Source organism: Perna viridis, chromosome 9, assembly GCF_037379345.1.
Source record: "Perna viridis isolate PV_CMFRI_1.1 ecotype Kerala chromosome 9, ASM3737934v1, whole genome shotgun sequence".
Taxonomy (NCBI): domain Eukaryota; kingdom Metazoa; phylum Mollusca; class Bivalvia; order Mytilida; family Mytilidae; genus Perna; species Perna viridis.
In genome coordinates, this window is record NC_142453.1 from 8601571 (window position 1) to 8707300 (window position 105730).

Below are 105730 nucleotides of genomic sequence, written 5' to 3' on the forward strand. Positions count from 1 at the left end.
CAAAAGGTTCATGAATAGAGCCGTTTTAATTTCAGTTAGTTTGGATTTTCTACATTCTTTCGATCGACGACTGGTATATGTATATTTCCGTCCCTACTTCAGTTATGAAGAAGGTAGCACTTCATCTTCTCCATTACTTCTCATACACTACTGAAAGGAATTAAATTAAACTTTCACAGAATATTTATGGAATATAGAAAAGTTTGATCTATTTAAGGGGGAGGGGGTTCATGCAAACCATTGACCAAATTTTACGATGATGCATATCTATCTCTTATTCGTAATGTACTGAAAGAAATTCATGTAACTTTCAAGCACTCTTGTATATTTTTCCAATGTGCTCCATAATTATTTTTTTCTGGTACTTGAAACTAAATTACTTGTTAAGTTAGATTTTCATTAACTTAGGTTTATTCTTTTACACAATTCAGTATTAAGAAATTGTCTATGGATTTATATTTGTTTTTGGTGTATTTGCCGCCAACTTTTATCGAAAATGTTAAACGAACATGCATTATCTTAACAAAAAATATATAATCGTTTCATTGTATTTAGACCGATTAGGGGTTACACAATTTTGACGATAATAAAAAAAAATGAAATTAAATTAAAAAAAATATATATGTAAATAAAAATAATAATATCAAATAACATTCTGCAAGACAACGGGAAAATATTTCATTTTGGCAGTATTTTTCGTAGGTTAGATAAATCATCCATTGGTTCTACTGAATGTTTACGTTTTCACAAAATGATCGAAACATACATTTTGATTACCAATTAACCGGAAGTCTTAGTACCAAAATATCCGTTATGAAGTTTTTTGGGGCTTGATTATAGAGACAAGTGATACACATTCTTCTGTCTCATACCTAAACCTAAACATAGATGAAAAAGACATTTAGAACTAAACTTAATGACAAACGTGATAATTTTAGCTTTCCAATTGTTAACTTCTCCTTTCTAACTCGTGAAAGTGGCAATATACAATAACTCCAGCTTAAGGAGCATACAGTTCGATACAATAGTGCATGTGATTTGTACATTAAGTGTAAGCCAAGAGCATGTCAAAACCCTGCAGATCTAGCTGAGAATATAATTTCAAGGATGCTTTTTTTAAAAGACTGTATAATTTGTTCTATGAAAACACTGGGTTTGCTCAGAAATTTTTCAATAGAATAGTAGGAAAATGAGGTTTTTGATGGAGATATAATTTGACCTTGAAATGTTCATTTTCTGTGCATTTTAATTTTAATTCAATTTACCAAAGTGACGTGGAAAGTTTCGTCTTTTTTTCTTGATTCTGATGGTACAAATAATCAAATTAAACTTTTAAATTAGTAGGCTTTTTCACCCGATTCTTACATACATTGAGACGCAACTTGCTTAGACGAGCGAAGATACTGTCAAAAAGCTTGAAAGACAGTGGTAAGTTTGGTCTTTAAGGATATTATTCACTACAGCAATTTGTTTGACCGGTAGGAAGTTACTATCTCACAAATGAGGCAAGATATCTTCAGTTAGATTTCATGTCTTACCGAACTTGATGCTTACCGGATTAATAAACTCTTGTAACATGATGGGTGCCGCCAACGAAAAAGGACATGCTTACCCTTCCAGTGCACCTGATATCACTCCTGCTCCTTTTGTGAAAGTTTATGTTGCAAGTTCTTCAGTTTTTTTTATGTTGTCTTGTTTATATATATATATATATATATATATATATATATATATATATGTATATATATAAGGGTCTGAAAAATTCCCAACGATGTTAGAACTGTCAAATTTGCGATGCAAATTTTTGTCGTTCCCTCCGCGGGACTCGAACTCGTACCGTTGTGACATCTATGGCAACACCGCCTGCACTAAGTCCAGCGCCCTAGACCACTCGGCCAGCTAGGCTATATAAGTTGATTACATGCAAAACCTAAATATCGTTAAACACATCTTACCAATTTGGCACAGATTATATCTGTCACGGAACATTTAAACATTAATCATAATTTTACTTGCGTTAACTGCATAGCATGCTAAAAGCGCAAAAAAAAAACATTAAAAAATGAAATCAACAGATTTTTCCAAAATTTGCACAAATAATAAATCTTTACCTACTTTTACACATATATTTACTTGAATTTACATTAATTATCAATCTGCTCTTGTTTTGTTACCAACAGGCAAACACAGGAAAAATGGTCAAAATGACACTTTCTGGGGCCATAAATCCAAGAATGTTAACAGATTTTTCTGAAATTTGCATCAAAAATAGATATTAAAATACTGCTTTTGTTTCTTAAATAATAGGCAAAAACAGCCAAAAAATTAGCGAAAAAAAAGGCAATCACTCAAAAATTAGAAAATTGATTATCTTTAAATTTTCAGGGAAGATAGATCTCTTTGACTCAAAGAGCTTGTCGTGCTGCGCCCGGATTTATCTAGGATTGGCCATGGTTTCGCTTTATTTGTTCTGGCAGTACTAGTGCTAATCTTAGCTTAGGAAAGTACAGTTTGTGTCAATCTGCAAGCAGCTTGATTGTGTGCTTTAAAATGATGCTACCGGATATAGAGTTTGTTAAAGGTTACAGACCACCAATTCAACCAATGAGCATTTGGAACGTACGCAAAAATAGTCCTACGCAGAAATTACCCCTGTTCCTCATAGTGCTGTGAAAAAAGTTCTCATCTTATTTAAAAAATTTAAACAGTTTCTGAAAGGAAAAACATTTCTGTACATTTTATAGGTGCATTTTGCTTCTTGTGATGTGAAGCCTAATCTCCATAATGATTTTTAAATATACCCCTATCTTGTGAAAACACTGGGATTTCCCATGCTATTTATAGACCCTTCACTCCCGGTGACCAGTACTGCACTGCAAGTCTGCTAACCCCACATGCCATTCTGAGGATTGTGAGCTGACATATGTAGAATCATGCTGATATATAGTCATCTGCAGGTTAAAGTTAAGGTAAAGTCCAGAGAAGCCATTGAATATTGTGAAATTAGCATAGAAGCCTATGGGAAGTGGAATTAGTGGTTTTTAGCCTTAAGTTGAAGCCATGGCAAAATGGAAAGTTTCTTGAAATAGCTTTAAACTACTTGAAGATCTTGTTAACTTTGCCATGAGAGGAATACACTACAAAAATCCTTCAAGATATGCATTTTTTTAAGTTATAGGTCCAAATTATGGAAAATTGGTCTTTTTGGCTGATTTTTATGTCCTATCTTGTAAAAAGTGTAGAAAATTTAGTAAAAATATCAAATATTAAACTTTGAGGGCTATATTTACCTAAATATGGTAGTAATAAGCACTTGAAATCAAGTTTTGTGTAGATTTGAGCAAAAATTAGGTTAGAAATGAGGAAAAACTCACTTTCATTACTGCGGTTAAGGCCATATAAGCATTCCCCTATGGCAACATGGAAAATCCATTATTGAGCACTTTTTTTGCTTTAGGTGCCCTTTACTGGTCATGTTCTAATGTGAAAACACTGTATTTACAAATTTAAAGCCAAATATATCACCTTTTGTGAAAATTTAAAGATTTAGGATTTTTGACATGTGATCAAGAAAAAGGGGGAGGCATGTCAGAAATAAATTTTTAAAAATAGACCAATTTCTCAGAAAATGATTACTTTTAAAACTATTTCTTCATTAATATTGTTAAAAAACAAGTTGTGATTGATATTTTTTATTTGAAAAGTCAGAAAAAGTTCTTTGCAAATATTTAATGCATTTCAGTATGGTAGAATATTTTCACTTTTTTGCTCGCACAACTTGGTTACCCTATATTTAAAAATCAAATATTTAAAAAAGTGCTTGTCACATTTCACTGAAACTTTGCAAATGCATTCAGTATGTGTGTAGGAAGATACCTGTATAGTTATTTATTTTTTCTAAGACAAAAAGTGACTCTTTAGGTTACAGACCACCAATTCAACCAATGAGCATTTGGAACGTACGCAAAAATAGTCCTACGCAGAAATTACCCCTGTTCCTCATAGTGCTGTGAAAAAAGTTCTCATCTTATTTAAAAAATTTAAACAGTTTCTGAAAGGAAAAACATTTCTGTACATTTTATAGGTGCATTTTGCTTCTTGTGATGTGAAGCCTAATCTCCATAATGATTTTTAAATATACCCCTATCTTGTGAAAACACTGGGATTTCCCATGCTATTTATAGACCCTTCACTCCCGGTGACCAGTACTGCACTGCAAGTCTGCTAACCCCACATGCCATTCTGAGGATTGTGAGCTGACATATGTAGAATCATGCTGATATATAGTCATCTGCAGGTTAAAGTTAAGGTAAAGTCCAGAGAAGCCATTGAATATTGTGAAATTAGCATAGAAGCCTATGGGAAGTGGAATTAGTGGTTTTTAGCCTAAAGACTTGGGACCTGAATGAAGAGGTCACGAATTTTCGCTGCCCCCAAAAAATGTGCGACTTTTTAGCTAGGGAGTAGGGTTCAATTCTTGGCCCCTCGCAAGAGTAGAATTCATCTATAGTGCTCTATTTTGTCTGGAATCTAAGACTGATGTCTGTCACCACCATTTACATGTTGACCCCATGTATAGACTACTTCCGGTTTTAGGCCAAACGGGGGCTAAAAATTGGAAAAATAAATCCTCATTTTTTTTCACACAAGTGACCCTTCAGGTGAACTCCTGATCCCTACTCGTGACTGTAACAAATCTTATTAGGTTTCAGTGGCCTTCACAGGGTACAGGCTGTGGGATAAATGAGCTTTGGTTCCTGTTTTGCTCCTGTTGAACCCCACATGTACCAAAAAATGGCCAGAAATAGAGAGAAAGACCATTTTTGAGTGACAGGCCCATTTTATCGCATTGGCCCATCAACCCTCCCACCCCCTCCTCACCCCATCCACCACACACACAGTGATCACCCATCTTTAACTTATATATAACAATCAGCATCAGTACCACTGTGCAATTAATTGGCATATAATTTGCACAAGTTTGCAAAATACCAAAATCTAGACTTTTTCATAAGTACTGAGCACAACAAGGGTTAAGATGTCTCAGATTTCTTCTACCTGTTATGATTTTTGACATATTAAAAAAATATAGGGTAATACCCCTATGTTCTATTTTCAGTAACAGCAGCCATGTTTTTTGGTGAGGGGCCATAACAGATTCATTTTTGGAAGTAAACATGCCAAGGATGATTGTCACCAAGTTTTATCAAATTCTGTTCCGTGGTTTCAGAGGAGATTTTAAAAGAAAAGTTGACGATGGAAAATGAAAACGATGACGGATGCCAAGTGATGAGGAAAGCTTGCATGGCCTTGTTGGCCAGGTGAGCTAAAAGGGGATGTTAGAACATTATTTCCTATTTTATGTTAATGTCACAAAAGAAAATGACAAATTTTCCAATAAAAAAGGGGGATGCCAACCCCAGCATAGCCCTCTGGATCTGCCACTAGTTTTTCAATGACATACACAGTCATGACAACTATACACAAGGCATGAGATTGAATAAATTGTAACAGTTTTCTGAACAGATTTTCAGTGAGTATCAAAATATACTTCAGGGAATTGATATAACAAAAATGGATATGGTTTGTACGTCAAACAGACAACAACGCCACTGGAATGAAAAATGTAAGCATGGCCATTCTCTGATTGGATGACCATAGGAATTGAAAGTCTCAACAGGTGACTATCTGACTTCATGAGAACAATTCCCAGATTCCCATCCGAATCATTGGATGTGGTTATTTATATAGTATAGGCTACAGTTTTATCAACAAAATCTTCTTATGGATAAAGCCGTAGATTTTTAAATTTTTTGTTTTACGAAACCCCCACTAACCTAAATTTTGCCAAATTGGAGAAAAAAATTGAAAATGTTAAATTTTTAGATTTTTTGACCCAGTGTTTTTCATGCATAAAAAGTACAATTTTAGATTGATTGATTGATTGTTGGTACTTAATGCCCATGCATCAATATTTCAGCTATTTCCTGGTGATGAACATGAAATGGATGATAAAATGAACATGAAATGATGATGAAATGAAAAATGAGATAGGACACAAGAATAATAGGGTCAACAAATTTTGATTGCAACTGAAAGTAGGGAGAGACCAACTTTATTTTCTTAAGTTACCCATTTTACTCGCTATATATAATTACATATTGTTAAAACGAACAAAGGATTCTATAAGTATATCTCTATCTTCTTTGTTCAGTAGATCTTTTGGTTTTGAATAGTAGATTTTTGCCTTTTCTCTAATCGGATCTGTAGTCTTTAAATCACATAAATGTTTATTTCCAATTTCCAAAAGTGTGAAGATCACCTGTTAAAACAAACAACAATCTGAATTAATATGTTTTAAATGAACAGTGATGATATAGTATAAAGATAAAGATAAATAAATGGAATGAGAATTCCAAAAAACTTGCTAAAATAAATGCTGAAGTCAGTTTGTTCACATATATCACATGCTTCTATATAGGACATTAGCCCCAATCTATAATATTTTTAACAAGAGTCAGAAGAAAGTTTTTACTGCAACTTTTATACATCATTCCACAAACTATCAAAGAATCAAATGCAGGTACTAATTCTATGAGACAAGGACAGTCAGGCTGCGTTTTTTAAAAACTTTATACCCACTTCTTCAATAAAAACTGGAACCTTTAATTTGATTTCTCTAAGAGTAAATAAACCAACTAAAGCTTGTATTGTTCTCAACATTCCTGCATCATTTGATGGAAATCAAACAATAAAAATAGAAAAACTGTTAGCAATGCTAAGAAGGTGGTGACCCCCATAAGGAAATCATAAAGGAAACTCTGAAAGTCAACCTGTTGGAAAAATAAACTAGAGGCTTTAGTGAGCCTGAATCGCTCATGGTGACATCTTGTCAAAAACATAGTCTTTTCAGCCATCTTCAGCTGGACTCGACCCTACTATACTATCGTCACACAAACCATTACTCAAAAGTGCACATTTTTCTTATCAAGCCAGTTTTCATATTAAAAAATAAAAATCTTATGGTCAATTTTGACACTTCAAGGGCAACACTCAAACATCATACAACAGATCTTTAAGAAAATTTTGGCATAGGTCTCTCTTACCATGCTGATCAATTTCAACCTATGAAAACTACTAAACCCATTGGTATTTTCAGTTACTTCCACAAATTCTTAATTTTTAGACCTGGTGGGTATGAAAAAATATCCACACACAGATTACTAAGGATATCCTTACAAACATTCATGCCATGTTTGGTTACAAATCTATCCAAGGAGAAGATTTTCAAAGTTAGATATGTAAAATTCCGAAAAAAAAAAATTCCATTTCAGAACCCTTAACTCAAAGATCCCTCAACAGATCTTTCTGAAAATTTTGGCAAAGGACCATCACATAATGCTGAACAATTTTACTCCTGCTAGATTTTAACTGAAACTCTGCTATTTTTGAGTTATTTGCAAAATTCTGCAATTTGACCCCTATGGTCAATTCTTATTTTAAAACAGCTTCAGTGTTTTTTGCAAGATAAAAAATCTGCTTGCATAAAGAGTTAAAGATGTTCTGTGGAACATTTTGCTTCAATCCATCCAGTAGCTTCAGAGAAGACGTTTGAAAATGTTTACTGTGAGACAACAGCAGACACAAAGTGATGACAATAGCTCACACAGCCATAAGACCATGTGAGCTAAAAAGGAGATGTAATAGCTTCATGTGATGAAGAGTGTGTGAAAGTTAAATAGAATTCTATGCAGTGGTTTTGGAGAAGTCATAGAAAAGAAGATCCGCCCTGCTTGACCAATGACTAAAGTCCATGTTTTGTATCAGGAAACCCAAAAGTCATTCAGATGGAAAAACAAACCAGGAAGTACACAATTACATTATACCATAGAGTGAAAGTTTTATTGAATTCAATTCAACAGTTTAAGAGGAGTTGCAGATAAGAACTTGAAACAAATAAAAAGACTAATTGACAGCAAGATCACTGTATAAGCGGGGGGTATAAAAAGGAAATGTCTCACAAGAGCCTGAAACACCCACCTGTCTCATGGCAAATAACACATGGTAATACACTGCCATTAAATTTTTTTCAAGTGTTAATCTAAACATTCTTTATGTCAATCTTCATGTACAATGTTTTACATTTCTTTTCTTTTCTTTCCAAAACACTTAAGGTGTATTGTTTCAATAATTCTGAGTTAAAATTCCTCAATAAAAAAAATCACTGAACAAGACATTCACAAAAGGCAATAACTCCCAACACCAGTTTCTTGATTATCTTGAAAATTCTTGTGTTCATTGACCTTATCCAGTGATTTTGTTCCTTGTTTTAAAAGCAGTCCCAACCCTTTATTTTTTGGAAATTTGTGCTGTAATATCTACACACTGGGAAAATATGGTACGGGGGGACAGAAATGGGTCCATATGCTGATCCGAAACTGAAAACCAATACCGAACTGACAAATACATACTCCCAATATTCCTTAGGTTATGATTGTCAAAAAAAAACTTTCCTCAGAAATGAACTAAGTACAGGGCTGAGAAATCACATCTCAAGGAACATTTAAAAAAAAAATTATGACTGACAATTGGGAATTTTCCTCCCTTTGGGAAAAGTCTCCAGGAAAAACAGCTGATATTAAGCTGCAATAAAAGGGTAAAAAATCCCTGTTAAAAAAAAAATTCACATTTCAAGGGCAGCAACTCTATTATTAGTTTACAGAATTTCTTGCAAATTTATGTGGTGGTAGATAACATTCTGCTGAGCATTATTACCACCTGCCAGAATATTACTTAATACAACTGTGTTTGTTCAAATTCAATTAAAAAAAACCCCTGAATATGAAATATCAACTGGAAAAAAGAACAAACTAATACTTTTTAGAATTTTCACAAAAGCAAACATCGTTCAAAGTAAGAATATGGAACATGAATTAGAAACATGATTAAAGTTTTCAAAATTTTTAGGACTTCTTCAGCATTAAAAAGGTTCTGTATGATTTGACCGCAGCACAATTAACTGTAGAAGTTCAATAAAACTTCTACAAAAATGAGGATTGTTTGCAAAAAACCTGCCATAGATCATTCCTGTAAAGTTTCAAAACAATTGGCAAAGTAGTTTTAGAGAGTTAGAATTTAGAAAATCTTGTTTTCTTCACACCTTTTACTTAACATCCAAACCAAGTTTCATCAAAATCTGTTTAAAGAGTATGACATGATTTTTTGTTTCATACAAATTCAAATCACATTCATGTAAACTACGAAAATGACATGTTTGTGCTTCTCTTCAGACACAATTAATGGTTTTAAAATTTATATCAAATTGCTTGTACATGTACTAGCCTTTTAGATACTGATTACAGAGTATAGCCTGTTAAAAAAATAAAATGTAACATGTAAAACTTTGGATACGTGGAAGCTTTATCAGAAATTTTGGTTAACTAATATCATATTTAGCAGTGCTCTTTGAGTATACCAGTAGACCTTTCAACAAATTAACTTTACTCAATTCTTCTACATGTCCTAAACAGGTATGGATCCAGAAATTATAAAGGAGGGGGAGAGGGGGTGGCTCCAGTGATATCCAGTTCTTTTTTCTGTGTTATCTGTGTTAGCAATTCAACATAAAGACTTAGGTCACTCATGCCCTCTTGACTTTTCCAATAGGTTAAATGTTATATTATTTTTGTTCATATGTCAAATGCAGAAATTCATGAGACATATTATAATATGCTCTAGAAACTAAAATAAACCTTTGACTAACCAAGTACATGTAGACCTAACTCATATCCTGCCTATAACAAATGAGTTGAATAATACCAAAAAATTAGCTTGATGAAGGTGAAACCTTTTAATGCTCCCGAAGAAACATCAATTAAAAACAAATAATATCTTTAAGAGAAAGATAGCTGATGCAGTAAAATTTTGTTTTTTTTTTAAGTTTCTACATTTCATTCAAGAAAATAACACATGGCACGCAATTTCAGTTTTTGATACAGTTTTTTTTAATGCCACTTAGTTATCAGTATATGGCCAATCGGGAAACAGAATTGCTATCATGCGACTTGCGTTTCCATAGGTAAAAAGCGAAACTATACAGACTGCGTCAGAGCAACTTTGATAACTTTTGTCAGCTCTGATATAATATATTATACTCATAACCTTCAAATATAGTAAATTTTGTAATGATATATGTCCAAGAGCATTATACTAATTGTCATGGTCTGATATGTCTACAGGCTGAAATGTCTGGCACTGGTAAACATTATGGTTCTTATAATTTGCGAAACGTCTTAAAATTTCATTCTGTTTCCATTTGTATCGCTTAATTATGTTTTTATTATGATTTGATTCATTTTATCGAATTGTTTTGTTTCGATTCTTTCTTTTATTGATTATTTTCGTTTCGTATTGTTTCGCAATTTTTATGACTCGAGAATTATGGGTAATATTGATTACGCAATTTTCATAAACATCTGGGCACCATACTGCAGACTATCATGGCCAACCTTATCTTGGAAAAGCTATGATTTAAACTGTATTTAATTATCGAAACTAGCAAATATTTTCCGAGACTGGTTTGGCTGTCAATCGCATATATACAAGTATACGCAAATGAAGCTGCCATTGTGCTGATTTTCAACTCCTGAAAATGAAGATACAAACCGGATATTGATGCGTTTTCTAGCCACCATAAGTATACAGAACCAAGATGATAATACAACCATAAACGCTCCCTTTGGGAGCGTATAATACAGCATACAATATAGCAATACTGAAGAGGATGCTGTTATGTAAAATCACAAAGTATTGTTGCAAAGAATAAATTATTGTGCTACTATTTAAAATCTTTAATTCTTAAAGTAATTTGGATTGATTTCATTCTGTTTCAAATGAAAGCTTGATAGGTTTGGTGAAATTGAATATGACATAAATAAAACATTGATTTCAAGAGTTATGTCCCTTACCCAAAATCTACCTCCATAAATCTTTAAACGAAATGCATTGTACATAGAATATTTGTTATTAATTAACTTAAATTACATGTTACTATTGATAACCTGTTTCAGACAATATTATCGTATGATTTATCGTGAAAAATAAGCACAATTGTTTTCACCTTTTGGCATTTTTCATAAGAAAAAAAAATCACCTACCTATCTACTAACATCTGCAATTATAAATCCATAAACAACAAACCAAAATTCTTTTAAAGGTAGCCTAACAGAAAATCATATCATATAATTTAAATGGTTGAAAATATGAAAAGCTAACAGACAGTAGAACAACTGATGCAAAATTATGCCAATACAAATGTAGCTCACACTGGAGCTGATTATATAAATATATGTCTTGTCTTGCCTCCGTTCCAATAATTAGTATCCCTGGAAAGTACTGTAAATCTTTTGTATTGTCCACAAGCTTTTCGTCATATAATCTATAGTATAGCAGCAACTGTCCACCATGCTGTGCTAGTGCTTCAGTCCTTACTTTCTGGTATATAGCTGGCTGTGAATGACTTTCAGGTTCACCTGCAGATGAAGACTCTGACCTATGTTGTTGGAGATTTTTGCACTAAAATAAATATGGAACAACATCAATCAATCAAAAACATACCAGATAATCCATCACTTAGGAATTAAGTTCAAATATCAAAGATATCGAAGTCAGGTTCAAATTTTGCAGGAAAATAGCAACCGTTTTGAAATGGTAGGGACAAGAGATTGTATTTTAAAGGATAAGAATGAAAATGGGGAATACAATGTATGTACAGCAACCCAACAAAGGAATAAAATGCTTTGCAAGGCACAGCTTGATACGTTGCAGAGGTTAAACCATGAATACATTGTAGCTGGGTTAAGTATAGAAACATTATTCATTGAATTTTGACTATCATTACATATTTGACACAGGATATATATTTTACTAAAATCAAAGTGGTCACTTTTTGGTGCTTATTTCTCAATGGTTCCAGCCAAAACCTTAAATCAATCCCAACTTTCCTTTGGGGGTATGGCACATTATAGTTTCTGGTCCGTTATTCTTACTTGGCTCTACTGACCACCCAAAATACACATTCCAGTCTTCCTTTAGTGCACCTTGTAGTAAAATTTCTGAGATCCATTTACTTTTACTCAAGTGATTGTGTGGACATATAAAGAAAATACTTATTTTTTGTCACTTTTTTGGTTCCTCATTCCATAAAGGTTCATTTCTCAATCCCCAAAATCAATCGGTCTTCCTTTGAGGGTATGGCACCTTGTAATACAATTTCAATTAAATAAATTCCTTAATAGTCAAGTTATTGTCTGCACATCAGGAAAATGCATGTTTCTGACCCCTCTTTTTGTCTCCAAATTTCTAGCATGATCAAGTCCTGACACCATTTTCAGGAGTTATACAGTTAAATGTTTCAGACTCCTAATTGTAAAATGGTAGGGGCCATAACCCTCAAAATCATAACCCTCCTTCCTTTTGTAGTTTAGAATCTTGTTATAAAATTTCATAAAGATCAACCGACATATATTCAAGTTATCACATGAAAACCAAGTGTTCACGGACAATGACAGGGACAATGACAACGTCTTACCATTATACGTCAGCAAATTTTTTTGCAGTCATATAAAAAAACACCATATAAAGTGAAAGGTAACCAACATTCAACATTGAGGTTCTCCCAACAAGGAAGAAATCGAACAGTCCAAGACTACCCCACAGTCTTCAATGAATTACAAGGTTATCCTCACATCCTCGGGTAGGCTGTAGCTGACAACACAGTATATTTGTTCAATAAATTGATTGTACACAAGAATGAAAATTAAACATGACTAACAAGGGCAGATAATCCTGACTTAGGACATATATACAGTGTTCATATATACAGTGAAGCCTATCCTGCCTGAATACCTTTTGGACTAAAAATTGTTCAGTACACATATGTGTTTGGTTTACCTAGGTTCAAAATTCATTTAAACTGATAAAAAAGGATTGTAAAAGGTGTGTGGTATAGATGGGTTTGTTTTCTTTTTTAAAATCTGCTTTAGACTGGCTTTACTTTATTTTTCAAGGTTTGAATTCAACAGGTTTTGTTTTCTTTTGCAGGGTTTGGTTAAAACAGGACTTTTGTATATTGCAGGATTGGTTTAGACCGTCTTATTTATTTTTCAGGTTTTGGTTTCGACAGGTTTTATTTTTCATGGTCCAGTTTCAACCTTTGTTTGTGCAAGGTTTGGTTTAGACCATTCTATTCATTTTTTTAAGGTTTGGTCTCAACCGCTTTTATTTTTCAGGGTTTGGTTTTGACGGGTATTATTTCATTTTGCAGGATTGGTTTAGACAAGTTTTATTTTTAAGGGTTTCGTTTCGATGTTTGATTTTTAAAGGTTTGGTTTAGACAGGTTTTATTTCATTTTGCTCAAGGTTTTATTTTTCAGGGTTAGGTTTCAACAAGTTTTATTTTTAAGGGTTTCGTTTCAATGTTTAATTTTTAAGGTTTTTGTTTCAACAGGTTTTACTGTACATTACATAAGGATTAACTAATGCCAACTATACTTCTTATGAACTACCTCAACCACTGTAACTATCGAGGGTTTCTGTGATGGAAGGTGTCCCAGTGGCTCATTGTAAAAGTCCAGGGGCATAAAAACAAGATCTGCCTTTGAAGAAACTGTAACATTCTGTATCATCATCTTACCTCTCCAAGCAGATCCATATCTGAATAAAAAAGATTATAGACTAGAAGAAAGATGAAACCATTGCTCAAAGCATTGCTGGCATGTACATTATATCTTGGAGCACAAACCATATACACTGAAATCTTTTGAAACCAAATCCCTCTTGGACTTTAATATAGCAATATCTCTTTAAGTGTCTTCTGTATCTGTAAGTAACATAATAAATCACTGCTACAACTTCATGAACTTATCTAGATTATCTTAAAAACAAAAAATAAAAAACAACAGAAAACAGAAATCACCAGAACTTTGAAAGTTATTCAAGGCCAGGAAAAAAATATGTCTGTTTAAGGTTACCCTACCTACCCAATGCATTTGTATTTTTTGTTGAAATGCTAAAAAAATAATCATTTTTCAGTCAAGCACTATTAAAGTCATGAAATCCTTCCATAAGTGTCTATATAATTGTTAAAAAATGAAATGATTTTACAACATACTTACCCTACCGGTATTTTTTCATCCAATACATGTATAATCTTAAACAGAATCAGACGTATAATTTTTGGCCTAACTTGCAAGCATGGACTTATATTCATGTACATGTAAATCATAATTAGAAAGTTATTATCTCAATTTTTTTCACAAAACAAAAAAAATAAATCTGACATGAAAAGAGGATTTCTAGGGGTTGGAATTCCCCTACCCCAGATCTGCAAATGCTTTGTAAATCATCCCTTGCCATGTAAGGGAGTATAATACTAACCCAACACATAACCTACACATCCTTGCAAAGCTTCGAATCATATCTACATACATATCCTCAGATGCAGGACCTTGTTCCGATCGGTATTCCATATCTCGTAGATATGTTGATTCATATAAAATTACTTGTCTTGCACTGAAAATGAAATCTTCTGCAACAGTATGAACTCCGCTGAAATAAAATATAGACTTACGTTTGAATTCTGTTTATCATAGAGAAATCACAATTAAATTCCTACATATCTATGAATACATGTTATGTTCTCTTAAGAAAACAGATTTGTATGTGATCATGTGATCAACTATATTTGGTTAAAATAGGACAGTACAACTTCATCTTATATGCTACTTTTCAAACCTTTGCTAATTTTCATATATTGTCAAATAATACAGAGCCATGTGTTGGGCCCATTTCAATATATGCTAATGAGTCTGTCACAGTACATTTGTACATGTATCTACCGTCAAAAAACATGGTCATATGAAGATATTCATGGGGTATCACTTTTTGCAGTTAATAAAATATAATAATAAGTGTACACAGAGGAGGATGACAACACGAACAAGGACATGAACCAAGTGTATACAGCACCAACAAGGACATGAACCAAGTGTATACAGAGGAGGAAGACAACACTAACAAGGACATGAACCAAGTGTATACAGAGGAGGATGACAACACTAACAAAGACATGAACCAAGTGTATACAGAGGAGGAAGACAATACGAACAAGGACATCAACCAAGGGTATACAGCACCAACAAGGACATGAACCAAGTGTATACAGAGGAGGAAGACAACACTAACAAGGACATGAACCAAGTGTATACATAGGAGGAAGACAACACGAACAAAGACATGAACCAAGTGTATACAGCACCAACAAGGACATGAACCAAGTGTATACAGAGGAGGAAGACAACACTAACAAGGACATGAACCAAGTGTATACAGAGGAGGATGACAACACTAACAAGGACATGAACCAAGTGTATACAGAGGAGGAAGACAACACGAACAAGGACATCAACCAAGTGTATACATAGGAGGAAGACAACACGAACAAGGACATGAACCAAGTGTATACATAGGAGGAAGACAACACTAACAAGGACATGAACCAAGTGTATACAGAGGAGGATGACAACACGAACAAGGACATGAACCAAGTGTATACAGATGAGGATGACAACACGAACAAGGACATGAACCAAGTGTATACAGCACCAACAAGGACATGAACCAAGTGTATACATAGGAGGAAGACAACACTAACAAGGACATGAACCTAGTGTATTCAGAGGAGGATGACAACACAAACAAGGACATGAACCAAGTGTATACAGAGGAGGAAGACAACACGAACAAGGACATGAACCAAGTGTATACAGCACCAACAAAGACATGAACCAAGTGTATACAGAGGAGGATGATAACACAAACAAGGACATGAACCAAGTGTATACAAAGGAGGATGACAACACTAACAAGGACATGAACCAAGTGTATACATAGGAGGAAGACAACACTAACAAGGACATGAACCAAGTGTATACAGATGAGGAAGACACATGAACCAAGTGTATACAGAGGAGGATGACACAGGAACCAAGTGTATACAAAGGAGGATGACAACACTAACAAGGACACAAATGACACACGTACAAAACTTGAACAACAATGACGTCACTATACCATTATGCAACAGAAAAAACGTAAAAACTTAAAAACCAGAACCCCTTAAAATCTTTATAGCAAAGAAGATTTAAAATTTCCTACTTTGTTTTCTTTCTGATTAGAATGATGCCAAGGTTAATGAAAATTAAGTCATCTGTTTCAGATTGGTGTTTATTTGGACCTTAGATGTTTTTCAACTCCAACATGTTTTTAAGTAGCAGTCTTTCTAAAAATCAGATAGACGATGTTTCTTGCATGTCAAAAACCCACAGAATTCAGTTTTATTTCTTGTTTAGAAACAGTTACTAATCACATAACAAGCCTTGGTTTTTCATTTGGTTGTTGCGCTTGGGGGTTATATAAAGTTATATTGATTGTACATGTAATTGGCACTTTGCAAGAGTTATTAATCTTGATATGGTTTAAATTTGTTTGCTTTAAGTGTGAGATGAATGTATGATTTTCTATAAAGAGCAGATCAGATTGCAGAAATGGTTATCATTATGTAAAATTATGGCATATGTACATGTACATGTAGACTGAAAAAACATAGTTTGTTTCAATGGTGGGTTTTTCTACACTATGAATTACGTACCTCTTGGTACCGCTTGAATTTTATGTGGACACTGTAAAGCATGCTTATGTCTTTAGTTTATGATACTATTGACTACAAAATTCTGCTGCCCATAATAATCTGTTCGTACTTAATGCAAAAGTGACTAAAGTCCTAAAAAATCCCAGCTAAAACCATGGGACAGGTACTTAAGGAGGTAGACCTAGGGTAAGGGACATAACTCATGAAATCAGTGATATGTTCGCATCATACTCAATTTCACCAAAACCTCTCAAGCTTTTGCTTGAAGCAGAATAAAATCAATCCAAGGTAATTAGATACTTCCTTAAGATTGATGTAAAATGCTGAATACAAACATTCCAATGACTTTTAAGGGTTGTGTCCCTTACTCTGGGTCTACTTCCTTAAATGTACCATACTTGCTACTTTCCAGTGTGTGTGTTTTATTGTTGTTGTTCTTTTTACTTTGACTGACAAAACAGACTTGATGGTCAAAAAGAAATTAAGGCAGATCTATTATATCTAATACTGTTAGTTGATAGTTTTTCATTCATTTTTCTCAAAGATGACCTTGAATGAATATACTTTAAAGTTATAAAATAAAAACATTGGTCATCAAACAATTTTGAAAAAAAACGAGTCTTAAATACATCTCTGTCTAAGAATCAGGCAAAATGTATATAAGGTGTTGCACATAAAAGAAAAAAATACAAGAGATTTAATGTATTTACCAAGTACTTACATTTTGTAACCTCCAGAAATAACCATCAAAGTGTTTGTAAAATTTGCCCTTTTAAGATATTGATAGGTCAAATTTAGTTGAAATGTTCAATGGGAAAATGGCAGGAAAATTTTCCCACTTTTTCCTTATATAAGCAGTCAAAAAATATCTACTTCCCGGATGCTTCAGGATAAATTTAAATACATGTTGCTTTTCAGTTGTTTTCTAGATATATTTAATATATTTGAGGCCAAATTGAGAAAGATCATGTGCCATCCAGTGCCAGATTTTTACACAGAATGGTACTTAAATACAAACGTTTCAACAACTTTTATATAGATTCTGTAGGGAATTTTTAGTTTCACTTACATGTACTATTTAAAAATTGTTGTATAAAATTTCTCTAAAATATGTATAAAGAACACTTATCTAATATTTCATATTTCAAGAAGAAAATTGGGAGGTCACCGCACTATTTTCTTCTAATATAAAAAAAAAAAAATCTGAAAAAACTAAAACTTCCATCACACTTCTATAGGACATTTTCCCACCGATTATCTCCCCTAGAAAATAGGTCTATTAAATTAATGTTTGTAATTTTACCATATAAAGGAACATCTATATTCCAAAAAAATCTCTGAATAATTTAGACAATTTTTGCAATATTTTAAGCACTATTTGGTCATCAAAACAAATACTTCTGTATAATTTGTAAGATGACAGAAAACAGTGCTCTGTTTAAGGTTTGATCAATTTACCTTTAAATGTGGTGCTGACTTAAAGTCAAGGCCTACTCCATATAATTACTAACATAGTATCATATGTGATACCTTATTCCAGTTTGACTACGGAAGTTTTCTAAATCTGTTTTCATTTCAGGCAAAAGTTTTTCTGATAAAATATCCTGTAGCTTCTCTTGATTCGTCTTGGTGTCCATAAGTTCTTGGTAAGATGAATTGAAATGCATATTGCCCTTAATGTAATCCACATATTTTTGTTGACCTCCGTCAAGTTGTCTGAAAATTCGTCTCTTTGAATATATTTTATCAAGAATGTCAAGTGGTGAAGGCGAATAATCTCTTTCATAATAAATGCCTAGAGACTCAAGGTAATTTATATCCCAAGAAGAGGTAGATGGAAACCCATTTCTAGGACTTGACAACAAAAAGGAACCACGTTCACACGATTCACGTGACGAACTACTACTTTCGCTCAAGGATGATGATTGGTATCCCCCGCGTAACTGTGGTGCCACTTCGCTAGTCGCAGGGAGTTCACCAACTTGTGGAGGACTGGTCATACTGCGGCAAGGGGACGAATACAGTCGTTTCGCCCCAAATACCGTTCGCTCTAGATCGTTGATACGCTTCGGGTTGTTTCGACAGAATGTCAGGGAATGTACTGAATATGGCGGAATATTAATGTCCTATTCACTACTAATTTAGATATCATTGACTGATTAAGTGCCTTAATTTATTGGCAAATAAATAACAGGTCGATCGGTGATGTAGATTATATTCCTTAATTATTGGAGAGTGTCATTTTAATGAATACATCAATGATTCTAGGCACCGACCATTTTATTAGTAAGGGGACCTTGGAATCTTTTGAATAAAAAGCTTCGCCGAGCGCAGCATTACAGGTTTACGACCGCATCTATAGTTGAAATTCGTACATATAGGAAACTGGCCGGTTCGCCTATTTTAATAGTATTGTCATATTCACTAAGTTGCATAATTAACAATTTCATCATTAGAATCTCGATTTTCAAAACTTTATAGCTTTGTTATTGTATATCCAGTTTTGGTTCTGTAAAATGTTTCATTAAGTTGAAAGAATTCATATTTTGTAGGTGAATTTATAACTCTTTTACTTGAAAAATAAATTGGAAATGATATTTATATGTATAAACCTCTATTTTCATACAAAATTATTTTTAAATGTTTATATTTGGTCATACAGTATAATTACTGAATATTTATTTAAAAATTGCATGGATAAAATGAGTAAGTTGATGCCAACCAAAACCAAATGACGTGTTTAATTATCACTTTTTTTACCATGGCTTTGGTCTAAAGAGCCTTGTAACGCGTCGTATAAGAATAGACATATTTTATTAACATAATAATACCAATCTAATTATAGCATATGCCTTTTTCATGCATTGATTGTTCGCTTAGCTTTTAAGACCTCAGCGATGTCAGTTTCGGGTGTTAATTTCACTGATTGAAAGCCTACAAGAACAAAAAACTATTAATACATTTCAGATATTTAGTGATTGGAATTATAAGGATTAAACACTGTTTTTTTTTTTAATTCCAGAATTTATGGATGTTTAAAATCGGACCATTCATTCATAAAACAAATATGTTAGGTTTATGAGTGAATGGTCCGATTCTACGCATCCATAAATTCCTGAAAACAGTGTTTAATCCTGTAACATTTTTGTTTGTTTGTCGCTTGACTACAAAGAGCGCACCAACACATCAGCATGTATCAAATATACTAAATACTGACATATTCGAGGAAACAAATGTGCTTTTAAAAACATATAGTGACTTTATTGGTGTGTTTTCAAAAGGCAAATATATGTATTTGTGTGGAATTTGTTTCGGTCATAGGCTGGAAACTATGGTCAAGATTGACTGTTGCTAACCTGCTTGATGTAGTTGCAATTATTTTACTGTTTTACTTTTTTAAATTTAAAAAACTACAAAAATACCAATCATATATTACAAAAATCTTTTCATTACACATGTATCAAGACAATATATTCATTAAATCGTAGTTAAACTGGCGTCATGGAAATCTCCGATCTTTAAAATAAATAGCCAAACTGGAGGTACAAACCAGGTCCGTCCGTGCGACGTTAAACCCCCCTTAATTATTACAAACGAGGTTAACTTGATTAACAGAATCCGGAGAACAAAACAAACAATATATAACAACTTAATTTGATTGTGTGTTACTAATCTGAGATATATGTAAGTCACGGATACTCCATTTTATCATTGTTTTACCACGGAATGGCCATTTATGTCGCATTAGCGAGGGGGTAAATAACGACATAAATGAGCAGCCCGTGATTAAACAGCGATTAAGGAGGTAGACCTAGGGTAAGGGACATAACTCTTGAAATCAGTGATATGTTTGTATCATATTAAATTTCACAAAAGCCTTTCAAGCTTTCATCTGAAAAAGAAGGAAATCAATCCAAGTTACTTTGATGCTTACATAAGGTTGATGTAATCTGCTGCATTCAAACGTTCCAATGATTTGTAAGAATTGTGTCCCTTACCATAGGTCTACCTCCTTAAATGGAGTATGACGTCGCAAAAAGACCGTCATACGTCTATGACGTGGGTCATATGCTATTTACATTTTTACCACGGCTGATGTCTAAAGAGATTTGAAGCACTCATATGTTAGAATTTCCATAAACTAACTTATCACTGTGATATAAATAACGTCGATCGGACCTAAGTCCGCTATTAAAATAATTCCAAACTAATAAAACTTTGATAAAGGCACAAATCTTAATTTTGACTGTAATCGATTATAAATTAAATGATAATATATATATAATAACCAACACCCGTCTATCAAGTTAACTCATGAAACATCTACCACAACCATCTCATTCCTCGATACTACCAGTATATTATCAGAAGGTGAGCTGTCCCCAGACCCATACTCAAAACCAACTGACACCCACCATGCAATACCCTATGTCCACAAGCTGTCATCCACCGCACTTGACAAAAAGTATACCATTTAGTAAATCTCTTATGCTTAGGCGCATTTGTTCCAACGATAATTCTTTAAAGAGGCGTTTGGATCAACTAAAAAAACAATTTAAGAAGAAAGGGTTATAAGAACAGCACCATCAAAGAAGGTTTCCGAAAAAAATCATAACATCCCAAGGAGTAACCTGTTACAGTATAAGGCAAAGAAAAAATGTAATAGAACTTGTATCCTTACATATCACCCTTGTCTAAAAAATAGCAACACTACCATACGTGAACACTGGACCTCTGTCGAGAAAAAAATCCACACCTTTCAAAACCACCCCGAGCCACCCATGATTGCTTTCAGACAGTCAGACATGTTAGTACGGGCAGAAATATCTAAGCCCAGCTAAACTCTAGGTGCAAGTCGATCCTGTGGTGACAAAAGGTGTAAATGCTGCAAAAAGATGCACCGATCATCAACATTTACTAGCACGGTCACGGGGAAACGTTCCAAAATATTAACGTACACTGCAAGAGTGCAAATGTGATTTATTTACTTCGCTGTCCCGTCTGTGATCACCAATATGGTGGTGAATCCAACCACCTTTTCATAAAGGTTTAAATGGACGGAGGTTCGACCTTACACCTTACTTCCAATAAGTCAACATTTCAGATTACCAAAACCACGATCTTGAGAATTTCAACAAAGTGCAAATCATAATCGTGGAACATGCATAACATGCCAAGCGATCCACAGAGGTTGAAGGGGAAGGGTTTCGGATAAAGGAAGTCCGTGCCTTACGTCCACACGGAATAGATAAAAAAAAATAAGTTCTTCCATGCGTGTGTAGACTATTTTCTTTACAGTGTGTGTTTATATTATATATTTCTAGACCAAGCGGGTGTAGATGTACAGGTTGTGGCCTGTTAAATAAAACACGGAAATGAAATGATCTTTTTACCAACGTATTCTTTAAGTTTTGTTATGATTATTTGGTCATTCTAATTGATTGACTTTTTTTGCCTTGTAATGTTGTATATTGCTTTGGTGTCTCCATTGCAAACTCGTTCCGCTTTTGTTCAAGATGTTGTTCAACGCTATATCTTGTCTACATATTTTCATCCTTCTTTATCTCCATTGCTATACTGTTCATACTGTAATCCTTTAATGCATTGTTGTTGCAGTCAGAACTTTTTTTTATTGCAGGGTCTTCGTTGGTTGACTTCATAGCATGTATTTTCAGACATCCATTGTTTTCGGTTTAGTTGGAGCTCGAAATAACCCACAATTTCTGCACTTGATTGATTGGAATGGCTTGTAATGTCTCTCTCTCAATCTATCTATCTATCGATCTATATATATAGAAGGGTGTGAAAAATTCCCAACGATGTTAGAACTGTCAAATTTGCGAAGCAAATTTTTGTTCGTTCCCTCCACGGCACTCGAACCGCTGTGACATCTATGGCAACACCGCCTGCACTAAGTCCAGCGCCCTAGACCACTCCGCCAGCTAGGCTATAGAAAAATATAGCTTTCGCTGGCCGGATCATTCCTCCTCGTAGGATTAATCTAGGACTAACTTGGTACACGATGTATGGTAATACGGGACAGTTCATCTAGGCGTTATCATGTAGGATAGAGGATCAAATTAATGATGCATGTCACAACAAATCAATATTATACAAACGTCTCAGAATGTGACGACTCTATTCGCTACACTGCTCCATCGGATCAAATTGATACAGGGAAGATAACGTAAACTTATAGAAGGGTCTAAAAAATTCCCAACGATGTTAGAACTGTCAAATTTGCGATGCAAATTTTTGGTCGTTCCCTCCGCGGGACTCGAACTTGTACCGTTGTGACATCTATGGCAAAGTCCAGCACCCTAACCAAAAACAAAAAGCCTTGTCATTTTTTCACCTTTCATTGGCAATAACCATAATAAGGAGACGTCCGACAACTTCGACTTTATGAAAGAGTTAGTCTCGCTCTTCCAGCCGAAAAAAAAGTCGCTTTAGCCCTATATTATATGAATAGAAAAGCGGCCTAGTTTTTCAACAGGTAAAACGTCTCTTCTTTTTTTGCAGGATACACCAGGGAACAATAATGCCAACTTCCATTAAAATTTGTCCAGTAGTTTCAAAGATGTTTAAAGAAACCTTAGAGACGATGCAGGCGACAGATGCAAAGCGATTACAGCAGCTCACATGGCCCTCTTGAGAGCCTAAAAAAATAAAATATTGCTAGAGCAATAATTCCAAAAAAGGCTACCCGATTTTTCTGATTTTTTTTATTGAATGAGTCTTGTCTTCTTTATAATATAGAAAAGAACTGCATTAAGTTATCATGCGAAAAAAACCAAAACAAAAAAACAAAAAAAAAAAAAAAAAAAAAACAACAACAAAAAACAAAAAACAAAAAAAAACAGAAGAAACGTATTCCAAAAAATGCATTAAAATGGGCAACAACTCTTAAATGGGTCGTTAAATCAACCTAATTTTTAGGCAAGATCTCATCGAACTGAAAAGCCGAAGATGTCTTGTTTTTATTTCCTTTATCTTTTGTTTTCTTTTAATGTAAGCAAAAAACTGGTGTCACGTTCCTATGGTCTAATTTTACGAACAGTGGTCATGCATGTTTGTTGATGGATAAAATGAATTCTGGGAAGCTTAAGAATACCTTAAAAACAATCCTACTAAGTTTCATTAAACTCTTTTCTAGCAGTATTTAAACATATTTAACATTGACTACGGTGGATCTATCAATATCAATTATCATTGAATTCTATACAGTAGTTTCTTAAGATATTTTTTTGAAAGTGGTTACATTGAAACAGGGACTGCATGACTCATGGATCGTTATGGTGTATCCATCTCAGGGGCGGATCCAGATTTTAGATTAGGGGAGGGGGCACAGTAAAAATTTCTTGAGGTTAAATTTTGAAATATTCTTTTAGAGTGGATGCAATGTAGATACCTTTTGTGGTAAAATTAGGGAGAAATTAAAGTTTCAACCTAAAACCGCCTAAATCTACCCCTGACAACCAATGCTTTGCCAATTTTAGGGGGCGCACGCCCGCCCCGCCCCTGCATCTGCACCATGAGAACAGATTTGTTCAACGTGTCATAATTTTCTTTGCCGTTTTCGTATACCCCAGACTTGATTTTTATAAGAAGCTCGGGAGATGTTTTTTTTTTAGAAAAGCAGAGGACGCTTATCCTTCCGGTGCACCTGGTCCGTGCTCCCAGTTTATAGTGGAGTCCGAGTTGCCCATTTACTTTTGTTACTTTGTATGTATTATTTTAGTTACTTTATGTTCTTTGTTGTGTATGTCTGTTTTCCATGTCTGGTCTTTGTCCCTGGATTACATTCCTTTGATTACCGCTAGAACCTTGATTCACTTAATTAATCTTTCAATACCGTTTTTTTTTTTGTTATTTAGAACCTTGTTAAAAATTTATAAAGATCAACCTACTAATGTTAAAGTTATCACACAAAAACCAAGTGTCTACAGATGACTGCACAGATGACAACGCCACACTATTATACAATTGCTAATTTTTTGCTGTCTTATAAAAATTGTTCATGACGACAAAGACGGACAAGGTGCACTTAAAAAGGGGCAATGATCTAACAAGGGCTTGCACCAGCCATTTTCTAACTAATCAACCAAAATTTTTCTGTCTAAAAAGAGGTCCTGCAGGGTCCTCCTTGGATCTTCCTATGATGTCAAAGAGTACAAACCATTGTCTTTCAGATAATACTTTATTCAGAATTTCTTCTTTATCATCCATTCAATACACTAATATGATAGAAAAATCTAAAACTACAAATAAAACATATAAAACCTAATAGAAAATGAAAATCTACTGAAGTTAAAATATATAAAAACAATAACAAATCAATCATCACATAGCTTGTTATGTATCAGATACTGTTTATAGAAAAAAATATATTGTGTATTACAATTATTTCAGTTTTATTATTATTTCAAAAATGCAATATTTTCGCTAGTTCCGATAATTAAATACAAATTAAATCAAAGCTTTTCCAAGATAGGGTTGGCCATAATAGTCTGCAGTATGGCGCCCAGATGGTTATGAAAATTACGTATACTAGCGAATAATTTCCGAGACTTTGTTGCAAATTGCCTCTCAATCGCATATATACAAGTATACGCAAATGAAGCTGCCATTATGCAGTTTTTCAGCTCCTGAAAATAAAGGTACAAACCGGATATTGATGCTTTTTCTCGCCATAAGTATACAGAACCAAGTTGATAATACAACCATAAATGCTCCCGAAGGGAACGTATTAACCTGATTTCAGGAGCAAAGGTTTCTAATTTACGACATGTGGAAAGTATTATGTACCTGCTTCATTACAGTGCATGTATTCACATGATTAGAGTTCTTATAGACATGTCTAATGTTTATATAATACCTATATCATCAGAACACCACATTAAAAAAAGTTCGAACACAATAGGCATTTTAAAAAAAGGTTCAGGGGTTTGACAGTGGGTTGTCCAGAGATGATACATAAGTACATGCATTCCAGTCTTATGATGAACAATGCCACTATTTTAAAATGACTAGAAACTGAATGATACTGAAGACAACTGATAAATAATTGATTGAGTCACTGTTAACTGTCAACTAGATATAGGCATGTACACTCCTTGAGAATTTGAGGTTTCCTGCATGCATGATACCTAAAGCATGCTAAACACTCACCAAATGCATGATAAACGAACGCTTCTATCGTGTGTTTAAACAAACGCTCCCATTGTGTGTTTAAACGAACTCTCCCATCATGCATTTAAACACATGATAAACAAACGCTCCCAGCATTCTTTAAATGCACAATAAATGAATCCTCTTAGCATGCACTTGAACGAACAATAGACCAATGAAAAATAATAATAATAAATATTAAAGAAGAAAGCAAAAATCTAAAATAGAATTGTTCATTTAAAGGAACACTCGAAGCATATGTTTAATCCAATACTCATATTATGTGTTTAAATGAATGCTCCTAACGTGCGTACTAACTAACACAAAGTAATGTGTTAACAAATGATAGACAATGCAAAAATGCTAAAATTTGAAATGTAAACGTTTCAAGGAGTGTATGAATGAGGAGAAAACATGGTGCAAGCAAGCAACCATATGAAAAACATCAAAACTTCAGCCTTTGAAAAAAAAATGTAGATGGTCAAAATTAAACTAAACACTATGGCAGTATAATAAGTATTAGGTTCTTATACTGCTGAGAGGTTACTCCTTGAAACATGTGTACATACTTACTATAAATGTATCAATTCTCGCGGTTGCTTATTTTCACAGATTCTGTCAAGTGAACATATTCATGAGTATAAATTTTCAGTTTCAAAATATGATAAACGTTCTATAGTGTTAAAATTCGATTTTATGGTATTATTTTCTACTTTTTTTCTGTCCACCCTGAAAATAGCAAAAAAATTAGTACACAACAAAAATTAATACTTTTACAGTACCAAAATCTGCAACATTTATAGGATTGGTATTTGTAAGTAAAGGGATAATTTGCAGAAAGGAACAGAAAATAGAATACAATTGGCTCAAAGTAAACATTACAAATGCAAAAGCTGTCTTAGAAGCACAACTGTCTTAATATTCTACTGAAAATGGACCAAGTCTTCAGGAGTTGTTTTGAAAGAATGGTTGGTAATCTTTGTACAGAAAGGTCTGTTTTTTTTTAAATATTATCCAATGGATAACATTCCTAGATTTAACTATCTAATGGATAACATTCATAGATTTAACTATCCAATGGATAACATTCATAGATATAACTTTCCGATGGATAATATTCATAGATGGATAAATTGGGTTCAGGTCACTTTTGAATGTAAATGAATGTGTAAGAAAATGGTTTTTATGTTTCAAATTATATAAATTAGAAATTGCATCATTCCTTATAAAAACTTTATCTCATTGACAAGCAATATAATTTGATGTTCAATTCCTATCAAGTAGGTAAATATGTATCCCTTTCAAACTACAATCAACTAACTAGTAGTCAGTTCAAGTTTTTACATTAAAATATGTACAGTATATGACTAAATTCACACTACATTTTTTTCTGTTACTGACTTCATAAGTATTTGTATACATGTAAGATAAATAATAACAATGCTGAATCTTTGAATATAAATTATCTTTCAAAAGTACAAAAACTGCAACAAATAATTACTGACAATTCAAAACTTTACCACTAACAACAACCATTTGAAATTCAGAAAGGGGGTGGGGGGCTAGAGTGAAATTTTCTATCCTGCCTTCTTATTATTTAGGAAATACAGGATCTGCCTTTTAGTTCATCAGTATGAAAATAACAAAATAAATTATGACAGGAATAGATTTTGACTGTAATATTTGTTTATGGCCTGTCCTACCTTTTTACTTCGAATTTAATCCTAGCCCCTCCCCCCCTCAACAAAAAAAAAAAAAAAATAAATAAAGTAGTAGTTACCTAGAGGATAAAAGAAGTGCTTCCCTTCTTAATTGGTACTCCTGAAAATGGCCTCAATATCAAGAAATAAACTTTGAATGGGTTTCCAACTTTGATACTAAGAATATCTGGGCTTCTTGTGATGGCTAGTCCAGTTAGTCATGACATTCTCAAGAGTATACTGTGAAATTTTTCACAGCAAGACCAATAACGTGAAATTTAAATTGTCATGAATATTTTATATGAAGATGTTTATAAAACAGTTCAAAGAACAATTCTAAAATTTAAAACTGCCCTTAAGGAGGTAGACCTAGGGTAAGGGACGTAACTCATGAAATCAGTGATATGTTTGTATCATATTCAATATAACCAAATCCTTTCAAGCTTTCGTTTGAAACAGAATAAAATTAATCCAAGTTAATTAGATGCTTCCATAAGATTGATGTAAAATGCTAAATTCAAACATTCCAATGATTTTCAATAGTTGTGTCCCTTACCCTAGGTCTACCTTCTTAAGTCAACAGATTACAGAAACCCTGAAGGCACGAACTTTTTCAAACATTCACCAATTACTGTAAACAGATTAATTTTTGCAGTTGCTAGTTTTCACTGCTTCTGTGCAGTGAACATATTTGCAGAAGTCTATTTTCCCAATTTAAAAAAAAGATTTTTCATGATTTTCTGTCCACAGCAAAAATAACGAAAATTAGTACATTTACATTATTCATTGTATATTTTTAACTTTGTAGTAAATTTTTCCAGTGTACAGTCAGTATAATTTACCAATGAACATTGTGGTAATCAAGAAATAATTTGCATAGTGCATATGATGTTAATGGTCAAATACACAATTGAATCATTGTATCCCTTCTATAAATGGTAAAATCTAATTCCATGAGAGCAAACAATCTTTCCCATTTATTTTTGTTGATTTGTCAAGCTTAATACCATAAAGTAATTAAAAAAAACCCTGCATTATGATAATTCAATTTATCTACAATGACATAAAACATTTTTCAGACATGTAATTACATTTCAAATGATATTTGATGTCTCATATGCAATATTATACAAATCAATGAAGCATATAACACCAATAACTTTAAGTACTTCTCTGTATAAGAATCAGGCAAAATGTGTATAAGATGTGGCTCATAAAGAAAAAAGAAACACAAAGATATTTTTTTTGTACTTGGCAAATAGTTTCAACTCATGTCCTCCAGAAATAACCATTATTGTATGGTTTACTTTTTAAGATCTTGATAGGTTATATTTAGTTGAAATACACAAGGAAAAAATGGCAGGGAAATTTTCCTGAACTTTTTCCACATACGAGCAGTCAAATAATATTTAAATTACAGATGCTTCAGAATAAATTTTTCGGTTGTTTTCTAGATGAAATAAATATATTATAAATATATTGGAGGCCAAACAAAAAATTAATAAAAAAAAAAAAAAAAAAATAACTGGGAGAAAAATGATATGCCAACCACTGCCTGATTCTTATATGTATCAATATTAAATCTGTCACTCAGTTGAAAGAGGTAATTTGTGTTGGTACATTTACACTTGAATTTCAACATAAATTTTTATTATGTGCATTTCTGGAACAACTTCCTTTTCTGTGCAGCAAATGTATAATATAATTCCACTTCCTGGATAGCAGAGGTATGATATAAATGCCTCTATCTTGTATCTTGTTGATACATAATGACAGGAAGTATTGCAGAAGTTGTTGTGAGGTCCATGGAAGAGATTGAATGGAAAACAGCTGTAGTGTCCCTTTGTAAGCCTTCTTCAATATGAAATAAGGAATCACTATTTGTTTTTAACACTTTTGACTAAAGCGCTAAACATACTTTCTTTGTTTTTCAGTAAAGTCTTTGGAGAGTCAAACTCCATGACTTTACCCTTGTCAAGAACAATAACTCTGTCATAGTTCATAATAGTTGATATACGATGCTGAAAAAAAATAAATAATAATATAACAAATTTCAATAGATAAACTCAAATATAAAAGAGTTTTATTAGTTTAATTATTTATGCGTTAAAGTTCATATTCTAATTGTACGCATTTGTATATAAACAAAAATTATTGTGTGACATTATAAATTTGATTGGTCTTATTCAACCATAAATACAGTTACTAGTTCAACATTAATTCAGTAGGATTTGTAAGTCTGGTTCTAGTTTCAGTTTCCCTTCCCAAATTTCCAGTGTAGACCGTACTGAAATCCGAAGACCGATCTCCATTTTATTGTGTACTTCCGGGAAATCCAAACGCTGCTTCACAATGCAAAATCTTCTATTTTATGCTATTCTAAATATTTTTAACGCTTAGAACTTGATAATTGTCATTTTTAATCGACATTTTTACCGAAAAAATGATACTTCGCTTTTAATACTGAACTCAATGCTATGTTAATGACGAATCTCCATACATTTGAATGGTAGACTAGGACCCATTCTTACGAAACCACGGAGCCAAGTGACGAGACTTACATACCCTATAAACAATAAAGTGATTGCTATAATCATCAATTACTTGCAACACTTCCCCCTTCTCTAAAATATAAATTTCCACAAAAATACTTACAGCAATAGTTATGACAGTTTTATTTTTAAAAGCTGAGAAAATGACTTCTTGTAACTGGTTATCTGTAGCCAGATCAATGGAGGCTGTTGCTTCATCTAGCACCAATATTTTATTGTTTCTTAAAAAAGCCCTTGCTAGACAGAATAACTGAAAGTGAAAAAAAAAAATTATTGAAACAACATATCATTGATATGGAATCTATGTCTGTGGGCCCTGCTGTTTTAAAAATCATGTACATCAGCCATGCTTAACACATTCAATTAAATACACATTACAGCCTAGAAACAAAACAGTCACAGCAACACATTATCTTGAGCTATCCTACCTTCATGCCAAAAGTCATAAACAAAACCCTAACCAAAAGACAAAAAGATGTTTCACACGGAGCAGCTTGACACTACCATAAAGGTTGAACCATGAACAGTCGGGGCAAGTATGAACACATCATTCAAACTTGATACAGATATGAATTTTGATTACCCCACTTCTATCAGATATTTGACTGGAAATTTTATAGATTTTTAAAAAATCATCTTATGGTCATTTTTTTACCCTTGTTCCTGAAAGGTTCCAGTCAAAATCTAAAAAAAATCCCAACCTTTCTTTGGGGTATGGCACCTTGTGTAGTAACTACACAGCAATCCATTTCCTTTTACTGAAGTTATCATCAAGAAATAAAAAAAAAACCTTGTTTTTGGTTCCTTTGTAGCCCCCTATTCTTACTGTGCTCATAACCCCATAAATCTATCCCAGTCTTCATTATTGAGGTATGTCAGATTGTGGTAACATCTATATAAGACCCATTAACTTTTATTAAAAGTTATTGGCTGAACACAAGGAAAATGCTAATTTCAGGCCTTTTTTGCCCTTAATTCATATAAGATTCATGTCTTAACACCAAAAAATCAATCTCAGTGGCTAAAAACCACTAATTCCACTTTCCATAGGCTTCTATGCTAATTTCACAATATTCAATGGCTTCTATGGACTTTACCTTAACTTTAACCTGCAGAGGACTATATATCAGCATGATTCTACATATGTCAGCTCACAATCCTCAGAATGGCATGTGGGGTTAGCAGACTTGCAGTGCAGTACTGGTCACCGGAAGTGAAGGGTCTATAAATAGCATGGGAAATCCCAGTGTTTTCACAAGACAGGGGTATATTTAAAAATCATTATGGAGATTAGGCTTCACATCACAAGAAGCAAAATGCACCTATAAAATGTACAGAAATGTTTTTCCTTTCAGAAACTGTTTAAATTTTTTAAATAAGATGAGAACTTTTTTCACAGCACTATGAGGAACAGGGGTAATTTCTGCGTAGGACTATTTTTGCGTACGTTCCAAATGCTCATTGGTTGAATTGGTGGTCTGTAACCTCAGTCTTCCCTTGGTGGAATGGCACCATGTAACACAATTTCAATGAGATCCATTCACTAATATATTAAATATTAGGACAATCAGGAAAATGCTTGTTTAAAGCCCCCTTTTGGCCCCTAATTTCTAAAATGGTCAAGTCAATTCCAGTCTAACCACTGTGGTATAGAAAATTATAAAAAAATGTAGACATTCCTATTATATGAAATGTTTGTTTTTGGTCCCTAATTCTAATACAGTTGGGTCCATAACCCCCAAAAACAAAAGCAACCTCCCTTTCAAGGTTTGATACCTTGTTATAAAATAAAAAAAAAGATCAACCACCTAATATTCAAGTTAATTTGCACAAAAACCAGGTGTCTACAGATGACATCGACAATGACACACACAAAAAAAAAATAATAATAAAAAATAAAAATAAAAATAAAAATCATACACAAATTTTTTTTTTATAAATAGTAACAGCCCAGACAAAAATCTGTCCTGGAAAAACCATTAATCTAACCTTGGGATCAAAGTATCATTTGCAAATACTGGTATCTATAAACACATACATGTTCATTCAATGGCAAAAACATGAAGATTGTACTACATTGACATTTTTCTACATGTAGCATCAAAAGTGAAAGTAACAGCATGATATCTACTAATTATAGAGAATCACCAATGAACCTTAACTCTGTAAAATACTTAACACCACCTTCCAACCTTTGCAGCTCAGCAAAGATAAATGTCTTAACATATTGAGGTAAGGAAAGATTTTACCAACATTAATGACAACCTCATTATATTAAAAGAAAGTGCTTAAACCAATTTTTATTACACTGCATAAAAAAATAATGATTATTCAGATGTGTAGAACCCAAACTTATATTGGTACAGGAAGTCAGGTAGCTAGCTAAAAAGAGGGGTGGTGGGTATGAGTTCTGAGTAAAACCTTGTCTTTTAATTTTTTTTGGTGTAAATTATTGCAGATCTGTTTATGTTACTTTTAGATAAAGCATATTTTCAGTTGTATTTTATGTTTGTTTGTTAGTTTGTTGGGGTTTAACGTCCGAGCAGCAATATTTCAGCTATATTCAGACAATGAACATGAAATGGATGATAAAATGAACATGAAATGAAAAAAAAGGATGGGTCACAAGGATAATAGGGTCGACAAATTTTGATTGCCACTGGAAAAAGGGGGATGGGTAAGGTCGGGCAATTTAGCCTCCTGAAAATGAGTCATAAAAATCTAGATTTTTGTGTAATTTTAATATGGGATAATGGAGAGATACACAATGAGTAAAGCAAAATTTGCAGTCCAAAATCGAAGAAACAACTCTGAAATCAAAAGGGGAAACAACTCTGTAATCAGTACAGGGCCTGCTGTGCCTGCCCCTGATATTTGAACTTACCTGTTTTTGTCCTACACTGAAATTTTCGCCACCCTCAGTAACATCAGCATCTGTAAAATTAAGATGTAAAAGTCTACAAAAAATTATTATTATTATTATTATTATTCACAGTCCATGAACTGAAGTCCATTTTGTTGATACAAATTACATGACATTGTATATGTCAATCGAAACTGTGACAAAGGTCAACATGAATATATTAGAAACTGACCAATCAATTATTTCTTCTATTCCATCTTGAAGATAGTTGTTAATAATACTACAAGAAACCTGTAAAACAAACTATCTACTGTCGAGACTTTTGGTGATGTGTTAACTGTATGACAAGAATAAAGGGGGAGGGAATTTCTGTAAATTTAGTTCTTTGTATGAATTATCGTAACTTGAAACTACCAGAAATTTAGAAACTAACATAATATATATGTGTTACAGGGTAAATTGGAATAAAGGACGATCCGGAATCCTCCTAGGGCAAACTAGAATTCTGATTTCTTCTAGGACAAATTGAGATATCCTGATTCACCCTTAAGGAGGAATCTGGATTGTGCTGACTTAAATGAGTGTACATTCATTAAAAAGTTATAATACATGTAAATAAAGAAAAACTGGATTCCAACTTGCCCTGTAACATATATATCTGGTAAAGTGGGTTACTGTATCACTGGTAAAGTGGGTTACTATATCACTGGTAAAGTGGGTTACTATATCACTGGTAAAGTGGGTTACTATATCACAGACAAACACAATAAATGAACTATAGCAGGTAACTCTGTAAAGAAATATAATCTTTATTGAAAAATATCTCAATTTCTAAACAGTATTAATGGTAAATTTCAATGGTAAATGAATGTAATAAGACTGATTAGTTTTACATGCTGGCTTATATTTTTATAATTTGCCCAATTCTTACAAAGACTGGCATCTATAATGGGTAAATCTTACCAAGCTGATCTGATAAAGCAGAAATGACATCTTTCATCTGTACAGTATCTAAAGCAGCCCATAATTTATCATCTGGTAATGTGTTGCTGGGGTCTAAGTTATATCTGTGAATATAAAAACAAAATTTGAAAAAAAACAAAAAAAACTTGATTTAGTGATTGTGGTTTAACATATGGCAGATTTTTATTGTGGTAGGTTACAGAAGCAATAGCAAACAGCCAGGATGTAAAAACACAAGAAATGGTATACATTGTGTAAAATTCATTCCTTATTGTAGAAGGCTACAGGAGCAACAGCGAGCAGCCAGAGTGTAAAAACACAAGAAATGGCATACATTGTGTAAAATCCATTCCTTATTGAAGAAGGCTACAGGAGCAACAGCGAGCAGCCAGAGTGTAAAAACACAAGAAATGGCATACATTGTGTAAAATCCATTCCTTATTGTAGAAGGCTACAGGAGCAACAGCGAGCAGCCAGAGTGTAAAAACACAAGAAATGGCATACATTGTGTAAAATCCATTCCTTATTGGAGAAGGCTACAGGAGCAACAGCAAGCAGCCAGGGTGTAAAAACACAAGAAATGGCATACATTGTGTATAAAGTCTTTCTCATTGCTTTTACCATTGTTTCCCAATATCATGGTAACAAAATGTAGATTTAAATAAAGTGAAACCTATCTAAACAAATCCAACTTCTACATTTGTTCTGTTTAGACAGGTGTCAGATTTACCAAGGTTCAAAATACATTGAAACTGATACAATTAAGGAGGTAGACCTAGGGTAAGGGACATAACTCTTGAAATCTGCGATATGTTTGTATCATATTCAATTTCATCAAAGCCTATCAAGCCTTCATTTGAAATAGAATGAAATCAGTCTAAGTTACTTTGATGCTTACATGAGACTGATGTAAAATGCTGAATACAAACATTCAAATGATTTGTAAGAGTTGTGTCCCATACCCTAAGTCTACCTCCTTAAGGGACTTAAAAATGTTTCAATAGGCAATATGCACAATTACATATCATGTCCTTACTATGTACAAAGTTTCATGAAATTTGGTACAGTAGTTTCTGCAAAGTTGTGTTTGCAAAAGTGTGACCAGACAACAGAAAGAGAAAGCCAGATAGAAACAGATGGACAGGGCAAAGACCAAAGGTGGGAGACATAATTGAACAAAACTTATCAACAATTTCATGTATTACCTTACAGTTCCTGCAAATAAAACAGGATCTTGTGGTATTATTGCTAATTGAGATCTTAGTTTCTCTAGTGGAACCCTGGTGATGTCTTTTCCATCCACAGTTATCTCCCCTTCCATGATTTCAATCATGCGGAACAGACTAAGTGTTATGGATGACTTCCCACTTCCTGTTCTACCACATAAGCCAATCTAAAAAAAAAAGACAGAATTGATCATTCTCACCATATTATGTGCAGTATATTGAATACCTCTTTTCTGCTTCCAAATAAATATTGGTTTTGGCAAAACAATTAGACATTTTATAGTTTATTTTACACAAAAAATTCTATTAACAGTGAAAAATGAAGGAAAAAAAACCACATTCCAAAACCATTGATTTTTAAGGAACTACTACACAGGTTTGAAGAGATCAATCTTTTTGCAGGTTTGAAGAGATCAATCGCCACAAGTTATAGCATGTTTGAAGAGATCAATCCCCATGAGTTATTGCAAGTTACGAGATCAATCCCAACAAAATCATGGTTAGAAGAGATCAATCGCTATGAATTATTGCAAGTTTAAAAGATCAATGTCCATGAATTTTTGCAGCATTGAAGAGATCAATCTCCAGGGACAACATCAGTATAAAAGAGATCAATCTTGATGAATGAAAAAGAGCATTGGAGAGATCAATCTCCAAAGATAACAGCAGTATTGAAGAGATCAATCTCCAGGGATAACAGTAGCATTGAAGAGATCAATCTCCTGGGATAACAGTAGCATTGAAGAGATCAATCTCCAGGGATAACAGCAGTATTGAAGAGATTAATAAGTGATCATATTTAATAGAAAATAACACTTGGAGGTACATGTATACCATCAGAATGGTCCAGTTGGAGTTGTTTGATACAAATTTAATACATTGTGTCTGATCTTAGAAATACTTAAAAATTCAGATACCTGTATGCTTGCTCTGTTACTATTTTAAATTACAATAACAATATAAAGACAGTGATCAAATTTACATAATTCTAAAGGAATTTTTTTCAATAACAAAAAAAAAAAAACTAACATAATATCTTAGTTTGCAAAAAAGTAGTGAATAAATGCAACCTCTGACTACCCAATACAACAATACCTTACAGACGCAAATACAAACAGTGAATCACCATGTATCAATATTTCAGAATACCTGTTTACCTGTAAATTCAACTGTAAAATTCAACTAACAGGCAGACAGACAGACTGATACTATCATAATGTATCAATATTTCAGAATATCTGTTTATCTGTAAAATTAAACTAACAGACAGACAGATATTATCACCATGTATCAATATTTCAGAATACCTGTTTATCTGTTAAATTCAACTAACAGACAAACAGACAGATATTATCACCATGTATCAATATTTCAGAATGCCTGTTAATCTGTTTAAATTCAACTAACAGATAGATAGACAGACACTATCATAATGTATAAATATTTCAGAATACCCGTTTATCTGTAAAATTCAACTAACAGACAGACACACAGATATCATCACCATGTATCAATATTTCAGAATACCTGTTTATCTGTAAAATTCAACTAACAAACAGACAGACTGACAGATATTATCACCATGTATAAATATTTCAGAATACCCGTTTATCTGTAAAATTCAACTAATATACGAATAGACAGACAGATACTATCACCATGTATCAATATTTCAGAATACCCGTTTATCAGTAAAATTCAACTTACAGACGGACAGACAGATACCATGCACTTACTGTAAAATTAAACTAACCTTTTCACCAGCTTCTATACTGAAAGAAGCTTCAGTAACAACAGGGTCTAATTCTGCATCATAACGAAGACTTATTTTGTTAAACACAATTTTGCCCTTCTCTGGCCATGCATTATCTACTATCAAGTTACCTGAAAGTGAGAAAAGAGCAAATTAACAGTTTAAGAAATGGACTGATATTCAGGCACGACACAATAAAAATGATATTTCAATTTTTTATATCACTAAATATAACTCTATTTCTTTTTCTTCTCTATTCAATGGATAAATGGACCAAACAGAATGTTAAATTAAAATAGAAATACTGTGAGCAAGCCCTTAAAGATAATAACCCCCAAAACTTTTAAGTTGAATTATCTCCCTTTTAAGTGCACTGACAGTAACTGATCATGAATTCACCTAGACTAATAATGAAAGCAATAAACAATAATTAGCATTTGAGCCCCTTTTTCCCCTTTGTAGAAAAAAAATGTTAGTCTCTGCATTATTTGGACATAAAGTGCACAATAGTGACACTTGCCCCCTTTTTTTCAGTTACGGGATCCACACCTGAATTACCAATACACTTACCATCTTCATGTTTGTTTGGTTCTCTGCTGAGCTTTGTATATTCATGAACTCTTTCTACCGAGTTCATTAACATCTCTGTCTCAGTCGTCATTCTCACAATCCAGTTCAAATAGAATGAGACTTGAAGGGCGTAAGTAACACCGAGACCAACAAAGGCAGGAGAGGTATGGCCTGCTACACAGACACTCAGGGTTACCACAGATGCCAGCAGAACTTGAAATGAACCTAAATAATCCTGAAAATTGAAAACAACATGTATAAATTTTAGCAGTGTACTCATTTTTGCTATCTTTCATGATGGTAAAAAAAGCATTAACAATACTTAGTACTAAGAAATTAATTTTTTACTCTATGAACTGCTTATTATTTCTACAACATGTGAAAATTGATACGCTAATTTCAAATATGTTAATTTGAAAGGAACTGTGAAAATTATAATGTTGTAAAGTAACTGTTTATAACATGTATAATGCAGGATCAACATCAGTTTTTTTTGTTGTTCAATTTCCATGCAGTGTTGAATAGTGGGAATTCAAGAGACTTATGTTTTTTAGATGTACACATATTGAATGTTTGTTTGTTTGTTGGGGTTTAACGTCAATATTTCAGCTATATTCAGATGATGAACATGAAATTGATGATAAAATGAACATGAAATGATGATGAAATGAAAAAGGGATGGGACACAAGGACAATGGGGTTGACAAATTTTGATTGCCACTGGAAATAGGGAGAGATGGGTAGGGTCGGGCAATTTAGGCTCCTGTGGGGGAGCCCTATGGTTCCTACTCCGGGAGAATACCACAGTAGGGTTCTTTAACATGTAAAGAATGTGGCATCTTTCCCAACACGGTGCACCACTATGGTTTGCGGTCAGGTTTTCCGTATTATAGCCTGACTATCCCAGCATGTAACACACCAGGGGTACCCCATTCCACCACCTTGGGCACACATCCCAGTTGCTCTGTGGGCAGAGCGCCGTAGCCCCCGGCTAGGGTTCTGAGCACTATTTAGTCGGCTTTACGACAAGCTTAGCGCTGCTGCAGGCCTATTCTTTTAACACCCGGACCTGCACGGGGCTACACATATTGAAAAACAGATGATATACAGTAAAAAATGCCTAGGTTGTTGATTCCATTGCTGTCAGCATGAGACTCATAATTATATAAAGTAAAGTCAAGTTATGGGTGTTTGTAACATACAGACAGACAAACAAAAGAAATGAATTTACTAGGTTGATCCCTAGCTATCTGATATCTGTATTCATATGGGTGTTTTTAACAGACAGACAGACAAACAAAAGAAATGAGCTTACCAGGTTGATCCCTAGCCATCTGTTAGCTGTATTCATATCGGTGTTTGTAACAAACAGACAGATAAACAGAGGAAATGAGCTTACCAGGTTAACTCCTAGCCATCTGTTAGCTGTACGCATATGGATGCTTGTAACAGACAGACAGACAAACAGACAGGCAGAGAAACACAAAAAAAAATGAGCTTACCAGGTTGATCCCACGCCATCTGTTAGCTGTATGCATATGGATGCTTGTAACAGACAGACAGACAAACAGACAGGCAAAGAAACACACAAAAAAATGAGCTTACCAGGTTGATCCCACACTACCTATTAGCTGTATGCATATGGATGCTTGTAACAGACAGACAGATAAACAGACAAGCAGAGAAACACACAAAAAATGAGCTTACCAGGTTGATCCCTGGCCATCTGTTAACTGTATGCATATGGATGCTTGTAACAGACAGACAGACAAACAGACAGGCAGAGAAACACACAAAAAAATGAGCTTACCAGGTTGATCCCTAACCATCTGTTAGCTGTATGCACATGGATGCTTGTAACAGACAGACAGACAGACAAACAGACAGGCAGAGAAACACACAAAAAAATGAGCTTACCAGGTTGATCCCTGGCCATCTGTTAGCTGTATGCATATGGATGCTTGTAACAGACAGACAGACAAACAGACAGGCAGAGAAACACACAAAAAATGAGCTAACTAGGTTGATCCCTAGCCATCTGTTAGCTGTATGCATATGGATGCTTGTAACAGACAGACAGACAGAGAAACACACAAAAAAATGAGCTTACCGGGTTGATCCCTAGCCATCTGTTAGCTGTATGCATATGGATGCTTGTAACAGACAGACAGACAAACAGATAGACAGAGAAACACACAAACAATGAGATTACCAGATTGATCACTAGCCATCTGTTAGCTGTATGCATATGGATGCTTGTAACAGACAGACAGACAAACAGACAGGCAGAGAAACACACAAAAAAATGAGCTTACCAGGTTGATCCCTAGCCATCTGTTAGCTGTTTGCATATGGATGCTTGTAACAGACAGACAGACAAACAGATAGACAGAGAAACACACAAACAATGAGCTTACCAGGTTGATCCCTAGCCATCTGTTATCTGTATGCATATGGATGCTTGTAACAGACAGACAGACAGACAAACAGACAGGCAGAGAAACACACAAAAAAATGAGCTTACCGGGTTGATCCCTAGCCATCTGTTAGCTGTATGCATATGGATGCTTGTAACAGACAGACAGACAAACAGATAGACAGAGAAACACACAAACAATGAGCTTACCAGGTTGATCCCTAGCCATCTGTTAGCTGTATGCATATGGATGCTTGTAACAGACAGACAGACAAACAGACAGGCAGAGAAACACACAAAAAAATGAGCTTACCAGGTTGATCCCTAGCCATCTGTTAGCTGTTTGCATATGGATGCTTGTAACAGACAGACAGACAAACAGATAGACAGAGAAACACACAAACAATGAGCTTACCAGGTTGATCCCTAGCCATCTGTTATCTGTATGCATATGGATGCTTGTAACAGACAGACAGACAGACAAACAGACAGGCAGAGAAATACACAAAAAAAAATGAGCTTACCAGGTTGATCCCTAACCATCTGTTAGCTGTATGCATATGGATGCTTGTAACAGACAGACAGACAAACAGACAGGCAGATAAACACACAAAAAAAATGAGCTTACCAGGTTGATCCCTAACCATCTGTTAGCTGTATGCATGTGGTTGTTTGTAACAGACAGACAGACAGACAGAGGAAATGAGCTTACCAGGTTGATCCCACGCCATCTGTTAGCTGTATGCATATGGATGCTTGTAACAGACAGACAAACAGATAAACAGAGGAAATGAGCTTACCAGGTTGATCCCTAGCTATCTGTTAGCTGTATGCATATGGATGCTTGTAACAGACAGACAGACAGACAGACAGACAGAGAAACACACAAACAATGAGCTTACCAGGTTGATCCCTAACCATCTGTTGGCTGTATGCATATATAGGAATGGTGTGTTGTTTGTATTGATAAGGTTCATCACTTTGGTGAAAAATCTTTTTTCTGCTCTGTTGGAAAAAAAGAAAGAATTCATATGTACAAATAGAAAAAAAAAACATATTATATGTACAATAAAAAAACCTAACAAAAATAACTGTAAAACCCTAATATTCATGGTTTTGGGTGGGTATGCTAAATAATGAATTATTGATTGATTGTTGATATCAATTAATGACTGATTTATTCATTTGTGATTTTAAGACCTATGGCAGATATTCCATGCATTCCATCACAAGAAGATTTCATAAATTAAAAAGACTCTAGACATACGAAATGCTCAGTGCCATTATGTAATAAAGAATTTGTGAAAGTTTGATCAAAGTCCATTCAGTATTAGAGTTAATGTTGCAGATTAGAAGACGTTCCCCAGCCTTGGTTGATCAATTACAAAGGCATTGTAGAAATGCAAAAAGCATATTAATGCATTCAGAAACAAAACAGTGCAATTGTCAATGATGCCAAAGACGGTTAAAAAGGGGTCTTCGTTGCATAAAATTGGAATTATAAGTATAAATAAAAGTTATTTTTACAGAGTTTATTGATCCTTCAAACTTTATTTAGTTTTTGAGTGATTTGGTTGCATTTACACATCAACTAACTCCTTAAAAAAAAATCTGTGTGTCTGTTAGTTGAATTTTACAGATAAACAGGTATTCATAAATATTGATACATGGTGATAGTATCTGTCTGTCTGTCTGTAAGTTGAATTTTACAGAAAAAAACTATAATATCTATTACTTTGAAGGGAGTATAAAAATCAAACATACATGTAACCTACCTGTAGGCTCTAATTGTCTGTAAACCATTCAGTGTCTCAGAAAAATGTGAAAATATTGGAGATTTGGTTGTATTGTCTAATCTCTGTAACTCTCTGAAAAGATGAACAATTTATTTATACCAATTTGAAACAAAAGTGAGAGATTTCATGGCAAACCTAGCAAGGCTACTGTGTGATTTAAATACCATTCTGTGTAAGAATCAGGCAATGGGTGGACATCATTAGTCTCGATTGAGTCTTTTTTGCCTCAAACATATTCAATACATATAGAAAAACAACTGGAAAAATATTTAAATTTATTCTGAAGCATCTATGAAGTAGATATATTATTAATACTAATGTGGGGAAAAGTGTGGGCCACCATTTTTCAGTAGTGCATTTCAACTAAATTTGCTCCCAGTTTTTTATGGAGTTGGAGTTGTTCATGTACTTTTGTTACTTTGTATGTATTATTTTGGTAATTTTATGTTCTTTGTTGTGTGTTTCTGTTTTCCAAGTCTGGTCTTTGTCCCTGGATTACATTCTTGTGATTTCAGCTAAAATCTTGACTACTCTTTGACCTATAAACTATTAATATTTTAAAACGCTAACTTTGCCAACACTTTGATGGTTATTTCTGAAGATTATGAGGTATAAATGCCTGGATAATGCAATAAAATCTCTGCATTTTTTTCTTCATGTGTCACACCTCATACACATTTTACCTGATTCTTAGACAGAGAAGTACTTAAATACAATATAACAATAATTTACAGCCATTCAAACTTGATAGACAATGTCCAAGAGATTACACATGTGTTCTATGATAATGACACATTGGTAAAATGTAAGGCAGATTGCTGTCATGAGAGCTACCTAAATAACTCAAAAGCCTAGCTAAATTTGTATCGAAACCTGCACCACTTTTTTCAAATAAGAATATAAGGAAAAAGAAAAACTTCTCAATTAAAAGGGTCATTTAAAAAAATAACCCCCCCCCCCGGTGTTCAAAAAGGTGTTCAGTACTGTTAAACAAGAATCATATTGGTTAGGCACTATGTACATGTAAGTCAGAAATTTTGTCCCTCTTCTGGACCCTGTTCAAATATTCTGGCCAAAAGGCCTGTATAAAAAATGTTACATTGGTGTTAAGTCTCCCGCTTTCTGCAGAAGCCCCACAATGTTTCATAAAAATATCAGCAATGTCCAGCTTATGTGCCTTTGTCAAAGCGGGAAATTATCTACATTTGTAAACTTATTGTATTTTATTCGAATTTCCAGTTAAAAATCATAATGATTTACTTCAATTTTTGTAAAAAGAAGTTGATCTCCTGCTTTGAGAAAATTTATGATTGATCTCCTGCTTTAGAATTACAAAGGTTTACAGATATGACTTCCGTGAATAAAAGGTTATCACTCACCTTGCTGAAGCTCTGAAAAATTTCTGTATCAAATAATACAGTATAAATAATGGAATAGCAGCAATAATAAAATAAGGTGTTGTAATACTGTTAACGACCACAGCACATAGCGTTGTAAATACACAAGCAAGGAAACTCTCTAATGTGGAGGGCAGTTTCTGAAAGTAAACAAAGTTTAAATCACCCGAATGTAACATTTTGTCACACAGCCTTAGCAATTTGCTAGTTACCAAGTACCTTTTATATTTATTAGTCGATCATCATTACAAATTATTACAAATGGTCCATTTTCAACGAATTTTTAACGAATAAAATTTTCTTGGCGGTTATTACAGTTATTATCCAAAGTGTGGACCTCAAACGGACGGACGAACAACTGTATACCATAATATGTCCCGTCTTAGACGGGCGTATAAAAAAAGACAATGATTTTATTGCATAATTCTGATATTTGTACCTCATAACCTCCAGAATTTACTGTCAAAGTATTTGTTAAATTTTGACTCTCTAAGATACTGATAGATCAAATTTAGTTGAAATGAACTATGGAAAAATGGCGGGAAAATTTATCAGCACATTTTTCCTATATAAGCAGTAAAAAAATATCTGTGTTACGGATGCTTCAGGATAAATTCAAATTGCTTTTCAATTGTTTTCCAGATGTATTAAATATGTTTTGAGTTAAAAAAGACCTAACTAAGAAAAATGATGTGCCACTCATTGTCTGATTCATATAAAGAATGGAACTTAAATTGGTATAATTTCCTTTGTACACAGAAAAAACTACAACATATGTGTATGTTTTCATATGTTTCAATACATACATGTGTGAAAGCATACGTGTAGGACCAGTATGAAAGCATATGTGTAGGACCAGTATGGAAGTATATGTGTAGGACCAGTATGGAAGCATATGTGTAGGACCAGTACATACATATGCCTTCAAATGATAGAAATCACCCGGGAAATCAGTTAAAATGAGGTACCCTTAAAAGACAAGATAGGTTGGTTGATTGATTATGGTTTAACATCCTATGGCAGATATTTCATCCATTTCAGTACTAAGGAATTATCTTGGTTGGCCTTATCCAAGTATATGTAGTAATTAGTGACCCATTACCCGGTCAGAAGATTTTACAGAAGCAAATATTAGAAGATGTGCTGATCATTTGTGAACAGATGGACAGACAGATAGTTTGGTTGATAAATCATGTAACCCTAACAAATTTATTTTGCAAAACATTATAATGTACCTGGTCTACCTGGCCCATATCATTAGAAAATCTGTTAATTATTCTACCACTAGGGTTAGTGTCGAAAAACCTGGAAAAAAATATTTATTACTGTAGACCCTAAAATTTTCATTCTGTGTTTTTCACCGTTTTTTTTCTGTTCAATGTACTGTTACCTTAAATTCCAAATTATTTGTTCCATTTCAGAAGAAGAAATTTTAACCAATTGAACAAACCCTGCTTTGTACTAGTCAACATGTCGAGCAAGATTTTCAATGTGCTAGCTCACAGACACAACAGTTTGCAGGTAGGCAAGCCACCTCAATAAGACACATTATTCTGATTACAAGCCAACCATTCATCACTCTACTGACCTACGGTAAGGACCACAACTCTTACAAATCATTGGAACATCTGTATTCACCATTTACAACAACCTCATGTAAGCATCAAGGTAACTTGGACAGATTTCATTCTGTTTCAAAGGAAAGCTTGAACAGCTTTGGTGAAATTGTATACGATACAAATATATCAGTGATTTCAAGAGTTATGTCCCTTACCCTAGGTCTACCTCCTTAAATATCATGTGCAGATTTGAAATATAAGAAACAATTGAGAACAGGAATTTAAAAAATTCTGAATTAAATGGACATGTACTGTAAAATCAAGAATATCAATCTTTAAACCTGAGTTTGTGAAAGAAAATGTATTCAAATTCCTGGAAATCTGCTATATTAACAAGAAGCTCCCAGGAGCCTGAATTGCTCCCCTGGTTGAATTTTGCCTTTCAAACGCAATAAACTGAACAAGAAGTTGTCCAACAATGTTTACTCAAGAAGTCTTTGGTAGGACTTATCATAAGGATCATTTCAACAATTGAAAGTTTCTTTTAATCTATCAGTTTTCAAGATATTGACTGAATATTAAAAAAAAAGTCCTTTTCCCCCTTTCAAGGCCAATAACTCTTACAAGAAGTTGTCTGACAACTTTTATCCCTGAAGAATTTTGTAGTCCTAATAATAAGGATCATTTCAGCTATTGAAAGAATTTGCCCAAGTCTAACGGTTTTGGTGATATATGCGAAAAAACTACTGTCTGACCCCTATGTTCTATCTTTAGTAATGGTGGCCATGTTTTTTGATGGATCAAAAACCCCCACACCAGTTCTATGCAGGATACCCTAAGGAACAATCATACCAAATTGGGTTTCTATTGGTTAAGTAGCATCAGAGAAGATTTTTTGAAAGAAATAACATTAAGAATAGCAAAATCGTTGAAAAAGGGCAATAACTCCAACATGGCTCGACAGATTAAAACCAAAATTTGACTTAATCTGAATTAAGCTAAACCTTACGGTTTTGGAGATATATGTAAAAAACTACTGTCTGACCCCTATGTTCTATTTTTAGTAACAGCAACCATTTTTTTTTCGATGAATCAAAAATCCCCATTTCATTTCTATTAAGGATACCCCAAGGAACATTCAAACGAAGATTGGTTCTAATTGGTCAAGTAGTTTCAGAAAAGAGTTTTTATAATTGTAAACAATGATGACGGATACCAAGTAATGGCAATAGCTCACATGGCCTGCGGTCAGGTGAGCTAAAAAATAGCAAAAAACATTGATTGATTGATTGATTGTTGGGGTTTAACGTCTGAGCAGCAATATTTCAGCTATATTCAGACGAACAAAAAAACATTGAAAAAGAGCAGTAACTCCAACACAGCGTAACAGATTAACATGAAAATTTAACTGCAGATAGATCTCACCATGCTGAACACTTTTAGAATTGTCAGAATTTAGCTAAACCGAACAGTTTTGGAGATATATGCAAAAAACTACTATCTGACCCCTATATTCTATTTTTAGTAACGGTGCCATGCGTTTCAACGTATCAAAAATCCCCAGATCAATTCTATGCAAGATACCACAAGGAACATTCATACCAAGTTCCAATTGGTCAAGTAGTGTCAGAGGGGAAGAGTTTTGAAAACATTGTTAATGACGACGGCGGATGCCAAGTGATGGCAATAGCTCATATGGCATTTTGCCTGGTGAGCTAAAAATGATATTACACAAATTTGGAATTTGCCACTTGTCTCATTTGACATTTGACAGACTTACATGCAAAAGGCAAATAGAGACGAAGAGTTGGTATTAACCTAATCCTTTTTTTTTATTACTACGGCATTATTTTAATCATTAACTGCTAACATGCTTACCACCCTTTGACATGTAGTATTGTCTCTAGCATGAGTTTATGTAGATTTTTTGATGCACGAATCCCTACTATGAATAGCACCAGGTTAGCAAACAGTGCCCCAAATATACCACATACTGACAGTATTACATAAATAGTTGTGTAGTAGGAGTTATCAAATACCTGCAAAAAAATAACATTTAGGCTGAAAAGCTGTTCAGTTCTCAGGCACTGCCGCATCCCTAAAAACCCTTCCGCATCTGCGATTTTTTATTACGGTAAAATGCAGAAATTTTATATCCGTTCCAGAAATTTTCATATCCAGTCTGGAATCAACTTTTAATTAGTTACAGAATCATTTTATATCCGTTCCAGAAATTTTCATATCCAGTCTGGAATCAACTTTTAATTAGTTACGGAATCATCTGCGCACTTGACAGAAATGTAAAAAGTACGATGCAAATGAGGTTGTTATTAAACATTGATCATTAAAAACGAAAATTTGTCTTGTGGCTGAGAAATGGCTTTTATTGCTTGCCACATCTCATATTCCAGTACAGTGTTGAAGCCATGGAGTATTTTATTTAACTTCTCAACATCCTGTGCATTTACAGAATTGTTCAATTCGATGAAAAAAAAAACTTGCTTTTGATCAAAAGAAAAAAAATTCAAAAAAAGCCTCCATCTCGCATCAATTTTTTTTAAAAAGTGGCCTGAGAACCAAGGCATTTTTTGTTGTATGGCCTTAATCACACACATTGACATGCTAGGTATATCCCCCATTTGTTCAATGTTCCATTTATATTGAAATATGGGAAATTCCCATGAATCAGGAAGTTGATATTGGACAGAAACCAAAATCAGTTACAATGAATGCCCTATCTATAGAAACAAACGATAAAGCCACATACCAAATTTAGTGGATGGATTCTTTAGAAAATGCCATTCAATTATATATTTAGCAAACAGTCCATGATGCTGAAGGTAAAAATGACAATATAAGGACCAGACCAACACCCTAAAAATTATCTGAACCAAAATGTAGCTGATGTCCACTGAATTGTTTTTGGGCAACCAACTGCTCCAATTCTCACCATTTGAACCAAAGTATCATATACAATTTGCTATATTGTACTTTTTAAATGTGGTTCGCTCTGCAGTATTTTTGTGGAAGAAAAGAATAAAGATACATTACATTTTAAAAAATGATAGCACGTTCTTAATTTGAAAGTGAGGCGGTCCATATAAAGTTACCTGAACTGGCAGTGATTTATGAGAAAGTATACAAAATAAAATCTATAAGTATAAAATAAGACAATATTCCATCCTTCATTCTAATTAATATGGTTACCATGGTTACCATTCATTTCAATTTTCGTAACTTACTGGAACAGTCATGTTTGTCATGTTTCCAAGGGCATTATATGCTTTCAGTTTGGTGTAAAACTCTGTAGACTCCTCGCTCCAAACAGACAACCAGAAATTACTCCCAACAATCATACCATACTGAAAGAGCATCAACAACAGAACAAATAACACAAAGCCAATGCCACAAGCCTTCATGTAATGGAAGTAGACAATGGCCTTTACTGCTCCCTTCTCCTGGTGCTCCTTGGATACCAGTTTACCATCATGCTCTCCTGATTTACTTTTAAGTGGTGTACCTAAAAAAGCAAAAAATCATTTCAAATGTCACTAAACCATTGATCTTTACCAATATTTAAACATATAACTAAGAGGGTAGTTTGTTACCCCGAGAAAATCATTGTCATCTTGAGGTGTAGCTGAGGGTGACAATGTATTTTTACAGGGTAAAAAACTGCTTTATCAACCTCTTAGCTATATGTCGTTTACTTTTTTTATACTTAATGTTCCATTTTCACAAAAGGGTAAAAAGAAAAAAAGATATAAGACATTACAGACAGACACACAGACAAGGGAAAAACAGTATAGCCCTTTCTTTTGCAGCAGAGGTATAATTGTTACTCCCTGAAACATGTGATTGAGCAGAATATTACACTTGTGTTGTACCAATCAAAATACAGCAAGTTGACATGAAATACTATATTTTGTTAAATGAAATACTGAAGCCCATCTGGGTGGGTTTTATTTAAATAATAAACATAAAATTACTTATCACAGAAGCAGGGTGCAATAACCAGGAGCCTCAATTCCTGATCTTGGACCTTTGAAATTTCATTTAACCAGGTTCCAGACCTTCAACTTTATTCACTGACATTTTATTTAGAACCAGTTGACCACTGATTTGAAACTTCCAGGAACTTCTACTCTTGAAAGTTAATTTTGATCCCTGCATAAGGCACACAATGTTTTTTTCTTGATTTAAAAGTTTTGATAAAAAAAAGTTTCTGATGAGCTTAGTGATATAGGCTACTAACTTTCTCCTTCGTTTTCCTCCTCAATATCAGGATCTTTGAATTCTATCACTGGTTCTTCTTCATCCTCATTATAAGAGAAGGCTGATAACTGTCTACCTAGGGTCTGTGAACTTAGAGACTATAAAATCCAAGATAAAAACTAATTGGTTAAAACTACAGGAAGAATAACAAAAATAAACAGCTTTGCTGAAGCACTGGACATGCTTGTCCCGTCAATTTGATGCTTGATAACCCAACAGAGTGTCCTGACTCCAATTCACATGAAATATCCTGTATAGTGGGAAATTTTCATGAGGTTCTAATTTTCACTGTATTTGCTTGAAAATAAAGACAGCAAAAATTTAATACCCCTATTCATTCATAGACCAAATTGGAAAGTTTGGCACCTGAAAAAATAACCTGCTAATTTTAGAAGTCCAAAATTACTGAATGAACAAACCAAAAATCAAGGTTAATGGGACATACAGATTGCAATTTTCCTTACTTTAAATCATGAACTTTAAGCTTTCTGCCCTTACAGGTCCTGAATTGGTAAACAATGTTAACAAACTTTGGGCTCTCTGCCCTTACAAGGTTTAAATTGACAAACAATGTCACTAAACTTTAGGCTCTCTGCCCTTACGAGGCCTAAATTGACAAAGTCATTAAACTTTCGGCTCTCTGCCCTTACAAGACCTGAATTGACAAACAATGTTGCTGAATACTTGCCCACTACTTCTTTTCATTATTTCATTGTCAAACTTAAAAATATTGCAATAGTAATACCTGGAATCATGACAGGGTTTCTTTGGGTAATTGGAAATGATTTCATTATTTAATTAAGTACTTCTTAGTCTACGAATCAGGCAAAATGTGTATAAGGTGTGGCATATAAAGAAAACATACACAGAGATTTTATTGCATTATCCAAGTATTTATACCTCATAACCTCAAGAAATTACCGTCAAAGTATTTGTAAATTTGCCTTTTTCAGATATTGATAGGTTAAATTTAATTGAAATGCACTGTGGAAAAATTGCAGGAAAATTTTCCTAAATTTTTTCCTTAAAAAAAGATCTACGTCAAGATGCTTCAGGATAAAATTAAAATAGTTTTCCAGTTGTTTTCTAGATGTAATTGAATATTGCTGAGGCAAAACAGCCCAAATTAAGAAAAATGACGTCCCACTCATTGCCTGACTCTTACACAGAATGGTACTTAAAAAGCTATATCAGCATGTAGTTATAATTTAAAAGATGTAAAGTTATGCCTGGATAAAAAAACATGCATATGTAGGATAATAAAAAAAAATGGGATTAATCAAATACCACATTTCTGCTGGAGGCAGTGTATTTCAATGACCTATAAATACTAAAGTTTAATACAACCTGTTACCACTTAAGTGCCACACATAAAAAACCTACTACAGTAAAACAGTAATCAAGGGAACCAAGGTTATAGCAGTAATTAAAAGAATGTAATAATGGAACAAAGACCAGACGTACACAACAAAGAACAGACCTAAAATCATACATACAAAATAATAAATGCAAATGAGCAACTCGGACTCCACTAAAAACTGGGAGCATGGACCAGTGGGGTAAGCGTCCTCTGCTTTTCTAGAAACACCCACTGAGTTGCTCATAAAAAGTCAAGTCCAGGGTAGACAAAAGAGGAAAGAAAAACTAAGATGCGTTGAAAAAAATCAGTTTTCATGGCACAGATGGATACACCGTAACAATCCACAAGTTCATGATAACAACCATAAAACTTCTGTAGTGATGACTTCAATCTTGTAACAACATAACCTTGTTCCAGAAGCCTATTTGTTAGAATTCTAGCATGATACTAGAAGTCTGCATAGTTTCAGCAAGCTCTGGCATAACGTATGAGTTGTGACATGAACAATCCATACACAGGTGTAGAAGGGATGTTGCCATAGAAGAAAGGAAAATTGACAATTTTGAATAAAAAGTCATCACATTTGCCGTAATGTTTGGTCAATAGTTTTCCTTTACCATTGATTTCAATGTGTAGGTCAAGATATGAGGCCGACTTCACAGTGTCTGTAGTATCCTTTATCTCAAGTTCTTTTGGGTAGATGCGATGTATGAAATTCCGGAAATTAAGATTGTTTAAAGATAATAAGTCATCTATATAGCAGAAACTGAGATCTAGCTAAACAATATACGTTCTTTTGGATCAGATCAGGCTCATAAGAGTGAAGGAATAGGTCAGCAAGTAGAAGAGCACAAGGAATGCCGACCATTTGTTGAAAAATACGTCCACCACACTGAAGAAAAATGTTGTCGAGTAAACCCAATCCAGGGCAAATTTGGACTTGGAATTGGTTAAGTATAGACAGGTATTCAGTTAAAAGGTTAAAAATTCATTCAAACTGAGACTTTAAAAAAACTTTAACAAGGGGCTCCTAAGAGCCTGAATTGCTCACCTGGTTAAATTTTGTCTTTTGAGGGCAATAAATTTAACAAGATATTGTCCAACAATTTTGACTCAAGAAGACTTTGGTAGGACTAATCATAAGGATCATTTCAGCAATCAAAAGTTTCCTTCTATCTATTACATTAAGGAGTCTTCTGACAACTTTAATCCCTGAAGACTTTTGTAGTCCTAATAATAAGGATCATTTCAGCTATTAAAAGTATTTGGTTAAACCTAACAGTTTTGGAGATATAGTACCAAAAACTACTGTCTGACCCCTATGTTTTATTTTTAGTAACAGTGGCCATGCTTTTCAATGGATCAAAAATCCCCACATCAGTTCTATGCAGGATACCTCAAGAAACATACATACCAAGTTTAATTCCCATTGGTCATGTAGTGTTAGAAGAGAAGAGTTTTGAAAAATTTGTTAACAATGACAATGACGACGATGGACAACGATGAAGACGGGGGCCAAGTGATGGCAATAGCTCAAATGGTCTATGGCCAGGTGAGTTAAAAAGTGTCAGGTTTAGAGATGTTTTCATATTTTTCAGGGTTCAGTTTAAACAGGATTCACTGTACAATCTAAAATAAAACATAAAACATTGAAAAAACAAAGGGGCTTTCTTTCATGAAGAAAACTTTGAACCAAAATGTCTGTTAAATCAATCAAAGTGTTTTCGAGTTGTAATACATAGTGTTGACAGTAATACATGTATAACATAATAGTACCATGTGAGTGTATCAAAATTTTTTGAAACATACTGATTAAAATATCCAGGGAGTTAGATTAAGGGTCAGTCTTTGTAAGAATCAAGCAGTGGATGAAACATGGTATGAAAAAATCATATGTAATTTGACTATTTCCACTATCAGAATCAAGTAAAAAAGATGATATTTTCCATATCATGTTGGTGCATTGAGATATATTTTCATTGAAATGCAGTATAAATGAACATTTAAAGGGCAGCTAACTCTGTCAAAAACGTCATTTTTCTAACATTCTAGAAAATCCAATGATGCAGAGATCAAATAATGGTCTTTTCATAGAGATAGCATCCTTCATTGAAATAATATTGTCTGATCGGTGGGGTTTTGACAAGCATGTTTCTGATTTTCCCCATGTTGCCTGATTCTTACAAATACTTACACTCCTAATATCTGATTGATAAATAAAGTACCTGTTTTACCAGTTGTTTTCAATTGAAAATATACCTATAAGTAATTTGTAACTGATACTGTTACTGTGAATGTACCAAATTTTGCTGTTAAGGAAAAGAGCATCAGTTTGTTGAATCATGAATAGGAAACTTCTAATTCGTCTTAAACCAAACTTGGTTTCCCACAAACAATAATACTTTCACTGTATATAAGATTCATTCAAAATTTGATCACAATATTTAAGTCCTTTTTGTAAACTTTTTGAACTGCATTATTTTTGCACTCCATGAAAATTGAGACATTTCTTGAGGAAAAACAAAAATCATTAGAGGGGGCTTAGGATGGCATTATACCAGAGGTAAAAATTTCATTAAGAACAATTAATCACCTGGAGGTAAAAATTTGATGAACTATGCACCATTGGGTATGTATTTCCAGGTGGGGTCAAAAATATTGTATGATAATGGTAGAATGTTTGAGTACACCCAAATTTCAGCAGTTAATTCACTACAACAGCAAATAGATTATATTTTTTACCATTCACTCATGCTAAATATGATGTAAAAAACAAAATCAAAACAACAGGAAGTTAAAATATCAAATAGTGTGACAGCTTAGTTACCTTAGGTTCAGGCTGTGAAAATAAAATAATCATACCAAACTTTGACTCTACATGAAAACACTGTAACTTTAAACAAAAAAATAAAACTAAGATTTCAGCAAAGAAATAATATTATCAAATACCAGTGGTAGATCTAAAAATTTAAAAAAGATGGGTTTCTGATCCAGAAATTTATAAAAAGGGACCAGTTTTAGCCTAAATCTGTTTACATTTTGACAAAAACCTGGTACACACTGTGAAAGTAATAATTTTCATGTGGTGCAAATTTACATGGTTTCCGTGGGTAGGCTAAACCATGATATTTGGTTCCGAACTAAAAGGAGATTCCCACTGATGTGTATATTGAAAACATAAAAACCACAAATTCAAGAAACCATGAACTCGTGTTTCTTCCCTTATCCACAAAATTTGGTATCCAAGAAAAAAGTACTTTCACAGTGAGTAACAACATTTTTTAACAATAAGGGAGTTTTCCTCCACGCGAATCCACCACTGATAACATAATCAAGCAAATGCAAAGGCTTTTATTAGGCATTAATTTTCATTGTCTAATATAGGGCAGGTGTAACCTGTAAGAGGATAGAGTTATTTTTAAAAATAATTATGCCTTTTACAGTGTGATATCAAATAGGATTTATTTTTCTTCATTATTTAACAAAATTTTTAAGATATGAGCTATAAGCAGAAAAACATTTATTTTTCAATTTTGTTATAGATGCGAAACTGAAAAAGATCCTAACTCCATATTACCCTTGTACTACAGGTTAACTTTCTGTCATACTGGAATCAAGCTCTCAGTGCTTGTAAGGTCAGGGGTTAAATTTGTACTGAGTATCATTATGATGACTTCTTTTTTAATAATACAGTTACCAATGCACTTCGACAAGTTTTAGTAAAACTTATGTTGAGTCATCTCCCTTAGTAATTGTACCACTAACTTGTTGTCAATGAATAGTTGCTGAGAGAAGTGTGACAAAAATATAAACTTGTAAAAATATAAAGTAAAAAAATAAACAAAGCCCTTGGTAAACAGGAAGTTGTTGTCAAATACCTCCAAAAATAAATCCCACCATATGGCACATATAAAGGATTTCAAGCTGCTTTGATGAGTAGTTGCTGAGAAAAGTGTGAAGAAAATTTCAACTTTCAAAAATATAAAGTCAAAAAAAGACGTCCTCAATAAACAGGGAGTTATAGTCAAATTTTTCAGAAAATTGTTCCCACCATATCTACAGGAAGAATGTGTTAAAATTTCAAGCTGTTGGTGAGTAGTTGCTGAGAAAACTGCTACAAAAAAATTGTTATGGAAACATAATGACACACGGAAACAGACACATAGGGTCACAGATATGGGTAAGACAGGGTATCCCCATTCAGAAGGAGTATAATAATATGGTCACCTAGAAATTAATACAAAAAACTTTTACCTCAGATCATGCAGCATTACAATTGGATGCACTAAGCTTTCTAAACAATTAATGTTAAATATACACTATGAAAAAATTGTTATTACTCCTGTACAAACTTCCAACTGTTGCTTCCATTTTCTGGCATTTAATTGGCTCATGTTTAAAAAATGGCAAAATATCTTGAAGAAAAATTACTTAAGTTGTTTAAAAAATTGAAAATTGCTGGGGATTTGGTGGATGACTACCTTATTGGCAATTATACCATGTCCTATTTTTTTGTATTTTTAGGGAAATTGTATGTATTTATAAGGATATTTATATTGTTCTTTTTCAACTTTAGTAGCAGTCTTTGTAAGAATCATGCAAATTCTGTAATCTGTGATACACTCTAAAAAAGGCTACACATTTTTATTTTTGTTATTAAGTGATTTTATACGTCTATATAATGAAATGAAAAATCATTCATTCCAATTTCTCTGTTCTTAATAGCAAATTCACATAAAAAATCCAATAGATTCCACTGTATTACTTAGTTATCTCCCTTAATTTTGAACTCTACAGTACATTCTTTTTATGAGCAACTCGGCAGGTGTTTCTAGAAAAGCATATGACGCTTACTCTACCAGGCACCTGGTCCATGCTCCCAGTTTTTAGTGGAGTCTGAGTTGCTCATTTGCTTTTGTTACTTTGTATGTATGATTTTAGTTACTTTATGTTCTTTGTTGTGTATGTCTGTTTTCCATGTCTGGTCTTTGTACCTGGATTACATTCTTTTGATTACTGCTATAACCTTGATTCCCTTGATTACTCTTTATAATTTATATTTCCTAATAACAGGGACTATATTCTATGTTAATATCTGTTTACTATAACATTTGGAACAAAATATCAAAAATAAAAATATTTTTTATTCTGAACATGTATCACATTTTGCCTGATTCTTATTTTGACTGCTACTTAAAATCATCTAGCCTAAAATAAATTATTAAAAAACGTATATTTCAGAGAGAAAAAAATTCAACAGATTAAATTATAAATCCATGAAAGCTTCAATAATTTTTTAGTGAGTGGAGGAAAAAAAAATTCATTTTAATTTTTTCCGTAGAATCTTAGGACTAATGTAGGGATTGTTCACAAAATAGGGATATTATAGAAAAAAATGGAAATAGAGTCTCTTGAAGGCCTGTATTTCTAACAGAGACAACATTACTTTAACCCTGCATTACTACTTACAATGGAGGTCTGATGCTGTAACTCACTAACACTGGGGTAGCTATGTTTTCTCCCGTCTAATCCAGGTGACACTGGACTTCCAACCTTAGCCTCAATAGAGCCCTCTGATGGTCTCTCAGTCTCTCTGAAAAACAAGTCTTACTTAAATAAAAAAATGAACCTGTCATGTTATGGATACCCCACTCGTACAGGAAGTTGATATGGAACAACGTCCAAAATCACTTACAACATCTACAATCTATATAAAGCCAATAACCGAATTTGACATCGATCCATACATTGGGAGCCAAGATAATTGCGAGAAATTTGGATGATCAGAATGTTGGACAGACAGACAGACATGGCGATTCTAATAAACCATCTACTCATTGAGTGGGGGTATAATATATGAACTTAATAAAAAAAAAAACAAAAAAAAAAAAAAAAACTACCTCTATTTTGATTAGCTGTGTTCCTGTTATGCTGAAATTAAGTTTAATGAACTATACAAATGTAGAATACAAGTGTACTATCCATAGAAATATATTTTATGTAAAATTTACTTTAAGTAATTAATTGCTTATAAACTTTTAGTTCAACAAGAACTAAATATTTTTTGTGCAAATTTAAAATTCATCATATGAAACCTAAATAATGCTGCCAAAAGTTTTTTACTTACTATGACCTTTGACCTACTTATTTTCACATCAGTGATATCCTCCTTGTCACGGACACAACTTTTCTTCACTGAAAATTTCACTAAACTACAAGGGGAAACTAAAGTTATGCTACTGAAACAAATTTCTTTAAAAAATCTTTTTGAGGAACTGTGACCTTGACCTAACTCTGACCCGAAAATGAAGTGGTTTCCTTGTTACCCATGCTGCCATGTGTACCAGTTGTATTTAAGTTCACCTAGGTAAATTTCAATTATGAGGCAGAAATTATTTACAAATGGAAAGACAGATGAAGGGATCCACAGATGGAAAGACAGATGAGAAGCAATAAATGTTACCTTGACTCAATATTTGTTGCCTCCCTAAGAGCCTTTCTCCAGGACTCGTACAATTCAGGATCAACCTTCTTTACATCATTCAATTTACCCTGATATTGAATCTCACCATTGGACATTACAATTACCTGAAAAATGCGTCATTTTCTATGAAAAACTATAACTAAATCATGTCCTTACATTGTCTTAAAACATGTGCTTTTACAGTATGAATCAAGTTTTGGTATTATGAAAATGATGTGCATGTATTATATAAATATGTGCTTGCGTTGTGGAAAATAAGTTCTAGCATTGTAGAGGTGATGTGCTTGCATTGTGTAGTTCCTGCACTTGTTTTATCTGGATCATGTGCTTATTTGTTTTCTTTTGTATAGAAATATAGTGCATGTATTTGTGAAGTAAATACTATGTGCTTGTTCCATGTAGAGGATATGCTTGTATTATTCAGAGCACATGCTTGTTTCATGTAGAGGATATACTTGTATTATTCAAAGCATGTGCTTGTTTCATGTAGAGGATATACTTGTATTATTCAGAGCATGTGCTTGTTTCGTGTAGAGGATATGCTTGTATTATTCAAAGCATATGCTTGTTTCATGTAGAGGATATGCTTGTATTATTCTTAGCATGTGCTTGTTCCATGTAGAAGATATGCTTGTATTATTCAGGGCATGTGCTTGCATTGTGTAAATCATATGCTTGTATAATGTAAGAGGTATTGAGTAGTTTGTCCTGGTTACCAGTTAGCCCAGGTCATTTAATGCTTGATGGTTTTGCTCTCTCACAATCTTGTGCACACAAATATGCATGCAATAATCCTGTTGTATTGGGTTCTTTTTTTATTCACTTTTTGACACTATATCAGAATGAAAATCAAGATGCATTTGAAATATACTCTTTTTTATCATTGAACAACACATGCACTTACATGGCTTGCATAAGAAAGATACTGAAGCTGGTGTGTGGCTAATATCACAGTTCTTTTCTTCTTCAGCATTCTGTGTACAATGGCTTCTTCAAATACATGCTTTCCTACATGGGCATCTAACGCTGAGAAGGGGTCGTCCTGAGGAATAAAAAAAAAGTCATCATTCAGCTTCTTTTTTCATCAGTATGAAAGTCAATATGAGGATAAAAATAGTTCAAAACATAAAGAAATCATTAGGACAAGAGTGTGTGCTTTACAAATGTTACAAAATAGTAGTATTTGATTGCCAAATGATAAACTATTTTATCTACGAATATTTTGAATGCTCTTGTCAAATTAGATGCTTCAAAGAAGTTACTTCCTGTCAAATGTCTGAAAATGCCTTGAGTTATAACATTTTTAAGGTTCTGAGTTCAATGGTTAGCTTCATCAAAATATGAAATGAGTTTATTCCATTAAAACTGCCTATTCTGAGATACCTCAGTGTGAAATAAAATTGAATCATCTCTGAACATATTTCATAAATTTGGGCCTGAAATAGCACATAATGTCCCTATTCCTTTCATACTGATGCAACTAAAACTTGTCTGCAGAATACCTCACATGTATGCATTTGCTTCATAATTTACAAAGATGGAAAATTATAATTTGCGCAGTGACAATGAGGTAGATAAGGGAATTCTCCAATTCTAAGCCAGTGATTAAAAATGCATGTGACCTTTTAACAATAGGGTGGTGATTAAATTTCTGTGAATCTTTTCCTGTCATTTGACATTTTACAAGTTTTCTACAGATTCCATGGCAGAAATTTATTCCCCTTCAGCCTATTTTTGATTTAAACTATCTATGGTAAAATTAATGCTCCCATGTTGAAAATCCTCATTTTACCCACTATCTATGGTAAAATTAAAGCTCTCGTGTTGAAAATCCTCATTTTACCATACTGAGTAGAGAAACACTTTAAACCACCCACTACTAAAAGATAACTCATGTACAACATTATGTAGGCGTTTATTTGTAAAATAAAATGTTACAAACCAATATAAGTGTGTCAGCCTTGGAATAGAGAGCCCTGGCAATGCTTATTCTCTGCTTCTGGCCACCGCTTAAGTTAATTCCCTTTTCAAAAGAAAATGCAGTATTTAAATTACAGGTTAACTTTTTTTCAGAAGTAAACTTTTGTCGTGCAATGGAGTAAAGGAGTAATCATAAAATAATTTATTGGAAAGCATAAATATTAAAATAGAATCATGGGTACTGAGCATGGGTTCTCAGCAAATGTAACGCTTTCATATTCACCCTTACAATCATTGTATGTATATGATAAAGAATCTGGTTGTTATCTACTAAACAATGTTGAGTTATCTCCCTTAGTAATTTTTCCTATGAAAATAATCATGACTATAATGACATCTAATTTGTAATACAGAAAATCACTTGACAAAACCATTATATGCAGTATTTAAATTACAGGTTAACTTTTTTTCAGAAGTAAACTTTTGTCGTGCAATGGAGTAAAGGAGTAATCATAAAATAATTTATTGGAAAGCATAAATATTAAAATAGAATCATGGGTACTGAGCATGGGTTCTCAGCAAATGTAACGCTTTCATATTCACCCTTACAATCATTGTATGTATATGATAAAGAATCTGGTTGTTATCTACTAAACAATGTTGAGTTATCTCCCTTAGTAATTTTTCCTATGAAAATAATCATGACTATAATGACATCTAATTTGTAATACAGAAAATCACTTGACAAAACCATTATATGCAGTATTTAAATTACAGGTTAACTTTTTTTCAGAAGTAAACTTTTGTCGTGCAATGGAGTAAAGGAGTAATCATAAAATAATTTATTGGAAAGCATAAATATTAAAATAGAATCATGGGTACTGAGCATGGGTTCTCAGCAAATGTAACGCTTTCATATTCACCCTTACAATCATTGTATGTATCTGATAAAGAATCTGGTTGTTATCTACTAAACAATGTTGAGTTATCTCCCTTAGTAATTTTTCCTATGAAAATAATCATGACTATAATGACAACTAATTTGTAATACAGAAAATCACTTGACAAAACCATTATATACCTCCAACAGAAGAAAGATATTCCACACATGTCACAAGTGAAAATAGAAATTCTTTTTACTGGTACATGTACATGTTTACTGGTGCATGTACATGCAATGTCATCATCTAGATCTTTACTATATACTTTTTAATTTCTTCCTGCCATTTCCAAACAACTTTTAAAAACTTTTAATAAATAACACTAAGTATTTTTTTCAGATGGACTTCAATTACAGACCTTTTCTCCTATTTCTGTATTATCTCCAGCAGGTAACATTGCTATGTCAGGTTGTAAGGCACAGGACTGTAGTACACTCTTGTATCTAATTGGTTGTAATAAAAATATAAGATAATAAGAGAAACAGAACTGTACTCTGTAAGCAGTTGATTATCACATTTCTACAATCATGACAGTTGCCTTTCTAATTTTGGGGTTATGCAGAGAAATTTAACTACCAAGCAAATGTCAAACTGAGAATTATATTGACAATAATACACTAGTTAATTATGTTTTATCATTACTTAGTATTTGACAAAGAGTTAGTTTCTGACAGTGCTAATATGGATACACAATCACTAAGTAAAAAGTCAAAGTGACTGGTCTTTTTATGAAAATTCTAGATTTATAATTTTGTAAAAATTCAGACAAACAAAACCTTAATTTAAACTACAACATATATGTATCAAAATAAATTCATATAACAAAGATCAATTCATTATCCACAAAAGAAATGTCTATAAAACATGACAGAAAACATGTTTGGACCAGTGGGTAAACTAAGTCGAGAGCCTAATAGACCCGCTTTAATCATTCATTGCAAGGGCAAAATTAGGAAAATCATAAGTAGTATGTACCAATCCTAGAGCAAGCGATGCCTTTTCTGTGCATTAGCAGACACTACGTTATCTTAATATCATCCCTGTGAGTAAAACTGACCTCCATGTACTGTGAGCATATTAAGTAGCACTCCAGCTAAGAATCATGCATAATGTGATACATGGGTAAAAAGCCCACATATTGTTATTTTTGATATTTTGTTTGAATTGCCATAGTAAACAGAAAGTAACATTCAGTTATTAACATAACCCGTGTTCTTAGGAGATAAAAATTAAGGGAGATAACTCTGTAAATGACACTCAAATACAATAGAATCTATTGGATTTCCAAAGTAGATTAACTCCTACGAGCAGAGAGATTTGAATGAATAATTACACATTTCATAATATAAACCCATGAAACAACCTAACTACAAAAATAAAGATATGTAACCTTTTTTGGGGGTGTATCACAATTTTCAGATTTTGCATGATTCTTACAAAGACAGCTAATTAATTTTTAACAATTCTGTCAAGTAAACATACTTTAACATATCCAAGAAATGATAAGCATTATATAAATTTAAAAATCAATTTCCCAGGTACTATGCTTTTCTGTCCACCAGAAAAATAGCAAAAATTAGTACACAGCAAAACTAATAAGATTATAGTATCTGGAAGACAATTCATTATCTCTGACAGAAAAACTTACTTCAATGTAAATGACACATCAAACAATAAATCATCCTGGAGAGAAAACTTACCTTCTCCATGTATATGGCAGACCAAACAATATATTATCCCTGAGAGTATCATGAAGTAACCATGGTTTCTGGGCTGCATAGGCTATTTTAGATCCTCTGTAAAAAGGTGAAAACTGATTTGTTCATCATGTCATAGTTTTCCTTTCCTCTTTCGTCTACCCCGGACTTGACTTTTTATGAGCAGCTTGGCAGGTGTTTTGAGAAAAGCAGAGGACGCTTACCCTAATGATGCACCTGGTCCATTCTCCCTGTTTTCAGAGGAGTCTGAGTTGGTCAAAAAATTACTTTTGTTACTTTGTATGTATTATTTCAGTTACTTTATGTTCTTTGTTATGTTACTTACTCTGTTTTCTATGTCTGGTCTTTGCCCCTGGATTACATTCTTTTGATTACCTCTGAATCTCAGTGTCCTTGATTACTCTTGTTTTATATGCACTAAAACATGTACTCATTTCCAAAAATAGAATTTCCTTTTAATATATATTTATAATAGCCTAACTTATCAATGACAAATCAGACTGTGATATTTGTCACTACAATTCATCCATACAGAAGGAGTTACAAAACTTGCTATTAATTCTTTTACTGAACTCAGTATTGGGATAGAAATGGCAAGTAAGGCTATCAAAAGGGGGATACAAACTGAATGATATCAATCTAATAGAATGCTGCCCCTCCTGGATAGTGGTAGTACAAAAGGGGAGGTACAAACTGAATGATATCAATTTAATAGAATGCTGCCCCTCCTGGATAGTGGTAGTACAAAAGGGGAGGTACAAACTGAATGATATCAATTCAATAGAATGCTGCCCCTCCTGGATAGTGGCAGTATAAAAGGGGGTACAAACTGAATGATATCAATTTAATAGAATGCTGCCCCTCCTGGCTAGTGGTAGTACAAAAGGGGAGGTACAAACTGAATGACATCAATTCAATAGAATGCTGCCCTTCCTGGATAGTGGCAGTATAAAAGGGGGTACAAACTGAATGATATCAATTTAATAGAATGCTGCCCCTCCTGGATAGTGGTAGTACAAAAGGGGAGGTACAAACTGGATGATATCAATTTAATAGAATGCTGCCCCTCCTGGATAGTGGAAGTATAAAAGGGGGTACAAACTGAATGATATCAATTTAACAGAATGCTGCCCCTCCTGGATAGTGGCAGTATAAAAGGGGGTACAAACTGAATGATATCAATTTAATAGAATGCTGCCCCTTCTGGATAGTGGTAGTACAAAAGGGGAGGTACAAACTGAATGATATCAATTTAATAGAAAGCTGCCCTCCTGGATAGTGGCAGTATAAAAGGGGGTACAAACTGAATGATATCAATTTAATAGAATGCTGCCCCTTCTGGATAGTGGTAGTACAAAAGGGGAGGTACAAACTGAATGATATCAATTTAATAGAAAGCTGCCCTCCTGGATAGTGGCAGTATAAAAGGGGGTACAAACTGAATGATATCAATTTAACAGAATGCTGCCCCTCCTGGATAGTGGCAGTATAAAAGGGGGATACAAACTGAATGATATCAGTTTAATAGAATGCTGCTCCTCCTGGATAGTGGTAGTACAAAAGGGGAGGTACAAACTGAATGATATCAATTTAATAGAAAGCTGCCCTCCTGGATAGTGGCAGTATAAAAGGGGGTACAAACTGAATAATATCAATTTAACAGAATGCTGCCCCTCCTGGATAGTGGCAGTATAAAAGGGGGATACAAACTGAATGATATCAGTTTAATAGAATGCTGCTCCTCCTGGATAGTGGTAGTACAAAAGGGGAGGTACAAACTGAATGATATCAATTTAATAGAAAGCTGCCCTCCTGGATAGTGGCAGTATAAAAGGGGGTACAAACTGAATGATATCAATTTAACAGAATGCTGCCCCTCCTGGATAGTGGCAGTATAAAAGGGGGTAAAAACTGAATGATATCAATTTAACAGAATACTGCCCCTTCTGGATAGTGGTAGTACAAAAGGGGGTACAAACTGAATGATATCAATTTAATAGAATGCTGCCCCTTCTGGATAGTGGTAGAACAAAAGGGGGTACAAACACATTCCTATCACTATATACCCCCTACTTTGCAAAAAGAGGATACTTAATTCAGGAGGTAGACCTACATTAAGGGAAATAAACAGTGATATGTTTGTATTATATTCAATTTCACCAAAGCCTCTCATGCTTTTGTTTGAGGCAGAATAAAATGAATCCAAGTTAATTAGATACTTAAATAAGAGTGATGTAAAATGCTGAATACAAATGTTCCAATGATTTTTCAGTTTTTTTGAGTTGTGTCCCTTACCCTTGGTCTACCTCCTTAAATACAATTACTATTGACAAAAAAAAAACCTTAAACGAAACTTCATCAGTATTCCTGATTTAAATTTTCAATTTAAATCTATTTTTTAAATACATCTGACTTACTTGTGCCAATCAACACGGCCATTTAAAGTTAACATTTCACCCAGCATGGCACTCAGCAGTGAAGTTTTCCCTGAGCCTACAGTCCCAACAATTATAGTCAGCTTGCCTGAAAAACAATCAAATATGCAGATTTTTACCACTTTATTTATAAGGTTATTTTTGGTAGGTGTAAAATTTGGCTATTCCTAGGCATAAAAGTAAAGAAAACAAAATACTGAGTAAAACTCAAAAAGGATATCCCCTGGCATCCACATATTACAGTACTGAACCAATCCATGCAACAAAAACTGCAATCAGTCATTGATCACCTATCAGTTTCTGATCAGTCATAGATCCATCAAATCCATCGGTTAAACCAGTGATCGCATCACGTGACCATAGAGAGGTTTCCGTTGTTTTCTTTGTCAATTTTATACATATTTACATAATGCTATAAATTTAAATATAATTTTGTACATTTACTTCACATAAGTTCTATTTTTAACAGACTATTCGTCATTTTACATAACAAAACTGCGATCAGACTGGTCATCAGTTATCGATCCGTCAGTGATCAATCAGTAAGCGGTCATCCATCTGTCAAACTGTTGCACTACTATCTATACAATAACCTTATACAACCCACCTCCAATTTTGCTCACAGGGGTATAAAAATTTGGCACATGCTTAATGGTCCACTAAGTACAATAGCCCTCAGTAAATTTTGTATGGAATTTATTTTTGAGTTTTTAGACTGGCTGCTATTCCAATTGTTTACAAATATATTAAATATAATCCATTCAAAGAATTGTACAAAAAATTAGGCTTTTAAACATAGATGTCATCAATATTTATTGTAATTCTATTTTTGTTAACACTTATGAAATGTATGAATGATATACACATCTAACCAAATTCTACAGCCAATGCAAGGCTGCACTTCTATAAGCTTTGAAGTCAGAACTAATATTTCATTGCTCCAAAAACAATTATGAATATGAAGTAGTATGCCTTGTCATGCAAAGAATATGCCTACTTATACAGGACTTTGATAAAGGAAAGCACCCAAAATTGCTTACAATATTTGTGACAGAACTCAGACAGATGGATGATGGATGGTATGAAAGACGGAATGATGGGTGGGTGGATGGACAAGAGGATTCCAAAATAACACCTACTTGTTGAGTGGGGGTATCATGTATAACTTTAATTGACGCATAACTCTACTTCAGTGATCATTAAATTCTAATTTTGTAAATTTATGTATAATCATTATGTTAAGCTCAAAAGAATTGACTAATTCATAATCTGATCCATAATCTATTAGCTGTAGTCAAGTTTATGCAAAAGCTACATGTATGTTAAAAATGTCTAGTTAAGTCTTCAATAATCAATAAAGCATCAAATGAGAACTGAATTCTCACGAATTTTGTGTGTAAAGCCCATCAAAGTTAGACAGAATTGATTGTGGTCATCACATCCCTGCATCCTTATTTTTTGAAGCGAATTAGGTTACCATAGATCATCTGGCAGTAAATTTTAAGTACATGGGAATCAACCTTAACTGTATTTTACGATTTCCTTATTGTGTTAAGGTTTGAAAAGATTAAGTTTAGCTGCACTTATCATCCAGTAACTTAAAAACTCAATACTCTGAGAGAAAAGAGGGCCATAATTCCTAATGGAAAATGTGAAAAATAATTTCTTCTTATATGGTTAACGCAATCACTCTCTAAACCAATCAATTCTAAACCTCTTTAAGTTGTACTGAAGCTGGTGATAGAACTTTTATCAAGATCCATTCAGTACACAAAAGAACTAAGAGACTAAGGATGGTACAAACACAACATGCACAGGATAACAGCATCATTGCATGATTGAAAAGGTTTTGATAATTAATAAAATTTAGGCTACTTCTCAATAAATTGTTATCACAGAGTGTATGTGTAAAATTGACATGAATTTGTGAAGCAATTATGGTAATGCATCTGTACACCAAATATCATTGACCTAGCATAAGGGGTTCATGTTTAAATGAACTTATCAGAAAACTTAACATTAAACTTTAACATTGAATTTTCTAGGTCAACAGACCATGACTTGACTGCAGGGGTATATGTGTAAAATTTCATCGCAGGCAAGATAAAAAACAAGAGAAATAAACAAACTTATCAACAAGATGGCAATGGCAGTTAAGTTTCAAAGTGCTAAATTCCGGACATAAGGCACTCCTCAAAGCAACAAGAGGCTCCCAGGAGCCTGAATCGCTCACCTGGTTAAATTCTGCCCTTCAAACCCAATAAACTTAACAAGAAAAGTGTCCAAGAAGTCTTTGGTAGAACTTATCATCAGATCTTTTCAACAACTGAAAGTTTCTTTTAATCTATCTGAGTTTTCAAGATATTGACTAAAAACTGTTTAAAAAAAAGTCATTTTTCCCCTTTCAAGGGCAATAACTCTTAAAATGAGCCATCAGACAACTTTTATCCCTGAAAACATTTGTAGTCCTAATAATATGGATCATTTCAGCTATGGAAAGAATTTAGCTAAACCTAACAGTTTTGGAGATAGATGGATCAAAAATCTCCACATCAGTTCTATGCAGGATACACCAAGAAACATTTGTACCAAGTTTGGTTTCAATTGATCAAATAATGTCAGAGGAGAAGATTTTTGAAAGAAATAACATTAAAAATAGCAAAAATCATTGAAAAAGGGCAATAACTCCAACATGGCCTAACGGATTAAAACCAAAATTTGACCAGCGATAGATCTCATCATGCTGAACACTTTTACCTGGAAAGAATTTAGCTAAACCTAATGATTTAAGAGATATACGTGAAAAACTACTCTCTGACCCCTATGTTCTATTTTTAGTAACGTCGGCCATGTCTTTCGATGAATAAAAAATTCCCACACCAGTTCTATGCAGGATACCCCAAGAAACATTCCTATCAAGTTTGGTTTTAATTAGTCAAGTAGTTTCAAAGAAGAAAACTTTTGTATAATTGTTAATGACGACGACAGAGGCCAAGTGATGGCAATAGCTCACTTGGCCTTTGGCCAGGTGAGCTAAAAATGAGCTGTTAGATAAAACATGAATTCCACAGCTCTTAGAGTATTACCAAAATTAAAATACAGTGTTTAAATGCATTTTAACAAAAAAGTACTATCAAGAGCAGGGTTTTATTCCCTTGAGAAGAACACAGCTATTCTTTCAACAACAGAGCACATAAAGTTTACCTGTAGGTATTTTAAGATTGATATCTTTTAAAACTGGATCCTTAGTAACCAGATCCCAGGAGAAGGAACCATTAGATATCTCAACAACCATCCTGGCTTCAATGACAGTCACTTTCTCTGCTACTTCTTCCTCATCTTCAGTAGAGACACCACTCGTGTGCCGCTTTCTGGACTTTTTGTCGGTAGTATCATTGACTGTTAGACCAACTATAAAGAAAATTTTATTTGTAAGTACAGGCTCATTCAAGATTCGTGTATGGATTCAATTAAATAATATTTTCCACCATTTTTTTTGCCAGTTCACTATAAACCAGTCATTTTTATAACAACTTACCCAACCTTTCTTATTACGTTACCAAAGGTGTAAGATTTTGAAAAATCTAAAGCTGAAATTAAAATAAAATGGAATGAATTTCCAAATGGGGCCTTATCTCCGGCTTTGACAAGGGCACCCAAGTGGGAGATGGATAGTTAATTATTTTAAGTATTATTGGGAGGCTTTGGTGAAAGCAGGAGACCTAACACATATGCATTTCCTGGTTTTCAGATCACTGATAGGGCTTACTGGATATATTAACATTACAAATATTAGTTTAACAAAATAAACAGACTTATCACATTTTTCACGGTTCTTAATTTAAAACTGCAGTTAAAACTTTTAAGTACTATTCTGTGTAAGAATCAGGCAATGGGTGGTACATCATTTTCCCCATTTGGTCATTTTTGCCTAAAATATATTCAGTACATAAAAAAAACAACCAAAAACTATTTAAGTTTATCCTGAAGTATCTGTGACGTAGATATTTTTTTACTGCTTATATAGGGAAAGAGTGTGGTAATATTTTCTTGCCATTTTTCTGCTGTGCTTTTCAACTAAATTTGACCTATCAATATTTTGAAAAGGCAAATTTTACCAACACTTTTATGGTTATTTCTGGTGGTTATCAGGTATAATTAATTGGTTAATGCATTAAAATCTCTGCGTTTTTCCTTCATGTGCCACACCTTATATACATTTTGCCTGATTCTTAGACAAAGAAGTACTTAAAGCTGGAAGGGGTAATTCAAAGTTAAATAGTTGACCAGTACTTTTTTTCAATTGAGGCATGAAAGAATTTACCAGTAAACACAATTTTCATACTACAAAACATTTTGGCCTTTTCCAAACAGCAAAAATTACTACCAACCAATATGTTCAATAGACAATATTTAGGGTCTTTCAGTGAAATATTGCATGGAAAGATTGGGGCGCACTTTATATTATACTGAATACCCTAAGCAACTTATTTTTGTCAGATTTTTTTAAATTAATGAAAATAAACCTCTCACCTGTCAGTTTTTATTAAATTAATAAAAATCAACCTCTCACTGTAAAAAAAACTAAGTACTGCAAGTAATTTCTGCCTCTATAGAATATCTTCCATAATGAAAATTATAGAAATTAGGACTGTTCCAGTAAAACATATGAGAGAAGGGGGGCACTTTTATTCTTTTTATATGGGTGGGTGTTCACTCCCTTTACAAAAAAGAAAGTTTAATACAAAACATTAATAAAACTTCAATGGGTGGTCCCCTGGTGAAAAAGTGCCTTCATCGGGTACCTCATATCTTTTAATGGAACCGGCCTTAGATAAATTGTAGGTGATGGGTGTAGTGAAAAAAGCTTTCCAATCCCCACTTCAAATGTTTTTTGTGAATATAGCCCTCACAGTTTTTGCTCAATGCTAAATACATGTATTCAGTGGAAATATATTTTAAAATAGTTAAGTCATTAGAAAAGCTCATGAAAGCTTATGTTTATTGCAAATATGAAACACAACTATAAATTTAAAAAAAACCCTTACTTACTTGACTTTTCATAATGGGTCATTAGAATATTTAATGATACCCTGTCACGTTGACAAACAAATTTGTGGGTAAAAACAACTTAAAATGGTGATAACTTTAGTGTAAATCATCTGATCAAACTGAAATTCAAACTTTCACTTTATTTTATGATATTCAATAACTATACAAAGTAAGAATAAAATCCTTCATATTCAAACCATCATAGGGGAGCTGGTCAGACAGACAGATGTACATGCAAATTTTCAGAGGGTATCACATATAATACATCGCCACTTCGTGTGTTGGGATATGTAAAAAGATCAAGACAACAGCATTTTTAAATGTGACAAATGGACAAAAGTAAACACTCCACCTATGTCAATCACAGCAAATTAGTAACCATTACCATGTTTTTTATCTCCACTATGGTGTCTCTCTTTCATTTCAATGGCTTTACCAAGCGAGTCATGACTATTCTGGCGGCTATGGTTGGGCGATTTCTGGAAGTGATTTATATCCCGTAATTCTGCGTGGCTGTTCTGTCTACTGTGACCCGGTGATCTAGATAGGTTACTCTCCAAGGAACTGTCACTGGCTACACTATGAAATGACAGACTACGAGGTGGACCATTGGCCTTATCAACGACAACAGCTACCTTGACTGGCTGGTAATAAAACAATAAATATGATTATTACATAAGGCACTATTTTACTGTTTTTCTATTGGCCAGAAGCAGTACAAGTGATATTCCATTTTCTAACATTTTGATAAGCAAAAAAATGTTTCTGTGCAATAAAATATCATATTGCACTCTCTTAAGATGACAATAAACAATCATGGACTCTAATTCACTCACAGATTATGAAGGCACCATATAATAAAATCAGTAAAATGAAATATTTGTCGACTGTTCCATTTAGGAAAAAGCATATTTATTAACACTTGATACCAAATATTACTCTTGCCATTTCATCAGGAAAAAAATATGTACCTTGGGTAATAAATTTCTGTTCCCTTTATGAGGTCTATACTGTTAACATGTCCTAACAATATGACTTTGCCTTACTATCAAAACCCTTCATTCTGATTGTTATCCCTTCCAACACTACACAGGCATATTTTGAAGTGAGCTTCATGTGAAAATCACATAAAATTCATGTGAAATTAACATGAAATTAATATGAAATTAATGTGTAACTATTTCACATGAAATTAATGTGAAACTTTTTCATGTGAAATTCATATTAAAGTTTCACACCAACTTCAGGTGAACTACTTTAACATAAATTTCACAAGAAATTCGAGTTTAGTCTTCGTATAAAAATCATGTATAGTACTATAGTGCTGCACCTATTTAGCTGGAATGAGATTCAAAGATGATAATAGCCAGAAATTCCTACCTTTCTATCGCCAGCCTCCACACCAATGGACTGGGTTTTGGTCTTATCTTGTGTGTTGAATCCTTCGGCATCATCAGCCAGTAAGTAAGGCATTAACCTCTTTGCACTAACATTAGCATTGATTAGTGAGTTGATGAAGGCAGTAAAAAGTATTGTGGGAAGACGAAGAACATTGAATAGTGCTAGAGTTGACAATGCCTTCCCAGCATCCAATGGGGTATCTTCTAGATATGGGTACAGTAAAAATGTCTGAAAAATTTGACTAGATTTGAAATTGATCCATCTGTTGGGAGCTGAAAAAATTGTTACCAAATTTGAAAGGATGAATTCTAATATACCATCCACTCACAGACTGTATTGTTAAACTTACAATACTATAATACAACCATAAATTTATAAAATAAACAGAACAGCATATCAGTAAAAAATTCTTTTGGTCTTATTAAAGTAATGAAGTTTAGATGTTTATCTATGTCTAATTTCATCACTTTAACAGAACTCTTTCCAAAACAAATTTTATTTTCTTTAATTAAAAATGTTTTCAAAAAAAAACCTTTTTAGTTTTTAAAATAACTAAGAATACTGGTACATTTTACTTAAAATTCCAACAGTAACAGAGAGAAATTCTTGTTCAACAGTGACCCAGAATCCTAATTAATGAGGTAGACCTAGGGTAAGGGACATCACTCTTGAAATCAGTGATATGTTGGCATCATATTCAATTTCAATAAAGCCTTTCAAGCTTTCCTTTGAATCAGCATAAAATCAGTCCATGTTACTTTGATGCTTACATAAGATTGATGTAAAAAGGTGAATACAAACGTTCCAATGATTTGTAAGAGTTGTGTCCCTTACCCTAGGTCTACCTCCTTAAGTCAAGTACTTACAATCATTGTTCCTAAAGTAGGTATTGCTGTACCAGCAAAAGCTGAAATAAACATCACGCCACATCAAGGTTAACTCCATCATACTGCATATAAACATTCATCAAACCTGTTAACCTTCCCTCTTTAGGAGGGAGACTCCCTCTTTTTGGGTCAATCTCCCAATCTGAGAAAGTCTCTTACATTGGAGAGGAGACACAGCTCTTTCACAAATTTCTCCCCCAAAATCTCCCTCTTAACAGAAATACATGTATTGCACAAATTTTGTTCTAAATGGCTTATTAAATTGATATAATTTATGTATATAATTATCACTGAGAAACATTTAACAAAGAATTAATCCTTTTGTTGTACTAATTATTCAAATTTTGAATATAAAACCTGAAGTAAATTAACAAGATTATCATCGATTTTATATCTTTGTCTTATCTGCATACATGGATTTCTAGCAAAATTATCCTTTTTTTTTTCTGAGAAAAAAGGTAGTCATGCTCCATCTCCCTCATAGAAAAGCTGAAAAGAGGGAGATCTCCCTCACAGAAAAGCTGAAGAGAGGGAGATCTCCCTCACAGAAAAGCTGAAGAGAGGGAAATTTCCCTTCTTACGCACTCAAAAGGTTAACAGGTATGATTCATTGGGACAATAAGATAATAATGTCTGTCTCTAAAGTAAACCAAAATCGCTTAAGTCAGATAAAAGTCTTCTATAAAGAGCAATCAAGGGAACCAAGGTTATAGCGGTAATCAAGAGAATGTAATCGAGGGACAAAGACCAGACATGGAAAACAGACAAACACAACAAAGAATATAAGGTAACTAAGTAACTAAAATCATATATACAAAGTAACAAGAGCAAATGAGCAACTCGACTCCACTAAAAACTGGGAGCATGGACCAGATGCACTGGTAGGGTAAGTGTCCTCTGCTTTTCTAGAAATGTTCAGACATGATTTTATGGAGCCAACCAAAAAAGCAGAAATTGTCAAAATCAGATGTAATCATACAATAAAAAAAGAACCATAAATGTAAATTCCAAATATGAAAACGCTGAAGAAAATCATGTCTGAGTGTTACAAGATACATTAAAAAATCTCAAATTAGGTTTTTCTTCCAATCTTCCACAACTGAAATTATAGACAAATCAGATTGCTTGATACATGTAATTAAAGACTTCAGGAAAAACTCCAGAAAAAGAGACAATTCTCAAACGAGATTCTGTTATACATGTAAATGAAATCAACACCAGACTTTTTTTCAAGTTTGAAGAGACTTCCTATGTATAAGTAGATTGTCTCTAAACAGCATAAACAAGAATGGCACAAAAATGTTCCACAATCATTTTAAAAACCACACCCAGAACTCTAATTTGAAAATACTTAAATTTGGGATGAATTTTTTCAGCAATTGCTTTGACAAGTTAGAATACTTTCGTTTGGAAATTTTAGCAGGGTTAATTTCTATAAATTCAAAGAAAACAGTATCCCTAATTTTTTGAAAAATTACACACATGGAAAATACAAGAACTTCAAACCTTCTAAATTTATCCATTCTATAGAAACTTTACAAAAACTCAAACCTTCTAAACTCATCCATTCTATTGAAACTTTAAAAAAACTCAAACCTTCTAAACTCATCCATTCTATTGAAACTTTACAAAAACTCAAACCTTCTAAATTTGTCCATTCTATTGAAACTTTACAAAAACTCAAACCTTCTAAACTCATCCAGGCTACTGAAACTTTACAAAAACTTCAAATTTTCTAAACTCATCCATTCTATTGAAACTTTACAAAAACTCAAACCTTCTAAACTCATCCAGGCTACTGAAACTTTACAAAAACTTAAACCTTCTAAACTCATCCATTCTATTGAAAATTTACAAAAACTCAAACATTCTAAATTTATCCATTCTAATTTCACATAAAACAGTAAAAAACTCACTAAAGAAAATTCTAAAAACAGCAGCTTTAAACAAGGCCCATAACTCTGGTTTTCTGCATTTGTTGATAGCTTTTCTGAATTCTGGTTCCCACGCCAACAGTTTTATAACTCTCATCGACTGGATCATCTCATTGCATTTCTTTACTCTGCAGTCAGCATTGGCCTTTGAAAAGTAAATGTAAAAGTTCAAAATACAAAAGTATTTTTAAGAATAAAGCTCCATAACTCAACATGAAAAATCAGAAATGTATTAAAATTAACAGGGAGGTTTCAAGAACAAAAAGAAATAATATCCTAAAATTTCATGAAAATAGGAACTACTACTAAAGAGTTATAGAATGAAGTTCAATAACTCTAAATTGTAAATCACACAGGTTCAATAATTGAAAGAGAGCTTCCATCAATATAAAGAACATTCCACCAAAGTTTCATTGAAAGTTTTGAACAGTTTTTTTGAGTCATAAACTGAAAACAGAAAGTCTACCAATTTTTTAAGCATAACTCAAAAACGAAATATTTGCAAATAAAAAATTGGAAATTTATCAAAATCAAAAAGGAGCTCACATCAAAAAAAAAAAAAAAAAAAAAAATTATCCAATTTTTACAAAAATTAATGGCAGCATTTTTGAGTTATTGTGTGCAGTGTGAACAACAAGCAGACAAACAGACAGGCAGTGGCATACTATGACGTGCTGACTTTAAAGATAAGTTTGTAAAATTGGAACTATTTATGCACGATACACTTTTTGTATGAAAAGTCATGTAACTCAAAAGGTTTTAATCTATTTTTCACCAAAAAGTTTATATACAGACCTTTTGACCATCATAAGAAACAACTATATTAAGTTTCAATAAATTTAGATTAGTCGTTTTCAAGTTATGGTGTGACATGTTTACAATGTACAGATGGACAGACACAAAGACAAACACCAGACCATTATACAACCTGTAAAAATTTTGACAGTGTATATGAAAATAAGAATCCATAAATTTGACTTCTAACACTATGAAACACTAATCTTTTTTAAAACCATGAAAACTGATACCTGGGCACATATTCACATAACATAATCTGTAAATATTAGCAACTGCAAAAATTAATTCATTTTAACACTATTTATATCTTTGTAAGATCATTTAAAGCTCATTGTAAGAAATCTTCAACTTAAATCATTGAAACAAATCAGATCACATCACACAATAAATATTTAACAGAAATATGTTAACATATTAAAATCAATAATCCAATTGGGACGATCTCATTAAAATTTAAAGTCAATACTGTAAAGTTAATCCATTAGTTGTAATAAACTTAATGAAGAATTTATCAATTTTAACATGTAGAAATATAGATTCTTCTTCAGTAATTAGTGGTTAAAATTATTTCTCAAATTAAGACATTCTTTCAAATATAAATTTTACCATAGAACATGCAGAAATAGTTTAAATGAAGAACAGGTTGAAGGAATATTGGTTTCTAAAATTCTTAAGAAATATTAAGTGTAAAAAAATCTCTCAGTGGCTAAAGGAGGTAAACATAAAGTAAGGGACACAACTCTTACAAATCATTGGAACGTTTGTATTCAGGATCCTTGTATCAATCTCATGGAAGCATCAAAGTAAACTTGGAATGATTTCATTTTGTTTCAATTGAAAGCTAAATAGGCTTTGGTGAAATTGAATATGATAAAGCATATCACTGATCTCAAGAGTTATGTCCCTTACCCTAGGTCTACCTTCTCGAATTATGATAAATACAAATAGTTGACACAATCATAATCTATTATATATAGATTCTCCTCAGTAATGAGTGGTATAAATCATTTCTCCAATCAAGATGGTAAAATTTTCAACATGTGATCTTTAAGTGAGCATGATAAAGTCTTAATTTTACCAAAGAAAGTGGGGATATAATTTAAATTAAGAATAGTCTTCAGGAGAATCTGTTTCTCCTTTTATCTGTAAAAGCTTTGGAAAATGAAAAATAGTGGGAAAACTCTTACAAAATTTGAATCACATGCAATTTTAATCACTGATGAGATGAGGAGAAATAATGCTACAGTCCCTGAACTGATACGTGCAACTAAAATTGTGATTGGTCATCCATCACCTATCTGTTTCCAATCAGTCAAATGATTCATTAAACCGGTGATTGTATCACATGATCACAAAGCAGTCAATCTATTTTACAATTTCCTTTGTTCTGTTTGTCGATTTATTTACACATATTTACATAAAGCAATAGAATTAAACATCAATTAATCAGTTTTATTTGACATTTATTTCACTTTAAACAAAATACAATATGTGGATTTTATATCTTTAATTCAAAGTAAATTTAATGTGGTAGTACAGCCGATTTGTCCAATGGAAATTCTTCAATTTACATTGACTGGTCATCCATCAATTAACAAAACAAAACTGCTATCAGATCGGTCACCAGTCATGGTTCAATGATCAATCAGTCAGTGATCATTGAATCGTGAAATCATTGCGTGGATGTAAATTTGAGAATTTCCAATGGAATAAATCCAATATAATACCATATTAAATTGATCTTAAATTTAATTTATCATATTAACACATTGTATTTTGTTGATAATAAAACAAATGTAAAATAAAAGTAATAAATTGATGAAACAACAGAATCCATAAATCATATTTACGGCTCAGTTGTCATGATCGCTGGTTGAATGGATTGGATAGACAGATGGATGCCTGATCTGAAACAGATGGGTGATCGATGCCTGATCAGAAACTGATGGGTGATCGAAGCCTAATCGGAAACTGATGGGTAATCGAAGCCTAATCAGAAACTGATGGGTAATCAATGACTCATTGCAATTTAGTAGTATGAATTGGTTCAGGTACTCTTTCTGTGTGTTAAATCATAACTGTTGTTTTAGTATTGACCATGTGGGCCCATGATTGGTACAATAAAAACTTTGAACTTTGAACTTGTAAATTAAAGGTTATTTCATTTATTTATTGTAATGTTTTTCCTAAATTATTTCCCTTTAACAGGTTTAATAAAAGTTTTAATTAGACCAATTGGAATTACCCTAATAAAATGATGACAATAATTCCCTAATGAGTAAATAACACTTACCATGACTTTCTTCTGTTGGACAGACATTTGTCTAGCAATGTAATACTGCAGGGGAGCAGCTAAAATAAATACTGATGCTCCGATGACTGCACTAACTCCGAGTTTAAAATACAGCAGTACTATGGCAATAATAATCTACAAAAGTAACCAAGAAAAAGGGAAAACTTTGAAAGCAGAAAAATTGAAATATAGATTGAAGAGGTTTTTTGTTTTTATTTTTGATTGACTGATTGATTGTTGGGGTTTAACACCCAAGTACCAATATTCCAGCTTTATTAAGGCGATGAACATGAAATGGGATAAAAAAATGAACATGAAATGTTGATGATGAAACGAAAAATGGGATGGAACACAAGGATATTAGGGTCGACAAATTTTGATTGCCACAAAAATAACCAACAAAAAGGGTTAAAAAAACTTTGAAAGCAGAAACATTCAAATAAAGGTTGAAGAGGTTTTTTTTTTGTTTTTGTTTTTTTTGTTTGTTTGTTGTTTGTTGTTGTTAGTTAATACTTTCTAAGTTTTATTGTTCAGCATTATACATGGTGTACAGTGCCTGCAGTAGAGAATTTTTACATCAGAATACCACACAATACATATATAGTCAAAAGGTCATATATTTCCTGAGCCTGGAGGAGTTGTGAACAACAATATGTTGGACAGAACCGAGGGACAGACTGAAACCTTTTTGCTAGTGGTAAATATTAATCCTTTTAATTCTGTGGGGCATTTATTATGTCCTTGATACTCTTTGGTTCTTGCATGGACATTTTTTTCATTATTTTCAACAAACATGTCTTGCGTCTTCTATACCTGAAGTGGCTCTGCCCACATATTGGACAAAACCGAGGGACAGACTGAAACTATTTAAGATTTTATATGTTCATGATATTCTTTTGGTTCCTGCATGAACAGTTTTTTTTTTCATTACGTAAACAATTAGTTGTTGCGTCTACTATACCTGAAGTGGCGCTGCCCATATATAATGAAACAAGAAAAACAACATCATAATAAATAACGTGTCGAGGGTCATGTGATTCATGATTGAACCAATCGTCATCTTGCCTCCACTGATTACTAGTCCAGATATCGTCAACGATTTTTTGTAAATGATTGCCTAAAATACATTAGCAGAAAAGGTTATGATACAATTCATAGACAGTGATATATAAAACAGTCTCTTACATTTAAGCCTTTTTCTCATTATCTCCAAAAACAAAAACGTTTCCTTTAATCTTGATCAGGTCTCACTATATGAACGAGCAGTAAAAAGTAAACCTACTCTTATTACATAGAAAATTCCTGAGGATTTAAATAATCTCATAATTATAATACCACCTATAAAATTCATTAACCAACATATAACTTTCCGAAAAAACACAAATTTCTCATAAGGTCACTTTCTGTTTAAAGTACTGGTCCATACAAAGATTCATGCAGAATTCAGCATAGCTAGGGTGAGTATGTATGAAAATGCTACAAATGAATAAAGAAAAGATATTCTATTCTTTTATAACAAATAAAACATCATCATCAATTCTTTTTCTCTTCTAGTTTGATCAAGGAAATTATGAAATAAGTTTTGATTAGAAACATCATCTTGAGTTTAAAATGAACAAATAAAATTTAGTCAAAACAGGAATTTGTATCTTTTCAACAACATATTTGTCTTTAAGTAGTGGACAAAGTTTGAAAGCTGGTTTTAATCAAATTGAAACGAAATAAGGTAATTAAAATCTTCATTTGTAGCCTTTTCATTCTGATATGTCATTTGCATGATTCTTAAATGGTACGGTACTTAATATTTTATTTTATCAAGTTCAAAGCTAATAAAGTGACTATAAATAAGTTTGATTTAAAGTAAAACTGTACCATTATCAGATCTTTGTGGTTTTCAGGCAGACCATACCTAATTCAGTGCTTAAACAACATTTGTTCAATAAGAATTCCGCCAAGTACATGATATGTATTTAAGAATAATGCTTGATCTACCTTTTTTAGATATATTTATGTTTCTTTACTTTTAAAGATGCCCTGGTACCAGTATTTGCAAAAATTAACTTCAGGGATAATATTTCAAAATGACAGAAATTTCAATCGTTCAACACGTACAGTAAATAACCTTTCACAGTCTTGATTTGACTTCGCTAATTATGTGGCACCAAGGCTAAAAATATGACACAAAATAAAAAAAAAAAAAAAAAAAAACAGTAGAAAATTTTTCAAACTAAGAAACTTTTTTAGTATTAGGTATGATCAAGCCTTGAACTTTGAACTGAGTATACCTGGAGGGCTGTTTTAACTCTAATACCTTCACGGATAACCAGATAATAGTGAAACTGTAGAATGGTCAGTTGAAACACAGTGGAAACAAATAGAACTACACATAAAATGTAGCCATTCTGTACAAAATCAGACACAGACACATAATGGCTGATCTGCAAAAAAAGCAAGGATGAGTGTTCTGGTTATTGCATGGTAAAGAGGTCCTGATTGTGGCATGATAAAGAGGTTCAAATTATTGCATGGTAAAGAGGTCCTGGTCATTGTGTGGTTAAAGGAGTTCTGCTTATTGCATGCCAAAAAGATTCTGCATAATGCATAGTTGAGACATGAAGACAAACTGGTCACTGCATTACATGGAAGTTCTGCTTATTTGGGTTAAGAGGTCATGTATAGTTCATGCTGCTAAAAGGAGTTTTGCTTATTGCAATATATATGATTATTAATATTGCATAAAAGAGAGGTAATATATGTTGCAATGTTAGGAATTATTGCATGGTAAAGAAGTAATGGTTGTTGCAATGTGAGGAAATTCTCCTCATTGTACGGTAGAAGAGGTCCTAATTTAAGGAGGTAAACATAGGGTAAGGTGCACAACTCTTACAATCACTGGAATGTTTGTATTCAGCATTTGACATCAATGTCATGTAAACATCAAAGTAACTTGGATTGATTTCATTCTGTTTCAAATGAAATATTGATAGGCTTTGGTGAAATTGAATATGATACAAACATATCACTGATTTCAGGAGTTACCGTATATCACGTACCCTAGGGCTACCTCCCTAAACGAATTGTAAGGAGGAAAGTTGATTGTATTATGTATTGTAAAAGAGTGTGATGCATGGATAGGTGATATTAATACTATGACAAGCTTTATTTAAGGTCACAATTCTGAAATACATGTAACATGTCCTACACTTAATAAATGTAAACTGTTACAACTGAATGTAACTCAGGGAAAGTTTAATTACTTAGGTAAAATAACCAGTGGCTATTGAATGACACAAAATTATGTTCTTGGTTCCAAAACACTGACCAGATATGATTGAACCAGTTTAATTTTCTTTTATACCAATTTTCCAGATTTTATCATGATTTTGCCATTTATTAAACAGATTTTCTTTTTGAAAATTCCTTTTGACTATTGACTAGAGTTCATCAGTTTTTTTCATTTTGTTACATGTGCAACCCTTCATTTTTTTTGTCTTTACTCTTCATAACATATTATCAATGTACATTTACATTTCTCACTACTGCTCTATAGAAAATTGTTATAACAGTCAACAAGACAAACAGAAATTAATTTGAGTTTACCATAAAAGAAAGTATTGTAAGTTCCAAAATAAAAACTACTTCAATCTACACTTCAAAAAGACAAAACAATATCTTTATTACTTCCAAAATACAATAACACAAGGACAACTGAAGAAAAATCACACTGTAATTTTGTTTATTATGGCATGCATACCCATTAACTCCATTCTACTTTCTGACCTTTTCAGAATCTTTGGGTTTTCCCCTTTGATCATGACAGATGAAATCTGATTGGCTGATCATGCAGAAATGTCATCTGCACAGAAAATAGAATGTAGTGCATGTTGTCGGAGACTACATGCAGTGACTGAATGGGACGATTGATAGGTCTACAATTTAATTAAACTTTGTCTCAAGTTTGGGTACCTAATACTTGCACCTACAGGTTGTTATTTTCATTGCGTAGAGTCTACCTACATGTAACTGTCAATGAGTTATAACATGCACTTTACTTCTGATACTGTACTTTATAGGGCAGACAATTTACTTAATAATGTCATCTTGCAAAATCATACAGAAAACTACGGTAAGCATTAGTCACGAACTTGATACCCCATTCCCCCATTTGATAACATGCACCTTTGACCTCCATATTGATTTTGATCAAAATCTGAAATAGGATGTGCACAATGGGAATATGTAATAAAGATTCTGTGAGAGTTTCATTCAATTACGTTCAGTGGTATAGGAGGAGTAATGGATAACAGTTGGGTCCCCTGTATAATGGAAGGAAAGAAGGACGAAAGGAAGGAAGGACAACCCTGTTACTATATCTCCCCATAAATATGTGTTTTCAATAAGCAATAGACTTTGTGTTCGAAATGATGTAAATAAATTTGTTTTTAAATTGTTTAAAAGAATTTTTGACATAAAAATATGGTAAAATATTACATTTATTTTAAAAAGCCTCTTTCAAACTTCCCTAGAGGTGTAATGGAAATTTTAGTGTTTTAATATTACAAAAAAAAAAGTCTGGTGACTTTAATACCTGAAGGAATGTGTTCTTCATACAGTTCGCCCGAATATAGCTGAAATATTGCTGCTCAGGCATTAAACCCCAATAATCAATCAATCTTCATACAGTTTTGAAGAAATTCTATACAGCAATTTTTAATTGTTAGTGGAATTATAGTGGAGACTCCCTACACAATCACCCATATTACATACCTGTCAATCTTTGGAACAGTTCATGTGGGAGATTCTCCCCCTTTGACATTGTCTTATAAAACAAACTTTTGATGTAAAAATTCAATTCTACAGGATTTTCACAGAAAATATAGTAATTAATCTTAACAAAAAACCTCTCACAAATTGTATGTTTTTATGTGAAAGATTCTAAATTTTTCAATGATTTTGTGGGAATCTCCTCTAATGTGGGAGGGTTAACAGATATAATATTAAGACTCAATTATCTCAAAATTAAGCTTGGCAACCCAAGTTTTTTTAAATATTAAAATTACATAGCATATTCAATCAAGGTCATCTTTAAATGAAATTAGTTGGTGTTGCACTCTTGAGATAGAAATTAAAGATTGTTTATAAAATTGGCACTTTGCAGGAGTTATCTTTCCTGATTTGGTTGATTTGGTTGATTTTAATGGGAAATGAATGTATGGATTCTCCAAAATACAGATCTGAAAAAGAAACTATTGTTGAATAAAGATATAGCAAATGTAGACCCCCCCCCAAAAAAAAAACCTGTTAGTTTGGTAGGTCTGTCTTAACCACAACTAATATCTACAACAGGAAGTGTCTGAATTGTATATGGACTGGTACTTAAATTTTGTTAATAGATCATGTTGTTATATGTAAACTTTTCAAGGACAGCTGAAAATTTGAATTACATAACATAATTTTGAAGATAGATGCATGATGATGCACAGTTTATTCTTTTTTTGCCTCTATAGGTGACAGATATCACCACTTGATAATAGCTAGCCAGCATAATGAAACCGTTATCTTTAAGGAGTGAGTAACGTAATTAAGATCACGTTTGATCCATTTAAATAAAATGTTAATTCAAGAACTTTAACCCCAATTTCAATTTAAATTTTTTTTTTCTTAAATTATCTACTGTATATTTTTTGTATTGGCAGTAGCTTAGAACTGATCATCTATTTGACTTTCTTGTCTGTTATTTTCCTCTCCTCTTGTACAGTACTATTTGCCCCTGACGATGGTATACTGGACAATTAATTTTACAGGCTAGATTTGTATACTGGACAATTAATTTTACAGGCTAGATACGTATACTGGACAATTAATTTTACAGGCTAGATATGTATACTGGACCATTAATTTTACAGGCTGGATATGTATACTGGATCATTAATTTTACAGGCTAGATATTTATACTGGACTATTAATTTTACAGGCTAGATATGTATACTGGACCATTAATTAAAAAAAAACATATTTAAGTGAGAGGCGATTGAAGCTGGCCGAGTCTTCCATATTAGATAAGGAGGTGATCTTTGTGCTTTTTTTCCCCATCCCAATACAGTGGAATCTGTCTGAACAAAACCCCCGTTGAACAGTAAAATTTGATTGGTTTAGAGATGTGTTCAGTTTACTCAGGTTCCAAAATACATTTCAACAAAACATGAAGGGATTTTAAATGTGTCTGGTGTAGGCAGGTTTTCTGGGTTTTTTTTTCAGAGTACAGTTAAGGATGTTTGATGCTATGTTAAAAATGAACAATGATTTCATGCTAGAACAATATTAGAAAGAAATAGATGGGTCAATGTGCTTGTTCTTGAAGTAAAGCATTTAAAATTTTGGCAGGAAAAGGATTTCTCTGGATTTTCCATAGGTTTTGTACCAGTTGGTTTTATCTATTGAAAAACCCAAAGAAATACCAATATTTTTTACAGAAACTTCTCAAATAACATATCAAGGCGTGTTTAATGTAGTTATAAAAAAAAAGGTGGGTGTCACTGGGAAAAATATCAATGCTATGAAATCAATATAACCAGAGGAGTCCAAAAATCTGACAAAAATGGCTGACGACGGATGAGCAGCAAACATCCTTGAGACAGGTTTCACTGTAATTAAAACTACAGAAGACCTTGTCTCATTGACTGTAATTTCACACTGAATGATACTATTGACCTTTTTGAACTTAAGTGTAGAAGAACAATAACAAACTATTCATAAAATATTTTTTTAAATACATTTGTTGTAAAAGATTTAACTTTATAGAGGGCAAAGTCTTCATACCAGTAATTAATACAACTAATTTTTTGACCTTTGAACCTGATTTCAGTCTGACTTCAGCTGTAAAACAAAGTAAAGATCTTTTTAAGATTTTTGTATGGGGTATTTAACAAAAACAAAATGTACATCTATTTATAGCTCACATCATGAAGTTCATTAAATTGTGAAAAAAAAATAATATTAAAGCAGAGTTAAGGCATAATTATAATTAAAAAAAAATATCAATACATATTCAACCTCGTCCTCTAACAGGTTACGTGCACCCAGCTGCCTCACATTATGCAAGCACGGTAGAATGTGTTTAATTAAAACCCCTACTAAAACAAAAAACAAGAATCCTACATAACCAAACACATGATTTATAAACTGATACTTCGTATCTTATTTACCGAAGTATTTCATACACATTATATACCTTCTAAAGGATGTAAGTAGGAAAATTTCCTCAAATCAAAAGAGGGACAGGTATTAAATACAAAATTAAGCTGGTGTGAGATAATTAATTAACTACTAATATATATGCATATTTCAAATTATTTATTCTAAATTGTTTATGTTGAAATAATCATTATTGTTTTTACAAAGAAAGCTGTTACTTGTTACATGCCTTCAACAAGAGTTTAAAATGTCAGAATGGGTCAAAACTATACACAGGTATGGCCTTCCAACAAAGTAGGGACATCTTGTCATAATGTGAGACACAGCAGATACAGACATCTTGTCATTAGGTGGGACACAGTGGATACAGACATCTTGTCATTATGTGAGACACGGTAGATAGGGACATCTTGTCATAATGTGAGACACAGCAGATACAGACATCTTGTCATTAGGTGGGACACAGTGGATATGGACATCTTGTCATTATGTGAGACACGGTAGATAGGGACATCTTGTCACTAGGTGGGACACAGCAGATAGACTGATTGATTGTTGATTAAATGTCAATTGGAGCATGGTAGATATGAAGCATGTCATTTGGTTGGACACAGTCAACAGGGACATCTTGTCATTTGGTGGGACACAGTAGATAGGGACATCTTGTCATTTGGTGGGACACAGTAGATAGGGACATCTTGTCATTTGGTGGGACACAGTAGATATGGACATCTTGTTATTTGGTGGGACACAGTAGATAGGGTCATCTTGTCATTAGGTGGGACACAGTAGATAGGGACATCTTGTCATTAGGTGGAACAAGGAAGATAGGGAGATCTTGCCATAAGGTGGGACACAGTAGATAGGGACGTCGTCATTCATGGGACACAGTAGACAGGGACATCTTCATGTACTAATATTGGACACATCTGACAAAGAAATGTGACAACAAGACAGGACACATTGGACAGGGACATCTTTATGTAAGAAGATTGAACACATCTGATCGAGAAATCTGACAATAGGACAGACACAGTGGACAGGGACATCTTAATGTAAGATTGGACACATTTGACAGAGAAATCTGAATGTAGTAAGATGGGGTACATTTAAAAGGTTTCTCTGTACACAAGGGGTCATTTTAAGTTCAGTCCATCTTATATGCAGATATATTATCTAATAGGACTTTTTATTATGTATATCTATGTAAATCTATGTAAATCAAGTAAACTGAACCACCTTTAAAAGTTCATGTATCTTTAAATGCCATATTCTAAGTCTGAAAGGTGACTTGTATATACTGTATGTGCTATACCACGTCTTTTGTACTATTGTTGAAATAATGTATGCAGATACATGTATTTCGCAAGGAGATATTAATTACATATAAACCTAGACATCTGGGGATTCAAAAAGTGATGAATTGAGGTCTGGTACCCTTTTTTCAGACTGTGGACCTTTGAAATTTTTATTTACCTTAAGTCTTGGACCATCAATCCTTTTCATTGACATATATTGAGGACTTTTGATTTCCTAAAGTAGACTACTGATTTTAAACTTGGAAAGTCCTGGACCTTCCAAGTTCACTTTTGAAGGTAAATTTAAACCCCTGACATCATCACCTAACTTTAATGTAAAGCAATTTATTTGGGAAACACTGCTAACTATGAATTTAAGTAGTGCTCCAGCTAAGAATCATGCAAAATGTGATTCATGGGTGAAAAGTCTACATGTTTTTACTTTTGATATTTTGTTTGAATTGTCATAGTCAACAGAAATTAACCTTCAGTTTTTCATATAACAAGTGTTCTTAGGAGATGAAAATTACATAGAATGCACTGTAGATTTTAAAACTAAGGGAGATAACTCTGTAAACGACACTAAAATACAACAGTATCTATTGAATTTTCAATATTGATTATCTTCTAAGAGCAGACAGATTGGAATGAATAATTACACATTTCATAATAAAGAACCAAAAAAACAACTTAATTACAAAAATAAAAATATGCAGCTTAGAATAATACAGAGAGTGACTCATGGGTTTTTATTTTCTGTAATTTCAATACTTTAATGCATTTTTTAACATCATGTTGTTCACAATGCATTAAAGTATTGAAATTCTTACACATTTTTCTTAAATTATGATGTTACAATATCTCTCTATGTAACTTAATTATTAAGTTATATCTAACTCAAATTTTAAACAAAATAAATTTTTGATATACAATGTATTCGTCTGTCATTAAAATTGGTGGTAAATGGCTTTCAATTATTTTTTTTCAAGAAATGTAATTTTGTGTTTGAAAAATCTCTCATCAAATCAGTAGTATTACACAAGCACATTTAATGTAGACTAGAAAAATTGTGTGCACTGCTCACTAACTTGATACCCCCACTCCCCCACTAGATAAAATGCACAATTTGACCTCAAAATTGATTTGGAACTAAAATAAGAGGTGCACAATGAGAATATATAATATAAAGATTCTGTGAAAGTTTCATTCAGTTCCATTCAGTGGTGTAGGAGTAATGAATATGAGGTGGGTACCCTTCTGCATAATAGAAGGAAGGAAAAATGAAAGGAAAGACAAACATTCCTATCACTATATATTCCCAGTCAAAAAGGGAGGTAAACAAAGGTAAAAGATTTCATATCAATACTTTGAAAAAAAAGTCATAGCTGCAACATGTGCAAGTAAGACAATACTAAATAAAAAGCAGCTGCTCAAATCCCTGGTTTTACATTAAATTAGAAGTTTGAATATATACATTGTACATGTATATGATATGCAAATTTTTAGCAGTTACAGAGTTGGGCTTCATCGAGAGTCAATGGCATGTCCAAGTAAATTTAAGTAGCTGTCTTTGTAAGAATCATGCAAAATCTGAAAAATGTGATACACCCAAAAAAAAGGCTACCTATTTTTTATTTTTGAAGTTAAGGTGTTTTATGGGTCTATATTATGAATTGTGTAACTATTCATTCCAATCTGTCTGCTCTTAGGAGATAATCAAAATTGAAAATCCAAGAGATTCTATTTTATTTGATTGTCATTTACAGAGTTATCTCCTTTAATTTTGAATGCCATGCAATTTTTACCTACTAAGAGCACTGGTTATATGAAAAACCATATGTTAATTTCTGTTAACTATGTCAATTTAAACAATATACCAAAAACAAAAATATGTAGGCTTTTCAATCATAAATCATATTTTGCATGATTCTTAGCTGGAGTGCTACTTAAGAACACCAATAATATATTACAAAAATGTACTATCAAAAGCCAAAAAAGAAAATGTATAATGGTATTGCATTATCATCATTCCCTGAAAGTTTTATAAAAATCCTTCAATAGATTTATCTGTAGCAGAAGATTCTAATCTTAAATCAGAATTATGACCTTCAAGTGTGGAGTTCTGAATGAATCATCTAGAGCCAGTTCAAATCATTTAAATAATAAATTCTTTTAGTATATTTCTATGCACTATTTATCAAAACTGTTAATCATGATATCGCATACAATTTAAATGCATAAAAATTGCTCTTAAACATAATATAATGATGTCTCAGCTCTAAAAATGTTTCTCTGCTTAAACTGCTTAAAAAAGCAATGTGCTTGCAATTACGTAAATTCATAACTTTTACCATTAGAGCATTTCTACATCTAATGCCCTCCCTTGTGCATAAGAATGCATTGAACTGTAGAAAAGTATGCTTTAAATACACAGACACAAAGAGAATGAGGCACAGAATGTACCCATTGGAGGTGAAATCATTGACAGTAATGTAGGAGGATATCTGAAAAAAAAATAGAATTGTATATTTTTTAGAATGATGTTCAGATGCACACAAAAAATATAGGATTATAAATGAAAACCTGATGAGCAAAAATAAATGACATAACAATTAAATGTTGAACTAGCCCTACATAAACTTGTGAAGTGCAGGAATAGTTATGCATATAGTAGAATAAGTTGCCTGACAACTTAAGCAAGAAAAATACCTGTAAGCCTGTTTTAACTCGCAAACCTTGCCTTATAGCCAAGTAGGCTTGGAATTGATTAAATGTCAATTGGAGCATGGTAGATATGAAGAGCACAAAGCATAGAATGTATCCATTGCTTATAAAACCTATGACTGTTAGATATTGAGTAGTCTGGAAAAAATATAATGATCGATCGGTTTTTTTTTCATATTTTTTTAGAACTTTTTTATGATGATACAAATCAAAAGTAACAACTTTATACAATATAATGATGCACAGACTTTTGGAGGACCCATATAAAGAAATGATCCTAGAAAACAGCTTCAACTTGTCTAGGTTAAAAATAACATTTAAAATGAACATAGATTAGGAGGTGTGCTTAACTGCTTTTCAAACTCTGACTAAAACGATGTATATATTGGTATCCTCTAAGGCAATAAGTTTAAGAAGGTAGACCTAGGGTAAGGGACATAACTCCTGAAATCAGTGATAAGTTTGTACAATGTATTATATTCAATTTTACCAAAGCCTATCAAGCTTTTATTTGAAACAGAATGAAATTAGTCCAAGTTACTTTGATGCTTCCATAAGCTTGATGTAAAATGCTGAATACAAATGTTCAAATGATTTGTAAGAGTTGTGTCCCTTGTGTGTCTACCTCCTTAAGGAAAGAAAATTATCTTCATACCAGGACTGTTGTTCTTCAGATAATTTAAGGCTTTACATGTACATGTTTGTTCCAAATATGATATCAGTCAATAATCTGACCAAGCAGAAGGCACAATACATGCATATACATGTATCATTTTTACTCCACATAATTTATGTACCAGACATGTTCATACCAAATAGAAATCTATATGTATTTTCATTCCCGTGGTCAAAGATAAAAGTCCAACAAGAAAACTTTCTGTTCAAAAATGTATGTCACATATATGTAGTTTATCAATACTAAAATAGATAAATAAGATAAAATTATCTATAAATGAAAGGGTGATCCACCTCATATACAGACAACCTTCAAATATGACACACCTGCATACATTTAAAAGTAACTTCCTACAACTTGTTGAGGGTAACATTTTATTTCCTACAACTTCTTGTGGGTAACTTTCTACTTCCTACAACTTGTTGTGGGTAACGTTTTATTTCCTACAACTTCTTGTGGGTAACTTTCTAATTCCTACGACTTGTTGTGGGTAACTTTTTATTTCCTAAGACTTGTTGTGGGTTACTTTTGGGAATAGTCAATCAAGTTTGAAGGCTTGGGTTTTTATTAGCAACAAAATAATCCAAATACAGGGAATAATAATAAAATTGTATATGACAAAGTGTACCATGTGTACCAGGCTTAAATTGACCAAAAAAAGTTTTCTTTTAAACTGTTAGTACAATGGTAAGGTCCTTATGAAGGTCATCAGGAATGCCATTAGATTTTGTACTTAATTACTTAAGTATAAATCATGCTTAAATACGATATGGACTATTCTGGGAAGTTGTAGTCTTTATTCTGGTTATTTTATGTTCTTTGTTGTGTCTGTCTGTTTTCCATGTCTGGTCTTTGTCCCTGGATTACATTCTTTTAATGTCGCTACAATCATGGTTCCCTTGATTACTCTTTTAAATAGTCCAGTTAACAGAACATGCACATGTTTACCTTAATTTACTTAAAATCTAAGGGTCACATATCAAGGTCATATTAAGGTAAGGCCTAAAAATACTTGTGCTTCCACTTACCCCATTAATATTAATTTTTTGTCCATACCCTGAAATGTTTATGGCCATTTTTGGACAAGCACTATTAAAGTTTGAATGTGTCTCCAAAACAAAAACAAACATGTCAAAGACTTTTTTAAAGAAAAAGTTTTGCCTACCTACCAACACTAGATGTTAAGGTAATGTTGACAGACATGCAGCTATTTTTTTCTTTGCCTTATAATGTTGCACAACATTTGACCTTATACACTCATTGAAATGTTTCAGTTTCCCGCACGCATGATACCTAAATGCACACTAAACACACATCAAACACACGATAAACGAACACTCCTATTGTGCTTTTAAATGAACACTCCAAGTGTGTGTTTAAATGCACAATAAATGAATGCTCTCAGCACCGTATAAACACATGATAGACAAACGCTCATAACATGCGTTTAAAAGCACAACAGACAATCGATGATACATTTGTAAATAATAGTATTAACAAATAATGAATAAAGAAAAAAATAGTAAATAGAAATAATGAAAAAGTAAAAAATAATAATAGCATAAAATATAAAAACAACAGCAGAATAAAGGAAATACATGTAATGTATATACAAAAATAAATGATTGCTTCTATCGTGCTTTAAACAAACTCCTGTATCATGTGTTTAAACAAACACAAAACAATGTGTAAACGAACGATTAACAATGCACGAATGCTAAAATGGGAAATGTGAACGTTTCAAGGAGCGTAATTATACAAATGAAATAAAGTGACAAAGGTCTTAAAATCTTTTGTTAATAAAATGACAATTTAAATTTGAGGTGAATAAAAAGGTCATATAAAAGTCATTATCATCTGTGAAACATTGTCTATTTGTAATTAACCCAGAAGTATCAATGACCTACTGTGAAAGTACTTTAATTTGTGGATACCGATTTTCGTGGATTAGGGAAGAGACACAAGTTTGTGGATTCTTGAATTTGTGGTTATGAGGTTTTCAGTATGCACATCAATGGGATTCTCCTTTTTGTTGGGAACCAAATTTCATGGTTTTGCCTCCCCACGAAAACCACAAAAAATCAGTACCCCATGAATAATAGTACATTCACAGTATTTGAGTTGTTATTGCCCCTCTGCAAGATTGTAGTCCCTTTGAGAGGTTATTGCTCCTGTAACATTATCCTTAGGCTTATACATGTACAATGATAAGAAAAATTCTAAAATACATACATGTGTAGTGTTCATTTGGTTTAGAGCCACCGTCAAGTTGCCTCCTTGGTTGTCATGGTAACTAAAAACACCACTACTTTGATTGGCTGACTGAGAAAGGACAGGGTTATCTTGTTCTCTAGTCACCTTGTAGGCAAAGGCAACCACATGTTCAACACACCATGGTCCAACAAAAGCTAGCAAATCCCCTATCAATCTTAGAAAACCCGCAAATACCAGGGTAGGCCAGAAGGCCCTCATGTATACTCTATGCATTGAAGGGGTTTCCCCTTTGAGTTCTGCTTTATGCTAAAAAGATACAAGTACAGGATTAATGTTAAAATTCAGAAGTATGGCTTAAAGAGTAATGAAGGGAACCAAGACTCTAGCTGAAATCATCCTATAGAAAACTAGCATGTTTTTTTTTCAGAGCAAAGGTTCATATCTGAAATTTAAAACAGCTGATAATAAAATTTTACCAAATGTACAATAATGCATGTACATGAAAATTCACAAACCAGAGTCTTTTCCAAACAACATTTCATAAACATGTACATGTAAGTAATATCTTTTATGTAAAACATTCCGAAATTATTGGAGCACTTACATGATAAATTCATATATGTTCTAATATACATGTACTACATATGAATAAAAAAATAGAAATTAAGTACATATGTCATTTTATTTTCAAAACTGATTATTTAAGTATGATTCTGATTAAAAATCAGGCAGTAGGTGTCACATCATACAAAATGTAATGCTCAATTTGGTCTTTTTTGCCTTAAATTTATTAAATACATAAAAAAAAACAACTAAAAAGCTATTTAAATTAATCCTGAAGCATCTGTGACGTAGATATTTGTTGACTGCTTATATAGGAGAAAGTTCAGGAAAATTTTTCTGCCATTTTTCCATAGTGCATTTCAACTACAGTTGTAAATTTGACCTATCACTATCTTGAAAAGGCAAATTTTATAAACACTTTGATAGTTCTTTTTTGGGATTAGCGGGTTTGAATACTTATTTAATGCAATAAAATCTCCGCTTTTTTCATTCATGTGCCACATCTTATACACATTTTGCCTATATCTTAGAGAAAGAAGTACTTAAAAGGTAACTATATAGAAAAGGCCTTTAGAAAATCGGTTTCTTGGCTCCAGACAGTTCTAAAATTTAACATAACATAGGAAAAATGTAACATATGTTTCCAAATATTTTTGAAAAGGAAAAGTTGAAAATAAAGAACTTGTCTCCAAGGTATAATTTGGGAAAAAATATTTCAAACGCTATAGACATGTAACTATAGTTCATACATACCTTTTCTATTTCAAAGGCATTTTTCAACTTCTTGTAGTTGGTGGAAGACAGCTCATCCTGTATAACAAAAAAAAATTACCAAAACATGCATGAAATGTTTATTGTACAGGTAAATTGTACCTAGCAACCCTTTGTAATTGAGAGGGAGACTTTATCTTTTTGATATAATCTCCCTAAAAAAAATTGACAACTCTGGAAGTATGATCTTTAGATTTGAGTTAAGGCAGTTTGACATTTATAAATACATATACATTGAAATCTAATCTAATTAAAATCTGACATATCAATTGTTCCATTCAATCACTGCATTTAACATTACCCCATTCTACTTTCTGATTTGATGACCTTTCTGATCAGTCAATCAGAATGCATCTTTCATGATTTTGAAAGCATTATTCAAAGGGAAAAGCCCAAAGATTCTGAAAAGGTCATCTAAATAGAAAGTAGAATGGAGTGTTGTTAGATCCTACATGCAGTGACTGAATGGAACAATTGATGGGTCAAATTTTAAATAAATTGATTGAAATCAAGAACAACAGTATTAAAAATATTAAGGGGACAACCTTTTGATTCCCAGGGAGGGCCTGGCAGATTTACGCAGTGCAAAATATTTATTTTCAAAAATATGTGAATCAGAAATTTTATTTCTAGATGTTAAACGGCTATACATGTACACATACATTGTATTATTCATGTTCATTATACTGCACAGTAGAATATGAAGGCTATAAAATTTATTATTTTTATTTTCTAAATGTTCTAGGTAGTCTGAACACTGTGTTCTAGCTGCAACATTTCCAAAGGGTGCAGTGCCTGCCATCAGTTTGCCCTCGCCCTAACACTTTTCTAGACCCATCCTGCCCTTTCCTTGATATATGCCTTACACTTTGATCATGATTTGCCCTTTTCTAGTCATTGTTGTCTGAATTTTTTACCAAATGTTGACTTTCAATCAAATTTCACAAACATTTTTTTTCCTGCATTGTTTACATTTATGCAATAGCAGCACTGCCTATCTGTCACTATCAGCTGTTTCATTCATAAGTATCGATCAATTTATATGCAAATTTCTATTGATAAATAAACTCTTTTGATATTGATTCAAACTGAGTTGATTTTATTATTTGCTAATTTTGTCACAACTATCAGAACGCCCACTCAGGAAAGACGTCAAAAAGAAGAGAGAAAAAAATAATGCAAATGTATCTGTACATGTACATGTACATTTTTACATGACACACTCAATGGTAATGCAATATGTTGAAGTACAAATACATTTTTTGTACATTTTGTAGACATTTTTATGTACACAAAACATGAAAAATGTACATTTGAATGAATGAATTACAATGTACCATTGTATAAATATATTGAAAGTTACAAATGTACAAAGACTAGAAAATTTTTTTTTTTTAATTTTAAAATCTATTAAAAAATAGAGAATGCCCTTTATGTCAAATGAATATGGAATATCAAATTCAAAAGAGGCTACAAAACAAATGAAAGATTGTTATCTCCAATGGGTCTGATGTCAGCAAACGATTGCAGGTCATTATCAATGAAGAACCCAGGGTGTGTAGGTATCAGAGGAAATGTTCATGAAGAATTAGTTAACATTTGATAGAATATCTTTTTAATTTTTGTGTTAAATATAAAAAACGAAAAAACAGCATTGAAGTTATTATTACTTCAAGTTCAATTGTAAAATATTTTGCTACATGTATGAATAATTCATATAAACATAAACAGCAAAGTAAATTTAGAATATACAGATCAGTTTTTAAATAGCACATAAAATTTTTGACATGATACCTACATGTATTAATGTCATGTCACACACACACTAAATACAGCGCTATCCAAAAATCCTGGGGAGAACACTGCATTACCAGCTTAAAACTTTCATTTACCTCAGGAAGTTGCCCAAGATCCTCTTGTTCGATTGGATGCTTATAACCTCTTTTCAGCAGCTTCAGTATCCAAAAGCATGTTATCTTAGAGAGAAGATTAACATAGGCAAAAATGTAATCGGTCTTGCCAAGATCAGGAGATGGATGTACTGGAATAGGATTACTAAAAAATGCATACCTCTGCAATGATAAAACAAACAAAAATATACATGAATACTTTTTCCTGTGTATTCCTGGCAAGCATCACATTCACACTGAACATGTACAAAAAAAGTACAAAAAGAGACATATATGTATAAGTACCATGACTGATCACTGACATAGTGGTACACAACTCTGTGAGTGGCAACTCACAATCTTTTTATTGAAAGATTTATTCCCATTTTTTATATTTTGAATGGTAGGTTAAAATTTAGATTGAAGGTAGTGACTACATCAGTCTTGTAAAATCTACAGTAAATCATGCATTACATGTACATGTGTGCAGTATGTGTACCATTTTAGTGTGTCCTTGTACAGTGTCTCCACCATACACTGAGAGGTCACAATTTCCAATTTGTCTATGGTTCACTCCTGCCCCATATCAAATTTTATTAAATGATTCTTATATTTAATAAGTCAAATAAAATTTAATTACTATGTATATACAGAAAAGTATAATTAAAACGTATAGAAATAATTGAAATTTTATCCTCGTTTTTATGTTGGTAGAGACATGGTAAAGTCACGGTGGAGGAAAGAAAAAAGACTCCATTGTGAAGAGTGGAGAAATTAAAATTTAGGTTGGTGGTCTCAGGCATTTTTCATGCGGCTAGCATATTCTAAAGTTGATTTGGCATTTGCCAGTATTTTTCTTTGGTCTACATATTTTGTTTTTAGCCTTTGATTTTCCAATCTTTTGCAAAATCTCACACATTTATGTCTTGAAAGCTTGACAGCCCTGTGGTAGTGTTAATGGATACATTTGTACTTTATACTTGTTTGTACATCAATACTTTACCTGAATGAATAAGAAAACCACTTCAGTCATAAGTAAAATGAAATACAGGACAATATCTATCCATGTCACCCATAAGCGTATGTGTTCAGTTGTTACTTTATTTTCCAAAAGGGATATTGATTTCAATGTCTTGAAAATGATGCAACAGGTCCAATACAGAATGAAGGACAGCAAAAATCTTGGGGAATTCCATTGTTCCAAGTTATGATAGAAAATAATGCTAAGTATAACTCCACACAGGGCAACACATTGTGGGATTATTACGTGAAGATTTGTTATGTCCGGATCAGAAGTCTCTGCCATTATGCCTTCCAAAAGGCCAACAATGATATTGAGAAGAAGCAAAATGGTAATGATCCATCTTGCATTATGTCCTCTGAATTGCACCCAAGTTGTTACTTCAATTCTTCCAAAAGTAGATCTACTCCATACTATTAGAATAAATAAACTAAACACAGAAAATAATGCATGAGGGACAAGATTAAGAACATCAATAAAGCATTCGTTCTTTATTACTCCATCCTTTACGCTCAGAGCATTTTCCCGTAATCCACAAAATCCAACCATGGTTGAGAATTTTTATATTTTGATATTTAAATTAAACAGAGACATCACTTAATAAGCACACCAATCAATCAGTTTTTCTCCAATGTCACCCCTCAATATTTTCATTTAAAACACATCCAAATCGTAATATGCAAACTTCCGCGTGGATTACACAATAACTAGAAACCCGTGTGCCCAAAATTTACATTTACTCACTATACTTCTTGAACCGCCACCAATCTCAGATAATACAGCTGATTCACGATTATTAATTGAAAGGTCAAAAAGTGTGCATGTCAAGATAGATAAGTTGAGCTGACATTAGAAACTAATTTATCTATTAAATCCAGAATAGCTGTAAATGTCTCTAATAAGTTGATTTGTAACTTTTCTTCGTTTAATCCATTTTAATAACATTTCTATAATTTTTTAGCTTAAATTAGCCAAACAGCTGCTCGCCGGATAAAATTCCGAATACAAAAATAGAGCATTTCACTTGGATAGTACAGACATAAAATATGTAAATATACATACTTATGATCTAAAATAATAACATCTATCATTCTGAATTATTTATTATCGACATTCGGATTAGTATATCAAATAAATCACATTTTCAATTGGGAACTACTTTTATACGCCGACCGGAAATTGCTACTTTCATTTGGGTTAAAGAGAAAACAGAAATGACTCAACCAGCGTCACTTGAAACCGTTCCCAAGGACCAGAGAAACTTAAGAGCATGCCTACTGTGTTCTCTTGTAAAAGTAAATCGTCAAAATTATTTTACAAACAATATTAACCATTCCCTTTAGATATAACTCCATACCATGTACAGACTACAGTATACTTGCCTAAGCCGTAACTCCGTCATGTTCTTGTCGAGGGCCGGATGATACACATATATCAGTCATTTATTATGGTGCTATGATATGCATTTCTCACAGTGCTGTTATGCATGAAACATTTGATAGTACAGAGATCTTGTCATTGAATAAATTTCAATGATTTTAGGCTAAACGCCTACTATAGACAACTTTACCATACCCAAGTTACAGTGCATCTGGTGGAAACCGGTTCACGGATTTACCATAAACAAAGACAGAATAACTGATTGGAAGGGTAGACCACACAAGAGGGAATGGACAGGGTGTACTTCATTCTGCTTCCTTCCCCGTAGACCACTGCCTCCTACCCTCCTGACCACCGCTTCCAGACACCTACATTTGTAGTTCGAATTCAATAACCTCTGACTCTGCAACCATCCTCTTTATTAATTGGATATTGATGTATTTGGTTGGGGTGCATAAACAATGTGCATACAAAAAGTTGGAGATTCAGCAGTACCACAGGGTACCATCCTTCAACCGCTTCTAACGACTCAGGTTAAAATAGTGCAAGTCACACCTACATGTACATTGTACCTACATATGTAGTTCAATTTCAGAATCGTCTTCCTGTATGCTGATACCATATTTGCTACAAAAATTTCATTTTTTATTGAAGTTTTGATCATTTTTCATGAGAAACCCTGCTTTGTTGACATTTTGAATCATAAGACATGTGAAGTGGCACAAGAAGAGACTAAGCATAGCTTGTTTTCGTTTGAAACAGAGCAGGCACAATTTTAAAAACCAGAATCTAACATAAATACAGCATACAGGAAAATGATTCTGAAATCAAACTAAGTAGGTATGACATACACGATTTTAAATTGAAAGTTGTCAGAAGCGGTCGAAGGGCGGTACTCCGTGGTATAGGTGAATCTTCAACTTTTTGTATGGCACATCATTCTCACCCAACCTGACATATCAATATCCAAATAAAAAAGAGGAGGGTTGCACAGTCAGGGGAAATTCAGACTTCCAGATCCCTTTCATTAGCTCAACTGGCCGAGCTTATGCCATCACTTGGCATCCGTCGTCGGTGTTGTTGTGGACAAATTTTTAATAATCTCCTCTGAAACTACTGGACTGACAGGTTTTAAACTTGGCATGATTGTTTCTTTAGGGTGTTCTACACAAAATGACCGTTGGGATTTTTGATCCATGAAAAAACATGGCCGCCATTACTAAAAATAGAACATAAGAGTCAGATGGCAGTTTTTTTGCAAATAACTCAAAAACCATTGCCTTTAGCAAATTTCTGGCTTGGGTAATATTGTTTATCATCATGAGATAGACCCATGCCAAAATTTTCAAAACGATTGGTCAACTGATGTAGGAGTTACAGCCCCCGGAAACAGTTTTTTTTTGTGCATTTTTCCCATGTGCAACTTTGGAAATCTTCTTCTCAAAATCCATTGCACAGATTAAATGAAAGTTGGCATTTATGTTCCTTAGGGTATCCCACACAAAATGCCAGTTGGGATTGTTGATTCCTAAAAAAACATGTTCGCCATTACTAAAAATAGAACATAAGGGTCAGATGGCAGTTTTTTTGCAAATAACTCAAAAATCATTGCCTTTAGCAAATTTCTGTCTAGAATAATATTGTTCAGCATCATGATGCGGACCTGTGCCAAAATTTTCAGAACGATTGGTCAACTGATGTAGGAGTTATGGCCCCGGAAACAGTTTTTTTTTGGCATTTTTCGCATGTGCAACTTTGAAAATCTTCTTCTCAAAATCCATTGCACAGAATTCAATGAAATTTAGCATTTATGTTCCTTAGGGTATCCCACACCAAATGACAGTTGGGATTGTTGATTCATGAAAAAACATTACCGCCATTACTAAAAATAGAACATAAGGGTCAGATGGCAGTTTTTTTGCAAATAACTCAAAAATCAGTGCCTTTAGCAAATTTCTGGCATAGGGTAATATTGTTCAGCATCATGAGACGGACCTATGCCAAAATTTTCAAAACGATTGGTCAACTGATGTAGGAATTACGGCTCCTGAAAGTTTTTTTTGTATTTTCACATGTGCAACTTTGAAAATCTTCTTCTCTAAAACCATTTAAGATCATTGAATGAAAATAAGCATAATAGTTCTTTAGTGTATTGTGCACAAAGTGACTGTGAATAGATATGGTTGTCTATACTAAAAATGGAACTTAGGGGTCATAAGACAGGTTTTTGAAAAAAATTAAAAAATTGTTGCCTTTAGCAAAATTCTGGTTCAGGCCATGAAAATGCTATGAAAAGCATTTCTTGCATTTGACAATTTAGTTGATTTTAACTTAGCCTGTCTCATTCCTCAAGTTTTTCAAATAAGCAAATGGTTAACCAGGTGAGCGATTCAGGCTCTCTTGAGCCTCTAGTTTTACTCTGGACATTGTTTCCAACCATAATTCCTGCTTCTTGTATATTTCACTTCCTGTTCCATGTCCCCTCTACAATCACTTAACAAAAAATGCATCAAATAAATAAACACATGTATCAACATCAATGAAATAAGCACGAGGATTTGCACATTCAAACTCGATATTTCTTCAATGACTTTGACTGTAAAGGAAACTGCTGCGACCTTAACATTGCTTGACAAACTCGGTTTCCTTGGAACTTACGTGTATTATGTTGTTTAGGATAACACTGGAAACATAAATTTTCTATTTTTTTTTTTATAGATTAGTTCTGTTACTCTCTGCCTGCATTAAAAGTTGCAACATTTACTTCTGAATTACATAAGTCATTTTCAACTGAATGATTTTTAGCCAGTCATGTTTCAGACCCCTACAAATATAAGACATACATGTAGCTGATGCTCTGCCCTTATGATTAGGGTTCATGTTATGCAGGCATAGGTTAGTGTGACTGCAAGATGGAATTTTTTACACTATATTCATATAAATTTGCTTGTGTGATTTTATACATTTTTTTGTATATAGGACTGTAGCAGTTGCCACATCAGTTTTAAATGAATGTAGACTATTTGTGATCAATTGATGTACCTTAATAGATAATTTGAAACTTGAAATACTCCCAAAGAAACTAATGCCAGCCCTGTAATGGTCTGAATTGTCCGGCATTAAAAAAAAACACATTGCATATGATTTTTGTAAACATTTGGGTGCCACGTTGTTGACTGTTTTGGCCATCCATATATTGGGCAAAGCTATGATACAATTTGTATTTTATCATTGCAACTTGTAAATGCTTTCTAATATGGTTTTGGACTATTGTATTGCATTGACAATAATTAAAGTAACTGAATGAAGGTACATGCACAAACTGGAATTTTTCTGGATGTAGGAATTGTGGACTCGGTTGGTAATACAACCACATGAACCATTTATGGTCCTTTTTGGAGCAAATGATGAAGCAGACGAACCACTTTCACAGTGATTTTTCAACCCTAATTTTGGTTCAGAGTTTTGGCTGCATTCCCAAGGATGCAAGAAATATGCTCTAAAATTTCCAACTTTCAGCAGTAAAATCATTGATTTTGACTTGAAACTGTCTCAATTACATGATTAAATGGGGAAATCCAGTCTCAGTTCTATTAAATATGTCACCCTAAGCCCAAAGGTCAGTCACCTTTAGGACTTTATCATGTTAATTGCAATGGAAACTGTTATTGTCCTCATCAAGGAGTTTAATTATAATTTTATTTTGAAATTCTGAATAAAAGTCTTTGCCCTCATGTACAAAATGTAGATTACATGTATATCCCAAAGTCACAATTCTCATGCCCTTTTCATATGACTGCAAAAATATTGTGGTCATACATTGTATATTGGTATGGCTTTGTTGTTGCCATCATCTGTAGAGGTTTGGTTTTGTATGATAAATTTAGTTGGGGGAGTTCAATTGTTATGAAATTTTGGTATGATTTTACTAACCATTAAAGGGAGGTTCCAAATTTGGAATGGCCCCTACTGTTTTACATGTAGATAGGGGGCCAAAAAAAGTAAAAAATAGGTGTTATATTAAAACTAATGGAGATGTTTTGTTTTTCTTTTGATTATTTTTTTTTAATGTATTCCTTATTTAGTTCATGGTAAATGTCGAAGCAGATTTGATGCATTTGGACAGTTATTGAGTTATATGAAGGGTCAGAGGGACCATGCACCAAAAAATCAACATTCTTATTTTTGATTTCAAAATTATTTATTTATTGGATTCCTTTTGAAAATCCCTGCCTCCGTTTATCAATAGATTTCATATATCTCTTATGGTTTTCAAGTTAAAAGGGAAAAAAGGGACCAGACACCCAAAAAATTAATTTTTTGGGGGGGTCTGTTTCTGAAAATTGTTATTTGAATTTCAAATTTTGTGCAATTTAGTGTCTAGACCAATTATTATTATCCTAATGAATTGTAAGTCCCTATGCTTAATTGTGTCAAGAACTAATATTGTGTCTACAGCTGCTTTAACTGTTCAGGTTTCAACCACTTTGGTTGTATCATGTTGTGCTCGGCCAAGTTTTTTATTCCCACTTGCATGGCTTCTAGCACCCTTCCCATAAATAATAAGAGATTCTCTGTTTAAACAGCTTTAATTTTTTATTTCACAAAAAGTCATGAGTGTTTAATTCATATTTTGTGTTACAATTTACATGCTTTCTCCTGTTTATATATAGTGACATACATGTGCGTTGTACACTGAAGACTTATGTGATTTCACCAATTGTTTAGTAACGATTTTTCCTTACACGGACAACATTATGTTTCTTTTGTAGACAATTGACCAGTTTGAACTACATGGCTGTGACAACTGTGAAGAATATTTACATCTGAAAAACAACAGAACTGCTGTTTATGATTGCACCAGTTCAAACTTTGATGGGTAAATTAAAGATTTATAGAATAATGCATCTCATAAGATGGGTTGTGCATTTAAGCCTAAATCATTATTAGATTATTTAATATTTTTTCAACGAGAGGGAGTTTCTCGTGCTTATCTCGTTGAGCAGACGAGATGAGCATGAGAAGCTCCTGCGAGTTGAAAAAATATTTAATAATCTGTTTATTGCTGTTTTGGTGAATTATGTAAGGTATTAGTTTTCTTTTATTTTCAGTTTTCCATCAGTTTACTGAATATATAAGTTTTACAAGTACTGCAAAATTTCCTTTTGGGACTAATTTTCAGCAACGTGCTACGTGACGTCACGTATGTTGTGCAGCTGTGATACACATTTTTTTTTAAAAATCGATTAACTATGATGATGGTGTTTAAAATTTGTTAAATAATTTGGGGATTTATTCATTCTAATCGGGTAAGTTACAGTATTTATTCATTTTCCATTGTAAACTAGAACATATTGCCACAAATTAGCCATTATTTCATATGCAGTAAACAAACAGATGGCTATTTGGGTCGTCAAATATTCCTATGCTGTTGCTTGTATATCAACAGGGACATAGAAACTAGCAATAATTTTCATTCTCATAATATGTTTTAAACAATGCCAGCACAAAAACTTAATTATTAACACACAATTTTTTATAATTCTTTATAAAAGTATTTTATTGTTTTAGTATAGAAACAAGATTGCAAAGCCCATAGATGTTGCAAGTTTTACATGTATCTTTAATATGACCAACATATGATGTATTGCCACTAAAGGGCATGAAATTCTTTTTCAAACCTAATTTTTCCTTTTATAAGTGAAAAAGATAGTTCACCTTCCCTGAAGTAATTTCAATGTTCCATATGGAGCCCATGAAGCAGGTTAAAATTGTGAGTGGTTCCCTAAATTTATTTTTTAAATTGAGACAAAATTGTATTCTGAGCATACCAGAAGGTATTTCAGAAGTGCCCACATCAACAGCAACTGTTATCCTGTAAACCAGTGCAGAAAGTGACAGGTTTTAGAAAGCATTACTTCTGAACTGCTGAAATTTTCTATCTGGTAACAGCTTAACTTTCCCAATTGGAATTACCAATTATAACATGATTTTCCCATGTAAAATTTCACTTTCCCTGGGAGATAAGAATCTTTATGCTTGCACTAGAATGGTTTACACATTCCTATGCAATACAAAATCAACAGTTGTAAAATCAGTTCTATGGAGATGTTAAAAAGATATTTTAGCATGGTAGTAAAAGTACACATTATTCAAATTTTATTGTTTTGTCAGCATGGTACAAGTGATTCTTTTTTTTTTTTTAGAGGGGGGGGAGGTCAGCTTTAAGCAAATTTGACTGCTGCTGACTTTGATTTTGTATGTACTATTTCAGCATTCATGAAAATGAATGGAAATGAAATTCCTTATTTCAAAAGTTTTTAATTCTTCTTTCAAATTGTGTTTTCTCAATTAGTGGTAATAGAGAAATGAGATTTGAATAGGGATGAAAAATATGATTAGGTTGCACTGCCAGTTATATAAATCAATCAAACATCAAGTTTGTCAAAGTGCAAAATCACAAGAAGTAAATGCACGTAGTTCTTTTAAAATTAACAGCACATGTTGAAAAGCATACACATGTACATGTATTTTCTGTGGACAAAACTTTGTGGTTTAATCACTGTTAGTATTTGTTGTTATTATATGTGTATATATAAATATAGAAGCCATGTATTAAATGTTCCCATTTCATTTCGATACTTTGCAATATGTTTTACTCTCTCCCACCAAAACATCACACCATATCAATCTGCTGATCGCAACATTTAAAAAAAAAATTTTTGTTGAAAATAGCTATCATAGTTAAAAGTCTCTAGTACATAGTTAAAAGTCTCTAGCACATACAGTAGACCCAGAGAGTATAGATTCTCAGACTCCCATTTTGATGTGAAGTGGATCACAGAGTTTTACTGAATCCACTCCTAAAATCCTCTAGGTGGTAATTTATTTAAATTTCCTCCTTACTTGTAGGTTTGTTGCATTAATGGAACCAAAAGACAGTTGGGTAGCTAAATGGCAAAGATGTGGTATGTATTTTAGGGTATTATGTCAAACAAAACAATCCATACAAGATAACACCTGTTTTGTAAGTCAAATGAAATTACCACCACTTTCAACACCTGAAAACTGATGACAAGTATAATGTCAAGTCATTTAAAATAAGTGAAACTTGCCCTCAAGGCCTTCGAAACTGGTGGCACCTTCTGCCATGGCCCTCAAAACTTATGGCACTTTCTGCCAAGGCCTTTGAAGTTGGTGACACATACTGCCAAGGCCTTCAAAACTTATGGCACTTTCTGCCAAGGCCTTTGAAGTTGGTGACACATACTGCCAAGGCCTTCAAAACTGGTGACACTTTCTGCCAAGGCCTTTGAAGTTGGTGACACTTACTGGCAAGGCCTTCAAAACTGGTGACACTTTCTGCCAAGGCCAAGAACTGGAGGTATTTGGTGAATCTACTTGAGCTATTAAAGGAAATTACCAAAAATATTTTCAAAAGTGTGAAGTCACCAAATAAGTTACCAGGCAATTTATCAGGCAACCACATAGTAACAGCAATCATTATGATTTTAATAACAAAAAAAGAATTCCTATTAAAATAAATATTTTTGTAAAAATTTTATCTTGCATTTTTTCTTACATGTATAAGCTATAATCTATTTTTTAGGGATACTTTTTGGTGATTTATGTAATAATAAATAATGATTTAGAGACTTTTTTTCTAATTTTTAAATTCATGTTTGTTAATGCCTCAGTTTAAGAGATTATTTCACTCTTGGTAAGCATAGTTTTCAGAGGGTTTTTTATATGTATATCTGTTATGATGACGCAAGTACAACTACTACTCATTACAGGTGGTTTTGTGAAAGGATGTTACGCCATGTCGGTGACGGGACGGCTACCTCCGGGTGTAGTTAGAAGTATTAAACAGAAGGGTGTTGTGTACAGATCAAGAGACACTAGTCAAAAATCATAGTCATTTTATGTACATTGATGTATGTCATGTTCAGTATCATTTAATCATCAAAGATCTGTAAAAGTTTCCAAGTATTTTCTTTGCAAATTTTACTAGTATTATTCTTTATTTGACTGTGTACTTTCTCTCACTTTGCCAATTTCAATGTCCATCTTATTCCTTCTACATGCATGTCATCCCTGTAGGAGGGAAATTTGTATTAGGCAAAAATTATTTTTAGATTACATATGGAGGTAGACCTAGGGTAAGGGACACAACTCTTAAACATCATTGGAACATTAGTATTCATCTTTTAAAATCAATCTCATGTAAGCATTAAAGTCACTTGGATTTATTTCATTGTATTTCAAATAAAAGCTTGATAAGCTTCGATGAATTTGAATATGATGCAAACAAATCTTTGATTTCAACAGTTATGTCCCTTACCCTAGGTGTACCTCCTTAAATGTTTGTCAAATCACAGTAGGTGAAAGCAGCATTCATGTTGGTAATCAATGCTAATATTAGAATTGGCCAAAAACCTTATTTCTTTTGATGTTGGGTATTTGGAAAATTTGCATTAGATTGACAGGAAAATGTAAGTTTTTTCAATTGTCTGCCCCTGCATTAATTGTAGTAAATAGCATTATTTGTTTTTGTTAAATGATGCATAAAAATTGGCACTCCTTGTTACATACAGGATATCAGGTTATTGAAACAGCAATGACACTGAATTGTACAGATTGAAATTGTGCCTCTAAGCCAACTGGAAATACCTCAGTTCTCCATTCCTCCTTTGTATCTTATGAGGGTGACCTTACCCAATTCTATTGATAAATCAGTGAGATAAACATAAAGCTGATCCTTCATTATTTTGCCCGGGAATGAACAATGTGAAAAGCAACCTCTTCACCTACACACATTTGGGGTAGTAAAAAGTTCTCTTTATCATTAGTTTCATGAACAATTATATGAGAACCAAGAACTGAACTAGGAAAGGACTTATAATAGCAGTCAATGTCATTCTAGTTACATGTAATTTAAATTCTTTACATGCACTGAAGCCCATATTCATGCCATTTAAAACTTAATTTGTATATGGAATATATGATCCTAGAAATAAACTGAATCAGGAATTATTTTGGCTGGGAAGTGCTGGTTTGGATGCGAGTGCTCCAATAACACATTGAAACTTTTCATGGCATTAACTTCATGGACTGATTTTTAGTAAATGATGCCATTATTTTGACAGAGGTGTTAGCATCCATATTTTGATTTGTACAGTGAGAATGATGCTTTGTCGGGGGGTTCTTATGGAAGTAATAAAATACCCTATTTTTGAAATTGCCGTACCAAGGAAAATTAATGGTACAGTGCTAGCCTTACCTGCCTTACCAGACATAACACCCCTGTTGGATTTCCAGAACATAGAACTTTGTAAAGATAATATAAACTCAGAACTAAATGCAATCTGTTCCATTCACGTGGATAACATATAGTACATTTGTACGAAAATTTTGAAATTGTGTCTGTGTGTGTCTGTAGAAAAATGTTCTGAATGAAAATGGTAGAGTACTATTTTGTTCTTTAGCATTTTGTTTGAAAGAGTCAGGTGTGGTAACAACACTTTGTGTACTATTCAGAGTCATCTTGTAAATAAACATTCAAAATCATTTATAATTTTTGTCATTTTTAGCTCACCTGGCCGAAGGCCATGTGAGCTATTGCGGTCACTTTGCAGCCATCCTCCTTTACAATTTTTCAAAAGTCTTTTCCTCTGACACTACTTGACCAATTGGAACCAAACTTGGTGTGAATGTTTCTTGGGGTATCCTGCATAGAACTGGTATGGAGATTTTTGATGTGTTGAAAAACATGGCCACAGTTACTAAGAATAGAACATAGGGGTCAGACAGTAGTTTTTCGCATA

The 105730-nt window shown here is 33.1% G+C and overlaps 3 protein-coding genes across 6 annotated transcripts; 1 reads left to right on the forward strand and 2 right to left on the reverse strand.

Moving 5' to 3' along the window:
- Nucleotides 1–6114: 6114 nt before the first annotated feature.
- Nucleotides 6115–18742, reverse strand: LOC148606567 (uncharacterized). The gene is made up of 5 exons (XM_088545130.1): nucleotides 18239–18742; nucleotides 14437–14607; nucleotides 13566–13713; nucleotides 11362–11574; nucleotides 6115–6322 (listed from the first exon to the last, which is right to left on the reverse strand). The coding sequence occupies exons 1-5, from the start codon at nucleotides 18706–18708 to the stop codon at nucleotides 6155–6157; spliced, it is 1170 nt and encodes a 389-aa protein (XP_088401256.1). The 5' UTR covers nucleotides 18709–18742; the 3' UTR covers nucleotides 6115–6154.
- Nucleotides 18743–28616: 9874 nt separating this feature from the next.
- LOC148606568 (ATP-binding cassette sub-family C member 9-like) lies at nucleotides 28617–95508 on the reverse strand. 4 transcript variants are annotated; one of them, XM_088547202.1, is made up of 33 exons: nucleotides 94506–95508; nucleotides 93506–93685; nucleotides 91596–91652; nucleotides 90297–90584; nucleotides 78458–78610; nucleotides 77134–77289; nucleotides 76173–76307; nucleotides 73064–73226; nucleotides 71127–71167; nucleotides 70240–70488; nucleotides 69245–69503; nucleotides 67012–67218; nucleotides 63790–63895; nucleotides 61355–61450; nucleotides 60013–60097; nucleotides 58736–58816; nucleotides 57698–57835; nucleotides 56773–56897; nucleotides 55779–55902; nucleotides 48930–49047; nucleotides 47917–48194; nucleotides 46553–46713; nucleotides 44351–44420; nucleotides 43098–43255; nucleotides 41698–41790; nucleotides 40825–40927; nucleotides 37507–37741; nucleotides 36937–37067; nucleotides 35163–35350; nucleotides 33958–34061; nucleotides 33016–33065; nucleotides 30235–30381; nucleotides 28617–29600 (listed from the first exon to the last, which is right to left on the reverse strand). In XM_088547202.1, exons 1-33 carry the CDS (start codon nucleotides 95070–95072, stop codon nucleotides 29457–29459), a joined length of 5190 nt encoding a protein of 1729 aa, XP_088403328.1. In that variant the 5' UTR covers nucleotides 95073–95508; the 3' UTR covers nucleotides 28617–29456. The 4 variants fall into 4 exon arrangements, with proteins under 4 accessions (XP_088403328.1, XP_088403329.1, XP_088403330.1 ...); XM_088547203.1 differs by lacking the exon at nucleotides 78458–78610 and adding an exon at nucleotides 87016–87168 and having other exon boundaries at nucleotides 94506–95232; XM_088547204.1 differs by lacking the exon at nucleotides 78458–78610 and adding an exon at nucleotides 87374–87526 and having other exon boundaries at nucleotides 94506–95232.
- Nucleotides 95509–95701: 193 nt separating this feature from the next.
- Nucleotides 95702–105473, forward strand: LOC148606569 (transcription elongation factor SPT4-like). The gene is made up of 4 exons (XM_088545249.1): nucleotides 95702–95818; nucleotides 100676–100782; nucleotides 102816–102871; nucleotides 103700–105473. The coding sequence occupies exons 1-4, from the start codon at nucleotides 95738–95740 to the stop codon at nucleotides 103819–103821; spliced, it is 366 nt and encodes a 121-aa protein (XP_088401375.1). The 5' UTR covers nucleotides 95702–95737; the 3' UTR covers nucleotides 103822–105473.
- The last annotated feature ends 257 nt before the right edge of the window (nucleotides 105474–105730 follow it).

Coding starts and splice junctions, on each gene's coding strand:
- LOC148606567 (XM_088545130.1), bottom strand. CDS start 18,708: ATGACCAGTCCTCCACAAGTTGGTGAACTCCCTGCGACTAGCGAAGTG. Junction 14,608..18,238: donor CGTAGTCAAACTGGAATAAG/GTATCACATATG, acceptor ATTTTATTTCAG/CGGAGTTCATACTGTTGCAG. Junction 11,575..13,565: donor CGATAGTTACAGTGGTTGAG/GTAGTTCATAAG, acceptor TATTTATTTTAG/TGCAAAAATCTCCAACAACA.
- LOC148606568 (XM_088547202.1), bottom strand. CDS start 95,072: ATGGTTGGATTTTGTGGATTACGGGAAAATGCTCTGAGCGTAAAGGAT. Junction 73,227..76,172: donor TCCAACAGAAGAAAGTCATG/GTAAGTGTTATT, acceptor TACTTTTCAAAG/GCCAATGCTGACTGCAGAGT. Junction 55,903..56,772: donor GCAACAAATATTGAGTCAAG/GTAACATTTATT, acceptor CTTGTTTTTCAG/AGAGACTGAGAGACCATCAG.
- LOC148606569 (XM_088545249.1), top strand. CDS start 95,738: ATGACTCAACCAGCGTCACTTGAAACCGTTCCCAAGGACCAGAGAAAC. Junction 95,819..100,675: donor TACTGTGTTCTCTTGTAAAA/GTAAATCGTCAA, acceptor TTTCTTTTGTAG/ACAATTGACCAGTTTGAACT. Junction 102,872..103,699: donor AGCTAAATGGCAAAGATGTG/GTATGTATTTTA, acceptor TACTCATTACAG/GTGGTTTTGTGAAAGGATGT.